This window comes from Antechinus flavipes, chromosome 2, assembly GCF_016432865.1.
Source record: "Antechinus flavipes isolate AdamAnt ecotype Samford, QLD, Australia chromosome 2, AdamAnt_v2, whole genome shotgun sequence".
Taxonomy (NCBI): Eukaryota; Metazoa; Chordata; class Mammalia; order Dasyuromorphia; family Dasyuridae; genus Antechinus; species Antechinus flavipes.
Window position 1 is genome coordinate 93,462,870 of NC_067399.1, and position 144,179 is coordinate 93,607,048.

Sequence of the window (144,179 nt, forward strand, 5' to 3'; positions counted from 1 at the left end):
AGTGAATGAGAGAGAGAGAGTGTGTGTCTGTATCTGTGTCTGTGTCTGTGTCTGTATCTGTGTGTATGTGTGTCTCCAATGGTTACCTAAGCTTTCTAACCCTTTTTTTTTAAGTAGCTTATTTTCAAAATACATGCAACGATAGTTTGTAACATTCACCCTTGCAAAACCTTGTTTGTAACCTATTTCTTAACGCAAATATCCTAGTCTTAATTTTAATCATTTCTAGGCTGAAAACTGCATGTCAGGTTATCTATAGGAGGATGGAATCTAAACTCCTAGAACATCCTTTTGGAATTTTGGACTGTATTCATAGTCACATTTAGAGCTAGAAGGACTACAGAGGTTTCCATTTTACAGATAAGAAAACTTGAAGCCAAAGAAGTGAGGATTTGCTCAGTCACACAAAGTAAGTGAAAGTCTACATTTGAACCCAGCACGTCTTAATTCAAGGCTCTTTCCAATATATTACCTTGCAATTCTTCTGAACCTAGACTCTCTTTAGCCATTTGGGAAGCTTCTGGTGATTTAATGACATTTTGGTCTTTCAGTCATAATATTAATGGATTAACTAATTTTCCCTCATAAGACAAACAAGGAATTGGCAAAAAGGACTATGTTCTTGGCTCATATAAGAAATCAGAGCAAGCTCATCAGAAGTGTATATCAAAGAAACATGCCCTGCTCTAAATTTATTGATGCTTAAGCTTTCTAAGTTTTAATTATACTTCCCTATGCCGCTATATTTCTCCTAAGGTTTAATTTTCCAAATCAGTAACAACTGCCCAGAGCCTACTCTGTGCAAGATATTGTTATTGGGTAGTGCTGGACTTGCAGAGAAGACCTGAGTTCAAATCTAGTCTCACACTAACTATATAACCCTTGAAAATTACATCACTTCTGCTCAGAGATTCCTTTTCTCCTCTAAAATGGGGATGATAATAGTATCTACCTCCCAGGATTATTGTGGTGACAAGATAATATTTGTAAAATGCTTTGTAAATCGTAAAGTGCAATTAAAATGTTATTTCTCCTTTTAAATTTGAATTAGGGCATATAAAGGGTGAATAGAATTTTATAAGAGTGACACATGGAATAGTTTGAACAAAAACAAAGGGTCAGAAAGCTAAGGGTATTTTCAGGAAGCAAAGGAGACTAATTAGATTTAAGTGTGGAACATATGGAGAAGTATATAGAAAGGGCAGGTGCTTCCAGATTGTGGAGAAACTTATAACGGGGAGTAAATTTGAATAATTTAGGTAATAAGGAAGTGCTGAAGATTTGTTTAGAGAAATGGCACTTTCTGTGGAATACTGCAAAAGAAGGTATCAGGCTTCATGTTTTATACCAGAAAAAAGTGAAAATAAGGTAATAACTATTTGGATATAAAAGAAACTATAATCATCCTTAGCAAAACTGATACTGAAAATTTTGTAGATGTATCCTTGTCAATATTGTTACATGGTCTTGCAGAAACAAAGCATTAGATGAAATAGCATTACAGGAGCAATTCCATATAAACAGTGTGCTTTCATAGATTCTTATATCACAAGGAGCTTGGTCATAATAATGTATTATGGATATTAACAATGACAACATAAGGTTACTGCCATTTCTGTCCCTTTCCCCTAAAAGTTGTTGTTCTATTCTGGTAGTTAACTTTTTGGGAAAATTTTTTAGTCTTGATAATCTCCCTGACCCAGCATGGAGTCTTGTACAGTACACATGTAAACAAACCTTTATGAACTAAAATTTACTTGCTGTATCAGCTTTCATTCTAAAAAGCAATTAAATCTTTCTATCACCTCTATGACATCCCTCTTCTCCTCTTTCTCAACCCATTCCTCTACCTTGCTCTTTTCATTGCCCTTTTAGGACCATCAAAACATAACAGAACCTCTAATAGGCCTTTTGTCCAAGTGAACTGATGGGACTTGGAGGGGACACAGGCATCATCTCTCCATATTGTATTGTAAACAGTTTATCCTTAATAATTATTCATTTGTATTTGCCTTTTTTGCTTCTCGTGGTTATTTCAAAATACGTAGCTCTGACGGTTCACCCTTATGTGGCCATTGTTAATGTTTGTTAATAGTATCCATGATACATTACTGTTTGGGCCCAATTTTTCTTTTTCTTTGAGTCTTTGCTCTTCTTGGTTTGTATCTTGAGCAACCCTGTCACCGCAATAACTTTTTAGGATGTGATCCTTTGTCTCTTTGCTCATTTGTACAGCCTGTTTTTCAAGTTCATGCTTTGTTATGGCAAAGCTCTACACACTTCTGGAGGTGATGTCTAGGCTGGTCCTCCTGCTGCCTCCGGGGATTATTGAATATTGTGTTTTCCCAGGATCTCTGGAAGAGCTCAGGACCAGGAGTGCTCCCCAAATGCTCTGATCCAGGGGGAACATGCTAAAAGGGCATTGCTTTGGTTGGAGTTCCAGTTGACTTGCTAATCACTGTCAGCCTGCTGAAAAGCTCCATTGGATCGGCGACAGAAGTGCAGAGGCCCCTTTGGATTTCTCGTTTCTCCATCAGCTTTCAGGCTGGACGCTAGAACTAAGGCCTTGCTCTACTCCTAAGATCTGAGCCACACAGGTGCTTTGGCCTTTGCCACTGGTTTTCTCTCAGTATAGGTCCCAGGGCCTTGAGTTGCACCATCACCACTAGTCACAGGTTGTCACCTCAGCACTCTGGACCTAGGAACTGGAGCTGAATAGTGAGGAAGAGTTTGTCACTGTCACCTATTGAGGCTCCTCTCTTGTCTCTGGGGTCTCTTTGTGCTGGTACCAGCCTTTCCCTGTGCTCCAAGGCTCCACAGAGTCTTTCTTAGCTAAATTCCTCTGACTCTGCCAGCCTGGGTTGGAAAAAGAACTCCTGATTTTTTTATTGGATTTTAGGATGAGGACTTGGTCTGGTGCATTTTCTAGATCTCTTTGGAGGAGTTGCAGGGCAAAGCTTGGCTACTTTGCTAGCTTGGCTGCACCTCAAGCCAAGAGCTTTTAGATATACGTCAGCCTTATAATAGGAGAATATATTTTAAAGGATAACACAGAAAAAAGTCCTTTGAAAAACCCTCCTATTTCAGTATAAGGTTTTAACACCACCTTTACCTCCTGGAGCACGAAATGTTACAACCTCATTCTGCTGATTTTCCCTCCTTACCAGGAGCATTGTTTTGTATGAGAACAAACAGTTCATTGCCCAAATTCAGTAAACCTTAGATGCCTATTTTTGCTTTGGCAGATGGTTCGTTCATTTAGAAGTGCTTATACACACCTACACTCACCCACTTAAGCATCTCTCTCCTTCTCCCCCAGTTACATCCAGAGATCTTGGAAGTGAAATATTTTGGTGAACTGTGAAGGCTGTGGTCTCTGGAAACTTGGATTAAGGGTTGCCTGGCCATTGCTTCTGCCACGGATTGTCGAGCTGAAAGAGAGCTTTAGGAATATTTGGGCCAAACTTTCTATAAATGAGGAAATTTAAGACTAAAGAACTTAAATGATTTGTCCAAGATCAGCAAGAAATAAAGTGATAGAGCTGGGATTTAAACCTCTGGGTCTTTTGATTCTAAAATTTAGTACTTTTTTGTTTGGACTTATTCATAGCATCCAGTCCCCACCCACATAAAGGTAATTATTAGAAACTGTCTTAATGGTTGAACTTTGTGCGGAGGGGAGAAATCAGCTTTCAGGGCAGTTTTTTTTTTTTAAAGTTTGAACAATAGCAAATTGCTTAATAGAATTATTAATAACATAAAACATTAAGTGATTTTTTTCCCATTATTAACATTGGACACATTTCTTTTAGCTTTTAAAAAATTCTTGATAATCAGTTAATTGCTCTGCTTGTGTGGAAAGAGAACTAGAATACAAGCATCTAAGAATACTTCTAGGCATATCAAAAATTAAATTAAATTAAATTTGACTACGTGTGTGTGTGTGTGTGTACACAAAGATGCATTGTAAGGGATTGGAAGTATGCCATCTGCCTCACGGAATTTGAAATTTAGAAAGGATATCAGAAACCAGCTAGTCCCATCTCATGCCTGAACAAGAATACTCTCAATAACATCCCTAAAAGTGTTTGATTTTTCGGGGGAGGCACTTGGACTAGGGTTACACAGTATCTCTTGACTCCAGGACTAGTGTATATCTACCACACTGCTTTTTTTTTTTAAATAAAAGTTTTTCCATACATCATAATTAAATGTGCTTCTCTTCAGTTTCTACCTGTTCCTTCCCTTGGGAGTTCTGATATTTGGATTGGAGTTGGATGGCTTCCATGGACAGTGGCACAAGACCAACTATAAATCCCTGGGGCCTTCTTAAATGGACTTTGAGGGATTAATAATTCCTTATTGGGTTAAGCCTATCAACAAGCTCTCAATCCACCTATGAATTGTGGCCTGGCTCATATGTATTTGTAATCTACCCACAAAAAAATATGTCAAATGATTTAAAAAACAAAAAAGAAACTGCTCATAACCTTTCTCTGATTTGCCAGTTTAGAAAACCCTGTCAAAAAAGGAAATATAAGTATTCTGGTGTGATGTATTATAGAGGGTCATAGTGGGGGAACTCTGAGGTATAAGACCCTCCAGCCCAGCAAGGGAACTTGCTGATGTGTCTGGTTTGGCTCCCTATTCCCATTAGGGGCATCTCTGCCTTTCTGAGAAGTCAGGGGTGTGACAACCTGTGTTGCAGTAAAGCAGAGTTATACTAATGCGACAAGGAGACATCTGCACACAATAGCAAGTTGTTTATGTGGTCCTGTGCATGTGTAGTATCCTATAGTTATGTAAGAATATTAGAATATATAAGACTGAGGGAATTTTGAATAAATGAACTCCTGTTTTGACTATCTTCGTGAGTTCCATCCTTTCACTCCTCACCCATGATCAGAATTGGGGCTGGTACTGAAATCTTCCAGTGAACAGGTGCAGACAATGTATGAAGAAATCAAACAGCTCTTAGTTATCACTGATTTTTTTCAAATGTCTTCAGATGTAACCATCTTTTTAACAATATTCTAGAGCAATGGTTCTTGAACTTCAGTATCCCTTTACACTCTTAAAAAATTTTTGAAAACCTTTGAAAATGCCAAGAGTTTTTATTTATATGGTTACATCTATTAAATCTGTTTTAGAAATTAAGGAAGATGTCAATATTATAGAATTTATATTAACCTCTTGGACCCACTTGAAAAGACCCCAGTGATTTCCAGAGGTTCCTAGACACACTTTGAAAGCACTGGTTTGGAATTTTGCTGGAAATTGAAGTTAAACTTACTAGTTTACAGTTATAGAAGCTAATCTCGTCTTTTTTTCTTTTTCTTTTTTCTTTTTTTAATGGATACATTTGTCCCTTTTCCAAATCTCTTGGTATCTTTTTGCCATCTTTTGAAGATCATTGAGAATAATTTAGCAACCACATTTGCCAATATTTTCAGTTCTTTAAGTTCCCTTCCTATTTTGGATTTTAGCTCTCTTGTTAGTTATTTTTGTTCTGTCCTGCATATAAAGATCACTTTTCTTGGCAGGAAAGAAAAACAGAAGCAAAATATTTCTCTCCCCTGTAATTCTATGTGCCCTGAGGAGTAGCAGTCCTAACCTTTCTTTGATGCTTCTTTCTCTTTTTTTTTTTTTTTTTGCTTTTCTGTTTTATAATAAAGCTTTAACCTGCTCCCTTACCCCCAACACCCTTATTGTTTTCTTTAGTTTTGTTATTTAGCTTCAACTCATTCTGAGTTTTCACACTCCTCATACTAGTCATAAAGTTCTTTGCACTTCTGTATTTGGCCTTTATTATCCCTCTAGGTGTCGCTGTCTGTTTCCATCTACGTATTGTACATGTCTATTACAAATCTATAGTGATCATTGTTCCCTCCCAATATTTTTAGACTATTTCTCCTTTTCCCAAATTATTTCTATTTGTGTCTTCAGATTTTTCATTCTTGAGAACTTCCCATTCATCCTAAACTTACTTCTCTCTAGAATTATAGTCCATGGGATTCTGTTTATTCTTTCTTTGAACCCTTCAAAATTTGCTTTCCAGAGTCTAATGTGCAAAATCTGTCTTAGGTCTTACAATCAATCACTGAATACAGTCTGTTTCTTCAAAGACATCAGTGATTTTACAGTCACACTGACTCATCTTCATTGCCATCAAACCTCAGTACCTTCTATACTGACTCCTAAAGCAAGCTTTTAACAAATGTTTGTTCACCGGTTCCTGTCTCCAGCTTCCTCTGTCCAATCCATCCTTCACATTTCTACCAAGTATTATTCCTATCACATGTTGCTTATCACATCATTCCCATCACCCATGTTTGTAACCTCATTCCTCTTACTCTCCACACCCAATCCCCCTCCATCTTATTCATTCCCTTCACTCACATGGACAATGCCCCAATTCAGGCCTACCTAGCATCTCTCTGCCCCTTTTTCCCTCATCTTTTAAATTGTCAGTAAATGTCTTAGTACACACATCATGCCCATTACTCAATTTTACAATCTAAAAACTTTTCACTTTTTTCTCAGCTCACCACATCTGTGGTATAGTAGAAAAAAGAACAAGGTTTGGAGCCAGAATGACCTTGGTTTCAAATCCCAGCTCTTCTTCTGTGACTTTGAATGAATCACCTCCTCTCCCAGCTTAGTTTCTTAATTTGTAAAACAAGGGATCAGACTGTGATCTCTTAACTCTTTTCAGGTGGGTGGAGAGGCACTAGTAGCTGGGCAGATCAGGGAAGTTCTCATATAAGAGCTGATAATTTGAACTGGATTTAGGATGAAACAAAGGTTTCTGAAAGATGGCAGTGGCCATGGGAAAACAGATTGCAAAGGAGAAAAGATAGGAGATGTAATGTTGTATCATCTTAGATTTGGAGTTGAGAAGGAATCCCTTTAGAGGTTATCAAATCCAGATCCTTCATTTTACAGATGAAGAAACTGAGGCAAAAGGGCAACTTGTCCAGGATCACTCTAATGGGAAGGAAGGACCATTTTATCATCAGAAAAATAAAGTGGGGTATGATGGCTAGTGGTATTGTAATGTAGAATTAAGGAAAAGCAGAAAGCAAAGGAGTCTATTCTCTCTTTTTTTAAAATAAAGCTTTTTATTTTCAAATGCACGGATAATTTGACAACATTGACTCTTGCATAGCCTTGTATCTAGATTTTCTCCTCCCCCCCCAAATGGCAAGCTATCAAGTATATGTTAAACATGTTAAAAATCTATGCTAAATCCAATATGTGTAAACATATTTATACAATTCTCTTGCTGCACAAGAAAAATCAGATTTAAAAAAAAGAAAGTAAATGAGTAAGAAAATAAAATACAAGCAAACAACAACAAAAAGAATCAGAATGTTATAATGTGGTCCACATTCAGTTCCTCTCTTTGGGTGTAGATGGCTCTCTTCATCACAAGATCATTGGAACTGGCATCAATTATCTTATTTCTGAAAAGAATCACATTCATCAGAATTGATCATCATATAATATTGAAGTCATGTACAATGATCTACTGGTCCTGTTCATTTCACTCAGCATCAGTTCAAGTAAGTCGCTCCAGGCCTTTCTGAAATCATGCTGCTGGTCATTTCTTATAGAACAATAATATTCTATAACATTCATATACCACAATTTATTCAGCCATTCTCTAATAGATGGGCATCCACTCAGTTTCCAGTTTCTGGCCACTACAAACAGAGCTGCCACAAACATTTTGGCACATACAGGTCCCTTTCCCTCCTTTAAGATCTCTTTGGGATATAAACCCAATAGAAACACTGCTGGATCAAAGGGTATGCACAGTTTCATAACTTTTGGGGCATAATTCCAAACTGCTCTCTCCAGAATTGTTGGATTCGTTCACAACTCCACCAACAATGCATCAGTGTCCCAGTTTTCCCACATCTTCTCTAACATTCCGCATTATTTTTTCCTGTCATCTTAGCCAATCTGACAGGTGTATGGTGGTATCTCAGAGTTGTCTTGATTTGCATGTCTCTGATCAATAGTGATTTAGAGCAACTTTTCATATGATTATGAATAGTTTTAATTTCTTTATCTGAAAATTATTTGTTCATATTCTTTCTTTGACCATTTATCAACTGGAGTATGGCTTAAATTCTTATAAATTGAGTCAATTCTCTATATATTTTAGAAATGAGGCCTTTATCAAGGAAGTCTCTATTCTCAATAAGGATGAAGCAAGATTCTCTGGTGATAATGGCAGGGAGAGATGGAACTATATAGGTTTAGAAGAAATAAAAATAGATAATTCATTTTAATGGTTTCAGAGAAATTATTTCTTTTCTCTCCCACTTTCTTGATTTTCTTAGCTAAAAATAATGAACCTGAACTGATATTTTTTAAAGCAACAGATCTAAGTAAGAGATAATTGCTGAACTTGTGTCTTAGTTATAGACTTTTGAAATACCTTTTATCTTCATTAAAATAACCCCTTTTTCTCTCTTCTGCATATTTGAATACTGTCAGATCAGAAGACAAATGAGTTGAGTGAATTCTCATTTTCTTTTTCCTTATCTTAGAAGTTCAAAATGAGGATTGCTTCCTCTAGAAATGTATTTCTAAGAATTCTTTTTTTTTTTTTTTTAGGAATACATTTTTATTCACCTAATAGAAATGAATCCAGTGTAAAATAATATGGGCTTAGCTTGTTTAATTGGAGGTTTTTAGGTTATCAAAACCTATTTAAAGACCAAATTAATTTTTTATCCAGTAGAAATAGAAGAAGAAAAATGTGAGAACCTCTTTTATGTTAGATGTATTTTTTAAAATTTAAAACATTTTTAACATTTATTTTTAAAACTTTTAGTTCTAAATTATCTTTTCCTTCCCATCCCTAACATTGGAAGACAAACAATTCAATATGGGTTATGATATTAATCATGATGTGGAGGAAAACATAGTACAAAAAAAACCCCTCAGGAAAATGGAATAAAAATAACTATGCTGCAATTTGTATTCAGACATCATCAGTTCTTTCTCTGGATTTGGTTAGTATTTTTTCATCATAAATCCTTCAGAATTGTCTTGGATTATTGTATTTCTGAAAATAACTAAATCATTTACAATTGATCATCTTACAATATTGCTTTTACTTTGTACACACAGTACATTTCACTTTGTATCAGCTCATGTAATTCAGATAGCATCCTGCTCACAATAGTATTCTGTCACAATCACATACTATAACTTGTTCAGCCATTCCCTAGTTGATGGGCATTCCCTCGATTTCCAATTTTTTGCTACCAGAAAATAGTTGGTGTAAATATTTTTGTATACATAGGTTTTTTCCTTTTTGTTTTTTATCTCTTTTTGAATAGAGACCTAGTAATGATATTGCTATGTCAAAGGGTATGCATAATTTTATAGCACTTTGGGGATAATTCCAAATTGTTCTACAGCATGGTTGAATCAGTAAGAACTTATTCTTTAAGAAAACCTCATGTTGTGGCTAGGTCCCAACTTTGTAAGCCAGGCTTAGACTGGCTGAATTTGGGGGGGTACCTCTTCCTGTGTGCTTATCAGAAACCAATGAAGTAGCTCCTCGGAAAAAGAGAGTTTTCTATAATCTGTGTATATGTTTTTGGGAGAAGGTGTAATAAAAGTTTGAGTCAGGTAAAGTTTGGAAGCTTCTTTATGAGCCCATTATATGGTATTTCATAGTTAAATTTCCAGGGGTAGAATAGAGACAGAACTTGGGAATTTCTTTCTGTCTGCTTCTTGCACCATGAGCTTGTCTTTCATTTCTGTTGGTTTGTAGCTTCCAAGTGTGGCTAGGAGAAAAATAAGCTAAATATAGGATGTTCCAGATGTCTGCACTTCTAAAATATTATTGTTTAAGCTGCATTAATACTTTTGGGACACCCTGTATTTTCCCTTCCTCCTCCCAGTTGAGACAGACAGATGAAGGGAGGGAATTGAAGAAATTAGAGGAGAAATTCCCAGTCCTGCCATCTCAAGAAATAGAGACAAGTTGGTCTGTGAAGATTTTTAAATTTCTATTTTATTGTCTATTACCTTTTTAACATTCATTTTTTTGAATGTGAGGTTTTTGGATTGCCATTTTCTGTTGAGGGATAGAGTAAGGAAGACACAGACTTCTGGGTGCTACAGGGACACCTTTTGTTCAGTTGTTTTTCAAGTGGTATCTGATTTCACAACCTCATTTGGGAGTTTTCTTAGCAAAGATATTGAATTTGCCATTTCTTTGTCCAGCTCATTTCATAGATGAGGAAACCGAGGCAAATAGGGCTAAGTGACTTGTTCAGTATCACACAATGTTGCAGGCCACATTTGAACTCAAGATGACGAGTCTTCCTGATTCTAGGCTATCCACTGCCCCATCTGGCTGTCCCAACTATAATATTTCTCTCCCCAAAATATCTTCCCTTTCTGATAATTGGGGACTTCCTTTGAGAACTTTCTTTACTGGCTTACTGACTCTTTATTGGACTGGGTCGGAAAATGGGGACCAAATCTGAAATTCAATCTAGAGTCTGACGCTACAGTAGCCAGCCCCATGGAGAGGGCACATATTCTAAAAGTTACATCCCAACTTCTGTGAGTAGCCATTTATAATTCAGTCCAAACCCATTTACTATTTCTGCCATAGTGTACATGAACTATTTATTTCTAACATAATGTAGCTGAAAGAGCCTTGAATTTGAAGTCAGAAAGTCTAGATTCAAGTTCTTGCTTTCATATAACTTATTATATTGTTGAGATTGTTGGGAGAACATACTTCCCTAGATGTGAGCTTTATTACCAACTACTATTGATTATTTTTAGAGTGAGAGGGAATTGGCACCTCAGGAAAACTTGCTTTCTATAATATCCTGGCAGTTTAAATCTTGAGTTAATCCCACAACCTTTAATTTAAAAAAATAACTATATTGTGTGCCTTCCAGTGAAGCTTTTGGATTCTTCTCAGAATAATTTTTTAAAATATTCATAATTAAGGGATATGTTAAATTTTATTTAGAGGTTAATAAAAATAAGGATTCTCCTCTTCCCGCCAACATCCAAGTTCACAGGTTCCCTCCAAGGGGGGTCTGCAAGTCCTAGGATAAGAATTTTTGCTCTAAGAATACAATTTACAGAGCAGGTGCAATTCTTCATTAGTAGAAGGAATTTTCTTATCTGATGCTTTTTATACTGGTGAAATAACGTCAGGTCTCTCTCTATTCCCCATCTTTTGTCTACCCACCCATCCCCAAAAATCCTGTGAGAAGAAATGCTCTATAGAGATTAGAGAGTACTGGGTTGGGGTAGGAAAAACCTGTGTTCAAATCTTGGGAGGGACAATTATAAGCTGTGGACCCTGGATAAGTCATTTACCTTCTCTATGTTCTAGGTAGCTCCCTGAGACTTATCTACTAAGAATTCTTTTGAACTGATGCAATAAAAGATCCTTTCCATAGTCTCATAATACAACCTTACTTTCTGAGGCAATGTTTCTTTTATTTTTTCTTAAACTTGAAGAGTTTACATGTTTTTATAATGGTTCATCCCCTCCCAAGACCCATCCTCTCCCACCAGTCCTCACTAAAATCTGAGAAAATTTAAGAATTGCCATACTGGCTCTTATTAATTCTCAATCTTCCACCCTAGGCTGTGTTGTGACAACAGTGGTCTGAGTGAATAGATGTGGAAACATGGAAAGGCAGATTGTGGATTCTCCCTAATGTCAACTTCAAGGGAAAGGGACCTCACATTGTCTTAGTAAAATCAGTAGAAGATCAAAGCAATGAAATAGGAAGCCTAGTGAATTGGAGAATGAGCAAACATTGTGGTAAGTGAAAATAATGGAAAATTACTGCTCAGAAGAAATGACAAATATGAAGAATGCAGAGAAGCATGAATAGACTTATATAAACTGATGCAACAGGAAATAAGCTGAACCAGAAAAACAGGATACAGTAAATACAACAATGCATAGGAAAAGAATAAACAACTGAATGTTGTCTGATTATAATCATTAATCCTTGCTCTGAGGAGATGAGAAAATTTACCTTTTTCCATTTATTAGCGCCATGGAGCTGGACTATTAAGTATGGACCGAGTACTATCAGAATCAATGTACTGTATTGGTTAGTTTTGTGAAATTGCTTCTTTTTTTTAATTGTTATAAGACATGATTTTCTGAGTATAGAAATGGAGAGGAATAATAATAATAGTTAATATTTATATAGTGATTTAAGGTTTGTTCCTTTTCTTCTCCTTTCTACCCCATTGAAGTAATTGCATTAATTTCTTACTGGATGGAGCCCTCTGTTTCTTTCCTTCAACTCTCAATTTCTATGGCTTCCTCTGTGTGGTTTGGGAATTTCCAAACCATCTCCAGTCCTCACATAAATTACATTTACCCTTAGCTTGGAGGGAGTAAAGATCTATAAGCTGAAGATACTGAAGAGTAAAGATCTTGTTGTTTATGTATCTTATTCAAATAAAATTTGAATTATTAGAAGGGGCCATAGAGATCATGTAATCCAACTCTGTCATTGTATTTTAAATAATTTTTTTTTTGTTATTCTGAACGTAACAATCATTATATGTAGATTTTGCCGGATATGAAGAATTAAAAAGGAGAATTGGAAGAAAAAAGTAGAATCCCTATTACATACATTTTGCTTCTTCTAAAAAACAAAAAATAAGTTCAACCCAGTTTCAAAGCTGTCCTGCTTATTTATGGCTCCCTCCAAATTTCCTATTTTTTCCTTTTATTTGTTTCTGCTTCAAAAATATTTTAAAGTTACTTTAGACAAATGGAAGTATATTTCATATTTTTAAAAGTTTTCTCCATTACCCTAATAGATACAAGGTTCATAAAATTTTGATACTGAATCTGATAAAAATGAAACTTAATGAAGATTTCATACTCTTCTTGAATACAAGTATCTATAATTGAGGTATCACTTTTACAAATGTCAATATGGCATATTTACAAGGTTGCTGTTACAAATAGTAATCACTTAAGTGAGTGGCAATGCTAGGAATAAATATTCAACTTGGATTGGTCTTTTTCTTTTTAAACATTCTAAAAAATCTCAATCAAAACTCATAAGACAATACTATTCTCCTAAAATTTTCAAAGAGCCTGGTGCTAAAAGACATCATGCTACTACTAACAATATATAGCTACTTGAATTTGCAGTGTTCATGGGAAGATGTTGAACATCTGGAGGGATTTGATTGCCAAATAAACATTTCACTTCTAAATTCACAAGCCTTGGGAGGTAGATAGGTAGTTGACTTGGCAAGAACATCATCTCCTAGGTAGGCTGCCTGGCTAGCTAGATATTTTTTCCCTGTTGATTGAATGCCATTTTCAATATACTTTTAAAGCAATGCTAAGAATGAGGAGAGAAAAGTCAGAGAAAATCAATAACAATTTTTCAAAAAAAAAATTCATATTAGTCATGTTGTAAAAAGAAGAAACAGGTCAAAATAAACTACCAAAAAAATAAAGAAAATGAAAATAATATGCCTTAATCAGCATTCAGACTGCATCAGTTCTTTCTTTGGATGTAGATAGCATTTTCTATTATGAGTCCTTTAGAATTATCTTGGATTATTGTATTGCTGAAAATAGTTATTATTCACAACTGATCATATATACAATATTGCTGTTACTATGTGCAGTGTTCTTCTGTTTTTGCTCCTTCACTTTGCATAAGTCTCAGATAAAACACACTTTTAAAGTGCTTATTCTATATCTGGACTGTGCCTGGGATCTGCCTTAAAAGTAGTAAGTACTTTTAAGTACTTAAAAGTAAGTAAAGTAAGCTTTATGAGAATGCTTCTCATTATCTTATAGACATAACCTGTGCAAGTCAGGAGTGATACTGTCACTATTAAAGGAGGAATGCTTGCTTGGAAAGTGTGAGTTTAATACAAAGCCTAATTATGGGAGCAAATTCAAATATGTTAAATATAATTAAATATCAGCAATGTAGAATAATGTCCTATTTACTATTAGAAGAGTCTGAACTATCTCAAGTGGAAGAATTTTTCCTTGTTTTCCCTCTTTGTAATCTTCCCTCCCAGCCTCCCCCTTCCCTCTCTCTCTTCCTCCTTCCTTCCCTCCCTCCCTCCATTCTTCTGGGATTTCTGTTTCTTTTCTTTTAAAGTGTTTTCTTCAGTAGAACTAGATGAATAAGGCCTTTTATCATAAATATTATTTACCATTTTTATCATCTTTGCTAATCTGGTGGGTATGAGATGTTTTGTTTTGCATTTCTCTTATTAGTGATTTGGAACATTTTTCCCCCCATAAGATTGTTGATAGCTTTCTTCTTGCCTGCTCTTCTAATTTATTTATGATATGACTGTTTCTATCTAGGTTCTGTATTCATTTGGAGCTTCTTTTGATATATGGCATGCAATGTTGATCTAAACCTAATAACTGTTATTCTGCTTTTTAATTCATTGTCGAGGTTTTTTCACTTACTTAGTCGTTTCCCTAGTACAGGCATATTTCGTTTTATTGCTCTTTGCTTTATTGCACTTTACAGATACCAAATTTTGTACAAATGAAAGATTTGGGGCAACCTTGCTTTCAGCAAGCTATTTTTCCAACATCATGTGTTCACATTGTTTCTCTGTTTCTTGCTTTAGTAATTCTCTCAACATTTCAAACTTTTTCATTATTCTATCTGTTAAAAGTGATCTATTATCAGTGACCTTTGATGTTAGTATTGTAATTGTTTTGGGGTCCTACAAACTACTCCCATATAAAACTAATTGATAAATGTATATTCTCTGACATCTCTACCAGCCAGCACTTCCTGGTCTCTCTCCCTCTCTTTGGTCCCTCTATTTCCTGAGACACAACAATATGAAATTAGGCAAATTAATAACCCTAAAATGAACTCTTGAGTGAAAGAAAATGTCTGTCAAAATGAAGGAAACTTTACTGTTGTCTTATTTTAAGAAATTACAACAACAACTTCCCTCCTGCTCAGTCAGTGGCTACCAACATAGAGTCAAGACCCTCCAACAGCAAAAAATTACAACTTGCTGAAGGCCCAGATGATAGCAATTTTTAAAAATGAAGACATATTTACATATACACACACACACTTATATATATTAAACATAATACTATTGCACACTTAATAGATTGTATACAGTATAATACATATATACAGTATAAACATAACTTTTATGCCCTAGGAAAGCTAAAAATTCATGACTTACTATTACTGCAATATTCACTTTCTTGTGGTCTGTAACTAAATTTGCGATACCTCTGAGGTATCCCTACAATTGGGTACTTGGATTTGTCGAATAGTATGCTACTGTTTGTTTGCTTCTGTATGTCCACAAACATTTCAATAAATCAGCAAGCATTAAATATGTGTTAATCATCATCTAAGTATTAGAAATGCCAATGTTGTATAAGCAGAAAGAAAATTCCTGCCCTCAAGAAGCTTGCTTTCTAAAGATGTAACACAACATAAAACGGAATTAAAAAGATGATATGGACAGGGATAAGAAAGTACTGGTACATTAGGACATGATAGAAAAGATTGGTCCTGTAGTAGCTTGGAAGTAGCTAGAGGAACTAGACATGGCTGACCTTAACTGGAGGTTCTGGGAATAGCCCTCTCTCTAATTAGAGGGAGAGATGAAAAGGGCAGAGGATACTTCCAAAGTAAAAATTCCATGGCTGGAGTAAATTTCAGAATGAAGAGGTTTCTGATGCATGATAGAGAGAATTTGGAAGACATTCTGGAGAGGAATGAGGTGTATTGTATATATCATTTCCTTCACAGATTTTTTTAAACTAATAAATAGTTTGGATGATTAGTATATAGTTTGAAATTTGGTACTGCTAGGTTCATTTCCTCATTTTTTTCATCGTTTCCCTTGAGATCCATTATTTTTTGTTTATCAGGATGAATTTAGTTAGCCCTTTAGTGGTTTTTTTGTTTGTTTGTTATTGCACTGAAAGTAAATAATTAAGGCAGTAATTTTAAAAAGTTTTTTTTTTTTTTTTTAGCATAGCCTAACCATAAGCAATTAATATCTTTCCAATTATGTGTGTCTGTTTTTATTTCTATAAAGAATATGTTGTAATATTCACATAATTCTTTGGCAGACTCAAATATTTTGTAAGTATTTTTGAATGGAATTTCTCTATCTTTTTCTACTGAATTTTGTTAATATACTGCAAGGCTGATGATTAATTATTTTATATTTGACTACTGTGTTGAAGTTTTTAATTGTTTAAGATAAGTTTTAGTTGAATCTCTAAGGGCCTCTAAGTAAATAATTATCTGCCCAAAGTGATAATTTTATTTATTTTTGACTCAATGTTCATTTCTCAAATTTCTTTTTCTTATATTTTTGCTACAGCTAACACTTTTTCCCCAAAGTATTTTATTTTCCTAAATACATATAAAAATAGTTTTCAACATTGATTCTTGTAAAACTGTGTTCTAAATTTTTCTCCCTCCCTCCCCTAACTCCCCCCATTCCACAATAGCAAGCAATCTGATATAAGTTATATATGTACAATCTTTTTAAACATATTTCCAAATTTGACATGTAAGAGACCTGAGTTTCAATTGATAAATGACGGACAAAAGCAGCTACACCCAAAGAAAGAACACTGGGAAACGAATGTGAACTATCTGCATTTTTATTTTTCTTCCCGGATTATTTATACCTTCTGAATCCAATTCTCCCTACGCAACAAGAGAACTGTTCGGTTCTGCAAACATATATTGTATCTAGGATATACTGCAACATATCCAACATATAAAGGACTGCTTGCCATCTAGGGGAGGGGGTGGAGGGAGGGAGGGGAAAAAAAAATCGGAACAGAAATGAGTGTAAATATAATGTAATTATTAAAAAAAAAAAAAAAACAAATTTGACATGTTAAATAAAAAAAATCAGACCAAAATCCCTATAGTTTTCTCTCTGGATGCAGTTGGCATTTTCAATCCCAAATCTGTAGAAATTACGTTGAATCATTGTAAAGTTGAGAAAAGCCAAGTTCGTCACAGTTGATAACCACATAATCTTGTCGTTACTATGTACAATGTTTTCCCAGTTCTGCTCACTTCACTCAGCATTAGTTCATATTTTAATATGACTTTTCTGAAATCAGTCTGCTAATCATTTCTTATAGAACAATAACATTCCATTAGCTTCATATAGCATAACTTATTTAGCTGTTCCCCAACTGATGGGCATCCATTCAATTTCTAATTTCTTGCCACTACAAAAAGAGCAGTAAAACTAACATTCCCGTAACTATCTCAAACAATAGTAGTGATAAAAGACATTCTTTTTACTGAAAAGACCTTTCATTTCTCTACTTCAATGTAATACTATCTCTTGGATTTATAGATATAATATATAGATTATATAGATATTATTTGTCAAATTAAGAAAATGTTCATTATTATATTTTCAGCATTCTAAATAGAATTGGGTATGTATTTTGTCAAAAGCTTTTTTTTTTTGGTTTCTAATGCCATAATCATGATGTCTTTATTGTTGTTTTGTTATTGTTATATATTGTATTACTTTTTATTATTGTTGTTTTGTTGATGTTGAAGTGACCTGACATATCCTGGTATAACTTCAAATTTGTCATCCTTTGTAATCTTTTAATATTATTAGCAAGCATTTATCCAGCACTTAATAGGGGCTGGACACTCTACTAAGCATTGAAGAAACAGAGAATGGCAAAAATCACACTCCCTGACCTCAAGAAGTTCACATTCTAATGGAAGAAACAACAGGACAGCAACTCTGTAAATATAAGTTATATACCCATCATTCCACAGGGAAGTCACTAGCAATGGAATAGACTGTGAACAACTTCTAACATGCACAAGAAACTAGGGTAATTAGGCTAGGACAACCAGAGAAAAGGCAAAGAATTGGGAGGTCAGTCAGTCAGTCAATAAGTATTTATTAAGCACTTATTTGATACCAGGCACTGTTGCTAAACCCTGGGGATATAAAGAAAGCCACAAAGCAATTCCTGACTTCAAGGAGCTCACAATCTAATGGAAGAGGCAACAAGCAAGCAAATACATACAAACACTCTGCAAATAGGAAATAGTTAATGGTAGGAAAGCACTAGAATGAAGAAGGATTATGAGAGGCTTCCTATAGTAGATGTGGAGTATCATGTGTGAGGAACAGTAATAAGACCAGTGTCATTGAGTTATAGAATATTCAGATAAAAATGTAAGATAACCAGAGGGATGGAAGGAACCAGATTGTGAAGGACTTTAAAAGCCAAGCTGGATTTTATATTTGATTCTATGGGTAGTAAGAAGCCATTAGAGACTTTTGAGTATGGCAGTGACATTGTCAGTACTGTCCTTTTGGACAGGATGTCTCTTCTGAGATTTATCCAGGGAAAATGATGGCATTCAAAAGTCAAGGGACCAAGAAAGGTCCAATTTTTAATATCCAGCCATGATATTATTCTTGTTGTTCTTGGATGAGACCTAAAACTTTCTCTCTTGATTGAGTTCATTCTCAATGGAAGAGCAACTTTGCTCTGTGTTGCTGATGAATGCCTTCTCTGATTTCTGTCTTGCTATAATTTGGACAAATGGGTTTCTTTATTGTATGTGTTCATTGTGGAATTGGTATTTGATGGGTAAGGGTAAGGGTAAGTTTTAGATACAGGAGCTTTGGGGAAGGATATCTTCCTTTCCCCCAATAATGATAGAGTCTAGAAATTAATTGAACTTGATTATATTCTTGAGACTAACAATATTTTAGGGAGCAAATAAACAAAATTTTAGCTTGTCATCTCTTCTCTCTGAGGAGACTAGAGAGATGGTCACTGGTCCCAACTTCCTGCTTCCACTGGAAATTAAAGTCTTCCTTGAAGAAGCAGGAGGGAGAGAAGAGGATAGAAATGTCTCTTCTGCACCCTTTTTAGCCATTACAAAGAAAACCCTGCACACATACAAGCATCTTGTTGCATGTGGGAACCCATTCATTAAACAAGTTTGAACAAGCATTCCAGAAAGCACAAGGAAACTGGTAGATAAATCTGGAGTAAAACATTTAGGAAATATGGTAGAAGATATTGAGAGTAACAAAGGGGCTAGGGAATGGGGTTTGTCCTATGACAGCCAGGGACTCTGGATTACTGGCATGGGGGAGGATATGAAAGAATGGAGAATTTAATAACTATTGGAAATAGTTCTGGAATAGTTATCAGTGTCTAGAGAGAGGGCCGTTGAGAGAAGCAGGTGATTGATTAGACTATTCAAGCCCTCTGAACCTTATTGCAGGTTGTATGCTGTGAGATTCCACTGCAGGTAAATTCAAAGGAAGAAATGGCTTGTAGGAATCCAGACAGGTGGCAATTAGAGGCAAGCATGATCCTGGAATAGCCTCCAGAGTACTGGAAAAGGTCCTGTTCAAATACAGAAGCCAGAGCTAGGTGACCTTCATACTAGCCCACAAAAGCTTCCCTGAAAACTTTCAGTGATGTAGAGGTCATGTTCATCTGGTCTGGATTTCAGGCTGACACAGGTAACCCTGGGAAGCACCTCCTTGTTACTAGGAGTCCTTTCTTCTCCCAGGCTCTGTTCAGTAATTACTACAAGTAATTACTACAAGTACTAAGTGGTGAGTAAACAAATAGAAGCAGAAAGACAGTACTGCCCTCCAGGAGCTTATATTCTAATACAGGAAGAAATATAAAGAGAAACTGGGAGGGCAAGGAAGATAGTAGAAAAAGTGGAGTTTTGAGTGAATAAAACCATGGATGCCCTTGTGCTCAGCTTAAAAGTAGGTTCTGGGAGGAGCCACAGGGAAAGAGAGAATTCTTCCAGTGAGTGAATAGAGAGAGTTTCCAGAATGAAAAAATGTCTGGGCATGGCAGAGAAAGTACAGAATGCACTCTAAGTGAGACTTTTGGGAAAGTTCTTATGATATACCCCTTAGTCCTAAAGTGACTTTTCCTTTGCAAGTTGAATTTGTGCTATCTCTCTAGCCGTCTGCTTGTCTCTTTCCAATGAAGGGTACTTTATCTCTCAGTTCTGTCCCCCTTTATCTGTAAAATAATCACCCTGCCCTTTGATTCCTGGCCTCCCAGATTCCATAAAGTCTAGAAGAAGGGAAGGACATAAAAGAAAACATTCTCTGGGCTATGACTGCCCCAGAATGAGAAGAATTATGATGCTTCATCCAAACTAGCTGAATATTCTCATTTTTTTTTTCTCCAAGAACTATTACAACAAAATCCATTGTGGCATATTCTCCCTGTGAGTGGTACAGCTTGTTGGTTGGAGAGGAAATCTAAAATGTTTCATTCATCATATTGATGGGCCATTGTTTAAAACTGCTGTGATAAAAATGAATAAGAATTCTTTCTTTTATCAGCAAGAGATCAGCTCAAAGGATAATGTTTGTTTCCTGACAGTCTTCAAGAAAGATTTTCCCCCTAATTTTTCAACACAAGATGGTTGGAAATACTGGCAGGGTGCAGAATAAGGGGAGAGAATTCTAATTGTTGCTTGGTATTGCCGGCTGACCCTTCAAAAATTCCTTGAATGACCAAATTTCTGTCAGTGAAATTGCTTTGTGGGGAGTTTCTGTTATTTGCAGACTATATTTAACTTATTCATCTTTTCCTTTAGCTCATTTTATGGACTTCAAGATTTCCCTGCCCTACTTCTCTCCATCCCCCCAAATTTCTGTAAGGCAATTTGAGAATTGCTCCAAGTGGAGGTGTGTGCCTGGGAAAAATTGAGGGGATAATCTTGGTTTGATCTAAGGTAGGATATTGCTAACTCACTTTTTGCTTGGGTGTTATTTCTTTTCTGAACAGGAAATTTTCCTACTTGATTATTCCTGAGTGTGGCTTTTGATATCCTGTGACTACATGATTGATAGTCAGATCTGACCCACGTTTGAAATCAAGAAGAACTAAGGGAGTGTCCTTGATGAGTCTTGGCTTTGTTGTAATTATGTCACTCCTTTTCCATTCATAGCAAATTTCTATAGTTAGGGCAAGTGAGCAGTAAAACTTTTATAAATAAAATACTAAATCTATTAATTGATTGATACTGGAACAACTCTGAATTATTATCATAGGAGTATATATGAAAAAAAATTACAATTTTAATCTGTATTTGTGGCCAAATTATAATACAGAGGATGATGTTGATGGGGTGAAGCTTCTGGGGAAAAGTTTCAATAATTCTGGGATTCCCTGGCTTTAGGAATGCTGTGGTAATAATCCTGAGGATCCCTGAGGACAAACATTGCTGACTGGCAGAAAAACAATTGATTTATCACCCTTGATACCTACCTGTAAGCCATAAAATTAGCAAATAAGTAATATGAAGCTCCTGGTCTCTTTTTTTCCTATAAGTTTATCTTTTTGTCCTGATTCTTTACTAATTTCTTTTGGAACTTAGCCTGTTTCAACTGGCATTACAGTTATAATAAACTTTGCCCCTTGACTCAGAGATGGGTTCGAACCTGCAAATTCTTTTGAGACACCTTGGGACACCATTCTGAAACCCCAACCTTTTGGGGTCTCCTTTGAACTTCAACAATATCCTTCTAAAGAGATATTTAGACAAAATAATAAGACAAAGATGTAATGTAAAAGTTTTCTAATTAAAAGGAATAGTAAATTTTGAGAAAGAAACAGAATTGGACTGTTTTCTCCAAAAATTAAATTCATGAGAACCATCTGCACCCAGAAAAAGGACTGTGAAAACTAAGTATGGATCATAACATAGTATCGTCATTCTTTTTGTTATTGTTTGCTTGCATTTTGTTTTCTTTGGCAATTTTTTCCTTTTTGATCTGATTTTTTTTGTGAAGCATGATAACTGTAGAAATATATATAGAAGAACTGCATGTGTTTAACATATATTGGATTACTTGCCATCTAGGGGAGGGGGTGGGCAGAAGGTAGGGAAAATATTTTGGAATACAAGGTTTTGCAGGGGTGAATACTGAAAATTATCTATGCATATGTTTTAAAAATAAAAAGCTTTAATTAAAAAAAAGAAAAGAAAGGAAAGAACTATATTCATGGGCATATGATTGATTTTCAGACGTTATCTAGTATGATCATAATCAGGCTTTGAAAATGTTTTAGTAATAAGTTCAAAAAATTGGATTGAGAATGTTATAAATAAAATTGCATTGATAATTATAAAGAAAGCAAAATTATTTTCTGATTGAAAATCAAAGTGTCTGATAATTAAAAAAACCATAAAGGTTCATTTTATGTCAGATTCTCATGAACTTTTTTTTAGATTCATGTATCAAGTATGTGATGTAAGTAAAGAAAGAAATAAGTGGTGTATAAAAACTGAAACTCTGAAGTCTCAGGTAGATTGTGGGTTCCTAATTTGGTTTCTTTTTAATTCTGTTGTTAATAAGATTAGTTTCATAAAGCTTGAACTATTTTTTAACATATGAACTAATTATTAGAAAACCAAATGTAGTAAATTTTACTAAATTGTATTAAATCTTGCTATTAGCAGATTTTAGCAGAATTATCTAGGTATTTAGATAATCACTTTACAAGTAATTAGGACTAGAGAACAGAGCTCCATTCAGAGCTGTCCAGAAAATAAGACCTATTTCACAATGTCCACAAGGTTCAAGGACCAACTAGGCAACTAGGTGAAATATCTAGGACTTAAGTCAAAATGTGACTATTAAAAGGACATTGGAAGTGGGTTACTAGAATATAAGGGGACTTGATGTTATTTAATATTGGTGATCATATTGTTAAAATTATTGTAAATAAAAAAGCAGAATGGTAAAAGATTTGCAAGGAAATGAATTAGAGTAGGGGAGTAGGGGAGAATATTTTTTAAAAGGAATATTATTAATTGATGGAGACTCGGAACAGGTTAACTAAAGCAATAGTTATTTTGATGAGGTACGAGAATTGGGGTGGGAGATCCCCTCCGGTCAGAGGGGCAGGTCCTATGTGAAAGAATTCACAAACCCAAAACCCGAAATCTATGTGGAAAAATGGGATTTATTGGCACTGAGAAGCCAGCTTGCTAGGGAGATAGACTTCTTAGTGGACAAGGCATATAGCAAAAGAGGGTTACACTGAGAAGATATCTTCAACAGTGGGCAAGGTCCTGTTTAGGTCTATGAAGATAGGTTCACTAGCCCTTGATTATATCTGGTAAATTTTAGCCTTGGGGTGGGAGCAGTTAGGGCTACTCAACAGAGTATCAGGACAAGATTTCCAATTGAATAAAATCACTTAACTGGGAGTTTGAGCTACTGGGAGTGACTAGTAGCCATCATCTCCAACTGAATGAGACCACTTAACTGGGTTCCCTGAGGGTGGGCCTCTCCCATAGAAGAGTTTGAGACCCAAGAAATTCCCCTAAGAAGGAGAAGTTTCAGGGTTCACCCCCATCATTTCCCTTCAAAAGATCCCAGTTTACATCAATTTGGTTATTGGTTATTTTGGATAATTCAAAGTCAGAAATTCCATGACAATGTCTGAGCCTAGAAAATATCAACACCTCTTTGGGGTCAGGAGATTGGTTTTAGTCCCAGTTGCAAATATTTTTGTTGTTCAGCTATTTTAGTTGTGTTTGACTTTCTGTGATTCTGTTTGGAAGTTTTCTTGGCAAAGATATTGGAGTAGTTTGCCATTTCCTTCTCCAGCTCATTTTACAGATGAGGAAACTGAGGTAAACAGGGGTTAAGTTACTTGCTCAGGTTCACATGGCTAGTAAGTGTCTGAAGTCTGATCTGAACTTGGAAAGATGAATCTTCATGACTCCAGGCCCTGCACACTGTATAACCTAGCTGCATTATCTCAAGTACAGATTGGGTAGCTTTTAATTTAAACAAAACATTCCCATCAAAGGGAGAGAGGGATTTGGGTAGGCAGTAAGTGCAGATTTCTTTTGGAGAGGTTATATGATCTGAACTTGGGGTAAATACATTCTTCCCGCACTCCCTCCTCAATCCCCCATCTCATTTCACTACAAGGTGTTGAGTTCTCAGTAAGCTCCCTGGGGGCAGGGACTGTTTTTGTTTTTGCTTTTACTGTATTTCTATCCTCAGTGTTTAACACAGTGCCTGGCCCATGTTAAGAGCTCAACAAGTGCTTTTTGACTCATTGATTGGACTAAGAATAGGCAACAGGAACAGCCTAATAGATAATATAAAATGACTTTCAGCTGTAATGTTCTATATTTCAGTAAGTGGGTAGAGAAGGTGATTGTTATGCGCCAGAACTCTGAACTTGAAACAAGGATTCTTCCAAGGTGCTAAGTCAGTGTAATTGATAAAGACAATGGTTGTCTAGTTTAGCATGGTTCAGTATGATTGATTTAATCTTACAACAAATAATGGTTTCCTAGTGATATAATGATTGGTTTATACTCAGTGTAAAGCATATAAGCTGGGCGCTCAGGCTCTCGGAAAGAAGGAGAGAGAGATTCAATTCCATCTTCAGTCAGGCTCCTGGTGGCTGGCCTGGCCTCCTGCACTTCTCCACTAAAACCAAGACTCCTGAAGGATCTCAAGAACGCTAGCTGGGCTCTAGGCAAGGAGACAGGATTTTGAAGGAGAGAACAAAAGATTTGGACTTTAACACCTGGCTAGTCTTGTCTTGATTAGTGAACTGAAAAGAAGGCTGCCCCACAGACCACCAGAAAACCACTGAGAACACTACATTTTGGCACTAGAACATTACAGGTGATTACCATAATGAATGATTCAGGAATTCAGGAATGGTCTAACCTTCTTCCAAATACTTTCTCAAACTTGGATTTAAGACTTAAATCCTTCTAATTTAAAGCTTAATTTTGCTGGTTTAAATCCCTGTTTAAAAGGCATTTGCCCCTGGGAGGGATCTGACTCTAAGCTGTTATTTACATTTTGTATGTTTGCCCTTCAAACGTCCAAATAACTATCTGGTGGATCCTCACTTGGTCTTCACTTGGTCTTCTCTTATGCAGCCTAAATATCATCAGTTTCTTAAGTCAGTCCTTAAATGGCATGGTCTCCAGGCCCTTCAGTACCCAGCTTGCTTTGACAGTTTCCAATTTATCATTGTTCTACCTAAAATGTAATTTCCCAGAACTTAAAACAGTATTACAGATATTGTCTGACCAAAGCAAAAAAGCATCGTGGCAAGATGTTCCTCTCCTCTAGTGAGAAGAAAGGGTGTGACAACATACTGAGGTCAGGCGGAGAAGTCCTGGTTATGGGCTCTTCGAAGTTTATCGATCAGACACATAGATATATACCTCAAAGGCTCATAGGATTGATACAAAGTACACTTTAAAAATTCCTATAGCCTAACAAAATCTACTATAATGTAAATGATTAAACTCCTTGAGCCCCAGATCTTGGTTACTTAGGCAGAGATGTAAATAGTTGAGATACACATCAGAGTAAAGTTTTTTATGCCATTGTCTCAGGTATCTTTCTCCTAAATACCTTTAGTCTCCTTGTGGACATTCTTTAATTAGAAATTCTTAAATTTAAAGGTTTAGCTTTTAATCCAAAAAGTAGTGTTTGCATTTTGCTTCAGTCGCAAGGTTATTGATTTATTATATTGACAAGCAGTCTCTGCTATTTCAATAAGGGAGTTTTGATGAGCCAAGTTACTGTAACACTCAAAACCTGGAATGGAGTCTTACCTCCTGGTCCTCTACAGCTAGGTACTCTCATCTCTTTAGTCTAAACACAAAGTAGTCTAAAATCTCATTAGCTTTTTTGGCTGTCATATCATGTAATGTTCTCTGGTTTGGTTTTCTTAAGGTCTTTGAGAGCTGTCTTCATTTCCTTTTAGTAATCATCACAAGGACATCAGGATGTTAAATTTCAAATCCTTTATTATTTCCTTCCTGGGGCCGGACAGCTTTCTGGAGAGCCTTTCAGACTGGCGTTGGTCTCAGTGGGAAAATGCAGGAGGAGAGCCTGCCACCAGGAGCTTGACTGAAGATGGAATTGAAATTCTCTCTTTGGCTCGGAGAGTCTTTTGTGGCTCTCTGTCCTTGCTTATATGCTCCACACTGAGTATAAACCAATCATTATATCACTAGGAAACCATTATTTGTTGTAAGATTAACTCTATCATACTGAACATGCTAAATTAGATAACCATTGTCTCATCAATTCCACTTAGTTAGCACCTTGTAAGAATCCTTTGTTTTAAGTTCAGAGTTCTGGCCCATAACAATATCATGCTATTGATTTCTTACTAACTAATTGATTAATGAAGCAATAATTTCCAGTGGTGTGCTGGTAATTGTTTAACAATTGCCTTTCCCAAAAAAAGAGGACAATCCCAAAATACCTAAGAAACTTCTACGTTTAGTCTGTAGCATAAACATTTTCTAAATAATCAGTAAAACAACTATTTGCTGATTTCCTTGAAAATGTGTAAACTCATGTAAGCCTAGTTTTAGTTCATGTATTTCTACCTTGTTCATAAGAATGTGTGGGGTGGGGTGCTAGACCTCCCCTTACCCAAACTGCCTATCCAGAGGTCTCTTCAGATACAAACAGAAAGCAAGTCCTTGCAAGGAGAGATCCATACACATCAACTGGACAGCCCAGTATAGTATGTGACACATGGCAGAATCAGAAAATGTATCATATACCAGAAAAGTCTTGGGCATACCCACTCCTCTTTCTGTTGATTTTTAAATTCATCGGATGGATTGAAAAGGAAGAAATCATTGACCAATGGTCAACGACTCTGTCTGCTTCCTAAAGCTTGGGCCTAGGGTCTGACCTACTCTATCCTATGGCCCTCTGAGAAATCTTCACCTGGTCCCATTCACTCCTTCCTCTTTATTTCCTACCTTTGAAGATTTCTCAAACCAATCCTGATATATTTCTTCCATTAAGACATCCTTGTTATCCAGGCATTCAGACTTATCCCTCTTTTCATTATTAACTGTAACCCACCTATTTAGAAGTAATATTGGAAACTTTCAGAAACCATTTTAGCTAAGAAATTTTGAACTATTTTAGTGATTAATGCTGCTTAAAGCAATGAGAAGGAATCAGAGACCTAGCTTCCACCAAATCCCACTATCTGTCTTGGAAATCCTGTCATCACACACCAACAGACTGGCATCTGGCAGCCAGTTATCCATAGACCTACAGCACTATCAAGGCCCAAAGTTCTTGGGGCCATTATCCCATCATTCCCATCTTAAGGGTCTTTTGAGACAAAGGAATGAAGTTTTCATCTTCTGGAACTGCTTCAGGCCAATAAAGGGTGTATAGCTGGCCTTGCTTAGTGGGGTCCAGATTGAGGAGGGGAGATGAGTGATTTATAGATAGCATCAGCAGCATCCAGGGGGTGCTGAATGTCATAATCAGGTATCAGGTGATTTCAGGTTGACCAAATAGTTGGAATTTCATGGCATGGAGTCTGGAAGAAATAACTCTCACAAGTAGATTAAAAATGCAAGTGATGAGATTAGATTCAGGGAAACAAAATGATGAGATTAGGGTTCCTGGTGGTCAGGGAGTTAAAAGATGAGGTTAGTTGCAGGTTCAGGGTTCAGGAAACCAAATGAAGGTTCCCCTCAATCCCCTTAGGATGTGGTGCAAGGTAGGGAGTTGTGGGAACCCCCTTTTGGCGGCTCAGAGGAAGTTTATTCCAAAGTTTATTCTATAAAGGAATTTACAAATCCGAAAAGCTAGATTGGTAAAAAGAAGTTTATTATTGGCATTAGGAAGTCAGCCTTTGCTGTACATGACTAAAAAGACTGAATTCCTTAGTGGCAGGGTCTGGCAGAGAAGTATAGTTTCTAATAAAGAAATCCCAACAGAGAGGTATAAAGTCTTGTTAGGGAAATAGGTGAGACAGATAAAGAGAGGGTAACGCTGAAAGAGAATATTATTTCAGCAGGCAGAGGTTTCCTTAGTATAGCGTGACATGGCATGTTAGGTCCTCTCCAAAGACAGAGTCTAAAATTGAAGGTTTTTATAAGAAAATCTGAGACAGAAGTTTCAACAGAACTGAGATTCCCTCAATACTGTCACTGCCCCCAGGCCTAGATGAGACCACTTACTGGGAGTGGTTTTGAGCCAACAATAGGGGGTCAATGGAGATCTAGATTTCCAGTTAAGTGAGATTACTTCAGCTAGTCACACCAAGAGAAACCACTTTATCTTGGTTCCCTGGGGCAAGTCTTTTACAGAGGCAGGATTCAAGGAAAATCTGTCCTTCAAAAAGTTTTAGAGAGTTTCAGGGTCCCCCCTTGTCACAAGGACCAAATTTAAAAAAACAAAAACAAAAGTGGAGTTAGTATAGAGGTTAGTAGGGACAATAACCAGGAGCCCTACCCAGAGGAAGACTGGGAGGGAAGGAGATGAAGCTATCATGAATGCCTCACATCCAGACTGCTTTTCCTAGAATAAATACCAAAGAACATTTTTCCAAAATCTCTCTTGTCTCCTCAAAGGAGTAGGGGCAATGGGTGGAACAGTGTGGCCTTATTTACACAGTGAAAGGAGTGCTAGGTGATCTAGGGTGCAAGTACCATAATGTTTAAAAGGCATTAACCATTAGATAGAGAGGATGACATGCAGAGTGAAGATAATTAATCTTAAGTGGGTATGATCTCTATTTTTACAAGGGAAGGCTTTTACCCAATTAGAAAAGATGAAAATAGAAATCAAAAGTAATTTGAAGTAGTTGAAGGCATATGTACAAAATCTATCTGCCAGTCCTCCCCTAAGTATGTACCCCTTCTCCAGATAAACTTTTTTTTTTTTTTTAATAATCCTTTCAGAATTTACTTGGGCACAAACTGGGCAGACCTGACAGATCTGTTTAATTGTTTCTCCTAGCTTGTGAGTGGTGAAAATTTCTTAAGGGTTTGGAGAACATTTATTTTCCAAATGAGTAGTTTGGTGCAGAGCAAAGAGAAGTTTCCACTGGCTAGCCTCTGGGATCAGAACTTGGTTTAAATGTGTTTGAAACCACCCAGAAGGCAAAAAGAGTGTACCCCTTTTCTTAGCAAGGGCATATTCCTGGGAGCTATATGAGAGAGTGCAGGAGTCGAGTTAGGGAAATACAGGTGCCATGGTCAAGGGCAAACAGGGAGCAGCATGGACAGCTGACTCTGCAAACCTGTTTCCCTTGGCCTGAAGTAAACCCCTCTTCTGTTGTCCTTCACAAAACATAAATTTTGTAAATGCTAAGTTCAGGGACAGCTTGCCAGTAATTGTTCCCTTGCATATTTAATGGGGAAATGTCTGGCTGCCAAAACAAACAAATAAATAAATCCCCTTTCTTTCCTTATAGCCCCCATGAGCAAGTAAAACATGAAAGGCATATTTGGAGTCAATATAGATATTCACTCATTCCTTTCCCCATTTCTAAAGCTCTGGTGAGGGCAAAAATGCTCTGAAACTGGTTGGAGTTAAAATCTCCAGTGATTGGCCTAGGGTGGCCTTAGAGGCTTCCTCAATTAGAAAGATTATGGCAGCTGCTCCTCTAAGGTAAGAGAGTCACCCCAAAGACACCAAGTTTATTTAAGAAGTAATGAAAGACTTTAGGTAGGACTAAGGCAGGGGAAGAGGTCAGTTTAGCTAAGGTCTTTAAAAAACCTTGGCCTGATCAGGGCCTTGAATAAAATCATAAAGGAGCTTGGCAATAACCATATCTAAGTATCCAGATTCTACAAAATCCAGCCATTCCTAGGAAAGTAGCAGCTGTTTCTCAGAGGAAGTGTTCAGGGAATGATAAGATTGCTTCCTCTCCACAGTGAGCCAAAGGGAGATGAAAGTTAATCCATGGCCCAAATACTTAATAGACTGATAAAAAAAGTGAGACTTCAGACAAAGAAACTCTTGCCCCAGGGGGCCAGAAAGTTAAGCTATAAAAATATAGCAGCAGCCTGAGAAGCCTTGGGGTGGGGTGGGATGGGACAAGATATCATCTACATATTTGTATTGTGCTTCTGCTGACCTCTTGCTCTGATTATAGAAATTTGGAAAAGAGGAAAAAGCAGGGACATGATTATAGTAACTTCAAAACTGATCCTTCAGGGCCTCAGCCTGAGAACACATACAGCACAAGATAAAGTATTTTTACTTCTGTTTGAGAACCAATAAGGCAGTAACAATTCCACCTCATAGCCAGACTCAGGAATAATCAAGTGGGAAACAAAGAAAGAGAACTGAGAAACTAAGTCAGAAGGAACGTCCCTTAAGCAGAAGCTAAGGTGTTTTCCCCAACTCTTGTCCAGATTAGACATCCACCTGTGACAGTTCAGGAAGGCATCCTTCTGAGTAACTTATGGCATTTCTCTCAAATGGTGGGTTACTGACTTAATAATTCATCAGGCAAGCATACCCAAATTCAAAACTCAAAAGAGTATCAGTTACAGTCCCAAGAGATTTCATCTAATAGTAATTCCACTAATAGTAAATCCCACTAATCACAGCTTATAGCTAGATAAATTATTTTAAAAGTTTACCAGGACTTACACACATAGGAGATTTTGTTTAACATGTTTTTCTTTTCTTTTTCTCAAGTTTAAACTCAACCTGATCAAAGGATCATTCATTAAGCAAGCTTATAGATTCTTAGTAAACACATTCCTTGTTTAGGAACTATACATCTTAAACAGGCTCATTCATCAGGGCTGCTGACCTTGCTTACTCTGATGATTTCAAAAAAGTTTACAAGCTTACAAATCAAGACTATATGGTCAACCTGAAATCACCTGATACCTGATTCTGGCATCTAAAAATCCATATAAAGTTATCAAATGTGAAGCAATTGCATCCAATATAGCAGTTTCATATAACATTTGTTTTATGGTAAGCACCTTTGCAATCATGTGAACATGTGGAATTATGATTTCTCTTTACAAATCAGAAAACTGGGCAGAGATAAAATAATTAGCCATAAATTACATAGCTAATATATACATATATACAACTGAAACAGAGAATGGTGGGCTTACCAAATGTAGAAGGTGAATGGCTTTCTCACCTCACACTGCCATGCTGGGTGCTGCCAGGGGTACCCAGTTCCTTCTAGGCAGTTGCTAGAGAGAACCCACTGAAGGCTGGGGTAACTGGTACTAAGATCTCCTTTTGATGGTAGATTCAGGTGCCAGGGCTCAGGGATTGCTGATCCTCACTCTATCCCCACTCCTCCAAACTGGATTGGGGAAGTGGAGGAAGGTTGTGTGTCACAGATCCCAGATGAACCCCCATAAACTGTGTGAGACGGGTGCTAGACACCCTTCCCCAAATCGACTACTCAGAGGCATTTCCAGATACAAACAGGAAGCATTTATATGGTTCTTGCAAGGAGAGGTCCAAACATACCAGCTGGACAGTCGGCATAGTGTGTGGCCCTAAGCCCAAAACAGGGAGTGAATTATATAGCAAAAGACTTGGGTTCACTGAATGGATTGAAAAGAAAACAACCATTGACAAATGGTCAACAATGCTGTCTACTTCCTGGGGTTGCTGACTTCCTGAAAACTTATACCTAAGGTTTGACCTTTTCTGCCTTTCAGTCCTGAGAATAGGGATGACAGGACTTTCTGAAACTTAGGCCTGAGGTCTGACCTACTCTATCTTCTGAGGAATCTTCACCTGGTCCCATTCAAGAATGACATGAAAGACTATCAAAAACTTTTACTAAAATCTAGGTTAAAAATATGTGTTTTATATTATATAGGCAATATAGATACATTATATCATATGTGGTATATAGACATATAACATATATACATATGTACACCATATGAATGCATACAAAAGACCTGCTCTTAATGAAGCTCAGATATAGATTTCTTTTTCTAGGGAACTTTTAATTTAAAACTCTCTTTAATAATATTCTCTAAGGGGCAACGAGGTGGCTCAGTGTTTAGAGCACCAGCCCTGAAGTTAGGAGGACCCGAGTTCAAATCTGGTCTCATACACTTAACACTTCCTAGCTGTGTGACCCGGGGCAAGTCACTTAACCCCAATTGCCTCAGCAAAATAATAATAATAATAATAATAATATGGCCTAGAATTTTACCAAGAATAGAAATCAAGCTCAGTGACCTATAATTTGCAGGCTCCATTTTCTTCCCTTTCTCAAAAATTGGAACAAATTTTGTCCTTCTCTTATTATATAGGTCCTCCTTCATTCTCTATGATCTTTCAAATGTCATGAAGATTGGATCCATTTTTGGGCCATTGTTATCTGGGTCTGGGGATTTGCATTTCTTAAAGGGCATTTAGGAACTTTCTCATTCTCTTAATATTTGTCTTCCGCTTCTGATCTTTTCAATTCCTAAATCATTCCCCTTGTGGAGAAAACAGAAGTGAGGTAAAAAGTTGAGCACCTTTTAAAAAAGTATGTTATAATTGTCCCAGACTCCCTTATTACTTCTTTGATTCTTCCTTCCCCTAAAAAAAAGACAAAAGAAAAGTCTCCCTTCTATTGCTTTAGTTTTTCTGTCATGTTATTCTTTCATCTCTAATTGAAATTTGTCAGAGAAAAATTTTCTTAACTTCATGATCTGGAGTCATTGTCAGAATAGACAGGAGGGAGGAAGTCAAACAAATAAGAGTTTGAAAATTTTAAACCTATGGGGCTGGAATTTAGCTCTACCCTAAAACTAATGGAATATCTATCTGTCTGTCCATCCATCCATTTGTCTATCCATCTATCTACCTCTTTCTACTCTTCCTTCCTTCCTTCCTTCCTTCCTTCCTTCCTTCCTTCCTTCCTTCCTTCCTTCCTTCCTTCCTTCCTTTTTTCCTTCCTTCCTTCCTTCCTTCCTTTCTTCCTTCCTCCTTCCTTCCTTTTTCCTTCCTTCCTTCTTCTTTCTTTCTTTCTTTCTTTCTTTCTCTCTCTCTTTCTTTCTTTCTCTCTTTCTCTCTCTTTCTCTCTTTCTTTCTCTCTTTCTTTCTTTCTTTCTTTCTCTCTTTCTCTCTTTCTTTCTTTCTTTCTCTCTTTCTTTCTATCTTTCTTTCTTTCTTTCTTTTTTTTTTTTCTTTCTTTCTTTCTTTCTTTCTTTCTTTCTTTCTTTCTTTCTTTCTTTCTTTCTTTCTTTCTTTCTTTCTTTCTTTCTTCTTTCTTTCTTTCTTTCTTTCTTTCTTTCTTTCTTTCTTTCTTTCTTTCTTTCTTTCTTTCTTTCTTTCTCCTTCCTCTCTCACTCCCTCCCTCTCTCTTTCTTTCTTGCTCTCTCTCTCTCTCTCTCTTCCTCCCTTCCCCCACCTCAGTTCTATAAGAAGGCATGAAGTAATCTAGTCCTCTAAATAGGTTGTACCTCTTTTTTCTCTGAATCCTACCTAGATGCCTTTTAAGGAGATCTTAACAAGGTATCTTTGCTATAGCTGGGATTTCTTACAGGTAATATAGGAAAATGACTTGAATTGGACCTGTAGGAGCCTTGTTCTCTCACTAGGTGGAACCAGTCTTCTACATCTAGTTTTGTGCTTTAGCAAGGGACAGCCGCATCAAGATTATAGTGTTGAGTAAATGACAGTGTGTGTATGTTATAGAATATCTTTGTGCCATAAGATATGGTAAAGAGGCACTTTAAAAGAAACCTGTAAAGACTCATATGAACTGATGCAGAGTGACATAAACAGAATAAGTAGAGCAATTTTGAAAGACCTAAGCATTCTGATGGAGGCAAAGACTATCCACTTCTTGACAAAGAGGTAGCGGGCCCAGGATGAAGAATGATATATATATAATTTGTTTGGCTTAACTATGCATATTTGTTACAAAGGTTCTGTTTTTCTTTACTTTTTTTAAGTTTTGGGAATAGTAGAGATGGAAAGGTAAGAAAATAAATGCTTGTTATTTTTTAAAAATATCTTATTAAAAAAGATTAAATGTATAATCTTTCTTTAAAAAAAAAACTTTATAATACCAATGAAATCTGTCCTCTTCATCCCTAGTTTTTCCTATTTGAAATCCTTTTTAAGTGACTAGAACACTCCTGCTTCCTACCTTTTGTCCTGTGGGTTATGATTTATTTAAGGGAAAGGCTCTGATATCAACTCTTTCTCTCTAGTTATGAATGTGTCCCTATGTTTCCTCTATTAGAAATATTCATACCTCATAACTTGTTAAAGGTATTTTGGGTATGAAGGAACAGGTGTAAGAGATGATTTTTTTTTCTTTTAAACCAGGGCTCTTACCATTAAGGAAATTTGTACATAAATTTCAGGAGTTCTGTGAACTTGGGTGAGAAAAATTATATTTTCATTTCAATATGACTAGTTTGTTTTATAAACCTTATTTTATTTTTTATATTTAAAAACATGATTCTGAGTAGGGATCCATAGGCTTCACTGGATTGCCAGAAGGATCCATGACAAAAGAAAGATTAAGAAGGCCTGCAAATAATAAGAGCTAATTTTTATATACTATCAGTCACTTTACAGATTTTATCTCATTTGATCCTTGTAATAACTTGGGGAGGGAAGATATATTTTTATGTCCATTTTACTCAGATGAGGAAACTCAGATAGGAGTTTATAAGACCATTCAACTAATAAGTGTCTGAAGCTGGAGTTTGAACTCAGATCTTCCTAATTCCAGACCTAGCTCTCTATCCATTGTGCCACTTAGCTTCCCTAATGGGGCCATCATGTTAAGAACTTATATATTGGGGAAATGATGCTTACATATAGGGGTACTCACTCCACTCTGGAATAAGACCTGACAGACTCTAAGTTTTGTCTTTGACTGAGTGGATTTGAATTTGAATCAATTGATTACTTGTAGTGTCCTCTAGCTATTTCTAATTTTTTAATGCCTGACTAGCAAATTCAGTCAGCTATAATTACTGCTCACAAGCCCAACTTCCTTTGAACTTCTTTCTCAAGAGACCAAGAAGCCATTTTACAATCAATTACATGATATCACATAGTAGTGGGGAGAATGGATGATTTACTTAGACTAGAAAAGGCATGGAAAATGCATTACTGTTACCCATATTAACTACCTGTGGTTCAGAGCAAACCACTAAACTCTCTCCCTCTTCCTTTCCCATTCCAAATAGATTCTAGTGCCCTAAAATAGCCTGGTTATCAGTCCAGGTCCATTCTAGAGAATCTAGAAATGTTGGAGTTATAGCTTACTTATGCCACAGGAGTGAAAATAAAAATTAATAATGCTAATAATAATCAAATCCCATCTCAGACATTTACTGATTGTCTATAATAAACTTATAGAGAGAAATAGTGAGAACATGCAGTTTCAGTGATCTTAGCTTTTTTATTATACTGAAATGGAAATGCTTGTTTTATTCCATAAATTAAAAAAAATAGTAATGATAATAATTTTATATTAGTTTGCAAAGCACTTCATAAACATTATATCATTTGATCCTTACCACAACCTGGGAGGTTGGTATTATTATTATTCTCATTTTACAGATGGCAAAACTGAGGCAGATAGGAGTTCATTGATTTGCTGAATTTTAACTTTGGTCTTTTTCACTCTCTGTGGTCCAGTTCTCTGTCTACTTTGCCTTCCACCTGCCTCAGTGCCCATATTTCCTGTTCCTGAAGTTACTACTTCTGGACCCAGGAATGTTGTTCCTTTTTTAGGATAAGGAACACTGAAGGGCTTGGGGGAATATTTATTTATTTATTTATTTATTTTTATTTAATGATTACTTTATATTGACAACATTATCCCTTGCACTCGTTTCTTTTCCGATTTTTTTCCCCTCCCTCCCTCCACTTGGGGAATATTTAGCACAGGGAGACCAACACAACCCTATACCATGATGTGATTATACTGCTATATTGATAATTCCTTTATTTCAGGCTACTCCCCTCAAAGCAAAGGTCCTTTATTCTTCAAACCATCTATTCCACTTTTTCCCTTTCAGAAAAAGCTCTCCACAAATACCTAATTGAAAAAAATGAGAATCTTCATTAGTATCTCACCTTAGCCCAAGTTCTCTATTCTAAATCACTTCAACACTTTCCCCTACTGTCTCCTGCCTTGAGAGAAGAGGTGACTCTTCTTTTTGTAAACACTTTCCTAGTTGTCCTTGATACATCGACTCTTGTCCCTTCTTTTCACCTTAAATCATTCCTTCTCTTTCCCCTTTTCAGTCTCAACTTATCCCTAGACTGCTTTCTTATTGCTCACAAACATTCCCAGATCTTTCTTATTGTTAGATCACTTGAGGCTGACAGCTTATCAGGTTTTCATCCTATATCTGTTCTTCTTTTCAAATCAAACTCCAAGGAACAAAACAAATCCAACTGTTCACACTCATTGTTTCCATTTTCTCATCTCTCACTCACTTTTCTTTCTTTTTTTTATTTTTATTTTATTTTTAATTTTTTAATAACTTTTTATTGATAGAACCCATGCCAGGGTAATTTTTTACAGCATTATCCTTTGCACTCACTTCTGTTCCAATTTTTCCCCTCCCTTCCTCCACCCCCTCCCCCAGATGGCAAGCAGTCCTATACATGTTGAATAGGTTACAGTATATCCTAGATACAATATATGTATGCAGAACCAAACAGTTCTCTTATTGCACAGGGAGAATTGGATTCAGAAGGTATAAATAACCCGGGAAGAAAAACAAAAATGCAAGCAGTTTATATTCATTTCCCAGTGTTCTTTCTTTGGGTGTAGCTGTTTCTGTCCATCCTTGATCAATTGAAACTGAATTAGCTCTCTTTATCGAAAAAATCCACTTCCATCAGAATACATCCTCAAACAGTATCATTGTTGAGGTATATAATGATCTCCTGATTCTGCTCATTTCACTTAGCATGAGTTCATCTCACTTTTCAACTCTTCTTTCTATACTCAATCTCTTGGTGTTCTCACCAGGTTACAATTACGGGCAGCTAACTGTTCAAGAGGATTACTAGAATGCTGGACCCAGAGTTAGGAAGACCTGAGTTCAGCCCCAGACACTTATTAATTGGAGACTCTGGGCAAGACACTTAACCTTTGCTTGCCTCAGTTTCCTCAATTGTAAAATGGAAATAATAGTAGTACCCTTCTCCCAGGGTTGTTGTAAGGATCAAATGACACAAAGTGCTTAGCACTGTGCCTGATACATAATAGGGACTTTTCCCCTCCAATTAACAACTGTTTTCAGGTAACTTGCAGATCTATATATGCAGTTTCAGTCTCTCTTGAAATTCAGCCCTGTGTCACAAGCTACTTAATATCTCCAACTAAATGTACTATAGGCATTTCAAACTCAAAATGTGAAAAAAATCAGACCTTTGACGCCCAAACCATCCCCTCTTTTTAATTTTCCCATTTATGTTGAGCATATTCTCATCCTTCCAGTCATCCAGGTTCATAATCGCAGAGTTATCCTCTGGTTTTTCATCTCTTACACTTCTCAATCAATTAAGTGCCAACGGTTAGTTATTCTGTCTCCACAGTATATCCCACATCTGTCCTCTTTCCCCCGCTTCATAGCCATTAACCTCGTTCATGCCTTCATCACCTGTACTACTATAAGAACCACCTCTTTGTTGTCCTGTCAGTCTCTTCCCCTTTCAATATGTCCTCCATACTTTTGCCAAAATGATATTCCAAAATCACAGGTCTGACTCTGCAAACTCCTCTAAGATGTTCAGTGGTTCCCCATTCCATCTAGGATAAAATTCAACATCCTTTGCTTGACTTCTAAAGCTCTGTACAATCTGGCTACAACCTATCTTCCTCTACTCAAATTGGTTTGCTTGCAACATTCTATTTCTCATCCCATTTCCATAGTTTTAAAGGCAGTCCCTTATGCCTGGAATGTACCATGTTGTTTGCAAGAGCAAATCCCAAAATCTGAAATAGTTTTTAAAAGAAATTTATTAGGTCATTTGGTAGAGAAGAATGAGCTGGAAAGGAGACATGGCTCCTTCTCACCCAAACTCTAGAAGGTTTATATTACATAGGATTTAAACAAGGGAACCCACAAACAAACCACAGGTATATGGTTAAACAATTTTTGCTTGAGAGGGCAACTTGAAAGGAAGGTAGAATGAGATGGACGTTAGTAAATAGAACCTTTCAATATCATTTGGGCAAATCTAAAATACAAGATTAAATGGACTCAAAATAAGACCTGGGTGAAGGATCCCAAACAAGGATATTTGGGATGGATCTAGGTCCTGAGGGATCCTAAATTCCTTGTAGACTTATCAGGCATTCCTGGAGAATTATTGAGATCAGGATGACATTCTGAGTTCAAATAATCTGTAGTGACATTCTGGACTTGAAAGAATCTCTACCATAAAGTTCAAACAATATAAATCAATGATAAATAATAATACACAACTCCCTCCTCACCATTGCCTCTTAGCATCTTCCACTTATTTCAAAGCTTGGTTTAGGTACCACTTCTTACAGAAGACTAATTTGATTCCCCTTGCTCTTCCAAATTACTTTCAATATAGTTTATATTTGCTTATTGTGCCCATATCGTTTCACCCCAAGAGAATGGAAGTATTTTGAGGGCAGGGATTGTTTCATTTTTTTTTCTTTATATCACTAAGGACCTGACTAGTTCTTAGCATATAGTACTTAATAAATGCTCATTATTATTGAGTCCTAATTTAGGCATGAATAGGAATTCTGAAATCGGAAAATGTATCAGTCTTGCTGTGCCAACACCCAAAGTCTGATCTTGGAAGGAGAGGAAAGGAAATCTCAAAATCTCCCAACCCTCTTTTCAGGAAGAAGTCTACTATGCCATTTTTCTTTGTCAAATTTCTTTTTTTTTCTTTTTTTAGCTTTTTATTTTCAAAATACATGCATAGTTTTTAACATTCACCTTTGCAAAATCTCGTGTTCCAAATTTTTCCCTCCTTCCCCCCACTCCCTTAGACAGCAAGTAATCCAATATATGTTAAACATCTGCATTTTTTCTATATATATTTCTACAATTATTGAACTGAGCAAGAAAAATCCAATCAAAAAGGAAAAAATGAGAAAGAAAACAAAATGCAAACAAACAACAACAAAAAAGGTGAAAATACTATGTTTTGATCCACATTTAGTCCCTACAGTTCTCTCTCTGGATGCAAATGGTTCTCTCCATCACAAGTCCATTGGAACTGGCTTGAAATACCTCACTGCTGAAAAGAGCCAAGTCCATCAGAATTCTCAAATTTCTTTAAAAATCTTTTGTTTCCATGAGCACTCCTGGACTTATGTGTGTCATCCTCTGATAGAGTCTATCAGATCCCAAAGACAGGTGGTGGACAAACTCTTTAAATAATCAATATTGTGTGTAAGACACTGCTATCCTTTGTGTGGAAGACATTGGGCTGTCTATGCTGATGATGGTGATTTATTTCATCCATTTAGCAAGCACACCTACTTCTGTTTTCTCTGCATCCCTGGGAGGAAGGAGGTCTATATACAAAAGATAGTGCTACATTCTAATTGTCCAGAGAATAATCACAAAGCATTGTAAGATAAGTCTAAGATAATATGATATGAATAAGGACTGGGGAAGTTCAGTAACAAAGGTGTAGTGAAAGGGCAAGGAAAGGGAGAGTGGCTTAGAATTAAGTCTTGTAGGAATTGATGGAGAAGGATGGTCAAAGAGGAAAGAGGAGAGTATTCCAGGCAGGGGGAACTTGTAATGATTCTTCCCAGGTCTATTCAACAGACTCCATGTTTGCAGCGAGCTAAAGTCAAAAGGACCCTAAACCATGAGTCTTCAGCCATTTCTGCCACTAATTTGCTGTGTGACTTTATCACCTTTCTAATCCTAATTTCTTCATTGGTAAAATGGGATGGGAGTTGAATTAGATACCTTCTAAGGTCTTTTCCTATTTCAAAATCCCAGGATTTCCCTAGAGAATTCTTCTCAAATTGCCTATTCTCACTCCTCCCCCTACCCACTTCCCTTCTCCTCAAGTCCGTGAGAGAAAGCCAGGGTAGAAATCAGCATCAAGCACAGCCTGGTTTCCTATTGTGGAACTAAAAATCTTCCCTGTCTTTTCTGTGGGTGAACTGGAGTACAAAATTAAATGCTGGTGCTGCTCTCTTTAGTCACATGGTTAGATTTTTTTTCTTCCCTATTGCCTTTAAAAAAAAAAGTGACATGTAATTCGGCAACAGATCTCTTTGAAGTGTCTCCAGCGAGGGGAATGTGTCCAAATGGCATCCGTTGGTGGAGATGCCAAGCTGACAGCCTGGCCAGAAATCTGCGGGCTGGCACTGCAGTCTTGGTGCAGAGAACAGGGAAAAACTCCCTGGGTCTGAGCCTGCTAAGCAGCAGCAGGAGGAGGGAGAGCATTGTTTCTCTTTGTCAGGGATATTAACTCTTTGAAGGAATGGAAGGGGACTATTTAACACCCCAAAGCATCTATTTACTAAGTCTCCTCCAGGACTGAAAGAGTTAACCATTTCTTCAACCACTAGGCAATTTTATCTTATTATTTCAGGTATTAAAAAAATCAGAAAAATAAAGAGCTTGTCTCTTTTTTAAAAAATTAGTATTTTTGGTTGAGAGATAAAAGAGAACTGAGAGGTTCCTTAAGCCAAGCCCTCCTTTTTTATAGATGAGGAACCCTAAACCCAAAACTCTGAAGTGAAGTGACATATAAGTGGACCGGATTAAAACCCAAATCCTGAGACTCCAAATCTAGAACTCTTTCTACTTTACTAATAATTAGATAGAGAGATATTTCATAGTCTCTTACCCATAGAAAGATCTCTTTAAGGAAATTCTGGCTCTAGATCTTATAAATTAGCATCAATCTAAGGCTTTCATTTTACAGAAGAGAATATAAAGGTATGGGTTGGGGAAGGAACCCTTACTTAGGGCTTACACTGGGGACATGACTTGATCAGGTGAAAGCTGGTCTGACCACTACTTTGGTGCAGACCCTCATTACCTCACACCTGGACTATTGCCAAAGCCTGATAGAAGATGGGACCTCCTCAAGTCTCTCTCCATTCTAATTCATCCTCCACTCAGATACCAAAGTGATCTTCCTAATGTACTGATCTATGTCACTACCAAACTCAATGAATTTTAGAGGCTCCCTTGTCACCTCCCAGATCAACTAGAGAATCCTCAGTTTGGTGTTCAAAACCCTTTGTAACCTGACTTCCCCTTGCACCTTCACACTCTATTTTCCAACTTAGGCATTGTCACAGACTATCTTTCCTGTCCCTGAAATGCTCTAGTCCAGGAGATGACTTGCATTTTCCAGAAGGATTTCTCCTCATGGAATAAAAGGCTTAAGCCTATTTTCAGATCTCAGCAAGCAAGTAATGGTAGTTTTTACAGGGGGATGAAAAGGAGGCGGGGAGAAGAAAAAGGCATTCTTGGCATCCCTGAAATCATACCAATAATTGGCTGCCTACTTGACCTAAGCCTCAAGCCAGTCTTGATAGTCTCTCTTCCCTTGAGACTTTCATATAAAGTGAATAGATTCTTATCATTGTTTTATGAAATTATATGTTGAGAAAACAATAACAACTCACATTAATACAGGAAAGCATTTTCTCTTAATCAAAGCTTCAAATTGGCAGTCTGTATCCCTGGCAGCAACTGCTGCTATTCTCTTAGGATTCTAGTTGTAACCCTGAGGGCTAGGATTCTATTACTATGAGCCCCCACCAGTGTGCTTTCTATTGAAAAATCTTAATTAGTTTTTAAGAAATGTCAGGCATATTATTTAACTTTTAAGAAAGGAATTTACTGAACTGTTTTTGTAAGAATAATTGGTGCAAAACGTTTCCTCCATTCTTGTGGAATACCTTCCTTTTGTATATAAAATGTACCTGAGTAGAATGGGTTCATATTGACAGTAAAAGTGTAGGATGGTATATGTACAAAGGACAAGTCCTTTATTCCATTTGTAGTATTATGAGGTTCCTCCTAAATATAACCCTTTGTTGGTTTTTGAGAGCTAAATGACTTTTTTTTTTTTTTAAACATTCATAGCTTATTTTGTTCTGTGTCAGTGCCATCAAGCTAGTTCTTCCTTCAACTGGCTATCTTTTGGTATTTGCTTCTGTCCATATTTTTCTTAACGGTGTTTCTCTCTATTCCCAGTGCAATGTAAATTAAGGACTTGTTTATACTTGGTTTATAGTTGGGATCCTTTATTCAATTGATCTAGCTAGACCTTCTGTGATTATTTTAATTGGGAAAAGAGGGTTGAAAACTGCATTCTTTCACTGACAGCATTATTAGTAAAGAAATTATAAAAATATAATTGTCCCTATTTTTTAATTGAGAAAATCTAAACTTGAAAAATTAAGGTAATTTAACCTGAGGTCTGTGGGTGAATCAACATTCAAACCCAGGTCTCCTGACTCCAGATCAAGAGCTATTTTTACTGTGGTATACCATCAGTGGTATAATCTAACACTAGATATAGGTCTGAAACTAGTATCTGAAATTTTGACCAACACTGACAGATGGCAGATGGAAGAAGAAGAGTGAATTATATTAGGGCAATACAATACTGAAAGTATTGCCATTCTCAACCCTTACCTCAGGGTTTTCTCAGTGTCTTTCAGGTACCAATCCCCATCTCTATTGTTCTGAAATTAAATTCAGATATGAGAGCTAAGTGACCTGGGTTTCATTTCTAGTTTTTCATTGGACTATGCTATGTGTCCTCAAACAACTCACTTTGCCAATTTCTCTTTTCCTGAGGAACATCCAGGATAGATGCCTAAGTTTGAGTAAAGATTCCTTTGAAAATGATTTTACTTTAACTTATTTAATAGCAAGTTTAGGAAATAATATAATAGCAACTCACCTTTATAAAGTGCTTTCAGATATACAAGACATTTTCCTCATAACAATCCCATTAGTGTGATGATACAATTTATTATCCCAATTTTTATAGATGAGGCAAATATGGTCAAAAGATGTGAACTGTTCATAATTATATACTTACTAATCCAGATGGTTAGACTTCAGGTTGAATATTCTTTCTACTTTCTATTTTTCATAATCTATCTCTCACCTTCCTTCTCTTTCTTCCTCTTTACCTCCTATTCCCTTCTTCCTCCCTTTCCTTCTGCCTTTTTCCTTTCCTCTTTTCTTCCTCCCTTTCTCTTTCCCTTCCCTCCCTTCCCATTCCTCTTCCTTCTTCTTTCCATTTATACATGTATAATTTCATAATCAATCAATATCTTATGACTCTTGGTGACTTCAGATTTCATTATCTGACAAGGCTCATAAGAAGCAACATCAAAGAGAATCTCCACAATGATGGAACTAGAGAACCTTAAAAGTATCAAAACATTTATGTATATATTCCAATACTCTAAAACAGTGGTTCTCAAACTTTTGTTCTCAGTATCTTCATGTTGTTAAAAAAAAATCAAGAATCTGTTCAAAGAGTTTTTGTTCACATGGGTTATATTTATAGCTATTTACTATATTAGAAATAAAAAATAATTTTGAATTTGTAGACCCTCTGAAAGGGTTTCAGAGACCCCAACAATTCTTTGGACTACACTTTGAGGACCACTGCTCTAAAAGGTCCATTATTTCATTGATGTGGGCATTTCTTCTGCCAATGCAGATGTAAATCTTAGCAAAAAGACTTTATGAGCTGCTATGACCAAAAAAAAAAATTACTATTAGGCATCCACCCTTTTGGTAGTTATTCTATCCAAACTTACCTAAATTTTTTGACAGTGAAGACATGCAATCCATCATTGGGCTCATTCTTGAATTCCAGCTTGGTAGGACATGCCAAGGTTGCACTCTATTGGTATAGCCTTTGACAACCAAGGGTCACTGATGAGGAATTGGAATAAGACTTTAATGGAGGATGCATATGTACAAACTCATGTGAATACATGTAAAGGTACCCAAATTAGCATTTATTTCTAGTTCTCTATTAACCAAAAAATATGTAGACACTGATAGATTTATATTGAATTCTCTTTCAATTATATACATGGAAAAATACCATTAGAGGAATTATAATAATTTCTTTCCATCCTACTCAATTCTACATTTATCAATCACCTATTGTGTGTATAGCACACAGTGTATAGCACTGTGGGATAGAAAGACAGAAACTAAAATGTTTTTGTTTCCTAGGAGCTTATAATCTCTTAGGAGAATACACATGAGTACATACTATGTTATTTGTGGACCAGAGAGCACTAATAATTTAGAGGACCAGGGAACACCTTATAAGAATAGGGGAACTAAGTTGACTTTTGAGTATGACAAGTAGAGGTAAGGAGTTAGTATTCAAAAATCACTGAAACTGGAAGTGACCATAGAGATCATTCAATCCAACTCCCTATTAAGTCACTTAAACTCTCTAGGTCTCAATTTCCTCATCTTTTCTGAGAGGGAGTTGGATATATCATTGAACAGATAAAGAAATTGAGACCCCAAATAAAAGGTAGTTTCTGTTTCATGCCATTTTGTTTTTTATATCCCTATGATTCCTGGACTATAGTGAGAGTCTCTCTGTCTCCCTGTCTTCTTTTTCTGTCTTTCTGTCTGTTCTTCTATCCATCTATCAACCAGTGAGAAGAGGTCATTAAGGAAATAATTTCTAAACCCCAGGGAGCTTTGGGTTCTATGTATTTGTCTTTTAGACTGAGTCTTTTATTGGGATAACGGCACATATAGTCCTTAGTTCAGAACATTTTCTTCAGCCTTGCAGCTAGAAAATTAGACATTTTTTATCTACATACTGAGAGAAGGGAGAACAAAAGGTTCAAGTCAGAGAATAAATATTTGTTGTATAAATGATTGAGTGAATGACTCAGGAGAATGATTCTTTAATGGAACACTTCTCCATTCTGAATATTTTCATAGAATAATGACCTATTAGAAGTAGGAAGAACCTTTGAGATAATTTAATTGAACTCCCTTGTACAGTCAAGGGACCAGGTTATACAATTAACTGGTGGCAGAGTCAGTATCAGAAAGAATCAAGATTTCTTGATTGCCAGTCAGTCCAATGTTCTTCAAGGCCCCTTTCTAGTGATTCACTTAAATCTTGTTAGCTCAGCTAGCTGTATAATCTCTTTACTTTAAGGAGTAAAAGGAAGAATGGATCTTAAGGTGGTAAGGTCACAGAATGGGCTACACCAAAGGGTATCTGGCCAGTGATTGCTTATTTTTAGGGCCTCAATGATGGCCAATTTGTGATAATGAGGCAAAGAGGAGAACATCTGCAGCCAGAGTTAAGGTTTATTTTGAGCCAGCTGTGCACCTAACCTTGTGTTAAGTAGGGATGAGAGAAGAAGGATGGTGTGTGTGCGTGTGCGCAAAAAAGGTTATACTCTTTTTTTCAACACTCATCCTAGTCATTCAATTGCTGCAGTTCTTGTAACATTTTACTATTTAATTTGACCAGTGGGGGAATTCCAAAGTGAGGTTTCCTATCTTCTTCCCACAGGATTGGCTGGGGTTTAAAACTGACTGATAAAGTATTACGCTAATTATAAGGATCAACATAGTGCCTATAGCCATAGTAAGTGCTTAATAAATATGTTATTATTCACTCATAAAATAGCAGGTTGAACTGGGTCTACATATGGATAAATAGCAATGTTTAAGAACAGATTGAATATTGCCATAGCTTCCAGAAGAGCCAAACTAAATTCCATGGTAGTTCCAGGGCTGTTCAGTCAGTTATTGTTGGACTGTGTGGTACTTGATATTGGATCTCAGCTGATTTAAAGCTGATTATATTCCCAGAGATAATTGGAGTTAGCAATAGTTAGGTAGGACCCTCTGAGGGAAAGCAGCTTGAACAAGAGAGCACACACTATACAAAATTACACGAACGACACTTTTCCAACCCCACAAAGGTGGTATATTTGTTTTACTATGATATATACACACATATCACCCCTACAAAGATAACTAACAAAGAATCTGGTATTCAGTGATTAATCAATCAAAAAGCATTTATTAGGCTCCTGCTGGGCACTGGGACTAAAACAAAACTCAAAGTAGCAATATCCAATGTTCATATCTATCTCAATTTAGAAACAATGGCAATTTTACAAATTAAATCCATAATAAAGTATGTGAAGTTGAACAGTTATTTGAGTTATTTAATACGAGTGAGTGGGAGAGCTACATGATCTGTAAAAATTTAAAGGTGAGAGTGTTTTGGGTCATGGAAGGCTTTAGTGAAGTATAGAAGATATATAATGCAGAGTAAAATAAGTAGGAAATTAGTATGCACAATAACTAGAAAAATTTAAATAATAAAAAAATTAAGCTGAATTCTGTGATATTATAATGACCAAGTTTGGCTTGTGAGAAGATATGAGAAAAATTTCTCCTTCTCTTCTATGACACTCTACCTCAGCTCCAGATACTGTCTCTTATTGTGTCCCAAACCTGGGACACTCTCCTTTCCTGTTCCAACTATTGACTTCTCTGGACTCCTTTATGTCCCAATTAAATCTTTGTGGCTCAGTTATCTGTCACTCTTTGTGACATCATTGGGGATTCTCTTGGCAAAGATACTAGAATGATTTGCCATTTTCTCATTATTTTACAGATAAGTAAGTGATTTATTCAAGCTCACACATCTAGCGAGCATCTGAGACCAGATGTGATCTCAGGAACATGAGTCTTCTGACTCCAGGCTCAGCACTCTACTTCTGGCTGCCAACAAAATCTAGACCTCTGAATTCCAGTGCCTTCACTGTGTTAATTATTTCCTACTTACCCTGTATATATTTGTATATATTTGCATATTGTCTCCCTTATTATGTTATAAGGGCAGAAGCTGTCTTTTGCCTCTTTTCATATCTCCAGTGATTGGCTTAGTGCTCCAACAGTGATAGACACTTAAAAATGTTTATTAATTGATCGATTATGCAGAGGTGAAGGACTATGACAAGGCAGATATGGTTCATATGTGGATATTGCTGGACTGCTTTTCCTCTTCATTCCCCCTTTTATTCACCCTTCATTTATGACAAAGGGTGGTTCATTGGGAGCATATGAAAATGAAGTTGATGTAAACAAAAAGATATCAGTAAAAGTTAACAAAAGCATAGAGGTCAGAAAACACCAATGATTAATATGGATTGTGATGCTAGATGGGACAACCAGTTGAGAAATTTTAAGACAGGTGGCTCATATTCTCAAGAGAGCTGACCATGAGAATTAAGTACTCAAGAAAGGTAGGATTTAGTGCTGGGAAACTTTGTGAGCAGTATCCAGGGATGTTTCTAAATTAGATCCCCAGGGAATACGGGAATGGAAGAATTAGCCCTGTCCTTGGACTGGAATTAATCAGTTAGTAAAGGGACTTAGCAATGACTGGAAAAGTTTGAACCTTTTTGATTCTGTAACAAACTGGTCTGTATAGCTGAGCTGAGTCAGTGCCCCTAATGAGGTTCTGAATGGTGTTTAGGACAAAGAGAAACTAAAGAATTGATCTCTGAGGCAAGCAGGCAGAAGGCACTGACAGAGATCAGTTTAGCTCCCTGGTCCCACCCTCTGGGACGGTTTTCCAATCTGAAATTCAAGTTATATCAAACCCCTGAGGTCCACCTTCTGTAGAAGTGTCCGGCTATCTCACCTTGCCATGTCCTATGAAAAATCTCAGTCATGTCCCGGAGCTTAAATTTTTTCTATAAAATCTACTTTTGGGCCATCCTATGACTGCTGCCTTCCTTTGGATCAGTCTGCCACAGCACTCTGCCTCATAATGTCTTTCCCTTTATGCCCCGTGCCATATGGGATTTCTCTTAACTCCACTATGCTTCCCAACTCCACTTCTCCTTACTGCTAACTAACTCTTTTAGGATGCTAAGCCCCTTTTAGGATTTAGTCTATCAACTAAGGGCATGCCCCAATCTCAAGGAGTGCTCCCTTTCTATTGGGTAATTGTGAGTTCCACTGAGGAAATAGAGTTCCACTCTATTTCATATCTACCATTCCAGGTGTCTATTGTATCCCTTCATTTTGTCTGTAACTTCTTCCCTAAATAAATTAACCTTTTGCCAAAGAGAATGGTCATTGTGAATTTTTCACGTGTAACTGAACCCCAACTTTTGTGTCTACTATTATTTGGTATCTACATCATCCACATCATTTTGGTGCTGAACCAACTCACATCATCCCTGTGTATAAAAATTGAAATTGCCTTGAAGGGAAGTAAAGTAGTTTATATACTTTAAATAATGCACTGAGAATGTGCTAGGCTACAATAATCACTCAAGAAATGGAAGTAAAAAGGAAAAAAAAAACACGGGCAGGGGCAGAAACGCCCCGGATCCCCTGGATGATAACTGTGGGAAGGTGCCCAAGCTACAAAACCCCTTGGTTTCCCAAATCCATCAGGCCAATTGCTTTAGAAGGAAGCAAGGTGAACATTGTAGTTAGTGTTAGAAGGAAGTTAGGGAGGGCAGAGACTGATTTTATTAGTATAAGGAACTCCTAGATTAGCAAATTCCCTTTGCCACGGCAGGTTAGCACCTTCTCTGCAATTTATTATATTAGTTGCTTAAGGTATTGAGTTTAAATGACTTGCCCAGGGTTACAAAGCTGGTCACAAATGAAACTTGAGGAAAGGTTGTCTTAGTTTTGAGACTGGGCACTGTGGAGCCAGCTCTAACCAGCATAGAGAGCCCAAGGTTTAAATTATGGAGTGAGCATTTACAACTCACAAATGAGCAATTACAAATCAAGGTCTGATTTATCATTTTGTCTAGATTTAAATAAGCGTTAATGCTCAGGGGCAGACACAGTAGACAGAGTGCTCACTGTGGAATCAGGAGAACCTGAATTTAAATGCAACATCAGATAGTAGCTGTGGGAACTTGGGCAAATCACTTAATTCTGTTTGTCTCAGTTTCTCCATTTGTAAAATGAGCCAGAAAAGGAAATGGAAAACCACTCCAGTATCTTTTCCAAGAAAACCCACATGAGGTCAAGAAGAATCAGACACAACTAACCAATAAGCAAATAAAATTTAAAAGTATATGTGCATATGTTTCCCCCTTTTTACCATCCCCCAGCCTGGTTGTTAAATATTTACCAGCACACCCTTGTATTGCTCTATAAACATTGCTGGAGCTCAGCAGGACTGCAGTAGAGGTGGAATGACTGATGTCATCACCACCCTGGAGGCCCAGTGACTGGGGGCTAATAATAGTAATAATAACTAGCATTTGCAAACATTAAGGTTGGCAAAATGCTTTAAATCCATTATCTCATTTGAGCCTCACAATATGCCTGTTCATGTGTCCTAGAAGGAAGCTCCCTGGAGGGAAAGGCCACTGCTCAGAGATGTATTTGATTTCTCCCCATCTGTCCTAGCTTTATGCACACCTGACTTACTTTCTGGATGTCTCACTTTTGTTCTGATTGTCCCTCCCATCCCTGGAACTTTCATTTATCCGTTAGACAGTTGGTTCGGTATCAGCACCAGATGAGAGATGGCTTTGGACCCCCGCTCGAATACCTAAGAGCTAGGGGAGTCTGGGTGGTCTGAGGGTGACTCAGCTTCCCCTTATTTATGTATACCACCAGCCTCTCTGGGATATCTGAGATTCCTGTTGAATCTACCTTTCCTCCCTGATGTCATCGTATTTCTCTTCACACATTTATCTTTCTGGTTACACTGTTCTGCCTACTGTATAAAGCCCTGACTTCCCCAAAGGGGAAGGAGATTCAGCTCCCTGAATCCCAGAGTTCCTACCTCCTCTCTCCTAGTTTCCTAGAGGCAGCTAGGCTTTAGAGCACTGGATCTGCAGTCAGGAAAACCAAATTCAAATCCATCCTCACTTACTAGCTGGGTAGTCTTGGATGAATCATTTAAACTCTATTCACCTAAATTTCTTCAGCCGTAATAGGTTGTGAGGACCAAATGATATATTTGTCAAGGTTTTAACATAGGGCACATAGGAGGCGCTTAATAATAAATTCTTTCTTCCATCCTCCCTTCCTACAAGGCACATTCTGGCTGTGTGGGCCACTCAGATTCCTAGGCAATTCTAAACTATCAGGGGCAGAGATAGTGCCCACCTGCTTCGTGGAAGGACTTTCTCATTCAGGAATTCCTGATCCCGATGAAATCACTCTCTCTTGTCTATGTACAGGATACATTCCCTTCAAAGAATAGAAACTCCCTGAGGTCAGGAAGCAGTGAAAAGAACATTGAATCAGGCATCAAAAGACTTGGCTTCAATCCTGATTCTGCTATTTATAAGTCTGACTAGGGGCAAACCATTTAACTCTACTGGGTTCAGTTTCCTTTTCTATTAAAAGAGGTTGGACTACGTGACTTCCAACTTTGTAATTCTTTGACCATTTCATTTTATCTTTACTTCCTGTGTCTACTATATGTGTGTATATATATATTTATATACACATAACCACAGATGTATATATAAACACACATATAGTTTGCTACATATAGTAGCTGTTTATTAAATTGATTTGAAGAATACTTAGCAAGGATTAAGTTTCTGTTTAAATGTGAGTTATTATTATCTTTGGGTGCCACAATGGATAGACGGCTGGATTCAGGAGGATGCAAGTTCAAATCTTACATGATCCTGGGCAAATCACTTAATCTTGTTTGCCTCAGTTTCCTCGACTGTAAAATGAGCTGGATAAGGAAATAACACAATTCAATATCTCTGCTAAGAAAACCCCAAATGGAGTCATGGAAGGTCGGACTCGGCTGAAAAACAACCTTATTATCTTTGTCATCTGTTCTTATTTCTTTCCTCAGATAAAATGTTCTTCGGCATCAGCTTACAGCCACATATGCTGTTTATAAAGCCCTGTTTTCTCCTCTGAGAGGTTTCTAAATCACAGAGGCTGACTCAGTCCCCAGGCAGCCACTTTGACTTTCCTTTGTTTCTTGAAAAAATATGACAAAACAGACCAGAAAAACTTCTGTTGGAGGGATATTCCAGGTTCTTGGATGGGGGTGGAGAGAGAAAGAGAGAGAGAGAGAGAGAGAGAGAGAGAGAGAGAGAGAGAGAGAGACAGAGAGGGACAGAGAGAGACAGAGAGAAGGAGAGACTATAAAAAAGAAATAGAATATTTCTAGCCTATTCTTTGTTCTTGGTGAATGCGCTGATCTAGAAAACCCAAAGTTTTGAAGGGACCAAAATTTTGATGGGTGGAACCAATGGTGGTTGAAAGTTTGTCCTGGAAAACTAGTGATTCCTACCCTTAGAGCCTATGTTGTTGTGGATTTCAGAAAGCTATAGGAACTCTAGAATCTATTGTTGAAAGGGACTTTAAGAAAGCATTTGCACCACCTCCCTGGTTATTGCAAATAAAATATCAGGCAGCCAAGATGTCCTCATGTCTAAAATGCTAGACTTGAAGTAAGAAAGATAAAAGTTTAAATTAATTAATTAGCTGTATGGATCTACAGCAAGCCATGGGTAGTCTCTCTGGCTCAGTTTCCTTGTCCATAAAAATGGGATAATAATAGCAGCTATTTTACAAGATTGTTGTGAGAATCAAATGAGATAATAAATACAAATATTAATGTGCCAGATAAATGCTTATTATTATTTCTACATTTATTATTCCATAGTTTATAGATAAAGCAACTAAGACCTAATTTTGTTTGTAGTTGGCCTGAGGCTATATAGCTACTAAGAGTTGCTGGTAGAAGGATTAGCATCCCAAACCTAGAATACCTTCCAATTTTTAGCCAGCATGGGAAAGATAATTGGTACTTACTGTAGATAACCAGTTTGCGCTAACAAACAGAAACATGGCGGGCGGCGAAGTGGGCAGTGAGATATGTGTGACAATGATCTAGTTGGTTGGAGCTGGGGAAGCCACAGCTGAGAGCGTGTGTGTGTGTGTGTGTGTGTGTGTGTGTGTGTGTGTGTGTGTGATGGGGAGTAGGGGGGTGGCTGCCCAAACTCCTTGGTTTGAAAGCTGTTGTTTTGTGAGGACACGTCGCTCCCTCCCCATTATCCTGGCAATTTTCAGAACTGAAAGACTCCAAAGGAGGGAAGGAAAAAGTGGAAGGTGGGAGGAAGCATGTCTCTGTGGAGTCTGTACTTTTGAAGATGATGATTAAGGTACTGCTAAAAAGAAAAGGGATTTGTAATGTAATCATAAGCTGGAATAACCACCTTTCTTCTGTGCCACAGAAATGTCCTATCAAAATGAATTGGGACTATTTTGCTTGTTATTCTTATTTTTTAAATAGTATCATAGGCTTGTAGAAGGGCATTGTACATTTCAAATTGTAATAGTAGCCAGCAAAGAGGACCTTAAGGTTTGCAAAAAATGGTGTGTATTTTAATTCATTTGAATGTACATTTCATCTTCACAATAGCCCTGTGTTATAGGTGAGGAAAGATATCATTATCACCATTTTACAGATAGGAAAACGGAAGTTCAAGGAAGATAATTAGGTAAAGAATCCTAAACTAGAAAGGCTCTTTCCACCACCCCATGATGCAATTAAACGGTTTCAAGATTTTTTGATTAGAAGAATTCAATTCAATAGTCATCAATCCCTTATCCCCAAAGTACTATGCAACATTCAAAACTATTTTTAAAATATGGGTCTTGAAACATTCCTCAAGTATCTATTAGGCTCCTTATTTTGTGATTATTGTCTTTTTCCCATATACCTTCTGAAATTTGTGTGTGTGTATAAAATTTTAAAATTTCTATTTAATGACAAAAACAGAAGTATTCGTGGAATAATACTTCTCCCAACCAAAGTTATAGTCCTAACAAAGCAAATTTAGGACTGATACATTTGGGGATTCTTCAACTGAAAATATTATCCAGTGATTTCTCTGGCACTTATCTAGGAAATGGAAAGGGAAACATGAAGCAGCAGTCTGTGGATTTGGTTGTAAGAAAAAGACCACCAGTGGCTGTTGATCCTTTCATGGAAGCAATGGATGGTATGTACTCTGCTCTTCTGGAGCAAACAGGGCACTGAAAAGAATGTTTTTTATTGGAAGGAGGAGACTTGCATTCAAATCCTGGTTCTTCCACTTACTATCATTGTGATTATGGACCAAGTGACCACTTCACTTATGAAGTGAGCGAGGTTTGAATTGAGTGACCTTTCAGGTTCTTTCCATGCAAAAATCTATGAACAGGTAGCAAATGGCAAGAGAAGGTTACCTCCAATGATTGGTAGCAAGGAACCTCCTCCAAGTGCATAGTACAACAACCAATTAAAACTATCTCACAACCTCATGTTTTCTAATATTTATTTCTTAAGCCCCAGTAATCAAATAGTATTCTTGATGCATTCTTAATCTTTTTGTGTGCCATGGAGTGATAGACTGCACCCTTTCTCAGAATGTTTTTAAATACATAAAATGAAATGCATAGGATTATGAAGGAAATTGATTATGTTGAAATAAATGTAATCCTCTTCCCCCTTAATCCAAGTATATTGACTACCTGTAATTTATTCAAGGACCCTTTGGTGGAGGGAAGGTCAAGATCTGGGAACACTTGTGAGGAAGCTTCTATTGCAGAGGCTGGGGGAAAGAAGGCAAGACTGAAAGACAGACTGAGAATGGCTTAAATTATGTCAGGTTGCTTTTTATTTATCATTAATTTGATCATCCCTTTGGAGTACTACTCAGAAAAATAAATGCATCATTTAAGAAAGCCCTCTCACAGTTGGGCTAGACATGCTTTGATCCCCTTCTAAGGTGTACACATTGCATACAAAAAGAGTTCATAAAGCAAGGTTAGCCTTTTTTTTTTTTTTTTTTTTTTTGCCTGGGGATGGGAGTGGGGAGAAAGGAGATAGGCCAGTGTAGGGCATAATTCCTACCATTTTTCCAAAAATACACAGATGAATGTATACCTGTTTGCCAAGGTAGTGCCTGAAGTTTTATTCAATTTACTCCAGAAAGTTAAATTATTCCCTAGTGGAAGCAAATGGAGCTTCCTTCTCTTCTTCCTCCTCTTCCTCTTCTTCTTCTTCCTCTTCCTCCTCCTCCTCTTCCTATTCCTCACCAGCCTCCATCCCTGCAGGTAGGAAGTTACCAGCAGGGGTAGGCAGGTTAAAAACAATAATAACAAAGAAACAAAGAAAATCCCCAACAGCTCTTCTCCCGCAGACCTGAGCTGCAGAAAGCAGTGGTTTGTCTCAGTGTTTTCCAGGCATCCAGATTGTTGCTTGTGCTTTTTGAAGGTAGAAAGTTACAGTAAGATTGAACTGAGCGGGGGTTTGTATTGCTTCTGCAGCCTGCCCTCCTGCCTGCCTGCCTGCCTCAGGTTCCCAGACAAATTCTGTTCTGAGGGGAGGACTCCAATTAAATCAGTCCCTGTTCTGATCACTCCATTGGCATGAGATTGACCCCAGTGCATTTCTCAGGATTACAAGACTTGGGGAAGACTTAGTGGGAAGATTTTCCAGGGTTTTTTTTTTGGAAGCTTACTATTGTGTAAAATGTATATAGTCTTTGCAAAGAAGTACATCAAAATTTCCAGACCAGATTTGTTTTCCTTGGTTCTGGGAGATGAGACTGGCAATGTTTTCTCCCTACCTGGTCTAAACCCTGATTCCTCCTGGGCAAGTGGACAGTGGTGGTCCATTGTAAGGCTGAGTCCTATATATACATGCACACATGCCCTATAGTGTTTAGTCATCTGCTATGATGGGTTCTTGGGCATTAGACCTGTTGAACCCTCTGCAATGGAATATAGGAGTGGGATGCAGTCCCATCAGCTCTGTGTGTAACAGAGGCCTGGGATGTTCTAAAGACATTTCCTCTCTGAAGATTTGGCGAAGCTTCCTTACCAGCCTGATAACTTGAGAAAAGAGATGTGGAAGCCTTTGGTAATTATAGAAGGGAGACCCTAATTATTCTCCCCCTTCCCACTCACTTGGATTTCCTGTTTTCTGTAAGTTAGTCACTTAGAAACTTGGAGCCTGAGCTCTCAGGTCTGAGGGGTGAGCCGGGACCACGAGGTTCAGCTCTGGGCAACACAGAAAAGCCCCTTACAGCTATCCAGCTGGAACGGACTGCTGTCTGGGGCTCCTGCTATGACAGCGACTAGTGGGCCGCAGGTATGGGCTAAGAGCAACTTCCAAAAATGGAGAGCTTCTGAAATTGTCAGCCCAAGCTTCCTCTGAGACAAGGTTCAGTTGACAGCTGTTTTAAATGCCTTGCTATCGTAAGGTTGGGAGAGCTAAATACTGAAATTGGATGAGACAAAGTTGGATTATAGGAAAGGGGAAAGTGCTTGCGTGGGACTTTAAAAGCGCTGGGAATGAGTCATTATCTTTTTACCAGTATGGAACCCCCTCTCCCCCCGAATTCTCTGGCAGTCTGGGAAAATCTTGGAGTGGCTCTGCTTGGACTGCCCTGGGCAAGGCAGCTGGCACAGCTGTAGAAAAAGGGCAAAGAGCAGACTCTGGACTCGTGCAGTTGTGGGCAGAGGGCTGAGGAACCCGGTCCTTGGAAGAGGAGGTGGAGGGAGCTTTTTTCTAGCCAGGTTCAGTGTTTCCCAAAGAGCTCCTGTGTTCTTGGTACACTCCCTCAGGGATCAGAGTGACAAATGAAACAGCAATTAGGGTGTCAAGTCTGTACTAATAAGCCAACTTTAATCACGCTATGTTCTTAGAGACAGAGGTTCTTTGGAAGCTGTTGCTGGCACTTGGAGTCCCATGATTTTTAGCTGAAACCTCCTAAGTTCTGAGGTGCAGTGCCCTGAGATGAGAGACATACCTTTCACCAGCTCAGCTCAGGTCATGGGGAAGCTGGTGCAGATGGCAAGAAGCAAAAATTGTGCTAAGGTTCCTGTGAGATCTGGGGGATCTGGGTTTGACTTCAGGGAGTATTTCCTGACAGCTGGAAATAGGTTTGCTGAGGTATATCTGGGGCTCTCTTTTCCTGTAGATAAGATCAGCTCTTCTCTTCTTCCTGGGATGGGTTCAAATGTAGTCCTGTCTGTAGGCAAATGGAGAAATGGGGTTGACTATGGTGATTCTACTTGCATCTACTTCTCCACCTTGATCAAGTACAACTAAGCCACCTTCTTGCTTTTAGAGCGTGCTTGCTTTGGAAGGACAGCTATTTTGCCTTGATAGGCAAAGTCTTTATGTGACAATGAAATCTATATAATTCCTGCTCCAAATTTTTCAGAAAATTCCTGACGTTATTTCATGTTACCTGAAAGACACCTCTAATTGGATCTTTTGTTCTTTTAAAGGGATAAATTTTATTTTTAGATTGTCATTGGCTTGTACCTGAAGAGACATTTCTCTCTTTCCCTTTCTCCCTCTCCCTTGCTTTCTCTGTCCATCTCTGTCTCTCTCTGTAACTTCCCCTCTTTGTCTGTCTCTGTCTCTCCTTTCTGACTCTCTCTTTCCTTTTCTGCCCCCTGTCTCTTTATGTAACTTTTCCTGTATCTTTGTCTGTCTCTATCTCTCCCTTTCTCTGTTCATCTCTAGCTTCTTGTCTCTTTGTCTGTTTCTGTCTGCGTTTCTAGGAGTTCCTCCTTGGATGTCTATCACGGTCACTGGTCACATTTGAAGGAGCAGAGTACTCTTTTTCTCTCCTTTTGATACATGATTCTGATCTCCCATTGATCCTTTTTGTATGTGCCATTCTAAATATCACTTGCATATTTGGAAGACTGCCCTTTTGAAAGTAAGAAATCCCTAAATAACACATTCCAATAGACTCTGAGTAATTTAGTAAAGAGGTGATGAAAGTGATGAAGTAACAAGGAATCCTCCTATTGGAAGATTCTCAAGAAGTGACCTTAGTCCATCCACCTAACTGAGCTGGAGACGTAGGAGGAAGGAGGCATTTTCAGGAAGTAGTTTTGGTTAGCCTTTGACAATGGCAATACATTCTGAGGTCTAGGATTCATGATAGCAACTCTTACAATGTTAGCCTTCAGAAGGTTCTATCTCAGAACTTTACCTTAGAAATGACTTTTGGATCCTTTGGAAGATTCTCCTCCTTCATTTTAGTTAACACAGTCTGGCATGGTTCTTATTCCCTAATATCCATTTTAACTGACACAGAACATTTAATGCTGGGTTTGGAGTATGAGGATCTGAGTTCAAATCTAACTCTGCCACTTACTATTACTGCTAATAGGAACATTAATATCTCACTTTAAAGTTCACTAATTGTTTTGTTTTTTTTTTTTCTTTTTTTTTTTTTTCCCCTGGAGCTGGAATTTCACTGGTGTAGGGGATTCCTGAACATTACTTTGAGCCTCACAACTTACCCTGTGAGGTAAGTACTACAGGTATCCTACAGGTAGGAAATGGAAGCTCAGAGAGGGAAAATGATTTGCAGGTAGTCACCCAGCATGTAAGTGTCAGAGGCTGAATTTAAGGTCTTCTTGACTCCAGATCCAGCACTTTTCCACTGGGTCACACCGTTTCTCTCACTTTCTATGGCATTATGGGGCAAGTCACTGCAAACTGAGGAGACTGGCCTAAATGACCTTTAAGACCCCTCAAAATTCAAAGCTCTAGTCCTCCTGGGGGATTCTCTGCCTCACTTTCCCCTTTCAGTGATTGAATCAAATTATTGTCTCTTAGATTATTCTTTTTTTCCTGCTAGGATCTGGCTCAGTATGCATGAGGGAGAAAAGAAATTTATCATTCAATCTTTTTATATAATATGAATATGTATGTATATATATATCTATGTACTTGGATGTATCTGTGATCTTACCATTGTGGGTACTTCCTCCTGGTTATACATAAAATGTGTGTGTGTGTGTGTGTGTGTGTGTGTGTGACGTGGCTATATATAGACATACCACACATACACACACATCAGATACAGATGCTTACTTAACTTTTAGGGAAATTTCCCAGCAGTATGGTGCAGTGAAAACAGTGTATATATTTGGAGTGAGATGAGCTATATTAGAATCTTGGCTCTATCCCTAAGGGACAATGGCCAAATCACTCAATCTCTCTGGTCTCAGTTTCCTAATCTGTTTTAAAAAAAAAAAAAAAGAAGGCTTCGGACTAGCTATAATCTGTGACCTCATGAACCACATCTCTTTTTGTTATCTCCCAGTAATTTAATCCATATCAGGAGCTGTCTCTAGTGATAGGCCTGGAATGTATTCATACTAAGAAGAGCTTTTCTCCCTCTGAGCCATTCATTTAAAAAGATGATGATCTCAGAAATCCATTCTACTTCTCTGACTCTATCATCAAATACACTTCAGGGCTTATCCTAAAGATCATTAGGAATGGAAAATGGCTTCCTTTACCCAGACAGGATCATTTTGCTCTCACCGTGAACAGAGCAACCTTTGCCATTAGATCTTCAACTTTTTGTCTTTCTGTTAATAAGTAAACCAGTTAGTGTGAAGGGTGAGAGGGCAAACCAGCTTACGGATTCCCCAAAGTGAAATTTGAACATCAGACAGGTCTCTCCTCTTCTCATCCACACTGGTTCCCTGACCACAACTGCCCAAGCTTAGCTGATTTATAGAGGCAAGGAATGCTAAATAATTTTAACATTAGCCCGACTAATGAGAATTAAGGACATTCTGATGTTCCTCCCGCCAATCAGATTGGCTTTTGGATTATCTGCTGCTTCTCTGCTATATTAGAATGGGTAATGGAGCTTTGACTGACTATTGAGCTTACTGAGGAGGGGAGAGGTTGAGCGGAGGAGAGGGCTTTTGGGGTATCCATAAGACTCACTGTTTCTAAACTGATCAGGATAAAAACGACTTGAAAAGTTAAAATCTTTCTATGGAAGAGTCAGAAATTCTCAGGTAATACTGAAAAGCATCGCCAAGAACTGGGAGCAATACCAACTCACGTGGCTGAACCAGTGCTCTAGTGAGCTGTCTTCCTGCCGAGTTACAGTTTTCTGAGGCCATGCAGGCTTGGGGGTAACGGCTGGGGTTGGGAAGGGGCTGCCATACTTGAATTTCCCCTCCGCTTTGACTTCCTCTGCCCCCTTACGCCCCTCTCCATTTCTTCCCTACCTCCCCCTGGAGCAGTGTTCCTAGGTAGGACATGGGGTTCTGCCTCGGGGTCAGAGTGGGCACTTGGCCCCCCTGTGCCTAGGGATTGCTAAAAGGATAAAAACAATTCTCCTTATTTGGTGCAAATTCAGAATTGGGGGAGCAATAGTCTGAATAAGTGATATGTTTCATCTCATTGCATAATGTTAGAGCATCATATTGTGTGTATAATAGATGTACTGTAACATACATAATATACACAAATCTATATACACACATATACATATATATGCAACCCATGGCTCTCCCCACCTCCGACCTGTCGTAACTGTAACTGTCATTTCGGAGAAACCACAAAAAAAAAATCACTATTTTGGGTCCAAATTGTAAATGCCGGGGAGTTAATTCCGAGCCATGAGAAACCGCACCATGTATTTTGGGGTTTAGGAGAACTTTGCAGCAGGGACCCGGTGCAGTCCTCGCTGACGGCCCTACGGCAGGGGATACTCTCCGTGCTTCTACCAGCGGAGAGAAACTGTCTTTCTTCTCCAAAGAGCTGAGCGTCCCTCTCGGGCCCGCCTGCCAGAGACGGAGATCCCCAAGGCGGGGACTCGGGAACTAGCAGGCGGCTTGGGGTCTTCCGAAATCGGTTGGTGATCCGGCGGCTCCGGCAGGATCACTTGGTATTTGGTATCTGATTTCATCTTGCTAGATAAAGAATTAGACAGCGCTGCCCTCCTAGGGCCAATTTAAAAAGAAAACCCCCCCAATCGCCTCCGCTGTCCTTCCCCCCCCCCCCCCCCCCCCCCCCCGCACCCTATCTACCTGGAATCACTCGTTTCTGCCAGCCGATTGTTCATGATCCCAAGAGCCCCCACACCCCCCGAGAAGCCGTTCTGCCGGGTGTTGACACAGACGTTTCGGGGGTAGCCGTTGGCCGTCTCAGACAGCTGCTTCTGCAGGAGAGCCAGGGAGACCTTGTTGGAGGCAATCAAATCCCTCATGGAGATCATCTCTCCCGAGAGCCTCCGGCCCTCGGCGTCACTGTCATAGTGCCCGTCGGCCTCCATGGCGTTGAGGTGGTGGCGGAAGCGGGAACCGGGGGTGATGGCGTTGCGCCTTCCCAGGCGGGAGCTGGGCCTCCGGCACCGGTTGCAACACTGGCAGCTGAGTTTCTTCAGCATCCAGTTCAGAACCTGCTTGATGATGATGGAAATGACGTTGAAGAGGGAGTAGATGCAGCAGACCCCCATGAGGATGAAGAGGAAGTTGCCCAGCCGGTAGAGGCCCTGGTTGCGGTAGGCCTCCTGCTGGCTGCTGACCAGGTCCCCGAAGCCGATAGTGCTGAAAGTCACAAAACAGTAGTAGAGGGAGTCCATGTAGTCCCAGCCCTCCACGCTGGTGTACATGGCAGAGGCACAGCAGGACAGGAGGATGGCGAAGATGCCCAGGATGAGCATCACGTGGTAGACGGAGGGCTTCCAGCCCACCAGGCTGTCCGCCTCCGACAGGGCCGAGCCGCGCCGGAAGGTGGGCGGCAGCAGGCCGCTGCGGCGCAGCTGCCGCTCGTGGCAGGCCCTCATGATGAACGCCAGCAGCGAGATGATCCGCTCCAGGAAGAGGTTGAAGAAGAGGATGGTCCCCGCACAACCAAACAGGCCGTAGGCGATGAGGAAGGCCTTCCCGGCCACCGTAGAGGGCGTGGTCATGCCAAACCCTGCAAAGACAGAGCAGACAGGGTGAAAAGGGGCCGAGGGCGCCGGCAGCGGACGCCCGCCTTCCCTCGCCAGGCGGTGGCTCGTTCCTTCCTGAGGAGCACCCCCGGAAGGCCGCGGCGGGGCGGCCGTCTGGGACTGTACACCGACTGCAGCGGCAGCTCCTACGGGAGGTCGTGGGAATCTTCGTTCTGACCCCTCCCCCTCTCAGCCCCAAAGGAATTTGCCCCAAGTATCATAATTCCCAATTGCAATCAAGAAACCCTCAGTAACCGTCTGCTACATCCTCGTGCGAAAATAAAAAATAAAGGGGGAGGAAATGAACATTCCGACTGGAAGTTCTATGGGCAAGTCGGGCCCTGCCCTCAAGGAGCTTCCAACTGAACGGGGAGACGTGCATACAAAGCAAGCTGTGCACAGGATAACTAGAAACAATTAACAGAGGAAAGGCGCCGTTATTAAGAGGGGTTATTTCCCGCAAATGACACTTCCCCAAGTTTTCCCCGTATTTGGGCAGTCACTGGGATGGAGACTAAATTCCCTCAACCAATCAGAAAAAAATGATTCTTGAAATTGGTAATAATGGTATTATCAGTCCCTGATATATGGTTGGCAAGCAACACCCTGAAAAATTCCATGAACAAATACCGGGGTGTTCCCCAGGGTAGGCAAAGGCCTTGAGTTTTAATGTCCAGTCTACCTCAAGGTACGTGGAAAGACTCACATAATACGTACAGTTGATGGTTTTTTTGAGGGAAAGTATAGCCTGATAGAGTACAAAAAGCACTGGACTTGGTATCCAAAGCCCTGAGTTTGAGTGCCAATCCTGCCACTTCACTAGTCTGTGAGCAAATCACTTAATCATTCTTAGCTCAAATCTGGCCTCAGACACTAGCTGTGTCACACTCACTTAACTATTTGCCTTGGTTTCCTCATCTGTAAAATGAGCAGGAGAAGGAAATGGTAAAACACTCCAGTATCTTTGCCAAGAAAACCTCAAATGCAGTCACAGAGTCAGAACTGAAAAATGACCAAATGAAAACAAGCTTTAGCCAGCTTACTTTCAGTCACCAGTAAAATGGGCCTAGGATAGTTGTTGGAGGAAGAAAGGTCTTCGGAAATTGTACCATACTGTCAAAATAAGCGTTCTTTTAATTATAAACTAGAAAGTACAACAGGAATATAAGCTACTATGCTGTCACCCTGCCGAAATCCTACTCTGATGTCTCCAGCTGTGGCGTGGAAGTATCCTTGTCCTATCAGACTAAAAAGGTTCTAAATAAAGCTCATTGCTAAGACTATATAGAATATATCTCTTGTGAGAATGATGACTCTTTGTGCTTGGAGTTTGTGCTTAGAGTTTAGAGAGGCTTATCTCCAGAATGTTGTTGTTGCTATTTTTCTTTGCGCAGAAATAGATTAAGACTGAATTTTCTACTCTCTGACTTGGCATTTTCTGACTCTTCAGCTTCTGAGACCTAACCTTCTGGAAGGACTCCCAAGTACGTTGCTGATTTTGTGTATGTATTTGGAATCCACATCTTACTGGAGAATTTACTGTTAAATCATGCCTGGAATGATTTCTCATACAGTGTTATCTGGCTGATACCTCCTTCGGAACACTAGGATTCATGTTTATAGTTATTGTAAGAGTAAAATCATTGTTATTCACTGCATATCAGAAGAGTAACAGAAAAAAAAAGTTCATTTAGAACTATGTAATAATGATGACCAACCTTAGCTAGAGAAGAAATGAAAAAAAATGCACCTTCTCTTCTCTAACAAATAGGGGACTACGCATGTGGAACAATGACATATTGTTATATCTTGCTTAGTTTTACTAAAAAAATTTTGCCCTCCCCTTTTTAAAAAATTTTATTTGACAAGGGATGGCTCTCTTGGGAAGGGAGGAGAGGCATATTTGGAAATAAAAGTGATATTGAAAGATATTAATAGCAAATGAGCTGAATGATTCTAGAAAAATATTGAAAGATTTATATAAAATAACGAAGAGTGAGATAAGCAGTACCAAGAGAACATTGTTTATAGTAACAGCAATTTTGTTTTAAGAACAACTTTGAACAAATAAGGTATTTTGACTATTCCAAATGCCCAAATTAACTATAAAGGACCAATGAAAGAAGATTTTATCAGTACCCAGAAAAAAGAATTGATAAAAGAATAATTGTACATATATACATCTGTTTGTATAGACACCTATTTGTGTCTAATGACAGCAATCTCTAAAGGGGGAAGGGGAGAGAAGAAAAAAGGAAAAAAGAAAAAAATGTGCAATCGTCATTTTTTATGGAAATACTTGTTTTATTCCATAAATTAAAAAGAAAATAAGAAAAAGATATCAATATTTAAAAAAAAAAGAAACCAGTTCTGAATAAGCATAAAATAGTTTTGACTTTTCAATATGCAATTTTCCACATACAAAATTACTCTTTCAGGACACCTAAATGGCATAGTGGATAGAGAGCCAAACCTAGAGTCAGGAAAACATCTTTCTGAGTTCAGATCTGGCCTCAGATACTATCTATGTGACCCTGTTTGCCTCAGTTACTCATTTGTTAAATAAGCTGAAGAAGGGAAGATAATCTACTCTTAACATCTTTGCCAAGATGGGGTTTATGACCCAGAGTCAGACATAATTGAAAACAACTGATCAACAAGTGATCTTTGGAGAAAATGTCCTTAGTGAGATCATCAGTCACTTTGTTAAATGTTTAAATATACAAAACTTGTAAAATCAAGATAGTTGACTGAGTAGTTCCCAAATAGAAGAAGCTAGTGAACCTGTGATTTCATTGAACCACTTTTTTTGGTAGCAGGAGAGGCTGCTTTAGATTCTTTTCTTTTTTTGCGGGGGGCGGGGAGAAAGGCAATTGGGGTTAAATGATTTGCCCAGGATCACACAGCTAATAAGTGTGAAGTGTCTGAGGCTGGATTTAAACTCTACCTAGCTGCTACCACTGATTTAGATTTAAAGGGACATATTCCTGACTGGGCTTTGTTCTCCTTTCTCTTGATCTCAGACTCTACTGCTTTCAAAAAACCATTTGTTTCTTTCTCACACTTTCTGAATTTTATATCAATATCTTGTTTAGACTAGGTTGCAACATATTAACTTCAACAGGTTTCTTTTGCCTGACTGAGCTGCTTTGTCTGCTAGAAACAAAAGGATGAGAAACTCAGGATCAGCATATTGTCAGCTCCAACAATTTGCTTCTCTTATTGTCCCTGATCCTGGAATTTGGAAAACCATCTCATTATACCTGAACCTGTCTTCCAAGGCACATTTATCTGCAGAGATGGGCTCTGCTCTAGGGAGCATCAAAGACTGGGTTTCCTTCACAACTATGATGCTCCTCTCCTTGCAGTTCCAAAACAAGACTATAGACTTCTCACAACCACACAGATTGACAGAGAAAGCTGAGGCAGGAAATTTAAAGGGATTGTGCCTATGGATTTGAAGTCATCAGATCAAAGCATGAGGACTTTTGAAAAGGAGAAAAAGATGAAAATGGCCAATTGGAAAAATTCTTCCAGTCAAGTTATGGACCTTCAGTCTCTTACCTTTACTGGCAAGTTGAGCATCTTTGGGGGCATTGGCCAGGTCTAGGGGAAAGCACGAGGTAAAAAGACTGAGGAGGCAGTGATTGGAACCGAGCCACTGTAACATGTGTCCAGACCCAGAACAGAATCACTGCACTACTCAACACCTTAAGGCCCTCTGAGGTCCTACCATACCATGTTGTTCTATCATTTTAGTCACATCTGACTCTCCATTGACTCTGTTTGGATTTTCCTTGACAAAAATACCAGAGTGGTTTTCTCTTTCCTTCTCCAGTTCATTTTACAGATGAGGAAACTAAGGCAAATAAAGTTAAATGACTTGCCAAGGGTCACCCAATTTGTGAGTATCTGAGGCTGGAATGGAACCCGGGCAGATAAATGCTCTTGCCTCCAAGCCTAGCACCTCTAACTCTGACCAGCCAAGAATTGGCTATTGCTATTATTTCCCCCATAGCACTATTCCATTAGGAGTAGTATGACATTCCTCTGTGTGAATTATCCAAATTTCACAGATTGTTTCCATTCTAGTCTGGAAAAAGCTTTCTCTTTTCTTGATTCCTGTTGTGTTTCCTAATTAATCTTCCATGTAATTTTAGAATAAATGTTTAAGTGAAGTAATTAAAATATGTGACAATGAGAATATCAACTCTCATTCACCTGTTCACATGACTGCTAGCTTTGATAACTCATCCTACCTTATTTTATCCATCTCTGGAATGCAAACAGTAGGAAGGAGTCAGAACATAGTTGGAGCTTGGAAGACTGACTTGTCCCATCACCACAAAACGTGTGCATTGTTATCGGAATTCTCCTACCCCAAATCCCCTTTGGTTCCTGCTCCATTTTCTGGGTACAATGCAAACCCAATGCAATATCATGCAAACTCAGATCTTACACATTTAGGATATGAAATATATCCTAACCTTTTAAGAGGAACCTTAGATTACACACACCTGAAAAACAACTTGACATTGCCATTAAAATATTGGCAAAAAAATAAACAGTTGAACCACATGGGGCTTTGACTCTATTTTATTTTTATTTGCCATTTTTGCTCCTGCTGGTATCCTCCTCCCCACTTCAAACTTTTGTAGTTAGTTCCTCCTTTGTAAACCCACCCATCACCTACTTTCCAGATAAACTTGATAAACCTAAAGGTCAAACCTTCCCTTTGCCTGGGAATCTCTTCAATCTTGGCTATGGTTAAAGGGGTTTCAAAATGGGAGGTACAAATAATGTACTCTCAAGCCGATCAGAAGACATACCTGTATTGCTTGAGATTTTACCTGATCATCTAATTGTTATAAAAGATTGTAGGTCCTCATTCGAGGTCTTTGGTGATTGAGAGAGTTCACTGATCCAATTTATTGATTATTGCTAGCCTGTTAAATTGATCATGCTCAGTATTTTGTCTCTCAGTTTATCTAAACTTTCAAATGTAACATTTAAACTGTCTGTTCTGAAGACTCTTCATATTGTCTGGAAAAACTCTCAGCTCAGACCCAGCTCTTTAAGAATATGTTATCCTTACCAGTTACGAGAAAAACAGGTGGTTTATTGTTGAGTCAACCCAACAAGCACTTAGTATATGCTGGGTACTGTGCCGAACGATGAGAATACAAATGTAAGATGAAAGAAAGATAACTGTCCTTCCTCAAAAAGATCACCTAAATTAGGAAAGATAGCACATATAAAGAGCTTAGGAGAGGATAGTAAGTGTATGGTGGAGAGTCTAGAGAGGAATGAAGACATGGATGGGCTGAGAACTCTCCTTGAAATAGAGGTTCTGGGAGGAATTGACCACTCAGAAGAAGGGATGCCAGGGGTGGAATGAATTTCCAGGACAAGAAGGCTGTTGGGCTTCTTTTTCTTGGACTAACAAGGGAGGAAATTAGGGAAGGGAGGGAGGAAGAGAGGGAGGAAGAAGGGAACAAGCATTTATTAAATTTCTGCTTTGTGTTAGGCACTATCTTATGCATTTTACAGATAGTATATCATCTGAGCTCCATGAGATTGGGCCTTTTATTATCTCTATTTACAGATGAGAAAGCTAAGGCTGACAGAAGTTAGTGCCCAGGGTCACACAACTGCTAAGTGTGGAGAGTCCTGATTCCAGTGTACTATTCAGTGGTCTCTGGGGAGTCAGGGAGGATGCACCTGTCATTTGAACCCCTGAGCAGGACCCTGGGCCTGGTTTTGTAGAAACAAATCTGCTGTGGCAAGGTATCCTTATCCTAATTGTAGGGAGTTCATAGCTTCAAGAAGACAATGCTCACCTTTCCTGTGAAAACCCTTTTCTTTCAATTCTTTGGCTCTCCAGTAACAAAGAGTTTCACATCCAAGAGCAGGATATTTTGTTTATAATGTGATTTAGCTGTCATCCAAGATCTGCAGAAGGCAGATTCAGTTTGCTGCTTTGACAAAAACTGTAACTCCTTCCCATGATTTTCCTGGTGTTGCCTTCTCAAAGAAGCACCTGTAGTATTACCTACAGGTAATACTGTAATTATTATACTGTAATACTTCAACAAAGATTTCAGAGACTCGCTGGGGGCTTGTTGGCAAACATTCTGATTCTGAGCTTCAATTGCACAACAAAGCCAAGATCCTAGAATTAGATCCTGCTGTCTAATTTGACTCTGGAATTTAAGAAACCAACCTTAATGACATATTTCCCTCCACAGATGTAAGCGTTCTTGCTGCAGCCTTCAGCAAAATGAAAGAAGGAAATTGCCCAAAGGCATCCCTAAAGGCAAGGCATTTAATGTAATGTTGCTGAACAGAAAGACTGTAGGAAGGGTCAGAGAGATCATCTCTCCATTTATCGCACTATCTAAATATGATGGAAGCTGTAGAAAGAGAGGCAGCAGGAAGGATCAGAAAATATCTAACTATCCCTCTATCCATTCATCAAAGTATAATGTAAGTTGCAGAAAGAAAAGCTGCAGGGAGAGTAAGAGAACATCCATCCATCCATCCATCCATCCATCCATCCGTCAGTCCTTCTATCCCCAAATTCATTCATCCAAATATGATGGAAGTTGCAGAAAGAATTGTTTGATGTCAGGAAAAACTTCCAAATAATTAGACCTATCCAAAAGTGAATTATGTTGTTTTGGGAAGTAGAAGATTCTCCTTTGCTAGAGATTTTTAAGCTGGATGACTATCATGTATATTGTAAAGACTATATATATATATATATATATATATATATATATATATATATATATATATATATATATATATATATATATATATATCGTTCAGACATAAGTTGTATTATATGGCTTCTGAATTCTCTTCCTAATTGGTTTCTGTGGGAAAAAAAATTAGGATAAGAGTCTTATCATCAAAGGATTTACAACAAGGTAGGACCCCACAGGGTAATGCGATAAGAGGATTCAGAGGAGCCATAGAGACACTGTGGCTGTAGTAATAGAGGAAGGCTTCATATAGTGAGTGGGAGAGATGGAGTAATAGGGAGAAATCAAGGTTATTGGCAAGTAGGGTATTTGGAAAGTAAGGAAACACCAAAAGAAAATCTGGTAAATCTCGTGATAGCAACAGAAATAGCAGACTGGTTTTTTGTCTAGGGTGCAGTGTGAAACTGAAATTAGTACTCAACATCTAGGGAATCAAAGAGCTGATGGGCATCTTTGGAGATTTATTACATAACTGCACACAATATCTGTTATAGAGTTTGGTTTTGCTGAAATGTAACAATCCTGGACAGCCTTATTTATTAAACCCTGAGAATAGTTAGGAAAACCACTCAGAATGTACATCTTTCTGGTTTTGGGGACAGGATCCTCTCTTTCTCAGAAACAAACAATTTAATAATGAACAAGTATTGTATGCAAGACTCAGACTTTTTCTTCTAGATCAGAGGTTAAAATTAATTGGTAGGGACTTGTGGGGTGGGGGACAAGCTGATCAGAGTGTGCTAAAAGCAAAAAATAATATGTCAATGAAAGAACAAGGTATCATTACAAAGACCAAGGCCTTTGTAGAGGATTTGTCACTAATCTCTTTTATTCTAAATTTCCTCACCAATTAACAAAGGAGGTTATGATCATTATTTCTGATCTCATTTATTTCAAAGACTCACTGGGGGCTTGTTGGCAAAGCCAACTGATTCTAATTCTGATTCTAAGTTTCAATTGCACAACAAAAACAAGATCCTAGAATTAGATCCTGCTGTCTAATTTGACTCTGGAACTTAAGAAACTAATCTTAATGACATTATTTCCCTCCACAGATGTAAGCTGTTACTACTCTATTTTGAATCTTCATCTTCTCTCACCTTGACAATTGCAGTAGTCTCCTAATTGGTCTTTCTGCTTCCAGGATCTTTCTTTTCCACCCCATTCTGCACAAAGCTGCCAAAGCTGCACAAAACTGCCAAATAATCTTCTTAAGGCAAAATCTAACCTTGTTACTTCTTTGCTCAAAAATCATTAGTAGCTCTCCCATTGTTTTAAAGACCATCACTTTGACCTGATATTTTGACTCTGGTTCCAAGCTGTTTACTTGCTGTTTTCTAGAGAGAACATTATATCTTCAGCTCTTGTCAGTCAGTTAATAAACATTTATTGTCTACTCTGTGCCAGGGTTACAAAGAAAGGCAAAAGAGACTCCCTGTCCTCAAGAAGCTTTCAATCTAATAGGAGAGACATCATGCAAATAACTGTCATTTGATGAGAGATATATAGGATAAACTGGAGATAGTCCACAGAGGGAAGGTAAGCATTAAGAGGGGGATCAAGAAAAACTTCCTATAGATATGATTTCTTAAATTAGGTAACCAAGGTAACCAGGAGGTAGAAATTAATAGAGAAAGACATAGAGGATAGCCACCAAAAAGGCCATAAGTCTGGAGATAGAGTCATTAAAAAAAAAAAAAAAACAGCAAGGAAATCAGTGGCACTTTATCATAGAATGTGGAGGTTGGGGGGGAGTAAGGTGTAAGAAGACTTGAAAATTGGGGGAGCACATTATGAAAAGGCTTTCAACATGATAGGATTTTACATTTGATTCTGGAGATGATAGAGTTTATTGAACAGAGGAGGACATAGACCTGGATCACTTTGGTAGCTGAGTAGAAGATGAACTGAAACTGGGGAGAGACTCGTAAGTACCAACAGGTTATTTCAATAGTCCAGGAGTGAGTTGTTTAAGACCTGCACCAGGGTAGTGGTAGTGTCAGAGAGGAGAAAAAGGCATATTTAAGAGATGCTACAAAAGCAAAATTGACAATCCTTGGAAACAGAATGAGCACAGGGCATGAGAGAGTAAGGAGTCGAAGACCATTCTTAGGTGTGAGACTGGGTAACCAGAAAGATGGTGTATTCAACAGTAATAAAAAATTTAGGAAGAGGAGAGAGTTTGGGGAGGAAGACAATGGGCTCATTTTGAGTTTAAGATATTTATGGAACATACAGTTCAAGATGTCCAATAGGCAATTAGTCATATGAGACTGGAGGTCAGCAGAGGCAACAACTGGTTAAGTAGATTTGAGAATCATCAGTATGGCGAATAAAAGAATTCATGGGATCACTGAGTAAAATAGTAAAGAGGGAGAAAAGGCGAGCAGAAGGCAGAGCTCTATGGGAAACTGATAGCTACCATGCATGACTTTGATGAAGATCCAGCAGAAGAACTGAGAAGGAGCAGTTGGGTAGGTTGGAGGAGAGCCAGGAGAGAGTAGCATCACAAAAACCTAGAGAGAAGAAAAGTATCAGACAGATTTGCACGGGCTGTGCCCATGCCTGAAATACTCCTTTGTTATTTGGAATCTCCAGCCCCCTTCATCGCTCAGCTCAAATGCCTCCTCCACAAGGCCTTTCCTCATCCCCCAAGTTGTTCATGCTCTCCACCCATGGAAGCCATTTTAGACTTATTCACATAATTGTTATCTATGGAATCTTACTTTTTTGCAGTGGAAATATAAACTCCTTATGGGGAAAAATTATTTAGTTTTCATCTTTGTATTCCAGCACCTAGAGCAATGCCTGACACCGAGGACACATAGTTAACAAATATAAAATAAATGAATGACCTCTCTGTTAGAAACATCTTAAGAATGTGAGGTATAAAACACGGACTGGATTAAGATAAAATTAAGATAAGAGTAAAATAAAATTTATTAAGATAAAAAAGATAAAATTAAATATACAATAAATAAAAAGCTCCCCCCCCCCCATTTTAAAAGATTTTTATTTACAGTTTCGAGTTCCAAATGCTGGTCCTCCTTCCCCTCTCCTTCCCCTTCCCTGAGATGATAAGCAATCAGATACAGGTTATTCCTTTGCAATCACGTAAAACATTTCTACATTAGTCATTTTCCATAAGACTTGAATAAAAGGAAAAAATGAAAGAAAGTGAAAAATAACATTCTTCAATCTGTATTCAATCAATATCAGTTCTTTGTCTGGAGGCAGATAGCATGGTACACCATTGATCCTTTGGGATTGTCTTGGATCATTGTACTGCTGAGAATAGCTAAATTATTCAGTTTTTCATTGAACAATATTGCTGTAACCGTGTACAGTATTCTCCTAGTTCTGTTCACTTTGCATCAGTTCATGTAAGTCTTTCCAGGTTTTTTTTTTTTTAAATCATCTTGCTTGTCATTTCTTATAGCACATTAATATTCAATTACAATTATATACCATAGCTCATTTAGTCATCCCCAATTGATGGGCATTCCTCTGATTTTCAATTCTTAGTCACCACAAAAAAGAGCTGCTATTAATATTTTTGTACAAATAGGTCTTTTCCCTTTTTGGATATTTTTGACATCTAGAACTAGCAGTAATATTGCTGGATCAAAGGGTATGCAGAGTTTTATAAACCTTTGGGCATAGCTTCAAATTGCTTGCCAGTATGGTTGGATCAGTTCACAACTCCAGTAATAGTGTATTAGTGTCCCAGTTTTCCTACATTAACTCAAACATCCAATATTTTCCCTTTTTTATCACCTTAGCCATCACTCTGATAGATGTACAGTAGTACCTCAGAGTTATTTTAATTTGTATTTCTTGGATCAATAGTGACTTAGCTCCCTTTTTCATATGACTAAAGATAGCTCTGATTTCTTTGAAAACTACCTGTTCATATACCTTTGGCCATATATCAACTAGGGAATGATTTGTATTTTTATAAATTTGACTCAGTCCTCTAGATATTTGAAAAATGAGGCCTTTATCAAACATACTTGTTGCAAAAATTTCCCCCCAGTTTTCTGTTTTCTTTATAATTTTGATTGTGGGGGTTTTGTGTGTGCAAAAACTTTAATTTTGTATAATCAAAATTATTTCTCTTCATTTTGTAATGTTTTTAAAATCTTTTTTGGTCTTAAATTTTTAATTTATCCATAAATCTGACAAATAAACTATTCTAATACTCTCTTAATTTGCTTATGGTATCACTCTTTATGAATTTTGATCTTATCTTGGTATATGCTATGAGATGTTGCTCTTTACTTATTTTCTGCCATATTGTTTTTCAGTTTTCCCCACTCATTTTTGTCAAATGATGAGTTTTTGTTTCAAAAGCTTAATTCTTTGGATTTATCATATACTAGATTACTATAATAATTTACTATAATGTAATTTGTATTTAATCTGATCCACCATTGTCTTTCATAGTCAATACCAGATTGCTTTGATAATTGCTATATAATTTTATAATACAGTTTGAGATTTAGTATGGTTAAACCATCACATTTCACATTTTTTTCCAATGATTTCCTTGATATCCTTAAACTTCATTTTCTTCCAGAGGAATTGTTATTTTTTTCTAGTTATACAAAATAATTTTTGATAGTTTGATTACTGTGACACTGAATGAATAAATTTAGGTCTAACTTTTATTATACTGGCTTGGCCTACCCATGAGCAATTCATTTTCCAATTGTTTAAATCTGACTTTATTTGTGTAAGAAGTATTTTATAGTTGTGTCCATATAATTCTTGAGTTTGTCTTGACAGGTAAACTTCCAACTATTTTATATTGGTTACAGTTATTTTGAATGGAATTTCTCTATCTCTTGCTGTTGGACTTTGTTAGTAATATATAGAAATGTTGACAATTTATATGGATTTACTTTGTGTTCTACAACTTTACTAAAATAGTTAATAGTCTCAAGTAGTTTTTTGGTTGTTTCTCTAGAATCTTCTTTTTTTTACCCCCAGGATCTTCTAAGTATAACATAATAGCATCTGTAAAGAGTGATAGTTTTATTTCCTCATTGTATATTCTAATTCCTTTATTTTTTTTTCTGTTATTACTATTGGGCTAAAATTTTTAGTACAATATTAAATAATAGAATACAGGTATCCTTGCTTCACCTCCGATTGTATTGGGAAGGCTTTTAGTTTATCTCCATTACAATAATTCTTGCTTCTACTTTTAGATAAATATTACTTATTGTTTTAAGATAAACCCTATTTATTCCAATGCTCTGTAGTGTTTTTAATAGGAGTGGGTACTGTATTTTGTCAAAGAAGCATTTTCTGCATTTAGTGAAATAATCATATGATTTCTGTTAGTTTTATTATTGACATAATCAATTATGCTGATAGTTTTCCTGATATTGAACCAAACTTGCTTTTCTGGCATAAATCCCACCTGGTCAGAGTGAATGATCCTTTTGATATATTGCTATTTCTTTACTAGCATTTTACCTAAATTCTTTGCATCAATATTCACTAGGGAAATTGGTCTGTAATTTTTTTTTCTGTTTTGACTCTTCCAGTTTGGGGTATAAGTACCATATTGAATCATAAAAGAAATTTGGTGGGACTCCTTCTTTGCTTATTTTTCCAAATAGTTGACATAATATTAGGATCTATTGCTTTTTAAATGTTTGGCAAAATTCATGTGTGAATCTTTTTAGTCTTAGGGATTTTTTCCTAGAATTTAGGAAGTTCATTGATGACTTGTTCAATTTCTTTTTCAAAGATTGAGTTATTTATGTATTTTATTTTTTCTTCTGTTAATCATCCAGCATTTTACTCAAAAAGTAAACCAACATTCAGTCCATAGGAATCTTTTTATATGGATTAATGGCCTTTTTTTGAATTGGAGTTTGACAGTGTTGGTGCATAGAATTGGTGGATATGGAACCAGAAAGACCTGAATTTGAACCCATCCTTGGTAGATGTGCGACTGTAGACTGCGGCTTCAGAGTGAAGCTTTTGAACCCTCAGTTTCCTCATTAATAAAACAAAGATAAAAATACTTATTGAACTCCCTTTTTCCAAGTGAAGAAGAAGAATTACTGTGGGCTTCTAGGTTTGGGGAAAGGTAGTATAATCTTTCCAGTTGGCTGTGAATTCATGCTTCTATGATTTCTTTTTAACTCTTTGTATTTGTGCTTTCCTGATCTTAGCAAATGAATATTATAGATAAAATGAAGCAAACTCTGAAAATATGAGCTTCAAAAAGTCAGAAGAACAATTTAATGTTCCAGTAGCAATCTGGAACTGATAGTAGTAGTAATTCAGTTGGTGAGAAAGTATTTCTGATGTGCTTGACAGCCTAGCAGTGAATTGACGTGACAGTTAAGATCCCCTAAAATGAATTTGATGCAGAATTTGTGAAGGATGAAAAGGACTTCTAAAATTGCTTCTGCTCATCTACCCAGATTGTGGGGATACATGTTTTCTAGTAATCACTTAAGATTTGAGTCTACTTTCCTTAGGGACCAAATGGGTGTATAAGGGGAAGAGTGTTCCCTTGATTCAGAAACATATTATACTTCAGACTTTGGTATACCTTCTCAGTAAATATATTTCAGTTTAAAGGATAGAACGCTGACCCTGGAATCAGGAAGAAGTGAGATCCAGCTTCAGACATTTACCAGTTTTGTGGCAATGGACAAGTCACTTCACCTCTTTCTTTCCCCACCTGTAAAATGTCAATGATGATTGATGATTGATTGGTGATGGTGGTAGATTATTATGAGGATTAAATGAGATCAAATCAGGGTATGGCTCTAGTATGGGAAGAGTTCCTCTCTTCATAATGAGATCCAGAGAGATACTTTCCATAGTATCTACAGATATCTTTGTCTATAAATTCATAGAGAACTTGCAGGCAGGCAGTATTTAGTTGAGTCCCCTCGAGGTTCCTACAGTAGTGCTGAGCACATAGCAAGCCTTCACTAAATATCTGCCAGGTGTATGAATGAGAGGACCAATTAGCTGGCCAGTATTAACTTAAATCTCAGCCCTCCAGTTCTCCTCTACTGGAAAATGAACTGCACTCAAATCTCAGTCACTCCATGATCCTTATAGTCTCAGTCTGGGATATGCTGCAGGCAATTTGATTGAGCGTTTTACATCTTAAAAAATCACAAACTATGCATATCAGGCCTTGATTTATTGTCTTACTGATTGCTAATTTTAAGGACAGCTAGATTGCACAGGGGGACAGAGTGCACAGGCCTGAAGTCAGAAAGTGCTGAGTTCAAATATGGCCTCCAATGAGATTAGCTTTGTGAGCCAGGGCAAGTCACTTAACAGTTTGCCTTAGTTCCCTTATTTGTAAAATGAGCTGGAGGAGAAAATGACAAACCACTCTAGTAATTTTGCCAAGAAAAATCCAAATAGCATCGCAAACAGTTGGACACGACTGAACAACAAAAGCTTCAGAATGTGGTGAACAAAATTGCTGATAAAGCAGATTAAATTTAAAAGTGTGTCCCATGAACTCCGACCCCCCACTCATCGCCTGGACTCCTCCCTCTACCCTAAGCTGGTTGTTAAACATTTGCCAGCATTTCACTGTTTTCACCTCTAAAATCCAGGCAGAAGCAAGAAATAGAGGATCACAGCATCATAGATTTGGAGCTGGGAGTTACCTAAAAGGCCACTGAGTCCAATTTTTTCAGATAAACTGAGACACAAAGTGACTTGCCCCAGATCATACAGCTAGGCAGTTTCAAAAGCAGGATTTGAATCTAGGACCTCTTGTTTCCAGGAGTCTTACCATACACATGGAATTCTCTCAAATTACTAGGTCCCAATAGCTCCATTTGTTTATAGGATTAATTTCTGGACTTCCTTTTTCTGATAATAGTTAGCCTCTATATATTGCCCTAAGATTTGTGAAGCACTTAACACATATTATCTCATTTTATCCCCACAATAACCCTGGGAAGTAGATGCACTTATTATCTCCATTTTATACATAGCACACAGAGATCAAGTGACTCATTTAGGGTCACAGTGCTAGTCTGAGGCAGATCAAGATGGTCTGATCTTGGGTCCGGTGCTCTGAAAAGCCCTTCAAGAAGGGCTTTCGTTTGTCTGGGATGGCTTTGTTGAGCCCGTTAAGGGCAGGGGGATGGATTAAAAGACCTTTCAGGAGCTTTTCCAGGCCAACTACAGGATCTGGCTAAGTTCCTCCTTGCTTTTCTCCATGGCACACAGCGGCAGCAGGGAGAACAGGATGAGATGCTTAATTCTCTAGCCCTGATCTTGCGGCAGTGTTTATATTTATCCTGTTAACTGCGGGAGCCTGTTTATACTCGGAGAAGTAACCTTACAGGCAAGATGGGGGAGCTGCCAAGAAATCGGCTGCTTCTCTGAGGCAAGCTGGGCTCTTCCGGGCCAGAGATGCTCCCCAGAAGATCCCAAAGTAACTACCCCTCGTATTTCTCCTGAACACGGCCACCCGAGGCCGGCCCTCACCCCACCCTCCACTGGGCAAGGCCCAGGATCAGTTACCCTAGAGGGGCTGACATTAAAATTTTAGTCGCTGTGGAGTGGTTCCCATCCTGTCCGACTAGTGTGATTGATTTTTAAGCAAACCTATTACAACTTATCCATGCAAATGAATTCTGTTTCCAAGCCCCAGAAGAGGGTTTCTGTGTTAACATGGCCCTACAAATAGCTATGGGACAAATACAAGTGTAAATAACTCCGTCTGGTCAGGGGGAGGTTGGCTTCCTGTTGCATCCTAAGTGTCCTCAAATAGGACAATACCTCCAAATACCCAGGGGGAAGGCTGGCCCATCTGTCCCCTTCAAAATAATTTCCTGCAGAGTTACTCTCATACTCCCCACACTGCCTAGAATAATGCTGAGCATATACTGGACACACACACTCACACACACACACACACACACACACAACCTGTTGATTGATAATCCCCAAACTGCATTTGAGTCAGCAGTTTCTCCCTCTGAAAAGTGGCAGAGTGGGCAGGTTTGCATGCTAATCAGGTTTATTCTGGCAAGAGGTAAGCCTTCCAGGAGGAAAAACTTCATTATCAAAGTTCTGATGTGTTAGGTTTAAGACAGAGACAAGTAAGGGAGGTGGAGGAGGGAAAGAAAAAGGCAGAGAAGGTGACTTACAGTTAGTTAGGTTAGGTAGGGACTCTTAAAGTGCAGTCAATAAAATTTAAAATAAATAAGTATATTTCAATATAACTATCTTTCTTTGCAATCATAAGTATTTTATGCATTTAAAAACATTTTTTTGAGAAGGACCAAATAGTTTTATCAGGCTGTTGCCAAAGGAATCCAAGATACTCAGAATACCACATTTTATCAAAGTGGTTTAACAGGTAAGCAATTCCAGAGCATACAAGTACCACAAAATGTCCCTGGGCTAATAGGCTGATGAGTTCCATTTTTTTCACTAAAGTGTGCTTTTGGAGAATTTAATAATTAATTAAAAAAATTTTGCAAGTAAACAAGCCTGTTTTATGGCTTAATGATGTTTTTTTTTTTTTTTTCCCCCATAGCTTATATTTCTGTTGCTATATACTTCAAGGAATTTTATATGATTTTTGAGCTACGGCTAGAAGATACCTGGTTGGAACAGAAGCCTGTTTGAAAGTGACTTTTTCTCTGCCTAATCAAATAGCTTTTTATGATCAGCAAACAATGAACACAATGAGACGTTTTTATTTTATCTAGCTTTCAGTTAATTGTGAAATTGTAATGGTGTCTGCTATTGTGGCCATGAAAATCTAGCCAGTAATTCAATCAATCAATAAGCATTGATTAAAGTTGAGTATGTGCCAAGCACTCTACTAAGCACTAGGGATGCAAAGAAAGGCAAGGAGACAGTTCTTTCTCTCAAGGAACTTATATGCTAATAGGGGAAGCAGCACACATATAATTATGTACATATAAGATATAGGGAGTGTAGACAGAAGCCAATTTTAGACTCTAAGACTATCCTTAAGACTTTGAGAAGGAAGGAACGGGGGAGAGGAAGAGGAGGAAGGTGAGATTTGAGCTGAGTTTTGAAGGAAACCAGGAAAGCTGGGCATAAGATCATGCAGAGTCCAAGTTGAAGAAAAATTCTCTATGGGTTAGAAAAGTCCTCTACATGCTCCTGTTTATAGATGATATTGTGCTGACAGCACCTGGAACAGTTCAGTCTTCTGAAAGAGATCCATAGCTAGCTGTTCCAGCATTTGGTCTTTCCACTCATATTTTAAAAAGACCAAGTGGATGAAGATTGTCTATTGGACAGTCTGAGACATGTTTGGAAGAAAAATCTATAAAACTTTTCTTTCAGTCTGCCTTAGGAGAGTTAGTTGGACCCAGACTTGAACCCCTGTCCAAGGAGGAAAATGGGCAATATTTGCATTTGAATCTTCAGTGCCTATCACTGTGCTGGGTATACAGTAGGAACTTAATTAATGCTTATCAGTTGATCCAAAGTTATAAAGTTACTTTAATGACCATAAGTTACCTACTGCTGACATGTAATACAAAAACTAGAAATCACACAGAGGAAAATGGAGAGATCCAAGGTAAACATGAGCAGGCAGCTGTGTATAACCAATGAGGAACTTAAAAGATGTTGTTAAGAAATTGTATAATGGGAAAAAAATGGAATGGTCATATGGTTAATAATTAATAATAATAACTTGCATCTATATAGCATTTTGCAAAGTGCTTTATAAATAGTGTTTCATTTTATCATTACAACAATCTTGGGAGTCAGATACTATTATTATTTCCTATAAATAGGGAAACTATATATTTTTAAAATGAAGATATAGATATTTTATGAGAGGTTAAATAATAAAGAGGCAAGTCTTTGAGATGGGACTTGAACTCAGTTCTTCCTGACTTCAAGATGAAGGATGAAAAATAGATAGCCAAAGTCCTCCACTGGTACTCTCATAATTTCTGGAATAAGCAGAGAATGTTTCTGGAATGCTGGAGGAATGGCTTATGGGAAAACACAAAAGTCCTCGAGGATGGCAAGGCAGTGATGGGTTTTGAACTATTCTGTTGAAGAAAGCTTCCAAATTGATAAGATCACAGGTCTTTTGAGTATTTTTAAAAGAAAAATATTTATTGAATGCTCAATCGAAAAAAGATAATATTTTTATTTTCTAAACTAAGGAAACTAAATCTTAGCTAATTAAAAAAATTAAACTTTATTTCAAAAATGTAAACTTTACAAAGGGCACTTTCTAACAAAACGCTTTTTGTCCCTCTAAAATGCAGAACAATGTTTTTATCTTAGGGGATCCAAATGGAATCTCCCTTGTCCCTAGCCTCATATTCTGGTATGAAGGACTAGTGGTAGAATTCAATGACAAAGGAACAGAGGTACAGCTTTTAAATGGAAATATTTGCATTTTTTGCTTTCCTTAGCAGATTCCTTACCCCTTATCATCCATAGTTCTAGGGGCCACATATGTATTGGCTGAGTCATAAGCAGCACAGTGGCCAGGATGCAAGAGGGGAAAATATCTAGATTTTTCTGCGACCCAGCTGCTCTGGGGATACCAAGGTTTGTAGCAGTGGCTGCTGGGCCTGAGGGAACAGAAAGCCCACCTGATCCTTTAGGAGCGGGTTTCTGTATTCCCAGAGCAAGCAAGGCAGCAGGCCAGACAGTTTGGAAGACAGAGGAAAGGGGCCAGGCACTGCAAGCAATTAAATCAGTAGATAGGTCTCCCACTCCCTCCCACCCCAAAGCCTCACAGAAGCTTAACAGAGGGAAGTGAGTAGGAAGCAGAGGAAGGAAATAGAAGAAGGGTTGGTGGTGGCTCTAACAAGGAGGGCTCTGGGAACTGAGACTGAGAAAAGTACCTCTGTCCCCAAAGTCTCCAAACACCAGAATGTTAGTTCATTAGGATGTACATGGACACACCTAACACACCCTTCATACACCTGTGTTCTGGGGGAAGAATCAGGACAGGGGCCCTTAAATCAACTTTTTAAAACAAGTTCAGTTGTGTAAGGCCTAAAGACCTCAGGAAAGGACCTCAAATCTCATTCTCATGAATCCAATGCTGGGAAAGAGGCCAGTGGTTCAGGATGGAGGATGGAGTTGGGGGGGAGAAGGATACAAACCAATAATTTCTCTGTTTTTACTAATTATTTTTGTTAACTAGCCTCTTATCTCTTCTTCTTTTCCTTTCTCCTCTTCTTCCTCTTCCCTTATTCTTCATTAAAATGAGGACAAAGTTTGACTTTTGTCAAACAAGATCAGTCCTAGGATCACTTAGCATAAGTTTAGGATTTGAAGTCAGACAGGTCAGGGTTCAACTCCTTGTATGTGGTTACCAGGAAATCACATCCCCTCGTTATCCCTCAGTTCCCTAATCTAACAGGTCAAGGTTCAATTCCCTATTTGTGATTACCAGCAAATCACTTCCCCTCAAAGTCCCTCAATTCTCTAATCCAAGTCTCTTAAAGTCAGCTAAACAATGGTACAATTAGATAGATACAATTTTTAATGGGTAGATGGTCAAACCTTTTGTGGTCATTGGAACCTGTAAGGAAGCCTCTAGAGAAACATGTTTAAACCCTATTGATAGTGACTTGGGTCCCCCCCCCCCAAGGAAATTGGGGTTAAGTGATTTGCCACTTTGAAGTGACACAGCTAGTAAGTGTTAAGTGGCTGAGGGCAGATTTGAACTCAGGGCCTCCTGATTCCAGGGAAGTCACTCTATCCACTGCACCATTTAGCTCCTCCTTGTCAATGACTTGGATACTCATCCAAATTGCTGATGACATAAAGCAAGAAGGATCTCTATCTGTGGATTAGTGAAGACAAATAAAAAGAGATTTTAATAGGCTAATTTATTGGGCTGAATCTAACAAGATGAAATTACATAGGCATAAATATAAAGTCTTTCATTTGGATTCAAAAACTGACTTTACAAGTACAAAACAGGGAAGTCACAGTTAAAGAACAGATTATCTAAAAATATTGGGGAGTTTTATTTAACAGGGAACAAATTTGGAGTGGGTCAGCAGTATGACATGACAACAAGAAAACCTTAAGTCTTTTTGGGCTTCATTTAGGAAGTGTAACTTGAAAAAATAAGGAAGTGATGGTCCTTATATTTGTTGCCTAATTTAGACAATGCCTAGAGTATTGTGACAGTTTCTGGGTACCACATTTATGAAGAATGCTGACGAGCTGGAAAGAATCTAGGTTATGGCAACCAGAATGGTGAAAGTTTTTGAGTTGATGCCATAAAAGAATGGCTGAAGGAACCAACTGTTTAATCTGTAGAAGAAAAGATTTAGGGGCAGCTAGATGGTGTAGTGGGTAGAGCACCAGCCCTGTAGTCAGGAGAACCTGAGTTCAAATCTGGTCTCAGACACTTAATACTTCCTAGCTGTGTGATCCTCGGCAAGTCACTTAAGCCCAATTGCCTCAGCAAAAAGAAAAAAAGAAAAAATGATAGAAGAATAGACTTGGGGGAGGAGGGGTTGAGGGGAAGGAATCAAGAAAATCTGACTTTTGACATCTGCATGTCCTGGGGCAACTTATTTGATCTTTGGGAACATCAGTTTATCCACAAGATAGGGATGATGAAGTCTTCAGTCCTCAGATTTGGTTGCTGTGAGGCTAGGAGCATTTGGCACACTTGGAAGCATTCTGTAAATGTCATCGTGTTTCTTCTTGTCACCAGCTGCTCAGACTGCTAGGGGCCTCTCCTTCCTACTGGTCCTTGCCCTTAGTTCTCCTAGTCTCCTTTCATCTTCTTCTTATAGTCTGAGTTTCCATTCCTAGCACTTGGCAACACTCCTAAAATGCTGAGGGGGTGGTTAAAGCCCCTGTCCAAGGTCCTTCCACCCTCAAAAAATTCACAGGTTTTTTTTTTTTTTTGAGAAAGTAAAAAAAAAAAAAAAAAAAAATCAAGCTTTATCCATCCTCAGTCTTCATCCTCTGCCCCTGAGTAGTTATTTGTGTAAAATGAAAGGCCAGACACCATTTTAAATGTCATCACCAAAATTATATCTCTCTTCATCCTGAACCACGTCCAATTTATCCCAGGGATTTTGTTAAAAATGCAAAGGCAGATTTAAGCTGACATACAGAAAGAGATAAGCACCTTGGCTGCTTTATACATGTACATATTGTCCTTGGGGATGTAGAAGATACAGCAAGGTGGGCCCTGTCCTCAAGGAACTTACAGTTCTGCTGGGGAGATAAATGTACAGCTAAAAAGATAACACATACATCAGTAGATGATCAGAGCCACGGAAGGTACAGCCACCAAAGCATAGAGAAATCCAGGGGAGGAGAAAATGTGATGAATTGGGGGTCGTTGGGAAATCTTTATGAAGTAAATGGGACTTAGGTTAGACCTTGACAGAAGGATAAGATTTGGCTAAAAGAAGAGAAAGTGAGAGGTACAGATGGGGACAAGTGAAATGCATGGACATAAGAAGGTTCAGTGCATTTCGATAGTTGTGAGGATTAAATAAAATAATATTTTTTTTATTTTCAAAAATAATAATAGCTTTTTGTTTTTCAAATCCATGCAAAGATACTTTTCAACATTCACCTTTGCAAAACCTTGTGTTCCAAATTTTTCTCTCTCTCTTCTCCCTCCCCTTCCCCTAGACAGCAAGTAATTCAATATAGGTTAAACATGTACAATTACAAGATAATACTTGTAAAACACTTACTTGTTCCCTTTTTTACTCTCCCCTCTTTCTGTGGTAGTCAAACCTAGTCAGCACTATTTATATAGTCTGACTTAGAGGAAGGTTCTTAACTTTTCTTATCTCCATTTCCTTAACCATAAAATGGGAGAATTAGATGATGTCTAATAGCCCTTCCCAGACTTCCCAAATCTCTTTCCTCTAGGATGGTGATCCTCCAAATTTCTCATTCTGTAAGAGGGATTTGGATTTCCTGACTATAGCTTTTAATATTGGTATGATGGGCTCCTGGCAATAGAGGAAGTGTACATGATGAGAACTGGTAAGAATATGTTTGTCAGAAGTATTATGAATCTCAACAAAAGGGCTTTATATGGAGGAAGACGCAGAAACCTGATCATAGACATATGCCAAACCAGATTCCAGAGACAGTAGCAGGAAAACAGAAACAAATATTTCATAGGACACAATATCTAAGAAAGGACCTAGTACTTGTAGATTGGGAAACATCACAAGCCTGACACAAAAGCATAAAATAGAAGTGATGGGGGACTTTATCTATCTGGATGCCTGTTAGAATTCTCTCTGCCAAAAGCAAAGAAAACAACCAATAAATTCTTGACTAGTCCTAATAAAAATTTTATATTATTATTATTTTAACTATTCAGTCTATTATCATTATTATTCAACATTATTCATTAACACTCCATGATTTATTTATTTATTAAGTCTGGATTTTCTCATGTTGGTCTTTCTTAAAGAGGGCCACACCAATCTTGGGAAAGGCATGAAAGTGTAACCATCTCTAGGATCTATGTGCTTTTTAAAAAAAAAAAGTTATTTTTAATTTATGGAATAAAATAAGCATTTCCATAACATAGCGTAATAAAAAAGATCACCGCACACAAAATTGCACATCAGTTATATACAACTTGTTATTGCTTTTAAATATATAACAAAATTATCATATAAACTTCCTTTTTTCTTTTTTTTTCTGCCTTAGAGATGGTTATCATTAGACACAAATAGGTATATATGTATGTAAAATATTTATACAATTTTATATTATTATTAATAATTAATTTTAATATAGGCAGCTGAATTTCCTAGTAGATAAAACCTGGTTGAGAATCAGAAAAACCTGAGTTCAAATGTGGCCTTGAATATTTATTAGTTGTGTGATTCAGTGTAAGTCTTCTTAATCTCTTTCTGTCTTTCCTTCATCTACTGTAAAAGGGAAGAATAATAGCTTCTACCTTCCACAAGTTTTTGTAAACATAATATTTGTAGAACCCTTAGCATAGTTCCTGGTACATGCTAAGTGTTTAAAAAATGCTTGTTTCCTTCTTCCTTTATTTATCCTTTAAAAGGTAAAGTTTTTCTAATTTTAAGTGACAAAGAGTAAATAAGTTCTAAAGTAGAAATAATATGACCTAAGGAGGAAATAAACATTCTATTTCAGAATTTGTGAGAGGCTTTGTCTAATATGCATTTGCAGAAAGTATTACAAACAAAAAGTTTAGGGAATGGATAGGTGAGATTCCTTGGACAAAATTGTATAGGGATGGGAAGCTCTTAAGAATGAAATCTTACTAACATAAACAAATGAGTCTGATGAACATTCATTTCTTAAAGAAGAAAAGTGGAATCTGTCTAAAGAGAATATATCAATGCCTATCAGATTTGATTTTACAGACCTATATAGAAGTTGGAAGCAAGGGCAAAAATTGGAAGTTAGTTTCCAAAAGGGGATGTGACCTTGTAAGAACAGGACCCTGGGCACCTAAGCACAGAATCAACTAAAGATGAAAAGTTTTATTGGGGTTAAGAAGTGAAATAAGAGAGGGCCAGGACACCCCTTAGGATATATGCTCTCAGTGGAGAGAAAGAAGAACTATTCATTTCTCACTTTGCTTCTATTTGCCCAGCCAAGAAAATAACATTTGGACTGAAAAGGTTAGAACAAAAAATAGTTATTTGGGAGCCAACAAAGTACTCAATTACTCTCAGTGAGTTCAAGATCTTTGGGTAGCTTAACTCATAACTCAGGAAGATATGATTGCTGGAGGGTGAGTAATAATATATAAAATTATAATAAAGATGAAAAATAACATATATAGGACTGAAGAAGGACAAATATTATAATTTTCAAAAAAAGGAACAAATTGAGTATTTTATATATTACCTACTGGTAAGCATGATTTTGATTTTTTGGGCAAAATTCTAGAACACATTGTTGAAGAGATGATTTATGTACATTTAAAAAGAGATGTTTGCAAAGGTCCAGCTTGGTTTCCTCAAGAGTAGTTTATGGTAGACTTATCTAATTTCTTCTTTTTTTGACAGAGTTATTTAACACATAGATAAAAGAATGTCATAGACATAGTAAGTTTGAATTTTAACAAAGCATTTTAAAAATCAATTTCTTATGTAATCTTTGTGTTAAAGATGGGAAGTTGACCTAGAGGGTAATACAATTAAGTTGGCTTAGAACTGATTGATTTGATGAGTAGACCCAAAAAAAGTCATCAAGAAACTAATAGCTACATATAAGAAGTGTCCCAGGGCTCTCTGCCTGGCATCTTGGTGTTGAACACTTTTGTCAATGAACTAGATAAAGACACAGATGGCTACTGAAAATGCAAACAACCCAAAATAGGAGAGATGGCTTAGATATTAGATGATAACATCAGGATCAAAATCTTCTAAATCTAGAAGGATGGACTGGATCTGACAAAATAATAGAAACAAATGTAAAGTTTTATACTTGGGTCCAAAAAATCAATGTCATAAATACAAAATGAGAGAGACATAGACGGATAGTCACTTCAATGGGAGAGTCCTGGGGCTCTTAGAGAACTATAATTTCTACAGAAGTCAATTGTGAGACAAGGCAGCTATGAAGAATGAAGGACGTGAGAGATTCCCTAACCTGCTTGAATTAGAGACTAATGGGGTATAGTCTAATTGGAGACAAGGGAAAGGGAATAAGTAATTACATAATTTCCTACTATGTGCCAGGCACTTTTACAAATACGGTCTCACTTCTTCTGAGTGATGGGATGATTAAGGTCAGTTCCAATGATCTCGTGATGAAGAGAACCATCTATACCCAGAGAGAGGACTGTGGGAACTGAGTATGGATCACAACATTATATTTTTACTCTTTTTGTTATTGTTTGCTTGCTTTTTGTTTTCTTATTCATTTTCTTTCCTTTTTGATCTGATCTTTCTTGTGCAGCAAGAGAATTGTATAAATATGTTTACATATATTGGATTTAATATATTTTAACATGCATAACATATATTGGATTACTTGCCATCTCAGAGAGGGGGTGGGGGGAAGGAGGGGGACATTTGAAACACAAGGCTATGCAAGGGTCAATGTTGAAAAATTATCCGTGCATGTGTTTTGAAAATAAAAAGCTTTAATAATTAAAAAAATGAAAAAAAAAAAAACAAATATGGTCTCACTTGATCCTCACAACCTTGGGAGGTGGGTGTCCATTTCATAGATGAGGAAATTAAAGCAAATAGAATTTTAAATGACTTGCCCAGAGTCACACAGCAAGAGAATATCTGAGGCTAGATTTGAGATCAGATATTCCTAACTTCAGACTCAGCACTTTATCCATTGCAAATCATAATATACAATATTACAATTGGAAGAGCTATGCAAGACACTAGGTGAGCTTGGAGTGGGAAGGCTATTTGCCAACTGGGATGGAGTTTATACAGTTTGTTCCTGATCATTCCTGGTTCCCTCCTACACACACACACACACACTCTCACTGTCTGTCCATGGTGTTTTTCCATTTTTATCAGTTTGAAGGGATGATCTCTCAGTGGTCTGTCTTTCTGGCAGGTTCTGGCATCGCAGGCAAATCAAATTAATGGCTTGGGAAAGACAAGAGCAGCTTGGCAAGAGGAAGCACCATCATAGCTCTTTGAAAAGCACTGGCTAGAGATCACACTGGGTACTCCAATTTATCCCAACAGTAACTTTCCATGAAGCTAGAACGCTAACAATCTCATAAAAACCAGGCATTGTAGGATGAGCAGTACATTCAGAATGAGAGGATCTGGGTTCAAATCTTCTCCCTGCTATTTATTATTTGAATGACTTTAAAGGTCTTCTCAACTATTAGAGGATCCTCAGTGATCTTCAGGCTTCTTTTCTGCTCCAATTAATTCCTATTTAGCTAGTTGTGGAACAAATATTTAGCTACTGATGAGTTTTTTTGCACATATTCAATTTTTAAATGGAGGTATAAAGCAAGACTTGATGGACTTCAATTTGATATTTCTTGGAAAGAGGTTAAACTCAGAGTTGAAGGTTTGAAATTCAGACCCTAACTTGACTACTTCCTACCCATGTGTTCTTGCCTAAGTTATATTTCCTCTTGACCTCAGTTTCTTCAACTGTAAAGTGAGGGAATTGAACTAAGTGACCTGTAAAGTCCCTTGTAGCTCCAGGATTGATTCTGTGAATACAGGGAGCAAATGACCAAGTTGGGATTTGGATGCAAGTTCTCTGGTTTCAAATCCAGTGTGCTGGACCATTCTGCATTAAGTAAACTTGCCTTAGGTACCTACCGTTGTCACCTGCCTCTCATAACAGCCCTGTGAGGTAGGCAGGCAATACTCTTTTTATAGATAAAGCACCACGACCTTGTGCTTTAACGATTTTCCCCAAGGTCATATATTTGGGTTTGGAAATTAAGTCCCTAGAAAGCCAACTCAGTGGTCCCTCCACAGTCTCATGGCAGCACTACTCCTGCAATAGGCAGAGGGTGAAAAAATTCCCAGTTATTTGTCCTGGGGTCTAATCACCCTGCACCCGGAACCTCTGCCTTCAACACATGCAGCCACAACCGTCATGACTCTGAGGCTCCACTGGCAGGGTTATTTTTCAGAGAAGCCCCAGATGCAATGAGACACTTCCACTTCATACACCCACTACTCGCCTGCTGATGAAAGGATGCTTAAACCAATGGCCCAAAGAGATAAATTAGCATACAACCAGCTCTTAGAGCGCAGGAGGGGATGACCACTGGGGTGTGACTGGAGTCATTCTGGGCCCATTTCTCCTGTTTTCCTATTACAGGCGGCCCTGGGTTTCATGGCAGCAGTGGTGGATTTATTATTCTCACCCACCCCCAATACTAGGAGTGTGTGCTGGCCCTAGGACCTGATGCCAAGGGCCTAGCAGGGATCCTCAAACTTTTTAAGTTCACTGTCCCTCAGACTTTTGGAGGGCCCAACTATAGTAAAAACAAAAACTTTGTTTTGTGGGCCTTTAAATAAAGAAACTTCATAGCCCTGGGTGAGGGAGATAAACATCCTCAGCTGCGGCATCTGGCTTGTGGGACGTAGTTTGAGGACCCCTGGAGAGTGTCTGTCTTTTCAAAGAAACAGCCTTTGGAAAAGCCTAATCTCGATTTGGGCGTCCCAACTGCTGGTGTTTGGTTTGTCAACCCCTTTGTACACAAACTCTTCCCAGCTTCTCCCAGCTGGATGGCCTACAGGAGAGTGGGGGAATGTACTCTGGGTTTGGGAGTCAGAAGATCAACATTTGAATCCTGGCTTACTCTGGGCTATTTGGGGGACTTTGGAATCCCAGTGCCCCAAACTTCCTTTGTCTATTAACCAAAGGTCCGATTCAAAGAAATTGGACCAGATGAAACTTTAAAGTCTCTTCTAGCTCTAATTTCTAGGATGATTTCTCCTTTGGCTATGTCTCATAGCACTCTGCTTGCCTTTCCTATCCACTTACCATAGTCTATTTTCTGTTTGTCCCTTTTCCCTTATTATATTTTAATGTTCCGTGATGGCAAGATTATGTCTTATTCCATTGGTATTACCATATTTAACACAGCCCTTGTAACACGGTGCTGTATTGAATTCTTGGTCATTCCCTTAAAGCAGGGATCCTCAAACTACGGCCTGCGGGCCAGATGTGGCAGCTGAGGATGTTTATCCCCCTCACTCAGGGCTATGAAGTTTCTTTATTTAAAGGCCCACAAAACAAAGTGCCCCCGATTTAAAAAGTTTGAGGACCCCTGCAAAAGGACACCATAGTCCAAACTCTCTCATGTCTCCTAGACTTCTGCAAAAGCCTCTATATTGATTTTCCTGAATTCAGTCTATGCTCTCCAAGGCATCCTTCATTGTTTATGGGACTTAGAGGCAGCTAGATGGTACAGTAGCTAGTGTACTGGACCTGGAGTTAGGAAGACCCAAATCTGAATTCTGGCTCATATACTTCCTATGTGATTTTGGGCAAGTCTTTATCTTTCTCAGTTTCTTTATCTGTAAAATTAATATAATTATAGCACCTGCATCACAGGGTCATTATGAACAAATAAGATAACATATAAAGAACACTGAAAATCCTAAAGTGTTATATACATGCTACCTAAGATTACTGAGTCCTATCCTTTAATTTTACAGATGAGAAAACTGAGATATAGAGAAATGAAGTGATTTATTCAAGGGCACACAAGTAGATATGGCAGAGCCTAAATTCTTTAATTCCAAATCTATTACACACTCTCTGTATGTATTTTTCTCTCTCTTTCTCTCATATTTTATTTATTGTTAAACATTTTTATTTAACGTTTTGAGTTCCAAATTCTTTCCCTTCCTCTATCTTCTCCAAGACAGTAAGCAATCAGATAGAGGTTATACACGTGCAATTATGTATAATATTTCCATATTAGTCATTTTGTACAAAAAGACTTTAATAAAATAAAAAACACTGAAAGAGTGAAAAATAGCATGTTTCAATCTGTATTCAAATAATATCAATTTTTTCTCTGGAGGCAGATAATATGCTTCATCATGATTCCATTGGAAATATCTGTAGTCATTGTATTGCTGAGAATAGCAAGTCATTTATAATTCTTCATCAAAGAATATTGCTGTTACTATGTACAATATTCTCTTGATTCTGTTCACTTCACTTTGCAATATTTCATGTCTTTCAATATTCTCTGAAAGCATCCTACTTGTCAATTCTTTTTTTTAGTAACTTTTTATTTTTCCAAATACATGTAAAGATAGTTTTCAAAATTCACTTTTGCAAAACCAAAATTTTTCTCCCTTCCTCTCCTTCTTCCCCCTATATTAAGCAGCAAGCAATCCAATATAGGATAAACATGTCCAGTTCTTCTAAATTTCCATATTTGTCATGCTATGCAAGAAAAATTGGACCAAAAGGGGAAAAAAAAAACATGAGAAAGAAAAAAAAAACACAAGCAAATAACTACCACCAACAACAACAATTTCAAAAGATGAAAATCCTATGCTTTGATCTACATTCAATATATCTCTCTGAATGTGGATGGCTCTTTTCATCACAAGACTATCGGAATTGCCTTGAATCACCACATTGTTGAAAAGAGCCACTGCTTGTCCTTTCTTATAGCATAATAATATTCCATTATAATGATATAATTATATACCCATATATATACCCATAGCTTCTTAAGTTGCTTCCCAATTGATAGGCATCCTTTTGATTTCCAATTCTTAGCTTCCACAAAAAAAATCTGCTACAAATATTTTTGTACAAAGAAGTTCTCTCCCCACTTCTTTTGATGTCTTTGGGATGTGGACCCAGCAGTGGTATTGTTGGATCAAAGAATAAACCTAGTTTTATAATCCTTTGGGCATAGTTCCAGATTGCTTTCCAGAATGGTTGGATCAGTTCACAATGCCACCAACATATCATTCTTTTTTAATGCACCATGCTATCTCTTTTCATATTATTATCAGAAGAATCTTCCTATAATATTGCTTTGATAATATCATCCCACATTTCAAAAAATCTTCAATGATTTCCAACTGTCTGTATGATAATGCTCAAACTCCCCAGTCTTCCATTTACCTTTCCTTCTTCCCAAATCTGGTTCCACCCTATTATTCTAATCTTATCCCCCACCGTTCCTATATACAAAACTTCTATTCCTACTAGATTGCTTAATTTAGTTTTCAGAGTGAGGTTTTCTCCTCTCCATTTGGCCACCTTTGTTATATGGTCCCCATATTTGGAATGCTCTTCCCTTATCTAAATTCTTCAAGATCCAAATCAAGTGCGTCTTCCCCATGAAGCCTTTTCAGACCACTCTAGATAAGTTATCTTTCTCTCTTCTCTGAAATCTTGCATCAATTATTGTCTCCTTCACTTATCTGGCCCATTAGCTTTTATTGTTATTTGGCCACATTTTCTACATCCTGCAGTTGTACACATGATTTTAAAAAAAACAAACAAATCTATAACCAGAAATGTGTATTTATCAGCATCAAATTTCCCCTTAGTAAAAGTTAATCCAATATTCTAACATATCAAAATTTTTTGAATTCCCAGTAATATTTTAATAGATTTTTCTCATTAATTAATTTATTCATAAAATAAATTAGCTATCCTTTCAAGCTTCATTGTCTTCTACAAATGTGATGTATATACATCATATATACTTTTATCCAAGTTACAGATAAAAAAGTGAGACATAAAACAAAAAAATTAAGATTTGTTCATTCAGTCATGTCTGATTCTTCATGCCCTCAAATAGATTTATCTTTATGCAAAATATCCTGTAGTGTTTGTCATTTCCTTCTTTAGTTCATCTTACAGATGAGTAAACTGAGGCAAATAGAGTTAAGTGACTTATCTAGGGTCACCCAATGTCTGAGGCCAGATTTGAACTCAGGAAGATAAGTCTTCCTGATTCCAGGCCCAGGTCTCTCCACTGTGCCATCTAGCTGTCCACTAGACTTACAACCAACTACTAAAAACTTACATGTAGCTTCGCTTGGCATTGATCATTTAATAAGTATTTTTTGGACAAAGCAATTTTACAAACCTACCATCTACTAAAAAGCCTTCTCTTTTCTCTCAAAAGTATAATGAGAAATTACCAAATGCTTTGTTGAAATCCTATACTACACATATAATGATCTGTCTAGTAATCACATCAAAAAGAAAAAAAGAAAAATGAGGTTGGTCTACATGACTTGCTCTTAGTGAACCCCTGCTGACTCCCACAGATTTTGATTTACCTTTCTCAAAGATCATAAATTGCAGATTTAAAATTTTATTCTAAAATTTTCTTAGGGATATAAAATGGGATGATCTCAAGGCTTTTCCAGAGAGAATGAGAATCGTCCAACTCTTCACCTCATTCTCCCAGCAATCATGTCCCAGGTCCTTCCTTCTTCCCTCTCTGCAAATCAAATACTGACATGCAGAGTAGAAAATATCAATTCAGTGTAAGCTCCTTGAGGGGAGCAATGGTTTCATTTTGTTTTGGATCTAGGACAGTACCTTCATATCATATATATGTAAAAACATTCTTGTTTTTGTTTGTCTGATTTTTTGCAGAACGGATATTCCTATCTTGACCAGGCTATAAATGTAGTAGCGATTCATGTTCCTGATGGGCACCAAACTTTGACCAGCTCCATTTTTGGCCTGAGTCAATTTTGCCTCTCTTTAAATGGCCTGATACAGGAAGTTAAGTGATGAAATGAAAAGAACACTAGTCCTGGTGTCAGGCACAGTAGAGAGGGCTGGGTCTGGAGTCAGGAAGACTCATCTTTCTAAATTCAAATATGGCCCTAGCTGCTTACTAGCTGTGTGACCTTCAACAAGTCATTTACCCTGTTTGCCTTGGCTTCCTCATTTGTAAAATGAATTGGGAAATCATTCCAGTATCTTTACCAAGAAAACCCCAAATGGGGTCATGAAGAGTTTGACACAATTGAAAAATGAAAAATTATAGCAAAAATGCCCAATGCTCTCCTCTCATTGAGAAGTTCCCCATGCTGATGACTTAGTGAGGACACCAGATTGCCTATCACCTTTTTATAGCAGCTCAAAACATTGGAGCTCAAGTGATTCCCCAGAAGATTACAAGCATGTGCCCCAAGCCCAATTTTAATAATAATGCTTGTTGAGTTGAATTGACTGCAAACAAGTACAAATAATACAATTCTGCATCCCTCCTGGAAAGAACCATATTATAATGGATGACAAACAAGTCAATCAATCAACAAACATATTATTAAATGCCTACTCAAAGCCAGCTCCAAGTATTCTGGAGACCAGAGCTTAGTAAAGTCAGTTAGTCATGTCAGCCATCTTGGGCTCTTTCCTCAACCTAGTTTCTCACAAAAATTCCTCCCAAGGAGCCAGTCTGATTGTTCTCAATTTCTGCCAGTACAGGTAATTACCTCTGCAAGTTAAAGACTTGCCCAAAGTATTGAGAAGTGATGTGACTTGTTTGGGGTCACAGATCTAATTAATATGTGTTAGAAGTACCACCTGACCCCAGTTCCTCCTCATTTTATCCTCTATACCTTGTAGTTTCTATAGAATATGGATAATATTTCTACTTCCTACTTCACAGGGTTGTTGCCACAAAAGATCCCCAAACTCTTTGTAAATGTAAACAATTACAATCATTTCCTAATACACCTCTTGCTTGAGGTCCTATATGGCAGCAGAGGAAAGAGGGAAATCCAAGGACCTGGAAAGTCTTCCTGAGTTTTTTTTTTTTTTTTTTTTTTTTTAGCATTTGGGGAATAAGGCTCTGCATAGGAATCAGTGCCCCCAGATGGGGGTCTCGAGAATGGGATAGTGTCCTTGAAGGTCCCCCACCTGGCTGGCAATCTGCTGCCAATCCTAACTCTGTCTCTTTGCTGTCAGGCAGGTGGACTGGTAAGTGAGTCATCCTAAAATTGCTCACAGACTTCAGTACTGCAAAGAAGCTGCAATCAGCCCCTACTGGCTGCTGGTTGCTGTAGTCACACAGCAATGCAGTGTTCTTCAGAGAACTCTGCCCAGCTCCCTGGATTAGCCTCTCAGACTCCGTTCTGAAATCACTGGATTTCAGAAGAATGTGTCCTGGAAATCTGGCCCCAGCTGGCTCCTTGCTTCTCATCTTTTAAATACTACAGAGTTTCCAAAGATACTCAAGGCTGGATTTTAGGCAACATACACACTACCTAAAAAGAACAGGGAGGTCTCTCTGCCACACATTCTACTCTCCAAAAAAACCTTGATCATCTGAACATACTTGATGCTTTTTGACATCCATGCTTTTGTTCACCCATTATACTCTCTTATTGAGTAGTGAATGATTTCTTATCCATCCTCTAAAACCGGTCTCAAATGCCAATTTTCTTCATAAAGCCCTTCCCTATTCTCCTTGTGAGAAGCATTCTTCTTTACTTGATCTCATGTTGTACTGTTTGGATAATATGCGTATTGGTTTTTTTTTTAAATTATGAATCATAGTTATTTTTAAATGTTTTTATCTCATTACTAGATAGAGTTTTACAAAGAAAAGAACTAGTGATATGCTGGTAAATATTTAACAATTGGATCTCTGAAAAAAAAAGAAATGTATGAATGATACATTTTTATAAATATGAGTTACATATGTTTAAAATATATTAAATAGCTACATTTTACCTTATATCTTTTAAGTCTAGAAAGCAACAAAACAATAAGTCAACCTCTGATATGTAGCATTTGCTGATGTTCAAAGTATAAATGCTCACACTAAAAATTTAACCATAAGCTTTTGCTAGTACAAGCCAGCTTTGTGGCATGCCCCTGGCAAGAACCATATCTCACCTAAAATTTATACCTCTCTCCTCCCTAGTCTCTGGTCTCTATGTCAATATGGTCTCTCATGTCTGTAGTCAACATGGTCTCTATGGATATTCCCTGCTCACTTCCCAGGCAACTATATGTGTTACAACATTTTAATGAGTCAAAAATGACCACAAGATTAAGGCCATTTGCTGAGAGCTCCCTTTCTTCCCTTTTCTCATCTCACATCACTCAGATGGCTTCTGCCACTTTTTTCTTTTCTCTTATCTGACATAATGACATGAGCTTTATCTTTGCCACAGTCAACCTTTACACTTGCAAAAGTGATCCCCTTCTACTCCATCTTTTCCAGCAGATTGTCCTTTTTATCATCCCAACTCTCTGTTGTCTTCAATCTCTCCCCAGCTATTGACTGCTTCCCTTCTTTCCACAAATGTTCCCATGTTTCTCTTATCCTCAAAAAAAAAACATTCTTGTGTACATTAATCCCTATTTATCCTTTATCTAGCTTGTTTGTTCATATTTGTTTGTTGTATTTCCCATTAGATTCAGATTTTGTGATTCCCATTAGATTGAGATTCTTATTTTTTAGTTGTCCTTGCCTGGTACATAGTAGGTGCTTAATAAATAATTAACTGCTTCCAACCATGTGGCAAATAGGCATTGAAGGGAATTGGTATTTTGGTGTGATGTGGCAAACCTTGATAAGTTTATTTTTCATGGAATTACAGAATTAGATACCTGAAAAACAGCTTAGTACCCATCTATCATCTATTTATAGAGACACTGATTGAAGACCTTTGAAGATGGGGAACCAATCATTTCTCCAGTCAGCTCATTCTACTTTTGGACAGCTCTATTTGTTAAGAAGTTTTTCCTCTGTGAAACTCAAATCTGCCTCTTTTCAGCTTTCCACCATTTTTCTGCTCTTGCCCTTGTGGATCAAAAGGACAAATCTAATCTTTCCTTCACATGATAATTCTTCAGATACTTAAAGACAACTATTATATCTCCTTCTGAGTTTTGTTTTGCTGTTTCCCCTCTGGGTTAAATTCCTTTAACTAATTTTTATGTCACTGACTAAAGGTCCTTCACCAAACAGTCCTCCTTTGAACACTGCATTTTGTCAATGTCCTTCCTAAACCATGGTGCCCAACTGAACAGAAGAGTCCATAAGACATCGGGCATTGGCAGAATCCAGTGGGATGATGGTCATCCTACTCCTGGAAGTTCTGTCTCTCTTAATATTACCTAAGGGTACAATGGAATAGTCTTCCTTTCATCCAGTGACAGCTGCAGAGTTTCAGAGGGCTGCATCAGTTAAAAGATTCCTTCTGAACCTGAACTTTCCCATGTGGCAGGTAGTATGCCCTGTCTCTGCACCCTACACAAGGGCAAGAGAGATGGATTGTGCTTTTTCTTCCTATTCTCCTATTGCTTATAGGTAGAGTACAGGATCAACCAATTAAATTTGCACTTGGACTCTGGGCTGCCTTTTATTCCCTTTTTTGAATATCAGTCTAAAAGTATATATGAGTCTAAAGACATGGATACAAGAGGTCCTGGATCTAATGAGTGAAACTGGCTAGTAGCCGAGGAAGTTGCTGAGAGAACATGATCACTCATGGGCTATTCCATCCTTGATTGTTTTATCAGTGGGCAGGTAGGTGAAATGTAAACTGCCTCATCAACAATCCCATGGATTGTTTTATGTTCTAATGGTTTAAGGATCAGTTTCCCAAGAAAATATAATTATAGTTATAAGTTCTTGAATCCTATTTTGTCTTACTGCCAATGTGAATTTTTGTCTGTATTTTAGCATTTCTTTCATGTACAAGAAAGGAATACCTATGTCTTATCTGATCCACATTGAATAATAAGTATCTTTCTACTTTGGGGAAGAAACTCTAAATTTGAGCTACAAATAAATAGACCCTGAGATACTACAGTAGGGTTTTAATAAGCCAAAGATGTGAGAAAAAACAGTCTAGCATTCTCCTGCTCCCCTATTTTAGTTCATGCTCCTCTCTTCAGACCATATCTCTGAGTTCACAGTTGAAGGACCCTTTGGTAGAGATGATAGTGCTGTACCCCCAGACTCTTTAAGTCCCAACAGTGGAACATCAAGGTTAGGAGAGCATAATACAATACTCTGTACACAGTAGATATGTAATAAATGTTTCATGAATTGAATTAAAACTAAAGGGGGAAAAAAGGGTGGCCAGGGACTGTTTCTTTTTCTCCCAAAGTGCCTAGCACAAGGCTGAACACACATCAGTTGTTTTATTCAAGAAACATCTCTTCCCTGAATTCACGGAGGGTAAAGGCAAAGAGGTAAATGGAAAAGATCACTATTCTTGGAGTAAGAAGCTCTGGAGGTTCAGGTGCTAATTCTGACATTATTGAGACTGTGGGCATTTTCACTGAGGATGTTAGAACAATCTCTCCAGCTCTGAATCTGGGCTCTTGTGAAGCATCTGGCCTAATCCAACTTGTGGGTATGCTTTGAATAATAAAATAATATATATTAAATGGAAGTAATTTGAACAAAATAAAGTGCTCCAGTGATGAATGTGAGATGATATTATGAAGAAGAGATGGTTTTGGTTGGGAAGATGAGACACACAGACTACAAAGGTTAATAGCAATCCAGCTGTTATTACATAACAACACCAGACAGAAATACAAGGTATATCATGAGAATTGGCATTTGATTGATTGACCAGAGAAAGGAAGATGACACCCCTGTAGGAAATAACTAAGGCCTCAGGAGCCTGAAGAAAAGGAACATGATGTTGACAAATATGGTCAGGGTTATAAGAAAATAAAGGGTTATAAGAAAATTTGCCATCCTGAAGGAGGACAAAGAGCTCATCAAGTCAGGGTTTAAACTTGGGCCTAAGTAGTTTGACCACTTTTAATCAAATTTAGCTAAGATAAATAGGACTTCACTAGCAGTACAGCTGTCCTCAAATCCAGCCTCACACACTTATCAGCTGCATAACTCTAGGGAAGTCTCTTCACTGCTGTCTGCCTCAGTTTCCTCAATCCTAAAATGGGACAAATAAAAGCCTCAATTTCAAAAAGTTGTTGTGAAGTTCAAATGAGATAGTATTTGTAATTCTATCCTCTGTAATAATTTATTACTCTGTTCTCTGAAGCATTACTATGAAGATTTTTAGAAAGAGTGGGGTTGGGGATGGGAGAAGCAGGATCAATGAGGAAGGAGATGGTCATTTTCTTACATTTATAGATTTTAAGAAGTGAGGATCTTCGCCATAAATGTAAAAATTGTTTGCATCAATGTTTGAGCAAAATTATTCCAAGTTCCCCTTTAGCATTAACATCTTAAACAAGTAAATCTGGTCACCTGAGTCTCATTGATCATTAATGATTTACATCCTAACTAACCAGCCACCCAGGCCATCTTAATCTGCCCAACCATGGCTGTTGCCTTATTTCTTCTTACCTAGAGAGCACTTGGCACTCTGGGCTTCCAGAAAATATGGCTCCAATCTTTAGGGAAGTTAAATCTACTTAGATTTTAAATTCTGGGGCTGAGCTGTCTTGAGTAATTGCAAACTTGAACAGCCCAATATACTATCTAGCCTGTTCCAGACCAGATAAGGTGAAGCTTCATATTGCCATCTATTTAGTTAGTGGGCGTGTTTCAGTCTTGAGACTAATCCCTCTTCTCACACCTACTTTTTGCCTCTTGCTCTTAGTAGTATAATCAAATAGTACTATGGCTTTTGGAAGGATATGTCAATTGACTTCTCTATGAATCAATTTACTTCTCCAGGGATCCCCCAAAACAAAACTCTCTTCCCTGTGCACACTCCTCTATGTGTCATGTCTCTCCCATATTAGGATGTAAGTTCTTTGAGATCAAGAACTATCTTCCCAATGATTAGCAGAGTGCCTGGCACATAGTAGGCAATTAATAAATAGTAACTGAATGATTGAAAGACTGACTTATTTTTTTTATTATAGCTTTTTATTGACAGAACATATGCATGGATAATTTTTCAACATTATCCTTTGCACTCACTTCTGTTCCAACTTTTCCCTTTCATCTGTCTACCCTCTCTCCTAGATGGCAGACAGACTGATTTATTTTTTATTCCCATTTCTTGTTATAGTATCTGTCCCAGAGTAAAGACCTAATAAATGCTTTCTCATTTGTTGAACTGTTAAACTGAGAACTAGTTATCTTCCCAACTCCCAACAAGAAATTTAGTGAGCAGTCAAACAAGGAGTCTGGAATTTGAAACGTAAAAGAGCCAAGAAAATCTGTTTCTGGTATTTGGAAAAAACTAATATGAAACTGATTGACTACAAAAGGAGGGCAATCAAGACCATAGCTGCTGTTATGAAACTAAGTCCAGAATGCAGTTTAGATCCTTTCTGAGTCCAGGTTTTCTTATCTATAAAATGGGGATGATAAGATTTGGGTTATTTACCTTAGAGGGTTGTTTTGTGGAAAGTAATTTGTAAACTTCAAAGGATTATACATGAATGTTAGCTATTGGTGTTATTTCTAAGGTTCCTTCCAACTCTAAATTCTATAATCCTGAAGTATGTTTCCTGAAGACTATAACAAGAAGGTAATAAGAACATAATCCTTAACCACTGGCTAGTGAATTTGAATTTGAATAGCGAATCAGACAATTTGAATGGGACAGAGAGAAAAAGAAGACAGGTGAAGGTAGATAGATAGGGTTTCTAAGTACTAGAGCCAAAGACACTTCCAGAAAGGACTGGAATAAGGAAAATGGATGTATGAATTGTGTGTGCTGAATGTGTCAGCCATGGTAAGTAGTGTCTAGATGCAGGAAAACATCTGTAATCTTAATTGCTCTTATGCTTTATTTTATTTTCATTGATTTTTTTTTTTTTTACTTTATTTGCTAGTAAATGTTCCTTTTAAGAACTTCAAACCTTTTTCTTTATCTGAGCAGAAAAGGAGATTTTTTTTTCATAGTTGGGACAAGATAATATCTTGAAATATCCTGAAAAACCAGGTCTAGCTTGTTTTTGGTTATAGATCCTGGGAAGAAGTGATAAGGGCTCAGACCAAACAAAAAAGTCAGAATGGGGGTAGGGGAAGGAAGGAGAGAGGTGTGGATAAAATGTGACTACTGTCAACATCCTTCCATGTAAGGTTTTTCTCCATGGTTTGGGTCATATTTCTGCTGAACTTCTTCGGGGAAAGTCACAATAGACTAATGATTGAGTTCATTAAGAATTAAGAAAACCCCTTGTTCTCCCCAGACTGCTATAAAAGGGATCAGGTATCTGTTTGGAGAACAATCAAGGAAGCTGTCATAGAATTGCAGTATTATAGATGTCGAACTGAAAGGAACTTTAGAGGCCATACAGTCCAACAGTTTCATCTTACATATGAGAAAACTGAAATTAAATAATTTGCCTGAGGATACATAGGTAATAAGTTAGTCTGGTAGTAAAATGGTAGAATTGGAATTCAAACCCCAGTTGGTGCTAAAATCTAAATCTGATACTATTTCTACTGTGCCCATTTTGTGTTAAAGAAAAGCCAAAATCCTAAAGCTGGCTTTCTATGTTTGTGCGGTCCTGCTGAATATGAGAGCCAAACCCCTTGTGGAAATGATATCACTTATAGTTAGTTAATCAATAAATATATTATTCACCTATTATGTGTCAGACTGAGTGCTAAGCAGATACAACATAACACAGAACACCTTAGGGATGGATGTATCACCTACTACCTCCTGACCCAGCTCCTCAAAGCCTGATCTCTACAAAGGAACAGCTTTCAAAGGGTTCCCATTTTCACCCACACAGATGCCTCCTCAAATATTCTCCAGAGCCAGAAATTTTTCCTCCCTTACACCAAGTGACCAAATTCATCAATCAGCACCAAATCAAACAGATTTTGCCTAAATAAAGCAGAGGAAGTTAGCTGTGTAACCCTAGGCACGTCCCTTAAACTTTGTTTGAGTTTCTTGACCTGTAAAAAGGGAACAATACCAGCACTTACCTTGTAGGGTTATTGTAAGTATCAAATGAGATAATATTCGTAAAAAGTGCTTAGCACATAGGAGGCACTATAAAAATACTTATTCCTTCCCTTTGTAATTTTCATGATGTTGACTTCATGTTTGCCTGGGAGACTGAATTTGTCATTTAGAAATCTCCAATACATTTTCCTTCTCTACCAAGTCACGTCCTTCCAACCTCTAAAATATTGCTCAAACTCATCTCCCCCAAGAAACTTAATCTCACTGGTCCCCAGCTGCTCTATTCAGCCCAATAGCATCGTTACCACTATGTATCCTGTGTAAGACAGTTATAGTTAATTAGTAGTGCATTTGTTATCCATTTTGTTTACATTTATTTCCTCTGCTTGCTTCATGGTGCTTGTGTTCTGTATTCTCCTATAAAAGGACTGATTCAGGCCAATTCCAGTGGTCTTGTGATGGAGAGAGCTATCTGCATCTAGAAAGAGCACCATGGATCACTACATAGTATTTTCATTCTGTTGTTGTTGTTGTTGTTTACTTGTTTTTTGTTTTCTTTCTCATTTTTTCCCCTTTTTGATCTGACTTTTCTTGGCAGCATGATAAATGTGGAAATATGTATAGAAGAATTGCACATGTTTAATATATATTGTAGAGAAGGGCATGAGCCAAAGAGAGGGAGAAAAATCTGAAACAACAAGGTTTTGCAAGGGTGAATGTTGAAAACTATCTTTGCATGTATTTTGAAAATAAAAAGTTATTATTTAAAAAATTAATTATCTTTTTGATTTCCTTCACAGACTAATTGTACACTATTTCAAAGTCCGATTCTTTTTATACAGCAAAATAACTGTATGGACATGTATACATATATTGTATTTAACTTATACTTTAACATATTTAACATGTATTGGTCAACCTGCCATCTGGGGGAAGGGGTGGGGGGGAAGGAGGGAAAAGTTGGAACAAAAGGTCTTGCAATTGTCAATGCTGAAAAATTACCCATGCATATATCTTATAAATTTAAAAAAAAATGATCACCTTGAGGGGAAAAGACCACAACAGGTTAGGTTTCTTTTCAGTCAGGGCACAACCCATGGGTTCTATTTAGTTGAAGGGACCTTCAACAAAAAGAAGGAATAAGGGAGACCTGTATTCTAGTCCCAGCTTTCCTACTAACTAGTGGAGTGATTTTGGGAAATCACTTATTGTCCCTAAATCTCAATTTCCTCACCTGAAAAAGCTTCCTTTAAATCCCAACTAAGATAACTTCTTTTATTGGAAGTCTTCCCCAATCCCTTTTAACTCTAGCATCTTCCCTTTGTTAATTGTTTCCTATTTATCCCACACAAAATTTGTTTTGTATATATTTGTTTGCATGTTGTCTCCACCATTACATTATAAGCTACTTGAAGATAGGCACTGACTTTTGTTTCTTTTTGTATCTCCAGCATTTAATATAATGCCTGGCACATACTAGGTATTTTAATAAATGTTGATTAATTGATTGATTGCAGCATGAGGAAGTTGGACTAGGTGATTTTTCTAAGGTCCCTTTTAAGAAAGCATCTTTATCGCTGAAATTTTCTCTCCATTTGGGAAGATGGTTATTAATCACTGGGAACTTCTTGTATCCTAATAATGGTATTATTATTACAGAAGCTATCAACCCGGGCTGACCTCTGGTAAATCAGCACAGTGAGTAGAATCTAAGTCCCAGACTTCAGGCTAGGTCATCCCCAGGGATGTATGGATAGTGTACCTGGCATATAACAGATGTTTAGTAAGTGCTGTCTAGTTGATTGAGAAGAGAAAATTCTTTGTATCCCATCCCATGTAATTGACTGACAAGCAACAGTTGTATTGATTATATGTCAGGATGAAAAAAAGTTGTTGTTCCCCTTCTTAAATACTTCACAATAATGCTCTTCTTTATGTCCAGTACTTCTCTGAGGGGACAGCTATCATTAAGAAGGAGGAACTAATATATATATTCACCAGGATCTAAACAAGTACTAATAAACCTATTTGGACCCTCTCCTAACAGGAATTTCTGCCCCTGACAAGGAGTTTGACAGTTCACAGCCAATCTACTACAAGAAACTATATCTCATCCACAGGGACCTAATTCACTGAATTTACCAAATCTTCCTGAAGTGTGTGTGTGTGTGTGTGTGTGTGTGTTGTATAGACAGAATAGATTATAGGGATTTTTAACTATTGCTATGTGTCATGCATTCATTAGCCTAAGGATCCCTTTTTAAATGCATAAAATAACATCTGCAGAATTACAAAGGAAACCAATTGTATTAAAATATGATTATCAATTTAAAAACATGTTCATGGGTGCCAGGTTAAGAACTAACCTAAAACAATAAGCCCCCTCTTCAATGGTAAAAGATAAACAAGAGATTTTTTTCTCTCTTCAAAAAATATTCCATTACAGGTTAAAAGCATCTTTCTGAAAGAGCTCTGATGTGCCTAAACAGGGGCTTCACAGTTGGAGAGCATATGTGTCAGAGAAGAATTGATGTTTTAATGCTGCCTTGACATTTAGGTCTTTTAACATTTCAGTTTCTTTTGCGGCAGAAACATTTATTTTTAAAAATCTACATTTATATGATGAGAGGGAAAAGTTAGTCCTTGTTATGAATCTGATGGTGGATAATTAAGCATCCTTAGTTCTGAAAGCAGCAAACTCAATTATTCTGTGCCGAGCGTGACACCTCTCACACCTTCTCTGAGTCTATGATAGCGACATGATTAGAAGTTCTGCAGCTAAAATACACTTCCTGAGAACTGAATAACAGGAGGCAAAAATATTTCTGTTTATAACAAGCTGCCATTTGAAGAAGATTTTTAAATATGTTCCTCTTCCACACACACAACTCTGACAGCAGTTGCATAATTAAAGCCCCAACAGGCAGTTTCTTTTAATCCATTCAAGTAAATCAATGAAAAAATCCTTTAGGAAGTAAAATGATGAATTGTTTAAATCATGCTAGATTATTTCAAACATATGTAAGTGAAAGAAAATGCATAAGATTCCTCCCCTACAAAATACTGAGCGCAAAGCTATCCTTATCAACTTCCTTGAAACAGCTCTGAGCAACATGGCTGGGGCTGCATCCTTCATAATATATAGATTTAGACCTGTAAGGCAACTCAGTGGCTAACCAGTATAAACCCTTCCTTTGATGAAGAGGGAAAGTGAAGCTCAGAGAGATTTAAATAATTTGTCTAATGTCACACAGTATGTAGTTGCACTAGGATTTGAACTTAGGTTCCCCTATTCATCTGTCTGTTTCAGATTCACATTAAAATATTTAGTCTACCTAATGCTCTTTCTGTATGTGTCTTTACTCAATGCAAAAGGAAGCAGAGAATCGACAATTTCATAGTTTTCTGGACCTGTGTAGTCTTATTTAAGGATATAAGTCAGGCTCCAAAGTAAAATTTCCTTTTTTGTGTGTGCATTAAACATTTTTTTTTAAAACTATTTACATATTGGAAGTCAAATCAGTAATTTGCCAAGTCTTTTTAAATGTCATGTCAGATATGGAAGTTATCTGCAAAATACCTAGGTACTGTTTATTTCCATTTTCACCTGACTGTTCTCGAATTATATCTATACCATTTTCTTGGAAAGACACCCAGTCCTTCATGAAATTAATCTCTGCGTCTCTTCTTCTAGGATGATGAGAATAGCAGTATCATGTCTGTCAATAGTCTGAGCCTCTCTTTTTATGTTTTATTTCCATTAGAACCTTCCCTGATAGGTCTAACACCTGTTACCTTCACAACTTCAGGAGGAAGTTGTGTCTTCAGAACTTTGTTTCTTCATCTGGATTTGAAGCACAAAAATCTGTAAATTCCTGTTTATCCACAGTGAGCAAACAGTTACTTGCTCTCTGCTCTAGGACCATAGCTTCCCATGGTTTTCCCTTAATTCTAAGTCCTTGATTGTCTAGATTGTTTTAGTTGTTTACCTAATTAGCCTGTGATATCTTCCTGACCCTTCCAACCTAGACCAAAGGGACCTTAGATGCCATCAAAAAAAACTTCCTCTTTTTACAGATGAGAAAAATGAGGTTAAGTGACCCTTGCCCAGGGTCATCTGGATGTTCTGTACTGTGCAGACACAACCTTTTAAATAGAACAAAACAAAATTTATTCTAAGAATGTGTTTATATACCTAAAATAGAGCAATCAAGTCATTTGAGCTATCTTAATAAATGACCATGTAATTGACTGACAGGCAATGATCATGCTAATTATATGTCAAGATGAAAAAATAATTTAACATAAATACATGTTTTAAGGTGTGCAAAGTGTAGTATATATAATTTTATTTAATCCTTACAAAAACTTTTTGAGGTAGGAATTATTTTCACCATTTTGCAAATAAGGAAACTGAAGCTGAAAGAGTTTGGTGATATATTGAGGGTCATGTAGCTAATAATAAAGGGCTGAGATAGACTGACCACAGCATCTACATATAGCCATGTAAAAGATGAAATTTGACCTCTTGATCAAGAATACTATATTTTAGAGGCTCAAGTGAATCATTAAACTGAGTTAAAATAGCATAAAGAGGAAAAACACTTAATTAGCCCAGGTAGATGGCCAACCAGATCATTTTAAGTCTAACAAATTCCATAATTCTGAATGAACTATATAAGTTGCCTGGGTGAGTCAATCAAAGAAAGTTGGATATTTGTTCATTTTCTATTCCTCTTAATGCTGAGAAGAGAAAGCCCTGATTTCTAAATTGAGATATACCGCTGGGCCCTCTGAACTGTTGGGCTGACAAAAGCAGTGGTGAAGATAATAATGACTTTCAAGACTAAGGGGATTTCAGGGCAAGGAACCTATGCAAGCAGAGTAGATTAGTATCATATATTCAGGAAACTGACATTTTTAGGTTCCTGCTTTAATACAAGTCCATTCTTACAAAAAGAAAGTCTCTATCTGGGTACTTGAACTGGATCCTTATGCAAGGAAGAAGGAAGAATTTTAAATGTGGCAAAGACCCTAGGAGATTAGTCCTTGCTGTTCATATGGTTGTCTGAACAAACCGTAAGAAATCATTCCACCAAGTTTCCTGTGGGTTGGTTCTGTGGCCATGAATATAGATTCATTCTAAAACTAAATTTTTCCTGTAGCACATTTTAGAGGTGATGTGTGGGAGGAAGTAGAAAGTATACCGGATTGGGAGCACAGAATCTGGGTTTGAATCTCAACTCTAGTGTTTACTACTTGTGTGACCTTAGGTTAAGTCATCAATATCTCTGGGCTTCCTATAAATGAAGTGAGTCAGAAAGAGAGAGGGAATAAGCATTTATTAAGTACCTACTATGTGCCAGCAACTGTGCTAAGCATTTTACAAATATTATCTCATTTGATACAATAATCCTGTAAGGTAGGTGCTATGGTGATACTCATTTTTACAGTTGGAATCTGAGACAGACAAGAGTTGTGACCTGCCCAGGATCACAGAGCTGATAAGTATCTGAGGCTTGATTTGAATTCCATTTTTCCTGTCATGAGACCTAGCAGTTTATCCATTGTAGCACTTATTTTCTAGAGGATTGGATTAATCTTTTTCTACATCTTATAATACTAGTTCAGGTAACATGAAAATACAGTCATACCCTTCAATGCATTGCTTGTGCAAATGTATCACTTTCCTGAAAAACAACAACAACAACAAATCAAAACCAGAAGACTCGAAAACCCTAGAAAGGTAACAGTCTTTTTTGACTTGGCTATGGACCTAAAACTGGAGAAGGTGGAAAGATAAGATACAGAACAATTTTCAAACACAAGATCTTTATTCCTTTTAAATAGCTGAGGTAGCAATAGAAGGAGGGCTGAGTAGGGCCTACAGACCACAAACACAATAACCCTCTCATTGGGACATACGAGCCTAAAGAAAAAAGGTGATTGCCAACAACTTCATCTTCAGACAAGAGGATTCATCAGAAAACCAAAGCATGTCATTAGGAGCAGAATGACATGTCTATTGCTTGTGTGCACAGGTGTTCTTTTGAATGGAATAATGAAGATATAAAGTATAACAGTGCATTTATAACATTAAGGGCAGAGTCAATGTGAATGTGCACATGATGTCATCTTTCAGCTGGCAGTATCAGCGCTTTCAAAGCACTTTAAAACTCTAGTTACTATGGCAACTCGATGAAGCTCTTAAAAGAACTTTTTTTTGGTTATTTTGTATCTTTAATCACCATAACAACATAATATAGCTTTTAAAGTGTATTTTTATCCAATTTGTGTTTGTCTTAGACAGTCTGCATTTGCTTCTTCCCTTTATGAAAAAAAAAAAACCATAAAGCATGACACATGAAAAATCATTATAGGGAAAGAGGCCATTTATATCCTGTGCATGTCTATATATCTATACTTATATCTATAATCTACATCTATATCTATAAAAATACAAACATACACACAACCAGATCCATCTAGATAGCCCCAAAGCAGACTTGTTGGTTTGTTTATATCCTATATAGAGAATTTTATAAAACTAGTCATCCTGTCCGTTCTCCTGCCTCCCAAATGGCAGTCACAGTCCCAAGCTCAATCGTCCCCAGGGACAGAGGTGCCACAAGTTCCTTTGCCTACACATCCCAGTGTATCCCATATTTCAAAAACAGCAAAGGGCAGCAAATGAGAAGTTCATGATAGTTGATCACATTTTTCTTTCCTGCTATGGGGATCCTTCTCATTGGTTAGCATGCACCATCAAGGTGCCACCCTTCTCTATAGAACCTATGGGACACAGCTGAAGTTCCACTGAATTGAAGTAAAGCTGTTTCTTCGAAACTCTTTAAAGAGAAGAGTAATGAATGCAGCAACTACCAACTGCAGTTCCATACAACAATTGAATATAGGGTGTATAGGGGAAAACAAGGGGAGAATTATTGGGGAAGACTGTAAGAGGGGTGAGAGATATGAGAGGAAGAAGTTTAGGGTAAAAAGCAAAAGGCAAGCAAAAAGAGATTAAGAGTTTATCAAGAAACTAAAAGAAAGCAAAGACTAAGGGAATAGAAAAGAGTACAGAAAAGGAAAAGAGGATGATGGGGAAAATGAAGGAATTTAAGGAAACAGAAGCAGAGTATTAAAATATCTGCTGATCAACACTTGTGATGGCACAGATTTGGAACTTTCATATTTAATGAATGGAAAGAAGGAAAAAAATCAGTCTATTAGAAGGACTTAGGACCAAGGGACTTGATGCATTGTAAAGGGAAGAGAAGAGAAAAAGGAGAGAAGACATAGGAGGTAGAAGAGGGAAAATAATAGATAAGGGAAGGATCAAGAAATTCTTATGGAGTTGAGTTCCATTTGGTTAAAAAAATCAAAATGTTCATTTTACAAATGAGGAAACTGAGACCCACAGAGATCAAGTAATTCGTTTGCAGGTCCCGATTCCCGATTGCCACGTCAGTACTCTGCATCACGCAAGAAAAAAGGATGAGAAAAGGAAGGGAAGGAAAAGATCGGAGGAGTAGAAAGAGGTTAGAAGAATGGAAAGAGAGAGGAAACAACAAAGAAGAGGAAGGGGGCAAATGAAAGGAGGAGGAAAAAGAAGAGAGGAAGCGGGGGAGAAAGGAGGAAAGAAGAGAAGGAATGTGGAGAAGAGAGAAAAGCAAGACGGGGAAAGGATTACCGCGTGCCTTCCTTACCTATAGTCGACACCACGGTGCCCACGAAGTAGAAAGCTCCGGTGAAGTCCCAGCGCGGACGAAGAGCATCCGCTCGGATACCTGCAGCCAGGGCAGCTTCATAGTCTCGAAGGAAAGCTAGCAGCTCGTCCTCGCCCACGTCGTGCGCCGCGCTGAAGTTGCGCAGCGTCGCGCCCCAGCGCTCCCGCGCCGCCGCCTCAGAGGGACTCTCCAGGGCAGAGAAGACCGTGGCGCCCGCCACCAGGTAGAGGCCGATGAGCGCGGCCAGCAGAACGAAGCGGCCAGTGTCCTCGTTGAGGTGAGAGCGACGGCCGCAGCAGCAGCAGCAGAGCAGGAGGCGGTGGCAGCGGCGGGACTGGGGCCGGGGACTCCGGGCTGACATGGTCCGGACCTCAGCCCCTCGGGGGTAGCATGCTCGGCTGGAGGCGCTGCATCCCCCCAGCGGGTGGCTCGGAAAGGATCCCGCCCGAGGAAGAAGGAGAGTGAGGATGGTGATAGTAGGGCTGGGGAGAGCCCAGCCTTACCCCGCTTGCCAGCCTCCCGCAGAGCCCCTAAACGCCTCCCCCGAAGGGCCAGTCGGCTGCTGCCGGAAGGGCGGCTCCCGCCGTCTCCCCGGAGCCTCTAGGCACAGAGCGGAGTCGACTGTCCCTTCTGCTCGGGCACAGGGTCTGTGATTTGCTTGGAGTGTTGCGGAGCCAGTATACTCGTCTCAGCCCCCCGACGCCCGATCAACTCACCACTCTCCCTTTCCTCCTCTCTTCGGCTTAGGACTATCCAGCTAGCTCCCTGCCGCCCCGTGGCCGGGACCCGTTGACCTCTGTCCCTCATACTCCTCTCTGGGGAAGCCACAGAGCTGGGGGCAGGGAGGAGCTCCCTACTCCGGGACCCGACTCTAAAATTGTGAAGCGGCAGGTAAAGGAGAGAACCCCCAGTCACGTCCCATGGAAGCAATCCGACATGCCAGATGCAGTCTTCTCTGGCTTGGTATTCCGGGCCCTTTCTCTCCCCTGCTCGGCAGCGGGTTTGGAGGCAGCAGCTAAGCAAGGTCCGGGGAAAAGCGTCCTCTACCTTAGCTCTTGGCTAAGAACTGCTTGGTGTAGAGAGGCGGAGTCACCGCGCCTGGGGCGGGGTGTGTGTGGGAGGAGGGGAGGGGGGGAGGAGAACTAAGCTGCAGTGACGCCTCCCTGTCTTCGAGTCCGAGCCTCACAGGGTACCTGAGTATTTGAACAGGTGTCTGGCACCTCTGACTGTCTCCATCTTCTCTGGTCCCTCCCACTGGTGGTCTCAGAGCCAACTTCGAACTTTACACGTCTTGCGGACTCCTTTCGGACTTGCGGGTGGGGGTGGGAGATGGTATCCTGCAGACTTCTTGCGTTCAAAGACTAAGTCCAAAGTTCCGTTTATCTTCTCCCTCCCATCTTCCAATTTCCAACCTGAGTGACGGTGCAAAGAGATTGCCAAGTCAAAAAATTTTTGGCCCTTAGCCTGGGATGACCTCCCTCCCGGTTTGATCTACTGATGATAGGCCACCCTTCCTCTAGAAGCAAATACCTCTCTGAGAGCCCGAGGACACTTGCGGGCTGCAAATATGAGGGCATCCAAGTCACGTCAGGTGCTTCCACCCTTGCTTCCCATTCTTGTACCCCAAACCCAAGCTTCACCACATTCGTTTTCCTGAGAACCGCTTAGCTTCAGTACCGCGGACAGCGCAGCTGATGGGACACCGGTTTCTGGCTGAATCTAGGCTAGTCCCTCCCCAGACTCCGCCCTTCCTAAACTCCACTCCTTCATCTACGCGTCCCTACTGCCCTGGGATCTGGGAGTTGGTTACAGAAAAGGAAGGGAACAGGGGCTCTGCGGAAGGGAATGTGTGTGGGTAAGGTAGACTGGGATTTAGGGCCTGGGAGTGGGGAACGGGAGGGAAACGAGGAAATAAGATGGTTACAGAGTACGAAGTAGGGGTGGCCACCACCCTACCCAAACTGCTGACGCCTCGGAGAAGCCCCTTTCCCTTCCCGGTGAGATTAGGAACGAGAGCCTAGACTCAGCTACGGCGGGAAGGAAGTGCTGCCCAGGTTCCTAGCCGCAGAGCCGGCACTTGGAGGCGGGGGTTCCGGGGTGTGTTTAAGGTGGTGGGGAGGTTGGGAAGCCAAAGGAGGAGGAAAAGGCGGGTGAATTCTAGTGCAGTGTTACTGGAGTTGTCGCCTCGCTTTTCCCTTTGGGCTCTCTACCTTCAGTGTACCCTCAACCTGTGTGTTCTGGGTCGGGAAAGTCAATCTTCCATCAGTTCCTGAGTCCTCTCTCACTTTCTTCACCCTGAATTAGTCTAAGACCCCTTCGAGTAGGGGCTAAGGCCAGGGCCAGGATTGGGGAATATTGAGCCAACTTCCACTAACAAAGTTAAACTCTGAATGGATTTAGCCCTGGGAAATGAAGCGAGACGACCCTTTTCCTCTCCGCCCCCTCCCTCTGCCCTGAAAATTCCATTCCCTGTTCCTTTTCACCACCTTTCCTTCCAGCCCTCTAGCAGGATAAAAATACAAAAAACAGTTCTGAGGCCAGTCTGGCTCCAGAAAAGATCTATTTGGTGGCCAGAAGGAAAGAGTTAGGACTCCAAGGTCACTTGAAGACTCAGGCAACACTTGTCGCCCTCTCCCTTCCTGTTTCTATCCTCCAATCCAAAGCTGACTTTTCCGAGGTATCAGCCGGCATTTCTAGAAAGATCCTGATCTGCTACACTACGGTATAGAGCAAGACTTCCAAGAGCGAAGCTCCTTAATCAAGGCTGGAGGAGCTTTTCCATTTGCTCTCTCCGTGAATTTCCTTTTCAAGGTTCAGTAGTAGGTCGGTGCAGGTATTTCGTGTACAGCCATAAGTAATATGCTGAACTGGGAGAAGCAATCCCCTTAGCTCTTCCCTCTTCTCAAGTTCCACTCTAGATAGTACTACTGTAGGCTTTATCTATTGTTTTTCACACCGAAAGGAGCAGGATCCTTGCAAGCCTCATCAAAATGTGAATGTCACTGCAGTTTGTCCCTCTCCTCAATAGTAATAATAACCTCTTTTGCTTGTTTAGTGTGCCTAACTTTTCCTAAGTGCTTGGTAGAACAAGTATCATCCCCATTTCATATATGCGGGAATTTGGGATTTGTCTAAGATGGCAAAGCTGGTTTTAGACTTCTGGTCTCCAGATCATCAACTCCAGAAATTCTTCCAACTCTATGTTTCTTTGATTTCAAGTCCTGTGGCCACCTCCCCATCCCATCCCTCCAGGAGACCTCACTTCTCTTCCTATTAGGTCATTGCAGGTGGGGACATATTTCTTTTTCAAATAGTATTCATTCTACCTGCTCCTAGTTAAAACTATCCCAATTATAACTACCCTATTGTGAAGAAAACCAAACTTACTTATTTCCATTTCATAGATGGGAAACTAGTGTCCCCTGTCCAGACAAAAATGTTCACAGGTCTCCAGTATCTAGAGTTAGGCTTTTAGCAGGGCTTTTACTAGTTGGCATTCTCTTCTTTGTTCTTACTCCCTCTCTCCTCAGTTCATTGTGAATTAATTTTTTGAATGCTTGCTATAGATGACCAAAGTCAAGACGTCCTTGCTCCTACTTCTATTTGTCACTATTGTCATTATTCTTCAACGAGCATAGGATTCATTTAAAGATGTAAAAATGCCTCACTCAGCAAACTGATTGTCTGGCTAGGAGCTCCCCCCTTCACAAATGCATTGCTTACATTACAATAAGTAATGTATTGTTTATTAAATATCATGTTCATTCATATCTGGCCCTACCCAGCCATTAAACCTTGTTTGTCTCCAGTCCTCCTTATCTCAATCCTATCTCTGACCACATTTACTCCTGTTCTTTACAAATAGCCACCCCTTTAGAATATTCATCTCCTGCTAGGTATCTTTGACTTGATCCAGCCTAAAGAAATAATATTCATTTGGCTCCATTTCTGATTGCCTGTCCTTAGGATGCAATAGAACACATCAAAGGACAAAAGCAAACTATTCATATGGGGTTTTAGTCCTTTTGTTAAGACACCTGAGAAAGGTCAGGAAGGAAGTGAAATTGCCCAGTGTTTCTGTAGCTATTGGCATTACCCTTTCTCCATTTGGCAGAGTTAGCTGCTTTGTCCTCCAGTTTGCTGTCCTGGCTTGATTAGCAACAAATGCCTGCCATAAATCTTTCCTATGGATGATCTAATCAATTTATGTAATAGGGAAATGATTAGTTCTCTTTGAATGTGCAAGGATTTTTTAAAAAACCAACACTGTGATAAATGTTGTTTTTGCCTACTGAAATAGTATTGAAATATTGAACTTTCCAGCCTGTTAAATTCAAAGTTTATTTGTTTCATGCCTGGCTTGTCATAACAGCACCTGAACAGCTCTTCCCCAGGTTCCTCATCCCTACAACCTATTTTGCATGTTGCTACCAGATTAAATTTTTTAAAACTTGGCTTTTGTGGTGAACATTCCCTGATTGCAAAATTTTTGGCAACTACAGGATAAAGTCTAAACTTTTAACCTTTTGTTACTCCACTAAGATAACCTTTTGTTCTAAAGGGCCTCATTATCACCTGAATGTGGTCTGCCCTTTATCAGTGTGAGAAATCTTGGTGTGGGAACTCCCTCCTTTGAATTGGGTAACAAAATTTCTATGACTTGTAGTCTTGGTTGCATGAGGCTTAAAGATAATAAATCTTCTGACTCTAAGTAGAGAACTCTATCTACTGTGCCACACCGTCTCTCATCATGAAAATACTTTTGCTCAAATCCAACTTTAAGTTTTATTCCTTTGGTGTCCCTTTCCTGGAATAGTTTTCTTCCTCCTTCCCCATTTAAATCTGTTGTTCCAATGCACATCTCCAGTTTCATTGCCTATGAATGGGCTTAATCATTCTCTCCTTCACTGTTCCTCCTCAGAGCTCCTACAGTATCACCAGGGGGTATCACTCATTTGCCAATTATACATTACATCTTATTGTTAAAATTTTTATGTGCATATAGCTTACTTCTCCAACCAGATTGTGAGCTATCCAAAGGTAGAAATTTTATTTAATAGATTTTATATTTCCTTTAGTATCTTTACTAGGTAGTACCTCATATAGTAACTGCTTGGTAAATATTTGCTAATCAATTAGCAAGGTTTTACTAAATATCTATTATGTGCTAGGAACTAGGCACAAAGCTAGGTCCCAGGGAAACAAAACCAAATATAAAACAGTCCCTATCCTCAAGAAGATTACATTCTATTTGGGTGGGAGAGAGAAGACATGTATACATGTGCAATTTCATGTGCATAAAAATATATACAAAGTAATTTGGAGAAAGAGGGAGATCTAGTGAGGAGCAGGGTAGAGAGAGTGAATCAGGACAGTCACAAAGTGGTATTTGAGTGGAGCTTTAAAGTAAACTATTCATTCTGGACTAAATGGTGAAATCAGGGAGAGGAAGTGGTGAAAAGATGGTCTAAGAAGAGATCTAAGGACAATGTGGGCAAGACTCATGCCAACTTCTCTGCTCTTACAAGGATAGTACATGGTATTCAAGGACAGAACCAATGGAGTCATGCAGGAGAATATATGGAAGATCAAGGTAGTAGACCATGTGTGGTGACATAAAACATATTCTGAAAAAGAAAGACCTTTAGGGGAACCATATCAGAAAGTGAAGAGAATAAGTAGACTTTGGTTGACAAGGCCACATATTGAGAGGCAAATGGGTTCCAATTGAAAGAAGACTTGGAGCCAGAATTCTTGGGTTCAAGTCCTGACTCTGAATAACATTGAACAAGAAATCCCATCTAACTCTTCTAAGCCTCAGTTTCTTCATCTATAAAATGGGAAGTAATACCTGTACCATTTACCTCATAAAGGTATTATAAGGCAAGTACTTTTTAGGTCTTAAGAGACTATAGCAATATATTAACATGGGATTATATAATTGCCAAATGATCCATTCCCGGAAGTTCTTCTCCAGGCTTCATCATAATATGGAAGGTATTGAGGATGACCAGTATCTCTAGTGTGAGGGTTTGTCAAGCCTTTTCCGGGGCTGCTCATCTACTTTTGATGTCCACTTGATTCACTCAAATCTCACCAAAGCTCCAAGAAGCTGCAGCATGTGCAGGGGTCATACTCTAGTAAATCATTTTAGCAGATGGGCTAATCCAAGTTGAGGGTCCATAGATAAGTTAGGGGATTTTCATCCATTGCACTTAGGACCATCATTAGTCATCTTGACCTTTGTCCTGCCACTGGATTTCAATGATTCAGGAAAAGAGAGTGAGGCTCATGACTTTGTACAAGTCTGTCTCACTTAAATCCAATTCATGAGCAAGTCAAGACATCACCCTCTGATGTCACTGATCCTCTTTGAAAATGAAGGACAAACAACACCTATTGTCCAAGGAACAAACTCAGCTAAATTCATATTTTCATATTAATTGCAAGGTGATGTAATTTGTGGTCTCAGCAATTCAAGAATATAATTTCCCAGGTCATAGAGAGTTCTGTGTTGGTAGAAGGAATACCCCTTTTGAGGAAATCGTGAATCTTTGAAATACAGAAGTGTACTAACAAAACTATTTGTTTAATGACTTAAAAGTGTTGGCAAAAAAGACCTAACTGAGAAGAACTCAAAAAGAAGGAGTGGGAAAATCTTTCTTCCCTCTCCTATTATAGCATAATAGAGTAGGAGCTTCTCTCTCTCTCTCTCTCTTTCTCTCTCTCTCTCTCTCTCTTTTGCTGAGGCAATTGGGGCTAAGTGACTTGCCTAGGATCACACAGCTAGGAAGTGTAAAGTGTTTAAGGTCGGATTTGAACTCGGGTGCTCCTGACTTCAAGACTGGTACTGTATCCATTGCACCGCCAAGCTGCCCCGCAATTCTCTTCTCAATAACCAATCATCTTCAATATAATCCTTTTCCCAGTCCTCTTGTCACAGGGTACCAATCAGGAGTTGCTGTGTCATCTCGGCAAAGTGAATGTCTCTCAACAAGAGTTCCTATTTGCTTACAAAGGGGAAAGATGTCCTAGAGGAGACGAGTCAGCTTTATAACTCAAGTTTCTGAGTTTGGGTTCTGAGAAAACGGTGATAAACCCTCAGGTGATAATTCTGCTTCACTCCTGCCACAGGCTGCTCTAACACAAGAGTTACTATGCCTTAATTCTCACCTGAGCCTTTTCTCTCTTTCTTCCTTGGTCTAGCCCAATCTCTTCTACTGTGCTTCCTACGACAACTCCATTCTCATTTTCTCCTGCATCTTGCTGGAGAAATAAATGTGTTGGAAGCTCAGCAGTCACCACCCCTGGCACCCAGCCTAGGTGCCAGTGAATAAACATAGAACGAAGATAAAAAAAAAAAAAATCCGACTGGAAGCAATCCCTTCTGGAGAGAGGATATTATTTTGGAAAGGATTTCTGCCATGGAAAAGTTGCCCTTTAAATGAGTTCTGTGATTGGATCTCTTTTGGATAATGACAAAAAACTATTTGGTGCTAGCTGTGACTATAGCAGGGGCTCAATTAATATTGAATTGAATCCAGGAGCTACATTGCATCATGCTGTAGGAGTTCTACCACCAAGAAAGTGTAGGTACTTTGCCCTTTCATTAAGAAGACTATATGTTTTCTAGAACAAGGAAAATTGTCAGCTCTGTTTTATAAGTGGGAAAACTAGCAACTCACTAAATGATATCTGATGTTTATATAGCATTTTAAAGGTTACAAGGTGCTTTTCACATGTTGTGTCATTTGTTCCTTGAAACAACATAGTAAAAATAGATGATATAGGTAAATTTCTGTCTTCGTTTAAAAGATAAAGAAAGAGATTCAGAACTCTTATTTGACTTGCCCATAGTTAATAGGTAAAAAGTGTCAAAAGCAGAATTCAAAATCAGTTATCTTTGAATTTCAAACTTAAGATTCTTTCCATAGCATCACACTGTCTTAATTTTCTTACCTAGATTTAGTCATGGAAACATTAGTAGGTGAATCTGGGATGAAATCCAAATTTTGGACACATACACCTTCCCTTGCCTTCTAATTCTTAGGTTTCTAATATGAACTAGAGTTGAAGAGAACAGCTGATCTTATGAAGAGTTCAGAATGGAGATACAACCTTTAGATGGCAGCAGTGAGAGAGGTATTTGGAATGTGGAAATTCATAATGAGGCTCTTAAAAGACAAGTAATCTTATATGGATCAGTAGTGAGATATGTTGATCAAAAAATTGCATTTGTAATCATCAAAACTGCTCCTATGTTCAGGGAGTTAATGTGTTGTATCCTTCCCTTTTTTAGTTAAGGAAGTCCTCTTAGCTTTTGAACCTCACATATATAAACTGAGTTCAATCCTGAGGGAGCGTGAGTCTGGGGTGCTCTTGATTTCATTGTTTCTGGATTTTTATACTTTCACTTCACTTTAAGAATTGCCTTAAAGCTTATGTTTTGACTCATAAATAGGATCTCCCCAAAGGAGAAAATAGAAAGGCACTCAATGTACAATACAGATCAGGTATAGGATAGCTATTTATTTCTTCTACATAAAAATATTAAACATAATAGACAGGGAAAAAAAGCTTCCATTTACAGAAGAAAATGAAGTAGCAGCTAATAATATAACAACTGTTGTATTCTCTTGGGAGGTTGAGACCTAAAATAATCAAAACAAAGCATTTTGCTGAACTACTGAATAGACATTTTATCTTCTACCTCCACCTTTCACTGTGAAAATAATTTTTTCCAGAATATGTCTTCTGTCAAGTCAAGCTAGAACTTAAGCTTATTCTCTAACTGGTGGTCATCTTTTCCCAGAAGTGTGATAGTGGATACAGAGAGGATGTAGTAGTGTTTATAGAGTTGATATAGTCAGTTCCACATTGACTGAGGAACTTGGAAATGTCATCTTCTTGGACTTACAAGTTTGCCTCAAAGTTTGGACAGACCCATCTATGGATCATTGTTCAGTCACCTATAATCAAGATTCAAACTGTCCAAGGTCCAGCTTTAACTTGCTTAGCCAAGTCCCAGCTTTAATTACTATGTGCTGGCAGATGCCATGTTGTCACCCTTTTCCCACCCACTCACAGGCAATCTAATGAGAAAGAATTACTTTTCAGAGGGGAATGTCACAGGAAGTAGGACAGTGAGAAGAAGCTGTCTTTATAAATTTATGTAGCCCCTACCTTACAAGGATAAAGAAACCAATAAGGAAATTGCTTCAAATTCTTAAAGTGCCTGAATCTTTGGGAACAAATAGAAGCAGGAAGGATGTTGGAATCCTTACTAACTGCTAAGTAATTAGAGTTGATCTAATCTTACAAGAAGTTGTTTTGGCCAGAACCTGAAACAAGGTACTAAGTAGAACTAATTAAGACAAGGCTTGTGTTCACACCTTTACTCACTGGAGTCCACAAGTATGCTAGCTTCACAAAGTATACTTTCTACACCTCCCTTAAAGCTCATTGGGCCAGAGAGCACTATGGGAGAAAACCCATAATCCCATTCTCTCAGAAGAGGCAGATAAAAGGCCAGCGATGAGGGATCTATGGCAGAATACATTTTTTCCTCTTGGCTGGCTGATCGCGCTGGACTCGAGAGGAGCGACTCTGGTGCAGAGAACACTTTGACGGATTTCAGTGGAGCTAAGCCAGAAGCCCTCTCTCTGCGGCAAGTTGGTGGCTGGGCTCCCCAGAAGGAGATAAGAGAGACCTTCCATCTTTGTCTTGGTTGGAGGCAGAAGAAAGCAGAGGCAGAGGCTGAAGGACAGAACCTTTGGATTTGGAGACATCCAAAGGGCTCCAAGCCTCTAAACCGGCTGTGCTTTGAGAAGAACAAACTCCAACATTTGAACTCTAACAGAAGGATATGCTTTGTGGGTTACAAATCCTATTATACAATCTTAGGCTACATCAAAGAAGCATAGTATATAGAAAGGCTGCATGGTATAGTAGTTAGCCTTTCTTATAGTGGATCTTATCTAGAAAGATTTAGGTTAAATCCATACCTCTGACACTTATTGGCTGTGTAATCTTGGTTAAGTTACTTAACTCCTCTGTGCCCGTGGTAATTTTTTCAGACTTCAAGTTTCAGAAAAAGTACTGATCTGTAATGATTAATTCACAAATACAGTTTAAAAAAAAATTAGTTTCTAGAGCACAGGAGGAGTTCTAAGTGACTCATTTTAGGAAAAGCATTGAACTGGAGAAGTTTCAGTGATGTTGAAAAACCGTAAGACTTGCCACATGAGGATTGGTTGAAAGACAAGGTATTAGTTTTTTAGTCAGAAAGACCCAAGTTCAAATTTTACCCATTTTAGACACTAACTGTAATGGGCTGAGGCTTGAGTTGATGCACTGAGGTCCCAAGCACATGAGGCTAAATAGTAATTGGACCATACTCTATTAATATATAAGCTTGGAGAAAGAACGGCCCCCACCCACTCTTTGTGCAAGTCCTGTTGTGTTGTATAGGAAATGACGATTTTGGTGGGTGGAGGCAGGGGAGTGGAAAAGGAAGGGGAAGGAGAGACTTTTGGGATTGCCATGGTTGGCTCAGCTCACATCTCTCTCTGTTAGCTGATTTGTTTCTCTTCTTCTTTTTGCTTTTGCTGCTTTCGACAACTTTTTCTGTTAAGTGTCTGAGGCTGGATTTGAACTCAGGTCCTCTTGACTTCAAGGCTGGTGCTCTTTCCACTGAGCCATCTCCTCCCCTTCCTTTTTTTTTTTCTTTTTCTTTGTAAGATCTTTCATTTATTTTCTAAGGAATACAATGTGTCATTTATTCAAAATTGTAAAACAACACACATCAATTTTAGCCCACTAGGCTTGTTCTCACAAAACTTCCAAATAGTATATAAATAAACTGAAATGAACTGCCATGCATAAATAAAAAGATTAATTTTTCACTTGATCATTTTCTTTCATGTGTAATTAACAGTATCATTTGAAGAATATAAGAGTAGGGAATAATTATTTACAAGGAGGGGTGCAATATAGAATTGCTCAGCTTCCCAGAAGCAGTAACACAGCTTTCTACAAGTATGTTTTCAGTGGGAAATAATAATTTTTAAAAAGATTTGAAGAAAAGGAAGCTATTATACTGTTTTGTATATTCACTGAAGAGTGGATATATTAGGGTGAGAAAGGACTTCATACCCTTTAATCCTCAAGGACAGGCAATAGTAGAGAGGAGAAACAGAGACATTAAGACGCTCCTCCAAAAACAAAAGAAAGGGGGAGCCACAGGTAACCCTAGAGAACTACTAAATCTAGCTCTTTATACTATTAACTTATTGATTTTTGACAAAGATGCACTGGCTCCGGCAGACAGGTTTTATAACCCACCTGAAGGGCAGTGTCCAGTGCAAGAAGCTCCACTATCTTTAAATAATCACCAGGTGATGTGGAGAGACCCAGAAAGTGGTGAATGGAAGGGACCAGATAGGCTAACTGCTTGGGGGAGAGGGTTTGCTTGTATCTCTACAGGTGGAGAAGGAATCAGATGGGTGCCAACGAGCCGTATTCGCCTTGTCCATCGCAGAGAGACGGAGCAGACCTTTGAAACGAAGGAGAAGACCAAGAAACATCGGGTGGTTCTGTTGCTGATTGTGCACACCATTGAAAGAGTGTGGCAGTTATGGCGTTTGACTCATGGACATAGAAAATCATTGGACTTCAAAACCCTCAGAAATCATTGGATTCTCTGAGACATAAGATTGTTGTAGGACTTTAAATCCCTCAGGAATCATTGGATTCTTTGAGACATAAGACTTGAAAGCCCTCAGGAATCATTGGATTTTCTGAGAAATGATAAGACTGTTACAGGACTTCAAAATCTGCTGGAATCATTGGATTCCCTAAGACATAAAAAGACTTTTGCTGGACTTCAAAAACTTGGAGGGATCATTGGATTCCCTGATATGTGAAGCAATGGACAATAGACTAGTTTTGGACTATCTCTTGGCTGCTGAAGAGGTGTATGTGTGACTGCTGTTTACATACTCTCCTTCTAGGACTTCTGGCAATCTTTTACAACACAATGTTGATTTATATTGTTTGTTATACCGTTACTTGGGTGTATAATTCATGTTTGTTACACCACATCAAGCCTGCACTGACTGTGGGGAGAGTCATCACTAATAGCCTCTGCGTTGTTGCTGTGTGCTATGTGTTCCCATGCTGATGGGTTTGTGCATAATAAGACCCTTGAGCCCAGAAACCTGCTAGCAACCCCCACTTCCCTTTGGTGCTTTTCATCTCCCTTCCTGAGATGTCAGGGAGGGCGTGATCACCTCCTTTTCAGTGTTTTCACCTCCTTTCCTGAGAAATCAGGGGGGGTGTGATCACCTCCCCTTGGGGGCTCTGACCTCCCTGAGGAGTCAGGGATGGCATGATCACCTGTGTTCTAAAACAAAAGAAAGCGGGAGATGTAATGGGCTGAGGCTTGAGTTGATGCACTGAGGTCCCAAGCACATGAGGCTAAATAGTAATTGGACCATACTCTATTAATATATAAGCTTAGAGAAAGAATGGCTCCCACCCACTCTTTGTGCAAGTCCTGATGTGTTGTATAGGAAATGACGATTTTGGTGGGTGGAGGCAGGGGAGTGGAAAACTAACAAATCACTTCTCTGTGCTTTTGCATCTATTAGATTATTTGTCTTTTCCCATTAGATTGTGAGCTCTTTGAGAACAAGGGCTATCTTTTGCCTCTCTTTGTTTCCCCAGCTCTAAATGGTTATTGGCTGACTGACTGCTTCAGTGGTATTATAGGATCGAAAGGTCTATACAGTTTTGTAGCTCTTTGTGTATAAGAAAAGTTACTTTTTAATGGAGGAAGACAACATATAAAAGGAAGGTGAATGGTGGAGTAGGGAGGAAATGGTGGAGTAGGGAGGAATGGCTATCTGGGCAAGAATAAGGCTTCAGGGGTGGAGATAAAAAAGTTGGGAGAGTGAGTAGGATCCATGCAGTGAACATAGCTGGGGGCCCTCATGAAATGAAGGCTTGGATTGGGGACTCATCAATCAGCAGAGCAACTTTAGGATCTTTTCAGGCATCTCTAGGATGAGAAGGCTACTGGAGAAGACAGGAACTCTGGATAGATGAAATCTAAACTGCTTGGCCCCAGAGGACAGGACTATAAGTAATAGGTATAGAGAGACAAATTCAGGTTTGATATGAGGGTAAATTTCCTAATAAGTGATGATTTTCATAAGTAGAACGAACTGCTTTAGGAACTGATATGTTCCTCCTCACTGGAGATCTGCAAAAAAAGATAGATGACCACTAGTCAAATATGTTGCAAAGAGGATTCCTATATAGGTACAGTATGGATTGGATTATGTGGCCTCTCAGATCAATTTCAGCACTTAGATTCTGTAATTCTAGTACCAGTCCTGGTTATGTCATTTATTAATTGTGTGACTTTCTTTTACTTGCCTTATCTGTGAAATGGGAGTAATAATGCTTGTTCTATCCACCTCACAAATATGTTTAAAGAAAGTATTTTGTAAACCAGATAGTGCTAAAGAAAATGTGAGCTGTTTTTTATTCTGACATCAGCACAAGGAAATGGTTAGCACACAACACTTATGAAAAGAGCACTATGATTTGTTTCTTTCTAGAATTAGCCACAATTCCAAGAGATGTCATCAGCCACTCTAAAGAGAACATCCTAGTAGTGACTCACTCGTTGAGAAAAAATGACATTAAAAAAAGAGGTGTAGAATCTCCAGTGTTTAAGAAAAAACAGGTACACCAATTGACACAAGATTTTCTTGGTTCTTTAGAGTATTCTTAAGTTCCGACCTTTCTTTAAGCTAGTGAAATGGTCCTCATCTGTTTTCCATGGTTTGATATTTTAGGCTCTCTTCCATATGGAAATTCTATTGCCTCTTGATTTAGCTGCAGGATGCAGGGGAGAAGTGGCTTGGATAATCCCAAAGAGAAGATTTAAACACCTCCAGGTATTTAATTTAGACAAATGTTAGGATTTTTTTTAAAGAGCAGATTTGTTTTCCTATCTTTCAATTACATTCTTAGTGTGCAGAGCTAATATGAAATAAGTTTCTATTCTCTGCATTCATCATTGGCAAGGTAGCTTGGAAGGCAGCTGGGGCATGCAGGGTAACAGGGAAAAGGTAAAAGCAATCCATGTTTAAGAACTACTATGGAGATTTCATAGATCTACGAATACTGGGTAGTAGGGCCACCTCCGGGGATTTAACACCTTGGGAAAGTATAATAGTGGTCATCCCATCTCTTTATTCATAGTGAGATTTTGAAAACTATCCTCTTGATGAAATGGCCCTGGGAGAAAGAGGAAAGAGAAATGAACTGGGAATCCGGAGACCTCAGTTTGAATCCCGGCTCTGTCCCAACTATTTGTGGGACAATGGGCAAATCACCTCATCTCCCTGTTCCCTCACCTATAAAATGAGGATATTCAACCATGTGATTTCTAAGGTCCCGTTAGCTCTAACATTCTAGGAAAAATGTCCATGGGGAAAAGAGTAGGTAGAATTCATAGAAACCATTATTATTATTTTTAACTTATTTTGTTTGTTTTTAAAGGACAGATCTAGGAAGAGTAGGTAGTAGCTGCTCAGGTAGTTTTGCCTTGATGTGAAGAAAGTCTAGCAAGTGGAATAACTCCTAAATGGAGTAGAAAGATATGGAAGACCCTCTCCAGAAAGTCCATAAGCAAAGTCTGAGTTGAGTGTGTAGTAGAAGGAATCTTGTTCAATTTCAGATTTTGTATTCACTGGTCTCTGGGTCCCTTCCATTCCTGAATGTGTGTGATTCTGTCCAAATTGTTCCCTTACAAATTAGAATGTAAGCAATGAATAAGAGGATAAGTACAATGGGCATGTGTTCAGATGAGAGTTGCCTCAACTTGGAATTCCAGGAGTGTATTTCTCTACATTTACTAAGTAGTGGGAGTTGGAACTTCCTTAGATCAGTCAGTGGTGATGGGAAGGGAACTGGGAGATGGTCAGGAGATGAGGAGCTAAGGAAAGGGGAAGGAGTGGAGAGATGACATGGGTTGATAAGCATGAATAAGTGATCCAGGGAGACAAGGATTAGGAACTAGTAGCGTCTAGGCTTTCTGCCATTGTAAATTCTTCAATACCACTTTTCTTTCTTCTGAGATCCCAGGCTAGGAAAAACCTTTGTCCTAAATTCCTATAGTTGCACTCAGATTGCTGCTCACAAAATAAGAGATCTGAGAATTTTAGAGCCATGAAAGACCTTAGAGATTATGTAGTCCAATCCTTTATTTTACAGGTGCAGGAACTAATGCAGCTTAGATTTCTACAGGTGGAGAGATTAGGAATTCCTTCTGAACATGACATACTTTATTTACCTGTGGGCTCTATTAAGAAGAAAAGAAGCAAGGAAAGAAGAGAGGGAAGGAGAGAGGGAGAAGGAAGAAAGGAAGGAAAGAAAGAAATAAAGAAGGAAGGAAGAAAGGAAAGAAAGAAGGAAGGAAGGAAATAAAGAAGGAAGGGAAAAAATAAGGAAGGGAGGGAAAAAGGAAGGGAAGAAATAAGGGAGAGAGGAAGGAAAGAAGGAAGAAAGAGAGGAAGTAAGGAAGGGAAGGGGGAGAAAGAAAGGGAGGAAGGGAAGGAAGAAATGGAGTGAGGAAGGAGAATGAGGGAGGGAAGAAGGAAGAAAGGAAGGAAAGGAGGGAAGGAGGGAGAAAGAATAGATAGGAAGGAAGAGAGGGAGAAAGAAGAGATAGGAAGGAAGAGAGAAAGGGAAAGCAGAAGGAAGGAGAGATAGAACAGAAGGAAGGGAGGAAGAAGAAATAGAAAGGAAGGGAGGAAGGAAGAAAAAAAGGAAGGGAGGGAAGGAAGAAAGGAAGAAAGAAGGAAGAATGGAAGGAAGGAGAATCTGTCGTAACTGCTTTATAAATATTATCTCATTTATTCTTCACAACAACTTCTTATTCCCATTTTATAGTAGAAGAAACTGAGGTGAATAGGGTTGTGACTTTCCCAGGGCCATACAGCTAATAATTGTTTGAGGTTTATTTAGATTCAGGTCTATCTCCAGATCAAGTGCTCTATACACTGTACCAACTGCCTGCCCCTAGGAAGCTTTCCTCTATTCCAAACTCCCAGAGTTCTGGTCAATCAACCATCCACTTAGTGCAAGGCAAAGAGTGCTACCCTGGCACAGCATATCTTTGCAAGAGACCATACATCCTATGGGAAGCTACTGTGGCAATACAAAAGCCATTCTTAACCCTAAGAAACTTACATTCTGCTGGACAAAACAGAAGGCAGAGAGGGTCATGTTTAAGTAGGAAGTAATAATTTTTGGTGTTTGCTCTAGTTTGGAAGTGATGCTTTATTTATTTCAGGAGCAGGTGGTTCTGTGGTCACTGAGGAGGTTACCAGATAATAAGTATTTACTCTAGCATCCCATGAAGATCTTCACCAAGAATGAAGGGGACAAGATCTGCGTCAGAGGAAAATTTTAGTTTAGTTGTGTCTGACTTTTGGTGTTTTCCTGGGAGAGATACTGAAGTGGCTTGCCACTTCCTTCTCCAGCTCATACAGACGAGAAAACTGACTCAAATGGAGTTAAATGACTTGTCCAGAGTCACAAAGTTTGAAAGTGTCCAAAGCTAAATTTGTACTCAGGTCTTCCTGACTCCAGGCCTGGCACTCTAACCACTGTGCCACCTAAGTGTCCTGTGATGGAGGAAGAAGTACCCAAACTGATGAAATCCTAGATCTTTCGAAATACTGAACTAAGGAAACACTAGCAGTCAGAAACAAATTATGGAAATGCAGTTCCATCATTGCAGAAAGTTGAGAGACATCAATAAGACTCAAAACATTTTGCTGGGAAATTTTAAAATTCAATACAATTCAACATACATGTATGAATTGCCTGCTTTGTGCCAGGCAATGTGCTAGTTGCTTGAGATATAAAGACCAAAATGAAAATGCTCTGGTTCTCAAGCAACTTATATTACACTCATTTATTCCAAGTGTTTAGTTAATCATTGTCACTGTTATTATTAATATGGGAAATTCTGAATGAATGGAAATTCAACTAAGATTGATGAATTTTAAAATTATATAAACATATGTGTATGTGTAGAAGTATATATATACATGTAAGATAACATGTATGGCTACATTTTATTTATATGTTATAGAAGAATGGCGAGGTACATCTGCCCTTCATAGTCTTCATAAGCAGATTTTGCTTGGAGGGCGGGCTGAGATACTCATTGTATGACTTTTCAGAAGTGATATAGAGAAAAAATATAATATCACTGTAGGAAAGTCAAGGATCTAGATGCAGCCTTGATAATAGAATATTATATTTTAAAACATTACATGGCTAGAGAGTTCAACTATTTATTACTGGGCTCTAGATCCCAAAGCCAGTTAATGCTAGAGCTTCTGAGGTCATGAAGCCACAAATTCTAAGAATTAAAAGGGCCTTTTAAGATTATCTTGTTCAATTTATACCTGACCAAAACTCGCCTTTTCTATATAAATGACAAGTGAGTGTCCAGTTTTTACATGAAAATATGTACACTCTACCGTCTGAGGCCACCTGTTCCATTTTTGGACAGTCATTGTGAAGAATTTTTTCTTATATCAAATCCACATTTACCTTTTTTGCTGCTTCCTCCCTTTGTACCTCATTGTACTTGTGGGATCAAACAGATCAAGTTTCATCTTTCTACATAGGAGCTCTGCAAATACTAAGAACTAATATATCCCTTTTAAGTTGTCTCTTCTAGATCAGGGCTTCTTAAACTTTTTCTACTTGCAAACCCTTTTTGTCCAAGAAATTTTTATGCAACATCAAATAAATATAAAATAGGTATACAAATCAAACATTTCCTGATAATAAATCATATTTTCACAACCTCCACAATCAGTAATGAGATCCCATATAGGATCAAGAACCACAGCTTTCTACTATATAACCTTAATTATTTCAATTGGTTTTTATGTAGCATAGTCTTTCCCCATTCTGGTCACTCTGTTCTATTCATACTCTTTCTTTTTCTATGTCCTTCGTAAAATTTAATTTAAAAATTTTTTTAAGTATTCTGTGTCCAGAACTAAACACAGCATTTTATATATACTCTCATAAGGACAGGGTACCATCCCCTTTTTTTCTCAACACAATGCCTTTAAAGTTCAGTCTAAAAAAAAAGTTCAGTCTGGGGTGACATTAGCATTTTTTAGCTGTCATATTAAAATGTTGATTCATACTGAACTTTCTTTCCATTAAGAGTCCCAGATCTTTTTTTACATTAATGTAATTAGATTCATATCTAGTAGTGTGGTGGTAAATGTTAACAATTGGTTCTCCAAGAAAAAAAAAAAGTTTATACAACTTACTTTTAAATTTAATCTACATTATTATTTTCTCCATTACTTTCTTAAGTCTATACAATCAACAAAACAAAAAATCAAACTCTGATTTCAAATATTTTCTGATTTCCAAGGTGTAAATTCCTATATTGAAATTTTAATCATCAGTTCTTTCTGTTGAGATGGTTTGAGCTGACTCCAAAACACCCTAACGCATATCATGATTTTTTTTAAGGCCTGAAGGTAAAGTTTACATTAATTGTAATTACTATCTTTTGGAGATCTTATGGTATCCTAATCCTTTTATCCAAGATTTTATAGATTTTCCCCAGTTTCTCATCTTAATGGTTTGACATTCATAAAAATGTGGAAACCCATATTACTAAGGACTACTTTATTAGAAATCTGACAATTTTATTGTCAAGCTCACAGCTTATCATCTTATTCACAGGAATGGCTCAGAAACATTGACCAGTGCTTCCTCTCTCCTAGACCAGTGCTTTTTCTACTACACCATAAGAAGATCTTGGCTCTGAAGTGGAGAAAGAAAACAAGTGCATCATCTGTCCACAAGATTTCTCTTCCTTTGAAAATCTTAAAGTATCAAATATAAATATATAAATGTATCACTACATTAGCTTTGGGTCACAAATTCCTAATCTGTCATACAAAGAGGTTGGACTACATAAATTCTAAGGCCCTTTGTAGATATGAATTTGATGATCTTATGCTCTTCATCAACATCTCTACTTCCTTTTAGCCTCTACAAACCTGGAATAAGAGCAGATGACAGAACAAGCTCTGTCTGACCCTAGAATGGCTTCAGTATTTATCCAAGCAGGAGCTTTCAACTCTAAAGACAACTTCTTTTTATGCACTAATGAAGATACAGCTAAAAACCATAAATTGTGCCATACATGTCTTCCTAGGACTAAGTATACCAATGGCCAAGCTTTCCATTGGTTGAAGGTAAACTCTGTTTCTGAGAGACAAGGACTGAAATAACAGATCTGATGAGATGAGCTGGTTGGGGTGAAAAGCATCTATTTTCCAGAAAATCCTGGAAAGCTTGGAGTGTGTGGCATTGTGTATTCTGGGAGCTGGGGATGGCTCAAAAGTAGAAAGGTAGAGAGAGAGAGACACACCGAGAGATATAGAGGGAGAGAGGAGAGAGACAGAGAGCTAGGGATAAAAGGAGAGTGAGAGAAAAAGGAAAGAAGAAAAGAGAAGAAGAAGAAGGATAGAGAGAACTAGAGACAAGGGAAAGAGAGTGAGAGAAGGAGAGGAACTGAAAGACAGACAGAGAAGGAGAGGGGAGGGGAAGAGAGATTGAGGAGATAAAGAAATAAAAGAAGAGAAAGATGAAAGAGAGAGACAGAGATAGAGGGAGAAGGAGAGAGGGAAGGAGAATAAAACAGAGACAGGGAGAAAATATCAGACTATTGAGAAAGAGAGAGAGACTGAAAGAAACTGAAAGAGAGAGGGAGAAGAAAAAGAGAGAGAAAGAGAAAGAGAGAGACCAAGAGAGAGTGAGAGGGGGAAGGGAGGAAAGGAAGAAGGGAAGAAGAGAGAAGAAAGAGGAAAGATGGGAGGGAGAGAAGAGGAAGAAGGGAAGGAAGGAGAGAGAAGGGGGGAGAGAGAGAAAGGGAGAGAGAAAAGGAGAGAGAGAGTGAGAGAGGGGAAGGGAGGAAAGGAAGAAGGAAAAGAGAAAGAAGAGAGAAGAAGGGGGAAAGGAGGGAGGGAGAGAAGAGGGAGAAGGGAAGGAAGGAGAGAGAAGGGGGGAAAGAGAGAAAAAGAAGGAGAGACAGAGAGAGATAGAGAAGAGGAGAGAGAGAGAGAGACAGAGAGAGTTGTAGATTTGAAAGTGACTCAGGATGAGCAGCCATGGACATCTTGGAGGGAGAGGAGCCTCAGGAGCCACCATGAGCCTCTAGCAGAGTCATAACCTTGTGGTTGCTAAGAGAGGCACCAGGGGACTACTTTTTCCATTTAGGTCAACATGAAGCCACAAGTACGCGACCCTGATATTGGTTCGGTCCCTGCTGTCTGCCCTTTCCTGCTTTAGGGGAAGGAGGATTGGAGATGTTCCAGCTTAGGCTGTGACCTTGTGAGTTTTGAAACTACAAGAGAGTGAACTGCCAGAGGCCCAGAAACTAGAAGCCATCTCAGAGTTAATTGGCAGCCAAATAAGCCCAGTGAGGATAGTAACGTCATCTATTAGTTAGGCTACTACATTTGGAAATAAATTTGGTGGTGATAGTTTGGTGTAAATGCTATTTAGCAACTGCTTTACATTTGAGCTTACCATCCTTAGGGATCAAGGTAATAGTGAGGAGAATTTGTCCCTTGTTCAGAAGTGATATTTTGTGCTTCCCTTCTTGACATATTTTCTCAGTAAATATTGTTTTGTTTAAAAGAAGAGGAAATAAATCTTATTTTACAGGGACTAAAAGGAAGGAGAGGCTGAATGGTATTCTGTGTAGTCTAATATTTTTTTTTCAAGTACTCTTTGCACTATTATCAGATTTAAAAAACAGAGCAGGTTAACAAACACCAATTCAGACCCAGTCTAAACATTTTAATGAAAATGTTTTTTAAATATGAAAGTTCTGAGTTATACCATTCATACCACGCTTCAGTATGTCTGGCAATTTGAGAGGGGGTGGGGAGAAAGTGAAGAGGATCTGGATCTGTGATTTTATCAGGGTGGGGAACTCTTGGTGTGCAAAATCTCACAACCAATTCAGGTTAGTCACTTATAGAAAATAATAACAACAAAATAATAGCTAACTTTTATGTAGCACTTACCGTAACCAGTTACTACATTTAATAAGTAGTAAAAGAATGTGGATAGTTCTCAAAAAAGAATTTCAAATTATTAACAACCTTATGAAAAAATGCTCCAAATCTCTAATAATTGTTTTTTTGTCTTTTATTTTCAAAGAAGACCAATGACATGAGTGATGTCTTGACTTGCAAATGAATGGGATTAAGTAAGGCAGAGTCACATAAAATCTTCAGTCTCACTCTTTCTTCCTGAGCCATTGAACTTCAGTGCCAGGCCAAAAGTCAAGATGATTGGCAAGGGCATGGGATATAGAGGGCGACCTTGGCCTCTTCCAAGCTCTAAGCCCTCCACAGTACTTGCTTCAGCTGCCTTCATAGATGTTGGAACAAATTATTCTCATTTCATTCTACCCAGAGAAGTCTTCAAATGCTTGGGGTAGATAGCCCACTAATTCGCTAATGAGTTTGAGGCCTTTTGGATATCCTCAACCTGGTCTAGCCTATCTGCCAAGACAGTTTTTATTGGGATATGGCTTCTGCACTTCTACAGATTCTTGGAGTCACAGGTGAGAATTGGGTGAAAGGTGGACATCAAAGGTGGATGAATAGTCATCAAATAGATTCAGCAAGCCTTTATACCAGAAGTGTTAGTTTTCCTGTAACACCCGACAGACTCCACTAATAATAGGAAAAATGCAAATCAAAACAATTCTGACATTTCACTTCATACCCTGCAAATTGGCAAAAATGACAAAACATGGGCACCGTAAATATTGTAAGGGAATTGAGAGAATAGGAACACTGGTATATTATTGGTGGAGTTATGAATTGGTATAACCATTTTGGAAGACTTTTTGGAATCATACAAATAAAGTGATTAACATGTCTACATACTCTCTGACTTATGGATTCCATTGTTAAGTTTATATCCTAAGGAGGCCATTGATTAGAAGAAAGTTCACATATACACTAATATACTTATTGCAGGTCTTCCTGTGATAGTATAGTATAGAATTAGAAACAAAATAGATGCCCATAGATTGGAGAATGGATAAATAGATTGTATCAGAAATGAATATGATGAATAAAGAGAAGCATGGAAGGATCTACAAGAACTGATGCGGAGTTAAGTAAGTAGAGAGGAGAAAACAAAATACACAATGATTGCAATGATACAAATGGAATGCATAGCCTCAAAACAATAGAAAAGTGAATGCAGAAAAATTATAAAAAGCAATTTTGGCCCCAAAGAAAAGTGTGAGTAAACACTCCTAACACCTCCTCCCCACTTCTTTGCAAAGGTGAAAAGCCCATGTCTGTATTGCATTGCATGTATTTTTAGACTTTTTTAATATTTTGCTCAGTTTTACTGACTTTTTTTCCCCCTCTTTTTCTTTCTTTCTTTTTTATTATTAAAGCTTTTTATTTACAAAACATATGCATGGGTAATTTTTCAATATTGACCCTTGCAAAATCTTTTGTTCCAAATTTTTCCCTCCTTTCCCCCAACCCCTCCCAATGGCAGGTAGTCTAATACATATTAAATATGTTAAAATATATGCTAAATCCAATATATGTATACACATTTATACAGTTATCTTGCTGCACAAAAAAAAAAATCAGATCAAGAAGGAAGAAAAAAACTGAGAAAGAAAGCAAAATGCAAGCAAATAACAACAGAAAGAGTGAAAATGCTATGTTGTAGTCCACACTCAGTTCCCACAGTCCTCTCTCTGGATGCAGATAGCTTTCTTCATCACTGAACAACTGGAACTGGTTTGAATCATCTCATTGTTGAAAAGAGCCACGTCATCAGAATTATCATCATATAGTCTTGTTGACGTGTGCATTGATCTCCTGGTTCTACTCATTTCACTTAGCATCAGTTCATGTAAATCTTTCCAGGCCTCTCTGAAATCATCTGGCTGGTCATTTCTTATAGAACAATAATATCCCATGACATTTATAAACCACAGTTTATTCAACCATTCTCCAACTGATGGCATCCATTCACTTTCCAGTTTCTTGCCACTACAAAAAGGGCTGCCACAAACATTTTTGTACATAGGGTACCTTTCCTTCCTTTAAGATCTCTTTGGGACATAATTCCAGTAGAAACAGTGCTAGATCAAAGAGTATGCACAGTTTGATAACTTTTTGAGCATAATTCTAAATTGCTCTCTAGAATGGTTGGATCTGTTTATAGTTCCATCAACAATGTCAGTGTTCTAGTTTTCTCACATCCTCTCCAACATTGGTCATTATAATTTCCTGTCATCTTAGTCAATCTGAGAGGTGTATAATGGTACATCAGCATTGTCTTAATTTGCATTTCTCTATCAATAGTAATTTGGAGCACCTTTTCATATGACTAGAAATAGTTTCAATTTCTTCATCTGAAAATTGTCTGTTCATATCCTTTGACCATTTATCAATTGGAAAATGGTTTGATTTCTTGTAAATTTGAGTCAATTCTCTAAATATTTTAGAAATGAGACCTTTATCAAAACCTTTGAATGTAAAAATGTTTTCCCAGTTTATTGCTTCCCTTCTAATCTTATTTGCATTAGTTTTGTTTGTACAAAAACTTTTTAATTTATTATAATCAAAGTTACCTATTTTGTGATCAATAATGATCTCTCATTCTTCTTTGGTTACAAATTTCTTTCTCCTCCACAGATCTGAGAGGTAAACTATCCTATATTTTTCTAATTTGTTTATAATACCATTCTTTAAGTCTAGATCATGAACCCATTTCAACCTTAGTTTGATATTTGGTGTTAGGTGTGAGTCAATGCTTAGTTTCTGCCATATTAGTTTCCAATTTTCCCAGCAATTTTTGTCAAATAGTGAATTTTTATCCCAAAAGTTGGGGTCTTTGTGTTTGTCAAAAAATAGATTGCTGTAGTTGTTGACTATTTTGTTCTGTGAGCCTAACCTATTCCACTGATCAACTAACTAGTCTATTTCTTAGCCTATCAAATGGTTTTGTCGACTTCTGCTTTATAATATAGTTTTAGATCTGGTACAGCTAGGCCACCTTCATTTGATTTTTTTTTTTCCATTAGTTCCCTTGAAATTCTTGACCTTTTGTTCTTCCAGATGAATTTTGTTGTTATTTTTTCTAGTTCAGTAAAATAGTTTCTTGGGTGTTTGATTGGTATAGCACTAAATAAATAGATTGGTTTAGGTAGTATTGCCATCTTTATTATATTCCTTTGAACTGTCCAAGAGCACTTGATATTTTTCTAATTGCTTTGATCCGACTTCATTTGTGTGGAAAGTGTTTTGTACTTTTGCTCATATGGTTCCTGACCCTCCCTTGAGATAAAGGTCTCAAAGGCAGATAGATTCCCAAATATTTTATCCTATAAACTGTTATTTTAAATGGAATTTCTCTTTATAGCTCTTGTTGTTGGATTTTGTTAGTAATGTAGGTGGTACCAATTGGTACCAATTACCAAAAATGTTGATGATTTATGTGAATTTATTTTGTATCCTGCAACTTTGCTAAAGTTGTAGATTACTTCTAATAGTTTCTTAGTTGATTCTTTAGGGCTCTTTTTATTTCTTAAAAATAATATTTTGTCATATCAGATAGCTTTCTGGCAGAAGAGAGGGAATGATACTGGAGAAAAATTTAGTAATGTAAAAAAATCCAAATGATATACTTAATATTATTCACTTTATATTATTCTGGGATTGTTTTCTCTCTAGCTTTGGATGCTACTATGCTTCTTTTTGAAATTTTTTTTCAAATTTCAAATTATTATTATCTCATTTTGTATTAATTATTATTTTTATTGTATTAAGTATATTACTTGGATTTTTTATGTTACCAAATTTGGAGTACTGTTTTAGCATTGGGATTCCACATTTTAGTCAAAACATTGCTCAGCCTAAGATCATCAAGAGAAAGGGAAAGGTACAAGGCTTTGGGATCCTTCCAAATGAAAATTAGTCAAAAGAGAGTGAGAATGTTTAGCCTGGAGAAGAAGAAAGCTTAGACAGGTCACAATAAATTTAAGTTACTAAGGAAAGCAAAGGAGAACAAAAAACATGATTTTTATTTTTTTAAGCTATATTGTAAAAAGAAAAGGAGAAATAAAGTAAAGGAGCATTGGTAGGGATACATGGGAAGATAATGATAACAACAGAAACTGGAAGAAACAGTGGATATGATTTTATTTTTCTACATTTTTATTGATGGAGATAGTGATTAGACCTGTGATTTTATGGGTATAGAGAACTTCCAGGTAAGGAAACTCCCATTACCAATTAAAGTCAGTTTTTATGGCTCACTGTCTTAGGGAATTTCCTACAGTGTAGGCCCTTAGAGTACTGAGAATTTAGTTGGCTTAACCAATGGGACTTCAGGCCAAATCTTTTGGGGTTGGGTTAGATTGGGTCAGACCTGAGGTCGATGGACTTATTTTAAAAAATAATTTTGGGACATCTAGTTGGTGTAGTAGATAAGAGCACCAGCTCTGAAGTCAAGAAGACCTGAGTTCAAATCTGACCTCAAACACTTAACACTTCCTGGTTGTGTGACTCTGGGCAAGTCATTTAACCCCAGTTGCCTCAGCCAAAAAAAAAATATATATATATATATAATTGTATTTCAATATTATTAATTTGGTACTCCTATTTGTTTTATTTCATGCATTTAAAAACATCATTTGAAGGAAGAGTCCACTTTAATCAGACTGCCAAAAGGGTCCATAAAACACAAAAAAGATTAAGAACATTTAAAGCAGATGGTCTCCATTCCAGTACTGAGATTCCATTATTTTTTGATTCAAGGTTACCCACAAATTAGCACCAAATTACCCATGCAATCTTGTTCCATATGACTGACATTTGTGTACTTCATTTTCGTACTAAACTAGACTTCCCAGTTCCTATTTCTATCTTGCTTTCTTCTATTTCCTTGCCTTTGCTCATACCATTCCCCATATATTATGTTGAATCACCCATCTTTCAACAATCTCCTTATGTTGAAGTCTTTTCAAGTCCCAGCTCAATTGTCATCTCCTCCAAGAGGCTTTCCTTGACTCCCCTCTTCTTCAAGGTAAAAGTGGTCTCTTCCTCCTTGAGTTTCTCATTATTCCTTGGGTGACTTTCTTTTGCTCCTATTATGTATTATCTCATGTCTTCTTGAGGATCCTAGATCTAAAGCTGGAAGAAATCTCCAAATCCATCAGGTATAATTCTATTATTTGCAGAAGAGATATAGTAGCTTAGACTCAGGGAGATATAGTCAAGATCACCCAGCTGATAAATGTCAGATTTAAAATCAAGTCCTTCTACCTAGAAACAGTGTTCTCCTTACTTGTATGTAGCAGAGGAGTGTGCCTTATACATATAGAGGGTGCTTTGTTGTTTGTCCTTCATTCTTGAAGAGGAATAATGACATCAGGGAGGTGATGTCTTGATTTATGAGTGAATTGGATTTAAGTGAAGGAGAGCTGCACAGAGTCATCAGCTCACTTTCTCCAGAGCTGTCTGAGTTCAGTGTCAAGATATCGATTGAGATGACTAGAAATGGTCCCGGATGCAATGGGAAACCTGGCTCTTTTAAGTTAAGGTCTTTTCCAGTTCTCACTTAGTCTAAGGCAAAAACCATTCATTGAGTAAGGCTATTAAGAACATAAAAGGCACCTATATGTACCTGACATGTGGCAAGGGGCTGTAAGTATTTGAGTATTGCTTGGCTTGAATGGAGTCAGAATAGACACTTCTCCATGGAAACCTTTCATTCCTGCCAGAAGGGAAAGCAAGAGATTGAAGCCTAGTGGCCACTCTCCTCTCCTCAGAGTGAAGGGATACTGGACTATAATTCTACCTGATTCCTTAAATATTATTAGTCTATGGTGTTTAATTAGGGTTGAGCTAACTTTTGATCCCTTGTCAATTTTGGATGGAAGGGGTTCTTCAGTCTCTATATGCAGGGTTTGATTTCTTCCTCACCAAATACCAGTTTAATAATGAATACACATATCAAATAGCAAAGAAACTCATTTATCCCAAACTGTAGCAAAACAGAAATCAAAGAAGTTATATGGAGGGGAATATGTACCAGATAATACAGAGCGATAGAGCTCTATCTTTGGGAGTGAGATAACAGCTCAACCAAAAGAAAGAGTGTTAGATTTAACTCAAGGGGGAATTTTCCATAGCCTCTTGAGGGATAAATTGGAAATAGGACCATGGTGGGAAATGCCAGCTTCCTTCTTAGTGTTTTTTCCTTCAGCACCCTGAAATGGAGCTGGTCTTTTCCAATTTCTCTCTTGAAGTTGAAAGCCAAAAGTGCCCAACAATATTAGAAAGCCTTGATGAGTCCCCCAAGGTGGGAAGGGAGAAAGGGGAGGGGGGAGAGGAAAGCATCGACTTCCCCTTGAAGAGTCTGAAAAAGAACTGGTGAAGATTGGAGCTCTTCTGCTCTTCCCAGCTCCACCCTTTCACTCACCCAGAGCAGTACCTTCATCTCAATAAATAAGGAAATTCCAATGGGCTTTGAGACAGTGGTTACATGTATCATATATCATATCATCTCATTGGATTGATTCATTTTTCACTTTTGTATCTCTTAGTATTTGGTTGGCATATTACATTGTCCATGAAGTGATTTTAGGATTAATCAAATGTATTGAGTGAATCTAGTGTATGATCAGATTATAGGATTAATTTGTGATCAGGGTAGATGGCTAGTGTGTAGATGTGGCTGGGGACTCAGGGGTGAATCTGCCTGTGGTTAAGATTCAATGTGTGCTAAGATTAGGGTCATTTCAAAACCAGTTCAGGGTATGGTTGGGGATTTAAATCTGTTTATGACTAGAATTAGACAATAAACATTTATTGAGTACTTACTGGGTTAAGTTCTGGGACCTAGAGGTCAGTCAGTGGTTCCATTTGGAGGTCAGCCTTTAATGGCCAAGATTAAGAAGCAGTACACGATCTGACTAGGGAATCAGTCTTCAGCTGGGATTGAGGGTTTGATCTATGATTGGATTATGGGTACACACTGTGGTCAAGACTGAGATCAATCTGAAGACATTGTTTAAAGTTTAATCTATGACTAAAATAAGAGAGTCAGTGTCTGACTATGACTGGGATTTCTAGTTATTCCCCTAAGCCCCATCTTCTAATGTCTTCCCCTCTGAGATGTCTTTCCATCTATTCTGTATCCAACTTGTATGTGTCCAGTTATTTACATGCTGTCTGTCTCCCCCCATTTTAATATAAGCTCCTTTAGGCAGGGGATGTTTTTGCTTTGCTTCGTGTCTCCAGTATTTAAAAGCACAATGTCTATTATACAATAAGTGCTTACTAAATATTTATTGACTAATTCCATGAACATTTGAAGTGGGCAGTTTATAGCTAAAATTAAAGTTCAGCCTATGGCCAATATTAAATGTCAGTTTATGGATAGCTTAGGAGGGTCAGTTCTACAGTAGATCTCAAGAGTCGATCTGTGACAAGAAAACGAGATTCTGATCCATACGGAATCAAATGAGTTACTTCAGCTTATTCAGAACTATGCTCTACGTGCTAAGCACTCCTGAGACTCATTTATGTTTAATTTGCCTCTCATCTCTTCTCCTGGAGCTCAACAGTTTGTATTCCATTTACATTTTGAAGGACAAGTGCGAATCATTTCCATTGTACTCCAAGGTAATGTACGTTGTTTCTCTTAAGTAAAGTAAGGAGATAAGACGGTGAAGGTTAATTAATTTTCCTTGTAAGTGATTTTTCCTAGGGCTCTGACAAGGGATCAGATACACACTCTTGCAAAAAGTCTCAGGATAGGATTGATAGTAATTCAGGGTGTCCTTAAGCTCAGGACCTTGAGAGCTATTGATATGCTGGCAAAAGTTGCTGTCTAGAGCCTTTTCCTTCTTAATTTCCCTAGAATTTTAGAAAATTAAAGACTGGAGATTTTTTCATCTGGTGACATTGTTGAGGTTGGGAAAGTGGGACCCTAAAAGTTTGGGGTACCAGATCAGTGTCACAAGTGTCTCAAAAGAATTTGAAGGCTTGAACCCATCTCCTAGTCAAGGGGCAAAACTTTATTATAAGTAATCCATTATATAATGGGTTTGAATTCTAAGGGAATTCAGCAGAGAAACAGAAGCAAGAAGATATATTTATCCAGCTTTCAATTATAGATATGCTAATTCTATGGTTCATAGGTAGGAAAGAATGGTCACCAGAAGGAGTGGTTCTCAGTTGATCAGATTATTACTGACAAGAATATCAACCAGCAATGAATTGAGGAGGGGTCTTATTCACTGTTGTCTTAGGAGTTTGATCTGTGGGAGTTTCCTGAGGCCAGAAAATATCTGACTAAGGAATAGTCAGACATTAGGTGTGGGGATTTTCTGAGGCAGATTTAAAAGCTAGAAGATTTAGGATTACTGATTTATTGTTAGAACAGAAGCCCCCTCAAAGTCAGGGGACCACAAAATCATATTATGTCAACAGGACTTAAGGTAAAAAGAAAAACACAATTCCATTCTTTGGATAGCTTTCCCAGGACTACAGAATTATGGAATCATTGAGTTCAGAAGAACATAAATTTAGAGCTGGATAATCTTAAATGTCCACCGTTGTTCTATTTTGTATTTTAAAATGTGTTTTACTGGTATCTCTTGTTTTTATATCACATCTAGAATCAAATTACCTCCAACTAAATTGAACTCTCACTTGTAACAAATGTAGCTCCCTTTCTGGGTACTATTCCAACTTGTACTCATGGACATGATTTGGGTCTTCAGAGGCTGGCCATTAGTCCCAGATTTTAAGGGTTACCTCTGAGCCACACTCCTAAAACTACAGCTCATAATATCTCCATTAATAAACTTCTCAGCTGGTAGGCATAATTAGTTTAAAGCAAGAATATTTATTTAAATGGCATAGTAAAAAAAAAAAAAAAGCTACAAAACATTCTCTACAGGAAGCATTCTCTCCAAAATATACATAAGTCCTATGGGGAAAATAGGCACAATTTAGAATACAGTATGAGTAGGGCATAAATATAGGGGACATATGTGATCATACCTTTGATACCATAGGGCTCCGGGGCTCTGATGTCTATTCTCTCTTGAGAAATCTTTCGGCTGCTATTGGGTACAAAGGTCTGTGCTAGGTTTCCTGAGACAGTTCATCTCAGCAGATCAAATTTTGGCCACCAAAGTTAGCCTCTCTTAAATTCTTAGTCAACTCCTAAAAGCCTCAAGTCAGTGCCTTTCTGTGTGTTGGAGAGTAGGTATCTGTTTCTCCCTCATCTCCCTTTGGTATCCTGCAAATTGGTTATGGTTAATGTTAGGGAGAGGGGAAGAAAGAGAAATCCCTTCCTTTTCTTTAGGAAGTGAAGAAGGATTTTTTTTTTTTTTCAGATTTCTCCAACAGCTGGCTTCTGCTTAGACTGATTCCAGAGCTGGTGATCTCAGCTTTTTAAGGGCCATCATGGACAGGACAATTATTAAGCACACCAATGGCTTGTCCTTTCTAATTCAATCCACTAAAACTTTCTCCCAGGTACTAAATGGATGTCAGAGTATTAACCAGTCTTTGCACTTTGTTAACATAGAGATATTGAGTAGCTGCAGGTGGTAATGGCTACAGAACTGGTCTCAAAGCCAGGAAGACTAGAATTCAGAATTCAAGTGCTTCTCTGAGCAAAACACTTAACCTCTCAGTGATTTAAGCAGTTCTCTTAAAAATTACAGAGAAGGTGCCAAGTTGCATTGCTGGAGAGAGTTCCTCATCAGAAAATTCCCTAAATCAATGAAATCACAGACCCACTCCTTGTCCCTATTCCTAATACCTCATCACTTTCTCTATTATCTACTTTTTATTTCAAGAAGGGTGGGGGAGAAGATAATCTATTGAAAAACATAAAGAAAAAAATAAACAAAAACATCCATTACAGTGATTGTATCTAACACCATATACAATACTGTGCCATAATAATGATAATGATTAATATTTATTTAGAGCCTGCATTGTGCTAGGCACTTTATAAATATTTGATACTTGTAACTCTAGGGGATAGGTGTTATTATTATCCCCATTTTACAGTTAAGGAAATCGAGGCAGACAAATTAAATGACTTAGTCATGTCTCATTTGAACTCAGGCTTTCCTGACTCTTGATCTAGCATTATATCCACTAGGCTACCTAGCTCCTGTTAGCAGTCCCCTGACTCTAAGGTGAAGAGGGAGGCATGATTCATTATTTGTATTCTGAGACTATCATTCAAGCTTCTTTTCTTTTCCAGAGGAGGAAATTAAGATCCAGAAAGATGAAATCATCCCCCAAATTTACAGTAAGAATGAGGATTTGAATCTAAATCCTCTGATTGAATCAGTGTTCTTTCTACAGTACCAAGGAACCTTAGAAATCATTTGATCTGAAGCTAGCATTTTATAAGTGAGGAAAATTGGGGAGAGAGGGAGAGGATTTGTCCAAAGTCACACAGCCAATTAGTTCCTCCTATTGCTCTTGTTATGGGTTATGGGTAAAAAGTACAATATGGCTTCCAATATGTTTCTGTTTGCTCAGCCAACAGTTAAGCAGCTGCTATGTGGCCATTTTTGCTCTAGAAAGTGTAGGGCATAGAAGGAAACCTGTCCTTGAAGAGCTCATGTATATAAAACAAATGGAGAGTATAAGAATGCTAATAATAATAATAATATTTTAAAAATACGCTAAAGTTTGTGCAGTGTTTTCATATGTTTTATCTCAAGTATAACAACATTAACTGTGGATTAGCCATAAATGCAAGTGACGGAGGTAAGTAATTAGGGCCTGGACTGATCAGAAGAAGCTTCTTTGGAAGAAAGGGCTATGAAGGGACAGCGATCAGAATGAACAGAAGCACAGTTCTAAGGATAGGGGATATTCAAACTAAGAAAAAGGAAGGGTCATTCTTGCCTTTTTCTTCCCACCATTTCATATTCCATCTGGTGCCCCTCTGACCTCTGTGTCTCAATTCATAAAAGTCCTTTTAAAATCTCAAATAAGGTTCTAAAATTCCTCTTCTTTTGGGTATATGTGAGGAATGCTGAAAATTTGGGTTTCCACAGTGTTGCAAGCTTTGAGGCAGTGTGGAATAGTGGGTACCCCTGATCAAAAGGTTAAGGAAGGTTAAGATTCATAGAATAATTAAGTTTTCAATAGAAACCTTGAAGAAACAAAGAATTGGGAAGCTAGGAAGGCAGATTCAGACAATCAGAGTCTTGTGGTTTGAGAAAACCACAAACTTAGGATAATAGCCAATCCCACCCATTAATGCACTGACTTGACCAAATCACTATTGCGCCTGCTTAATAGGCTAATTGAATATTAAACAACATATCCTATAGGAGGAGTTTTCTGCCATTTTTGAACATGGGATATATGATAAGAGGGTGAACATGTTTTGTACATATTAAGGGGAAACACATAGTGGACATATTAGATTGTAACCCAGAAAAACAAACAAACAAACAAAAAAAAAAAAAAAACAGACCAATCCTTTCTCTGAAGGGAGGGACTGCACCAAACTAGCAAGTATAAAAGTTCTCCCACTTCTATGCTCAGGGCTCCCTCTTCCCGAAAAGGATGGGGGCCCCCCATTTCTGGCCAGAAATGTTTAAGATGATTCCTTAAGATTCTTTTAAAATAAATTTTCCTTGTTATCTGATTTTCAGTGTTGAATGTATTTCTAACAGAATAGTACAGGAAACCAGAAGCTTAGGGAGCACTAGTTCAAGGGAAAGGGCTAGAAGGGGAGTTATGTATATTTTTCATTCAAAATGTCTTTCCCAAGACTTTCCCAAGAATGTTTCCAAGGTGATGAGGATTTAGAAAATAGAAAGAAACATGGTATGGCAGAAGATAATAGGTTTTTGGATTAAAATGAAAATACTGCCTATCTCCCTCATTAGTCCTTTGACCTTGGGCCTCAGTTTCTCCATGTGTAAAATGAAAGAATTGGACTAGATGGCCCCTGAGATATCTTACAGCTCTAAATCCACCTTCCTTAGATAAATAAAAAAGTCTTAAACCCCCTGTTTGTTGATTTCTTGCTGGTTAGTGGGATCTCAAGGGTAGGAAACCTGACTTGAATTCAGAAGTCTCTCTTGCTCTAACTAGACTGCAACAGTACAATTAAGAATGCATCATGAAATGAGTAATAGAGTTCTGTCTGTTTCTCTTTCTAAGTACCAATTCTACACTCATGATCTGCAGGTTCTCCAGCTGCAGACAGAGTGAGAATTCTATCTATTCTTGCCAGCTCCTTTCCCTGGATCACATTACCTTCCCTATCCCCAACCAGGGCTGAAAGTTAGAAAAGGAAAAAAGCTTTAATTTTCCATGCCATACCAAAATTGATTCATCCACAATGAAACAGAATGAGGTGACTTCAGAGCCTCATAGAAAGAATTGGGCTAACTTACAGCCTCCACTCCCAAAATTTTCTCTCCTTTCCTTTTTGTTTCACTCCTCATTTTTTTCTTCTCTTTACAGAATTATAAAATCTCAGAGTTAAAAGGGCACTGGGAGATTATCTAGTCTAGGGTCACTTAACCTGAGGTCTATGTACTTAATTTTTTTAATAGCTATATTTCAGTACAATTGGTTTTCTTTGAAATCTTTGTGTATTTTCTTTTATTAATTTAAAAACATTATACTGAAAAGTTCACAAGCTTCATTAGATTCTCACCAAAGGAGGTCCAGACACAAAAAAATTTAAGAACTTTGACCTAGTCTAACTTCTGTGTGCATGGGCATATATGCATCTCCTTTATTCCCAACTGCATTTGCTTTCAGAATGCAGAGTCATCTTGAAGACATTGATTATTAATGCCAGCATCTTCTTTGGGCCATTATTTTTCAATCACCTGCTGGGCAGAAAAAACAGCATTATTAAGGGCTGAGGGAAGATGGATGACCCTTACAACCGCAACTGGTGCAACTCCTTGTCTTCTGCATCAAAAGACAAGGAAACCAACTTCTCCCTGATATTATAGTGCATATCATTGAGCTCCAAAAATCCCCAAACATATACCAACACCTAAAAACTTGTGTGGTAGAAGGTGTATTCATTCACAAACGAGCCATCAATAGTTAAATTTTCATGATGGTTTTCTGACATGCAGTCAAAAACAGGGACCACTAAGTGTCCTGGAAAGCCAAAATGGAACCCTAAAGATGCTTAGCAGTCTTATTTGGCATTAGTCTAAGCAAAAAAAGACATTTAGGGACTCATTCCTTTAAAAAAAAATTTTTTTATTTATGAAATAAATGAACATCTCCATAACAGTAGAATTTTAAAAAGATGATTGCACATGATACTGCAAATCCATTATGTACAATTTGCCTTTCCTATTAAACATATAATAAATTATTATGTAACTTTTCCCATTTTTTTTTTTTTTACCATTCCTTTTCCCTCTCCATGGCTACCATTAGACACAAATATATGAGTGTGTATATGTCAAATCATCCTACACATCTATTTATCAGTTCTTTTTCTAGATACTGATAGTGTCTCCCTTTATACACCATTTTTAGTTAATTTGGATATTTATAATAGTCAAAATAACAGTTGTTCAAAGTTCTCAAAACAATATTCTTGTTCTTTTCTCTGGAATGTCTTTTTCCATTGTTTTTTGTCACTCAGACCTCCTTCAATCAATCTACTAATACTGTACTTATTATATACCTTTTACATTCTCAGTCTGCTTCTGGATATAATAGGGAACTAGACAGTAAGACATGTCCCATCCCCAAGGAGTTTAAAGTTTAATCAAGAAGACCAGACTAAAAGAAAACTATGAAAACTAACTATCTATTTTCCCTTCATCCTAGAATAAGTCAATTAAAATCAACAGTCATATTTAGCATCTATCTGTGAAAGGTACTATATTACATGCATAACATATCAAATTGTTTACTGTCTCAGAGAGTGGGAAGGAGAAGGAGACAGGGAGAGAATTTGGAACTCTAAGTTTTAAAAATGAATGTGAAAAATTGTTTTTACATGAAATTTAAAAAAGAAGAAAGGTATTGTGTTAGATACTGGGGACAAAAAGACATTTATCAAAGAACCCATTTTCAAAGAAAGCATAATCTAATAGAATGGAGCAGGAAATATATACAAATGATTACAAAATAAGACAGAATGTGATAAGTGAGGGAAAAAAGGGAGCAAAAGTCCAAAGTAGTATGAAAAATTTGAGAAGAGATAAGATTTTCACTTAAGGGATCAGAGAAGACTTCATGGGGTGGGTCTTGAATTGTTCCTTAAAGGCAGGAAGGATTCAACAGGCTGAGATGCAGAAGCAAACTATTCTATGTAAGGAAAGAGTATAAGCAAAGGCAGAAATGGGAAAGGGAAGGATTTATAAGGGGATAAAGAGTTTGACAATGCTGAATATTTGAGGGAAGATGTTAGGTCCTGGGTACTTGGCTATACGCCCCCTATCCTTTTTCATTTGTGCAATTAGATTTGGAAAATTGAGTTTAAACTTGAGGCTACTACTCCCCTTCACATACCATTGCGACACAATGAAGGATGGAAAAGAAGTCTCCAGGTGCTTGCCTCTCTGACTTTATCCTTGTCCAAAAACTATTCTGGGAATAGAATTATTGTCAAGGACAATCTCGTGTACTGCAGTTATGCCCTCATTATAGCTCCTATTTATCCAAGAATGGTCCTACTCCCCTGTCTGACAGGGCCTGTGCCACAATCTCCAAGCTGTAAATACCAAATTAACTCCTCTCTTCCTGCCCTCTCTTTGAAATAAAGATAACAACAGCTTCAAGACTGCACTCTTGCTTCTGTATTTTGCTTGTTAAAAAAACTTTATATAAATGGCGTGCTGCAGTTGTTCTGAACCGAATACTTTGAAAGTATATTCCTATTTTGATCGGCTAGCTTAAACTCTCCACATTAAAGATTAAAAAACAATCTCTTCTTGCCTCAATTTCACTGATATTACAGAGGTACTATGAAACTAGATTGGAAGGGTAGGGTGGAGAGCCTTGAATGGCAGGATAAGAAATATATACTTTACTCAGTAGGCAATGACAAACCACTGAAAGGTTTTTGGTAGAGAAGTAACAGATTCAGAGCAGTGGATCTGGAAGATATATCCTGAGGTTGGGGTCAGTTTATGTCTAAAGTCAAAAATGATTGGAGAAATGGTGAAAATGAAGTCCCCAAGATTGCTATTCTGAAATCTCCTGCTTGGGATATGAGTGGGATAAGTTAGACAACTTAAGAAACAGTTATTAAGTACTGGCTATGTTCAAAGTATGGTGCTAATCACTAAGGACACAATGACAAAAACAAAATATTCTCTGCCTGCAGGAAGCTTATACCCTAGTAGGAGAACACAGCTAAGAAAATACAAAATACAAAGAAAGTCATACAAAATAATTTCTAGAGTGAGAGCATCCCCTTGGTAAATGAGAGAGATACATCTCAACTGCCTTAAGCTCTCTGAACTGTCTCCTCTGGTCTAAAGTGGCTCTCACGAAGTAGATAGTTACAATGAAAAATACCATGGTTGATGGGGAAAGAAAGAGAGGAGAAAAATATC

The 144,179-nt window shown here is 38.1% G+C and overlaps 1 protein-coding gene across 4 annotated transcripts; it reads right to left on the reverse strand.

Annotated features, from left to right (window-relative positions):
* Positions 1-6,457: 6,457 nt before the first annotated feature.
* On the reverse strand, positions 6,458-112,133 carry KCNK12 (potassium two pore domain channel subfamily K member 12). Of its 4 annotated transcripts, XM_051975226.1 has the most exons (4): positions 107,420-112,133; positions 59,724-60,615; positions 43,646-43,763; positions 6,458-7,466 (listed from the first exon to the last, which is right to left on the reverse strand). In XM_051975226.1, exons 1-3 carry the CDS (start codon positions 107,799-107,801, stop codon positions 43,688-43,690), a joined length of 1,350 nt encoding a protein of 449 aa, XP_051831186.1. In that variant the 5' UTR covers positions 107,802-112,133; the 3' UTR covers positions 6,458-7,466; positions 43,646-43,687. The 4 variants fall into 4 exon arrangements, 3 of the variants coding, with proteins under 3 accessions (XP_051831186.1, XP_051831187.1, XP_051831188.1); XM_051975227.1 differs by lacking the exons at positions 6,458-7,466; positions 43,646-43,763 and adding an exon at positions 53,510-55,888; XR_007950314.1 differs by lacking the exons at positions 6,458-7,466; positions 43,646-43,763; positions 59,724-60,615; positions 107,420-112,133 and adding exons at positions 53,510-55,888; positions 59,327-59,659.
* Between the last annotated feature and the right edge of the window lie 32,046 nt (positions 112,134-144,179).

Excerpts from the sequence above, each read along its gene's own strand:
- KCNK12 (XM_051975226.1), bottom strand. The coding sequence starts at position 107,801 with ATGTCAGCCCGGAGTCCCCGGCCCCAGTCCCGCCGCTGCCACCGCCTC. Across the intron at positions 60,616-107,419 it reads CACCGTGGTGTCGACTATAG|GGTTTGGCATGACCACGCCC; the intron begins GTAAGGAAGGCA and ends CTGTCTTTGCAG. Across the intron at positions 43,764-59,723 it reads GCAGAAACGAGTGATTCCAG|TGACCCTTGGTTGTCAAAGG; the intron begins GTAGATAGGGTG and ends ATTCCTCATCAG.